General features: G+C 45.4%; 3 protein-coding genes across 3 annotated transcripts; 1 reads left to right on the forward strand and 2 right to left on the reverse strand.

The window, feature by feature from the left end:
- Positions 1 to 392: 392 nt before the first annotated feature.
- On the reverse strand, positions 393 to 120,442 carry LOC140724394 (uncharacterized). Its single transcript, XM_073038841.1, is given in 4 exon segments — positions 393 to 2,490; positions 31,202 to 31,836; positions 118,457 to 119,573; positions 120,354 to 120,442. Coding segments are annotated over 4 exon segments (3,183 nt in total). The 3' UTR covers positions 393 to 1,148.
- On the forward strand, positions 14,304 to 23,857 carry LOC140724399 (uncharacterized). Its single transcript, XM_073038846.1, has 2 exons — positions 14,304 to 14,336; positions 20,032 to 23,857. The coding sequence occupies exon 2, from the start codon at positions 20,356 to 20,358 to the stop codon at positions 21,727 to 21,729; it is 1,374 nt and encodes a 457-aa protein (XP_072894947.1). The 5' UTR covers positions 14,304 to 14,336; positions 20,032 to 20,355; the 3' UTR covers positions 21,730 to 23,857.
- On the reverse strand, positions 58,186 to 85,091 carry LOC140724396 (NACHT, LRR and PYD domains-containing protein 3-like). Its single transcript, XM_073038843.1, has 10 exons — positions 85,030 to 85,091; positions 72,587 to 72,678; positions 70,747 to 70,913; positions 65,434 to 65,605; positions 65,270 to 65,335; positions 63,114 to 64,881; positions 59,383 to 59,469; positions 59,057 to 59,227; positions 58,730 to 58,897; positions 58,186 to 58,567 (listed from the first exon to the last, which is right to left on the reverse strand). The coding sequence occupies exons 1-10, from the start codon at positions 85,065 to 85,067 to the stop codon at positions 58,480 to 58,482; spliced, it is 2,817 nt and encodes a 938-aa protein (XP_072894944.1). The 5' UTR covers positions 85,068 to 85,091; the 3' UTR covers positions 58,186 to 58,479.
- Positions 120,443 to 128,219: the final 7,777 nt, after the last annotated feature.

Genomic DNA, 128,219 nt, shown 5'->3' on the forward strand with positions numbered 1-128,219 from the left:
CCTGGTCCTGGGCTATGCATTATGGGAAACATCCTCTCTATCTTGGCTTCACAGTATTCAGGAAACCCACCCATAATTCTAAACTCCAGCAGGAACAGCACAGAGACATCATATACCATGAGTTGTAGTCTTGTTAAGCAGCTTCAGCTGCAGCACCTTGTTCAGAACCATCTGAAAATCCAAACAAACAACACCCACCACCTTTCTTATTTCACCAAAAAATTCCAAGAGATCTGTCTGGGAAGAGGAAAACCGTGCTGTTTTGGCCGTACAGGGAAGGATTTAAAAGGACTGTCATGGAGCAGAATCACTGGCAGGGTCTAGCTGGCCAGAGTTGACTCTCTACTGTACACTAGGTGTGTTATAAATTCACTTAAGTACCAGAGACAGAGTTTAAAATAAACTGATTTATTTGTTTCAGATTCAGAATATTAAACACCAGTCCCATTAAAGGTGAAAGAAGAAACTCCTCCCATTCCCAGTGACCAGGGTGCAGAACTGGGTGTGGTGAGCAGCAGCAATAATTGCAGAGTTCAGCACCGACAGTCACTCTCGAAATTGCATTCAGCAACGGTGATGGACAAATATCCAGCATGCAGCTTATTGAAACTTTCTCCCCAGTGTGAACCCGGTAGTGTGTCACATGTGTAACATGCTGCAAGGTTTCACTGCTCATGTAATGGCCTCTCTGTAATGTTTCACTGCTGAGGTAATGGTTTCTCTGCAGCAGCAATGTTTAGGTTGCAATGAGAGATAACAGGGTTTTGGAGTGTGGGGCTATCCAATGAGAGAAACATTCTTTCTTGTGAGTCTGGAAGAGAGAATTTGTGGTCTTTCGCTAGGGAGAGATGAGAAGACGTGAATGGAGAGAGCGGGCCCTTTTTCTTTGTTTACTTTACTAACCCTATAATCAAAGTAAGAATTATAAAGCTCAATCGTTTAATCGCATATTGTGTACTGTTTGTAATTTCAGGGAACTGATTTGTAACAGGCGACACATCACACAGCATCCACCCAAACGAGATTTCACAAGTTTGGCCGGGCTGGGGGCTATCACCCCTACATTAAGCTGCTAGCCGAAGCAAGAGTTACATACGCCTAGATGACTGAGTGAATCGCTTCTCAAGGTCTGAGCAGGTGATCAGCCTCTACCCACTGTGAACTCGTTGGTGTCTCTGTAGTTGAGATGACCAAGTGAATCCCTTCCCGCAGTCTGGGCAGGTGAACGGCTTCTCCCCAGTGTGAACTCGCTGATGTACCTTCAGTTGAGATGAGCAAGTGAATCCCTTCCCATTGTCTGAGCAGGTGATCGGCCTCTCCCCAGTGTGAACTCTCTGATGTACCTTCAGTTGGGATGAGCAAGTGAATCTCTTCCCACAGTCTGAGCAGGTGAACGGCCACTCGCCAGTGTGACCTCGCTGATGTACCCTCAGTTGGGATGAGTAAGGGAATCCCTTCCCACAGTCTGAGCAGGTGAACGGCCGCTCCCTTATGTGAACTCGTTGGTGAGCCATCAGGTACGACGACCGAATGAATCCCTTCCCACAGTCTGAACAGGTGAATGGCTTCTCACCACTGTGAACTTGCTGATGTGACTTCAGGTTAGATGAGCAAATGAATCCCTTCCCACAGTCCGAGCAGGTGAATGGCCGCTCCCCGGTGTGAACTCGCTGGTGTTTCATTAGGGAGGATGACTGAGTGAATCCTGTCCCACAGTATGAGCAGGTGAATGGCCTCTCTCCAGTGTGAACTCTCTGATGTTCCTTCAGTTGAGATGACCGAGTGAATCCCTTCCCACAGTCTGAGCAGGAGAACGGCTTCTCCCCAGTGTGAACTAGCTGGTGTACCATTAGATCTGATGACCGAGTGAATCCCTTTCCACAGTCTGAGCAGGTGAACGGCTTCTCTCCAGTGTGAACTCGCTGATGTACCTTCAGTTGAGATGACTGAGTGAATCCCTTCCCACAGTCTGAGCAGGTGAATGGCCTCTCCCCAGTGTGAACTCTCTGATGTACCCTCAGTTGCGATGAGCAAGTGAATCCCTTCCCACAGTCCGAGCAGGTGAATGGCCGCTCCCCGGTGTGAACTCGCTGGTGTTTCATTAGGGAGGATGACTGAGTGAATCCTGTCCCACAGTATGAGCAGGTGAATGGCCTCTCTCCAGTGTGAACTCTCTGATGTACCTTCAGTTGAGATGACCGAGTGAATCCCTTCCCACAGTCTGAGCAGGAGAACGGCTTCTCCCCAGTGTGAACTAGCTGGTGTACCATTAGGTCAGATGACCGAGTGAATCCCTTTCCACAGTCTGAGCAGGTGAATGGCCTCTCCCCAGTGTGAACTCTCTGATGTACCCTCAGTGGGGATGAGCAAGTGAATCCCTTCCCACAGTCTGAGCAGGTGAATGGCCTCTCGCCAGTGTGAACTCGCTGATGCACCTTCAGTTGGGATGAGGAATTGAATCCCTTCCCACAGTCCGAGCAGGTGAACGGCCTCTCCCCAGTGTGAACTCTCCGGTGAGCCATTAGGTCAGATGACTGAGTGAATCCTTCCCCACAAATTCAGCAGATGACCAGCCTCTGCCCAGTGTGAACCGACTGGTGTGTCCACAGGTGGGAAGACCGACTGGATCCCTTCTCTCACACAGAACAGGTGAATGGCCTTGTCCCAGTATGAACTTGCTGATGTACCTTCAGTTGAGACGACCAACTGAACCCATTCCCACAGTCTGGGCAGGTGAATGGGTTCCCCCATGTAAAATAACGGGCGTAGAAGTCAGTCAGATGATCGAGTGAATCCCTCCCCACAGTCTGAACAGGAAGGAAGATGAAGTAAATCCCTTGCTCCACTTCATAAATATCTGGTCAGAGACAGAAAAACTGGCATGATATGTTTGAGATTCCAGTTGACAAATTCCTCATCATTTTCAACCTGTAAAAAGATTTACTAAGTCCATCAACAGACAACATTTCAGATGAGATCACTTGACTCGGCTTCACAACGTTTCAGTGAATTTCAACCCAAGTTGGAGAGAGAAGTCATCTTCTAACTGGGCACAGTGCTGGTATCTAGAATGACCATCCAATTCTCTGATGCTCCTCCTGTCTCTATGAGAATGGGGCATTTCTAACATCTCCAATCTGTGACCTGGCTCACTTTGACTCTCTCCATTGGTGTTATTCCCTGCTCCCACTGAGCTGCATGGGTGCCTGGCCCCACAGTAACTGAAACACTCTCACACAAATAGCCGGTACTCATTCCAAGCACCCACCACTCTCTGTGTAAAAAAACTAACCCCTGACATACTCTCGGTATCTATTTCCAAGCACCTTAAAACTATGCCCCTCATGTTAGCCACTTTAGACCTGGGGGAAAAAGCCTCTGGCGATACACACGATGAATGCCCCTCATCATCTTTTCACCTAAATATGCTCTAAACATAAACAAGGGAATCATACATTGCTTTGAGGTTTTGTTAGAAGTATACAAAATTATTAGGGTACAGATAGGGTAAATGCAAGCAGCATTTTCCACTGAGGTTGGGTGGGATGATAACCAGAGGATCATGGGTAAGTGGCAAAGGTGAAAATTTAACGGGAGCGTGTAGAAAAGCTCTTCACTGAAATAGTTGTGAGAGTGCGGAATGAGATGTCAGCATGAGTGATGAATATGAGCTCAGTTTCACCATTTTAAAGAAGTTTGGATGGGAGCCTGGATGGTAGGGGTATGGAGGGCGATGGTCCCGGTGCAGGTAGTTGCATTAGACAGCTTAAATGCTTTTTCAGCATTGACTAGATGGGCCAAGTAGCCTGTTTCTGTACTGAACTTCTCCAGGTTTCTATGACAGAGAAGCTGGACAAACTTGTTTGGAAGGGAAAAGGTAGGAGTGACAACGGAGCAGCAATGGCTGGAGTTTCTGGGAGCAATTCGGGAGCTGAGTGATCGATACATCCGAGGAAGTGAAAGCATTGGAAAGGCAGGAGGACACAACTGTGGCTAAAATGAGAAGCCAAAGCCAACATAAAAGCCAAAGAGAGGGCAAACAAAAGAGCAAAAACTATTGGGAAGCTTTTGGAAACCAACAAAAGACAACTAGAAAAAGTCAGATGAGCTCAGTGCATGGAATCATGATATTGTAGTCATTAATGAGTCTTGGTAGCACCCAACTGTCTGAGGCATTTAGAGGAACAACATATCCAGGGCCTCAATATCTCTTAAAAACCCAGGTTCCCTGCACCAGTTACCATTCAACCTTTATTTTGGCAGGCACATACAAACTCCACACCCTCAAAATTTCACTTCTGAAGGCCTCCCACTTACCAAGTACTCCTTTTCCAGAAAACAGCCTGTCCCAAACCACACTTGTCAGATCTTTTCTGATATCACAGAAATGACCTTTCTCCAATTGAGAATCTCAACCCGTGATCCAGACCTCTCTTTTTCCATATTTACTTTGAATCTCCTGGCATTATGATCACTAATTTCTGTCACCAGCTCTGGATCATTTCCTAACAGCTTCCTGCACACTTCTACGTCGGGAATCCTACCGACTGAGTAAGGGCACATTTGACAAACTCTACCCCATCTAGCCTTTTAACAGCATGGAAGTCACAGACAATATCTGGAAAGTTAAAATCACTTACTGAATCAACCGTTGTTTCTTGGCATGGCATGCGATCTCTCTGGAAATTTGTTCCTCTAAATCCCTCAGACTGTTGGGTGCAACCAAGTCCCAAGAATGGATACAATATCATAATTCCCTGTCCTGAGCTCATCTGGCTTTCCTACGATGCTTCTTGCATTGTGATATACACAGCTCAGCCCTTTCATCGCACCATGTTCAACCATTTGATTGCTGACTGTATCTGAGGTCTGAACAACATCTGACTGGTCTGAACAAACTCTCCCTCATTGGCTCAAAAACAAAGGAGCTGGTTGTGGAGGACAGGAGGAATGGAGGCAGACTAACCCCTATTGACGTCAATGGACCTGGGGTTAAGATGGTGAACAGCTTTAAGTTCCTCAACATAAACATCACTAAGGATCTCAAATGGTCTGTACATACCAGCTGTGTTTTTCACCTCAGATGGTTGAAGAAGTTTGGTATGGGCCCCAAATCCTAAGAGATTTCTACAGGGAGACAATTGAGAGCATCTTGACTGGCTGGATCACTGCCTGGTACGGGAACTGTACTTCTCTCAATCAGAGGAACCTGTAGAAAGTGGTACGGACAGCCCGGCACATTTGCAGATGTGAACTTCCCATGATTCATGGAAAAGAATAAAGTGAACTCATGAAAAATATAATGAACTGATTGTGGTGTGGTTATTGATCCGGCGAATTGAAGTTTACACCATAAAAAGTTTCCCATGCGGATACATCACACCTTTGTGTGGCTACTCTCTTCTGTTGACTTCAAGAAATAGCACAGAACTGTGGACTTCGCTGAGCACATCATGGAAACAAGCCTCCCCTCCATGGACTCGCTCTATACTTCCTGCTGCCTCAGTAAATCAGGCAACATAATTAAAGATTCCCAGAACTCCAGACCAGACATTCTCAATTCTCAACCACCCATCGGGTCGAAGATAAATGAAAACACAAAAACAGAAAACGTACCACCAGGCGTAGGGACATTTTGCATTCTGCTGTTATAAGCAAACTGAATATTCCTCAGCATTATTCCTCAGCTTCCTTCTTGCATTAATAGGGATATATACCTCGAAACATTGGCTGCACTTCGGCAAGTTATAACAGTGGAATGGAGTGAATGAAAAAATGCCCGCCCACAATGAGAGGACGTGACACTGGATCTCACTCCCTTGTCTGAACGGAATAAAGATTAAACTGCACAACCACAAGAAAAACCCACATATGTAAGGTACCACACACATGATGTCAGACCCCGGTGTAGCAAACCCATGCATGACATCAGGCATGTGGAGGGGGGAGGGAAGGGGAGAGGATAGGATTTTTGGTTCTGTGGCTCTCTTCTAGGGAAGGTGGGACCTGTACAGAAGGTACCACAACAAGAGAGAAGGTTCTTTGGAAACTGAAGATCTGAAGGCAGATAAGTCACCTGGACCAGATGGTTTACACCCACAGTTCTGAAAGAGGTGGCTGGAGAGATTGTGGAGGCATTACTAATGATCCTTCAAGAATCACTAAATTCAGGAATGGTTCTGGAAGACTGGAACATTGCAAAAGTGACTCCACTCTTCAAGAAGTGAGAGAGCAGAAGAAAGGAAACTATAGACCACTTAGTCTGACAGTGGTTTGAAAGATGTTGGAGTCGATTGTTAAGGATGTGAGTTCGGGGTACTTGGAGGCACAAGATAAAATAGGCCAGAGTCAGCATTGTTTCCTCAAGGGAAAATCCTGCCCGATGAACTTGGTGGAATACTTTGAGAAATAGTAAGCAGGGTAGACAAATGACAATTGGTTGATATTGTGCACTTGGATTTTCAGACCTTTGACAAGGTGCCACATACGAGCTCTGAGCCTGGTTGGGTGGCGATGAGAAAGGAGCTGATCTTGGGTTTACACTGTTATGTGTGATGAGAAAACCATGGGGAGATGGGGTCCAGAGTTGGCCCCCCATGAACTATGCTGCTAACGAGAGGGAGAGATAAAGAAGGGGAGAGGCGCCATGCTGCACATGCTGATAATGAGAGAGACACAAGGATTTAAAATTATGGCTTTTTCGCTGATTGTTGACTTTACTCCCAAGGACTTTGCCTGCTTGTGTGAATCCTTGCTGACACAGCAGAGTGATGCCAGGTGCCTGCTGAGACAGGAGGGAGTGGCCAGTTTGATGGACATGATCAGCTGATGGATGGCTGGAACCCCGGCTGGGGAGATAAAAGACGAGTCTGCTGAGACACAGGCAGACACGCCACTGGACACTGAACGAGTGTTGTGCACCCACAGGAAGGTGGGGGCTTGGAGGGTCGATTCGGGGGATTCGGTCCGAAGCTCACAGTGTGTGAAGGCAGGCCAGTGGGGGCTTGTGTGTGTGTCCATCCTCGCCTGGGTGACAAGTCCAGAACTGAAGAACGGTCTAGCCGGGAACGGAAGGGTCATAATCGATGACCACAACAGGTCAAAGGAACAAGAAGACAACGGAAGGTTTGCCTGCTGATTCCGCTCATCTCTCGTTCGCTCTCTCTCTCTCTCTCCAACGTCACAACAGCAACTACCTTAACCCAAACTGAACTGAACTGAACTCTGCATTATCCTAAGACTATTCATTTACCCCTTGACTACGATAGAACTCGGTTTTGATTCGTATTCCTACACTTCTACACTTATCATTGCTAACCTGTCGTATATATATATTTGCATTTTGGATACTGTATTACTTAGTTTACTAATAAACACCTTTAGTTACAGTACCACCAGACTCCAACGTATCATTCCATTTCTGCTGGTTTGGTTACCCGGTTACAGGTTACGTGACAACCTAAATCGAAGGTCGGTTGCGGGGGAAAGGGTCGGGATAGAGACAGACGTCTGGACAGTCTGGGCCTGGAATGCAGGATCAGTTAGTTGTGGTTCCCCAAGCTGTGAGAGAGGATGTTGGTGACATGAATCTGTTGATGTGTACGGGTGTGGGGTAAATGGTGGGAAAGTTGTGGGGCTACTGGCTGGTGGAGGGAGGTTGGGGATGTGGAGTGTGACCCGGGAGGATGGGTCCTAGGGCAGATCACGTTGTGAGCAAGGGAGGATCTGGTCCATTGCATCAGACAGCTTTCAGGAAGTAACAAATCTCTCTTTATATTAATCACTGTCTAATCTTGCTGCTACCATTGTGTTTGTCACAGAGCCCAGAGTCTGGGAACAGCTCGATGGTAGGAAGCAGATGGTGATGATGGGAGGCTGTTTATTGGAGTCAAGGCCCGTGCCGCGTGGAGCTCCCCAGGGTAACACCCATTGCTACTTGTCATCTGTGCTATTAATCTGGTTGAGAATGTACGGGGTATGGGTAGTGAGTTTGCAGCAAGTAATTGCAAACAATTACTTCTTTTTGCAAGATAGTAAATATAAACACCCCTCTTTCCCCCTTTACACTCAGAACCAACCAAAAGCTACTTCAGAAGATGCAAGCTCTTCAAATGAGCAAACACTGAGGGAATGTGTGTGAGTTTAAAGAGCTGTGCTACTGACAGAACATTAGCAGATCTGGAGTGATTGCAACTGGGTCTGATAGAGGCATAACTGGTATTTCTGGGCACATTCAGTCTCACTCCAATTATTCCCTACCTTCCTTTGTACTGTTCTGTGATGTCTAAAGGACCAGTATTTGAGTAAATGAGACTCACCAAACTTTCTCCTGACTGAATCAATGGAAACTCTGACTCAGAAGGGTTTCTCTCCAGTTGGTTCTCTCAATCCTCGGGCTGATTCACGTGTTGCTGTTCCCTCATCTTCAGTCGTGGTTTGCTTCCAGTTGTGGGCTTTTCTTCCAATCAATCTCTCACCGCAGGTGTAACTTTAACATGAGAGATAACGAACCATGTTAACAATACAAAGGAGAACAAAATATTTCTGCTCTCTGAAATCTAAACATTGAAGACAAATATAACGATCTCAGTGAACAAATCTGTCCCTGACACGTCACAAAACCTGATATGGGATAGGAAGGAGCCATCATTCAGTCATTGTAAGACATAAGATGTAGGGACAGAATTAGGTGATTCGATCCATCGAGTCTGCTCCACCACTCAACCATGGCTGAGATTTATTCCAACACCATATTCCTGCCTTGCTCCTGGTACCCTGAAGCTACTTAGCAATCATGAGTATATTAATCTCTGTCATAAATATACCCAAATGGCAGCCTCAACCAACCTCTGTGGCAACAAATTCCACAAATCAGACATCTTTTGGCTGAAGAAATTTTTCTCATCTCAGTTTTAAAGGGAAGCATCTTTACTCTGACACCGTGCTGTCAATCGCAAACTTTCCATGCCCACTGTATCCAGGCTTTTCAGCATTCGGTAGGTTTACTTCACCATACATCCCTCCACTTCCCCCACCATCCCGCATCACCATCCATCCGCGGACGGTGGGCACACACCACGTGATCGTCCGTCACAAAGGGAAAGGCGGAGCAGATCTGCGGCGCACAGACTCACGTGACCTGTTCGCGGGACGTCCGTTTCAATTCCGCGGAAATAGGCAGCCTGGGCTCCTGGTTTGGATCGCTCAATGCAGATTCAGTGAAGCCGACACATTTCTGACGAGCCCAGATAACTGGGTACTAAATGAGAAATTGGCCCACGGTTCGGAGCTCATGGCTAACATCGGATCTCCTCACTCGGGATCGGTCTCAGTACTCACCGATGGGAAAGTAATATCTTCGGCCCGCAGACAGTGATCCCGACCCCCGGCTCCCCACCCAGGAGGCGGGAACCCTTTGCCGATCCGGGAGCTGATATACTTCAGCGCTGTGAAAACGAGCACACCGCCCGCCTGTAGACTGTGAGCATGCGCGAAGTAATTGTTGCGTCATTAGGAGGGCGGGGCCTCGGACGCAGACGCCCAGATACTGCCCATCTGCGGTTAAATGGGAGGGGCAAACGATATCACGTGACCCGTGGGGTCTCACACCCCCAGAGAAAGATCCAGCTCCCTATCACTCTGTAAAGAAGCAAACTTGCCGTTCACATCGCCTCTCACCCTAAATGTGTCAGACATTTCAACCCGCAGGAAAATTATATCGTCTGTTCACTGTATCTACTCCCCTCGTAATCTTATAAATGTCCATCCAACCTCACCCCAGCCTGCGCCGCTCTGGAGAAAACAACACAAGTTTGTCCAACCTCTCGTTATAGCTCATGCCCTCTAATCCAGGCAATATCCTGGTAAACCTCTTCCACACCCTCTCCAAAGCCCCGACATCCTTCCAAGAATGGGGGCGCCCAGAACTATGAAATATTCCAGATGTGGCCTAACTTGTTTTATAAAGCTGTGTCACGAACTGTAACGTTTGAGAAACGAACCAGCAGCAATAGAGTTCACACTGGAGTCTGGTTTTAATGTTAAACCATTTCTTTTTAGTATCTACTTACAGTAACTTAACGAAATAAAGGAAAGGTAACAGTGTTTTGTGTAAATATAACTCCCAAACTATCGAGCCTGAGGCAACAAAGCTCAGAGTCTTGAGATGGTAAAGTAGGAAAGTTCAGTAATCCACGGAATAAATGATGGGAGAGAGATATTTGTGATCCAGGGTGAAACGTAGAGAAAAGGCCGTTACTTCAAAATAACCGTCAACGAAGATCTTATCCGTTGAATCCGTCCATATACGAGTTATCAGCGAAAGTGACCTGTCACAGGAATACCGTCTACCGGGGTTGCCACACAACATACCCTGGCAATGGTTAACACAAGCGGTCCCCCAAGATATTCCACAATCCACTCCTATGGATTATACGAAGTGACAGCCACACACATTCGTTGTGGTTCCCTGTACCGATGATCAACCCACTCTTGTGGCACAGGAGAGTTCCAAGCCCCAGCTGCGACAAACTGAAGTGATCAACTTTTCCTCTCTCTCTCTCTCTCTCTCTCTCTCTCTCTCTCTCTCTCGACTGACCGACAGCCTGTCTGCAGATCGCTCTCTCTCTCTCATGATTAATCCACAGTTAGCGCTGTCAGCCTGTGACTGACGTCATAGTCCCGCCTCCTCACGCCGGCGCTCTTAAAGAAACAGTCACAGTACGACCGCAGGCTCGTAACAGCAGCAACACAACTTCCCGACTTTTGAACTCAAAGCTTCAACTAATAAAGACAACCATGCCATTTGCCTTCTTAACCACCCGATCAATCTGTGCAGTCTCTTTCAGGGAGCGATGAACTTGGAGTCTGAGATCCCTCTGATCATCAACACTGTTCAGGGTTTTGCATTTAACAGTGTACTGTCTCGTACATTCGACCTACCGAGCTGCCAAGATGATCATCACTGATCAAATCTCACTGAGATTTCTCAGGTCCTGTTGAATTTATTGCCAAGTGCGCAAGTACGGGAAGGTACAGGTACAGAGAAACACTGACTTGTGGCAGCATCGCAGGCAAGTACATTCGGATAACACACGGAACACAGGTTATACGATTCTCTGTCAGTAACAATCTATAAATATGCTTTATGTCATTAACTTTATATCACATACATTGTGTCATGATCAATATTAAAATGTGCAATAACAGACTTGAAAATGTTCAAATTGGTTCCTGTTTCCATTCCTCCTATAATCCACAACCAGCTCCTTTGTTTTTGTCACAATGAGGGAGAGGTTGTTTTCTTGACACCACAGTGTCGAGGTGATGACTTCTTCTCTGTCGGCTGTCTCGTTATTATTTGAGATTAGGTCAATCAATGTAGTGTCAGCAAATTTAATTATCAGATTGGAGCTGTGAGGGGTGACACAAGTCATGGTGCACAGAGTAAAGGAGGGGGCCAAGGAGACAACCTTGTGGGGTATGTGTGCTGAGGGTCAGAGAGACAGAGGTGAGGGAGCCCACTCTTACCAACTGCCGCGATCTGACAGGAATTCCAGGATCCAGCTAGACAAGGCAGGGTGAAGGCCGAGGTCTCTGAGCTTCTTGTCGATACTTCACGCCTTCGTATGGCTACAGCTCTGCCTATGACTGCAAGGAACTGCAGAGAACTTTGGAGAACAGAGAACATCAGAGAAACAAGCCTCCCCTCCATGGACTCTTCCTACACTTCCCCTGCCTCGGAAAAGCAGGCCATGTACTCAGATACCCACAACTTGGACTTTCTTGCACCAAATACAGCTCCCATCGGAGACGAGATACAAAAGCCTTAAGGCGCGAACCAGGTTTAAGGAGGGCATTCCGTCCGCGGCTATAAGCCAAATCAATGGTCTCTAGTCCGATAAAGTAGACTGGACCTCACAATGTAACTCGATGTGACCCTGTACCATATGTCTTTCTCATTCAGTGTCCAAAACCATGTATCTGTAGGTCTATCAGCTGACCCACTATGTATCTCATCAGCCGTCCATCAAATAACACCGCCCTCGGTCACCATGGCGACCCATGAGCTGCTCGTCGCTCTTTCTCTGTAAAAAACTCACAAGCAGGCAGTGTCCTTGTATATTCAAAACAAGCTTGCAGAGAAACCATAACTCACTCTTCCCCCCTCTCTCTCTCTCTCTCTCTCTCTCTCTCTCTCTCTCTCTCTCTCTCTCTCTCTCTCTGCCCCCCCTCTCCCCCTCCCCCCCCCCCCCTCTCTCTCTCTCTCTCTCTCTCTCTCTCTCTCTCTCTCTCTCTCTCTCTCTCTCTCTCTCTCTCTCTCTCTCTCTCTCTCTCTTCTCCCTCCCCCCCCCCCTTAATAACAATGTGTCCGGTTTTGAACAACAACTCTCTCTCACTTTTCGAAAACACAGTTAATAGTGGTGATTCAGGACCCCGTCACACATAATAATCAGAAAGTCTCTAGTCGCAGCCGTGTAAATTAAATGTGATCTCAGTAGGTGTGTGGCGCATGCTCAGAATGCGAAGGAGACAGACAAACTGAGCCAGGTCACAGACTGATGAAGGGGAGGAATGATCCATTTTGATACAGAGACGGAAGCAGAGTGTTTGATAGTGTGCCTGATGCCGGAACTGTGGCCAGTTAGAAGATGAAGTCTTGTTCCTCCAAATTGTTTTGAGCTGTGACAGTATTTTTATCAGAAGACACCATGGAGACTAAAATTATCTGAGTTGAAATGTTGTCCTTCTCCCACTGACGTGCTTTGTAATGTTTTAACAGTGTAGAAAAGTCAAAGGATTTGTGTATGGGAATCACAAACACAACAGCTCGTTAGTTCCGCTGTATCTGTCAGCGTTGACAGCAGTGAGATGTCATTGACTGGCTCTCATTTTGGGAGGGATTCAATCGGCCATCGCAGATACACCAACAGCTTCGCACCCGGAAGCGACCGTTCACCTGCTCCGTGTGTGTGAAGAGACTCATTCAGTTAACCCACCTTGTGATGCTCCGGTGAGTTCACAGTAAATAGAGGCCACATTTCTGTCCGGAGCAAGCAAAGAGTTTTACTCAATCATCCCAGCTGCGGCAACACCAGCAACTTCACATCAGGGAGGAAGTTCAAATCAGCTCCGTGTTAAATGTTTAACCTTCACGGTGACTGAAGGCAGCTGCAGGTTCATGAGGGACGGTTACTGTCTTATCCGTTGATTCGTTCCGAAATTCACTTCGAAATATCACCAGGTGACAGTGACAGGAATATCGTCTTCAAGTGGTTACCACAGAACACCCCGATTCCAGAAAGGGCCAACAAAAGTGATACCACAGGATACTCCAGCAAATTCTCACAAATGGATTATACGAAGTGACAGTCACACATATCCGTTGTGCACGGCGTGCCGATGATCAACCCGATTTTCTGGGCATGGAAGAGTTCCAACCCATAGCAGTGACAAGCTGAAGTTCCAACAGCTTCTCCTTCTCCTTCTCCCTCTCCCTCTAAGTCTGCCACAGCTAGTGTCTGACGTCACAGTCCCGCCTCACTCAGGCACTTAAAGGGACACTCACAGTAAAAGAACCTGCGGTCTCGCAACACAATGCACCTCTAACGTCTGATAGTAGACTCGCCAGTGAATCTTCCATGGTGCAGAGTCAGAAACCAAAGAGTTACCAGCCTGAGACAGGGCTTTGGGGCTCCAGAGAGAGATGGGGCCTGGAGTTCACGAGGAGGAGGAGGAATCAAACCAGCAGGCTATGGCTACAAAACAAAGATCGGAAACATTTGGAAACAGGTTGTCCGGAAAAAGGTGGTTAATTTCTGCAAAATACTGGTGGAAATCAACAGATCAGGCAGCAAATGTGGAGAGGAATAAATAGACAACGTTTAGGCCGACTCCCTTCAGCATGTCTAGACTGTGTACTCCTCTGCTTAGCTGCTGCCTGAACTGCAGAGTTTCTCCTGCAGTTTGTGTGTGTGCGTCTCTGGTTTTCCAGCAACAGCAAAATCTCTTGTGTTTTCAATCTGCATTTGTAAGAAGGATCTACTTTCGCATTAGACACTGGGAAGGGTTGCTGATATTAAGTGCATTGTTTATGGTAGCTGCTTTCTGCGTTAAGAGAGCTGCTGAGTTTTCTACACAAAAACAAAACTGAGGTCTGGATATGGAACCGGTGCTTGCAGAAACTTTTAATGGCACCGTGATTACCCAGAATGTTCTGCGTTACAATTTTCACTATCGCTGAAGCACCGACCGAACGCGCAGGCGTCAGGGATGCGGATGGTTCCAAAAATCGCGCATGCGTGCAGTACAGAAAGGCCTCGAGGAATCGGCTCCAGGTGAGAGATGGTTTGCGCTGGTTTTTTCAACACCGAATTCGGGGTAATTGCTGTGACGTTCGGACACCGTGCCCTGAAATCCCGGGATAGTCCTGTTCTCGTCCCCCTCTCTCTCAGCCTCACGATCCGTACACGGGCCCCGGGGAGCTTCCGGCTGATGACGGAATGGGAACCGATAGATCTCTCAGACAGAGCTGAGCTCCAGCTATCTAAATGCAAGATTAGGAACTCGGAGAAAGGGAACAACATCTTTTACACCACCAGTTGAGAAAATCACCTTTGTTTTACCTACAATCACAAACCAGAGAAAATGTGCAGAAATTGAAAATCCAAGCAACACACACAAAATGCTGGAGGAACTCAGCATTAGTACTCTTTTCCATAGATGCTGCCTGGCCTGCTGAGTTCCTCCGGTATTTTATGTGTGTTGCTTGTTCTAACTCCTCTTCTTCTGGATTTTTCTACCCGTGAGAACGTGTTTTGACCCATTCTCTCTGGGTACATAATGATCTCAAACACCTTTGCCCCGGGCATCAAGTAGCTTTCACATCACAGATGTGCCAGACTCCAGTGAGACAGACTAGTGCCCTTCCCTTCATATTCATTGGCATTGCTGTCAGTGAGTTCGCCACCATCAGGTGGAGGGTTCAGGGGAAATATTTGTGTCCAATACAGAAATTGTGTTACCTTTGTGTATTGTGGCGATGCAGAAGTTGCTGGAGAATTTGCAAGTAGGAGTAAGTGCATTAGTAGGAGTAATATTTGGAAATCTGACTTTTTAAAGCATCATTTAGCAAGCAAATCAGACATGGATGGTGTGAAAAAGCTGGAGTGAGAAAATCCTTCATAACCCTCTACAGGCCTGCTACATAGGTTGTGTGAGAGTGCAGATGAACTTGATCAAACCCAAAGGATATCAAAGTTCTTATTAACAGTGATTACAGTCCAACAGTCCACTCTCTCAACCCCAGATCCATTGATGTCAATAGGGGTTAGCCTGTCTCCATTCCTTCTGTCGTCCACAACCAGTTCCCTTGTTTTTGTGACTTTGAGCGAGAGTTTGTTTTCTTGACACCAGTCCGATGTTGTTCAGACCTCAGACAGAGTCAGCAATCAAATGGCTGAGCATGGTGTGATGAATGTGCTGAGCTGTGTATATCACAATGCAAGAAGCATCGTAGGAAAGCCAGATGAGCTAAGGACAGGGAATTATGATATTGTAGCCATTACTGGGACTTTGTTGCACGTAAGTGTCTGAGGGATTTAGAGGAACAAATGTGTGGAGAGATTGCAGACTGTGCCAAGAAATAAATGTTGATATGGTAAGCGATTTTAACTTTCTAAATATTGACTGTGTCTCCCATACTGTAAAAGGAATAGCTGGGGTAGAATTTGTCAAATGTGTCCTTTTTCAGTCCATAGAATTCCTAAAGTAGAAGTGTGCAATATGCTATTAGGAAATGATCCAGGGCTAGTGACAGAAATTAGTGTATGGGACCACTTTGTATCTAGTGATCATAATGCCATGAGACTCTAAGTAAATATGGAAAAAGAGAGGTCTGGAACAGAGGCTGGGGTTCTAAATTGGAGACAGGACAATTTGGATGTTATCAGAAAGGATCTGAGAAGTGTGGACTGGGTCAGGATGTTTTCTGTCGAAGGAGTACTTGGGAAATGGGCGTCCTTCAGCAGTGGAATTCTGAATTTGTGGAGTTTGTATGAGCTTGCCAAGTTAAAAGTTGAAAGCGAACTGGTGCAGGGAACATTGGTTTTCAGACAGACAGACATACTTTTTTGATCCCAAGGGAAATTGGGTTTCATTACAGTTGCACCAACCGAGAATAGTGAAGAAATATAGCAAAATAAAGCCATAAATAATTAAATAATAATAAGTAAATTATGCCAAGTGAAAATAAGTCTAGGACCAGGCTATTGGCTCAGGGTGTCTGACACTCCGAGGGAGGAGTTGTAAAGTTTGATGGCCACTGGCAGGAATGACTTCCCATGATGCTCAGTGTTGCATCTCGGTGGAATGAGTCTCTGGATGAATGTACTCCTGTGCCTAACCAGTACATTATGGAGTGGATGGGAGACATTGTCCAAGATGGCATGCAACTTGGACAGCATCCTCCTTTCAGACACCAACGTCAGAGAGTCCAGTTCCACCCCCCACAGCATCACTGGCCTTACAATTGAGTTTGTTGATTCTGTTGGTGTCTGCTACCCTCAGCCTGCTCCCTCCACTTCTTCATCCAGGTCATTTATAAAAATCAAAGAGTAAGGGTCCAAACAGATACCTGAGGCACTCTACTGGTCACCGACCTCCATGCAGAATATGACCCGTCTACAACCACTTGTGTGATTCATTGAAACATCCAATCCTTTGGTACCTCCCCCTGTCACCAAGCATGATTTAATTATCTGCTCGGAACCCCGATAATTTCTGCACTTGTCTCACGCAGGATCCAAGGGAGCACCTTGTCATGCCCTGGAGATTTATCCACCCGCATCAGCCTCAGGATAACAAACATCTCCGCTTCTTTAATCTGTACAGGGTCCACGATTTTAATGCAGCTTTTCCACTCTCACATAGATCCTGTGTCCATCTCCTGAGTAATTGAGATGATAAAAGTATTTAAGATCTCCCCCATCTGCTTTGGTTCTACACGTGGATTGCCATTCTGGTCTTGCAGAGGACCAACTTTGCTCTTAAATTCTTCAATTCTTTTGCTCTTAATCTATCTCTAGAATCCCTGAAGATTATCCTTCATCTTTTCTGTGAGGGCATCCTCATTCATGCCTTCTTTTAGCAATCCTGATTTATTTCTTATGTCAAACAACACACACAAAATGCTGGTGGAACACATCTGGCCAGGCAGCATCTATAGGGAGAAGCGCTGTCAACGTTTCAGGCCGAGACACTTCGTCAGGACTTTCTTATGTGTTCTCTTGCATTCCTTAAACTCCGTTAGAACCTACTTGCTATCCCTGTTAGTGCTTCACCAGGGTCACAATATCTCTTGAAAACCAAGGTTCCCTACAGTTTCTATCTTTACCTTTTATTCTGACACGTTGTACTTTCAAAATTTTGCTTTAAAGGCCTCCCATTTACCAAGCACACCTTTGCCATAAAGCAGCCTGTCCCAGTCCACAGTTGCCAGATCCTAGTGTCATAATTCCAGGTGTTGATCCATTCCCTGAACACATCCACCTTTCCTATCATGCTCCTTGCATTGAGATATACAGGGCTCAGCATATACACTGCACCATGCTCAACGTTTTTCATTCCTGACTTTGTCTGAGGTCTGAACAACACCTGTCTCCACAACACCTCCACTATCTGTTCTGTTATTCAGGCATCCATTCCCCCTGAGACGTTAGTTTAACCCCCCTTACCCCCACCCCCCACCATGCAGCTCTATCACCCCTTTGGTTTTCATCTCCCAGATCAATAAAAAGGAGGTGCATACAGGCAGATAGGAACAAATGGGCTACTTATGAGATACAGGAAATTCAAGTGAACACTGATGAAAGAAGGCATGAGGTTGCCCCAGCAGACAAGGTGAAGGAGAATCCTCATGGATTCTGCAGATATGTTAAGTGCAAAAAGATTCCAAGGGGAAAAAATTAATCCTGTGAAAGATCAGAATGGTAATACATATGAGGTAACAAAATAGATGAGGGAGATTATTTTTTTGCATCCCTATTTACACAGGAAACAGACACAGGGTCTATAGAAGTGAGGCAAAGCAGCATCAACTTCATGGACCCTCTACACGTTACAGAGGTGGAGGTGTTTGTTGTCCTGAGGCAAATTAGCGTGGATAAATCCCCAGGGCCTGACAGGTTGTTCCCTGGGACCCTGCGGAAGACAAGTGTAGACATTGTCGGGGCACAAGCACAGATATTTAAATTATCCTTAGTGACAGGTGAGGTACTGGAGGATTGGCAGACAGGCAGCATGGCTTTGTGCATAGTAGGTCATGTCTAACCAATCTTATAGAGTCTCTGGAGGAAGTTATCAGGAAAGTGGATGAAGGCAAGGCAGTGGATGTTGTCTACATGGACTTCGGCAAGGCACTTGACAATGTCTCATATTGGAGGTTGGTCAAGAAGGTTCAGTCACTCAGCATTCAAGATGAGATAGTAAATTGGACAAGACACTGTCTTTGGGAGAAGCCAGAGTGTGATAGCAGATGGTTGCCTCTCTGAGCAGAGGCCTGTGACTAATGGTTGCCACAGGGATCAGTGCTGGATCTGTTGTTGTTTGTCATCTATATCAGTAATCTGGATGTGAACATGGTTCGCTGGATCAGCAAATTTGTGGATGACACTAAGATTGGGTGTGTAGTGGACAGTGAGGAAGACTACCATGGCTTGCAGTGTGAACTGGACCAGCTGGAAAAATGGGTTCAGAAATGGAAAATGGAATTTAATGCAGACAAGTGTGAGGGGTTACACTTTGGTAGGACCTACCAGTGTAGGTCTTACACAGTGACTGGTCGGGCATGGAGGAGTGTTGTAAAGGAAAGGGATCTGGGAATACAGGTCAATATTTCACTGAAAGTGGTGTCACAGTTCGATAGGGATGGAAAGAAAGATTTTGGCACATTGGCCTTCATGAACCAAAGTGGTGAGTGCAGGATATGGATGATATGTTGACTTGGTACAAGACATTGGTGAGGCCTAATTTGGAGTATTGTGTGCAGTTTTGGTCACCAACCTACAGGAAAAATTTAAAAGAGGTTGAAAGAGTTCAGAGAAAATTCAGAACGATGTTGCCGGGTCTAGAGGACTTGGGTCCTTACGATTGAACAGGTCAGGACATTATTCCTTGGAACACAGAAGACTGAGGGGAGATTTGATGGAGGTATACCAAAATTATGAGGGGTATAGATAGGGTAAATGCAAGCTGGCTTTTACCACTGAGATGGGGTGGGACTACAACCAGAGGCCATGGGTTAAGGGTGCAAGGTGAAATGTTAAGGGGAACACGAGGGGAAACTTCTTGACACAATGGGTCATCCGTGTGTGGAATGAGCAGATAGCCTAACTGGTGCGTGCAAGCTCAGTTTCAACATTTAAGAGGTTTGGATGGATGGCAGGTGTATGGGAGTGGGCAGTTTAGATAGTTCAACACTAATCAGATGGGCCAAAAGGTCTGTTTCTGTGTTGTATTTCTCTTTGACTGTAACAAGAACCTGAAATAATACTAATATTTGCTCTAATTCCTTTTAGCAGCTGTGCAGACAGACCAACCATACATCTGAGTAGGAGATATTTACATGGCGTTAAATCTGTGGCACTTTAAATTAACAGTACATAAAAGAAATTCCATCTGCGTGTCAACAAAGGCTATTTGCGTGAGAGTATTTCAGTTACTGTGGGGCCAGGCACCCATACAGCTCAGTGGGAAAAGGGAATAATACCAATGGAGAGAGTCAAACTGAGCCAGGTCACATATTGGAGATGGCAGAATTGCCCCATTCTTGTAGAGACAGGAAGAGCATCAGAGACTTTGGTGGTCATTCCAGATACCAGCAACTGTGCCAAGTTAGAAGATGATTTCTCTCTCCAATTTGGGTTGAACTTCACTGTAACAGTGTGATTATCAGATCACACCTCGGCAACTAAAGTGATCTCATCTGAAATGTTGTCTTTCCCCCACTGATGGATTTTGTAAATCTTTTTACAGGTTAAAAATGACAAGGAATTTGTCTACGGGAATCTCAAACAAAACACGCCAGTTTTGCTGTCTCTGTCCAGATATTTAAGAAGTGGAGCAAGGGATTCACTCAATCATCCTTCCTGCTCAGACTGTGGGGAGGGATTCACTCAGTCATCTGAACGACTGGCACACCTGTTATTTTACATGGGGGAGAGGCCATTCACCTGCGCAGACAATGGGAATGGATTCAGTTGGTCATCTCAAATGAAGGTACATCAGCAAGTTCACATTGGGCAGACGCTGGACATCTGCTGAATTTGTGGGGAAGGATTCTCTCGGTCATCTAACCTAATGGCTCACCAGCGAGTTCACACTGGGGAGCGGCCGTTCACCTGCTCGGACTGTGGGAAGGGATTCACTGAATCATCTAAATTGAAGGTACATCAACGAGTTCATTCTGGGGAGAGGCCATTCACCTGCTCAGACTGTGGGAAGGGATTCACTCGGTCATCTCACCTACTGCTACATCAGTTAGTTCACACTGCAGAGAGGGATTTCACCTGCTCAGATTGTGGGAAGAGATTCACTCACTCTTCCACCCTACAGAGACACCAGTCAGTTCACACCAGGGAGAGGCCATTCACCTGCTCAGTCTGTGGGAAGAGATTCACTCAGTCATCCCACCTACAGAGACACCAGCAAGTTCACACTGGGGAGAAGCCTTTCACCTGCTCAAACTGTGGGAAGAGATTCACACAGTCATCCACCCTACAGAGACACCAGTCAATTCACACTGGGGAGTGGCGGTTCACCTGCTCAGAATGTGGGAAGGGATTCACACAGTTATCCAAACTACTGGCACACCAGTCAGTTCACAGTGGGGAGTGGCCATTCACCTGCTCAGACTGTGGGAAGGGATTCACTCGGTCATCTGATCTGCTGACACACGAGCGAGTTCACACCGGGGAGAGGCCATTCACCTGCTGTGAATGTGGGAAGGGATTCGCTCGGTCATCTGATCTACAGATACACCAGCGAGTTCACACTGGGGAGAGGCCGTTTACCTGCTCAGTCTGTGGGAAGGGATTCCATCAATCTTCCAACCTCCATAGACACCAGCAATTTCACACTGGGGTGAAGCAGTTCACCTGCTCAGTCTGTGGGAAGGGATTCACTCAGTCATCCTCCCTATTGGCACACCAGTCAGTTCACACTGGGGTGTGGCCATTCACCTGCTCAGAATGTGGGAAAGGATTCACTCAATCATCTGAACTACTGGTACACCAGTCAGTTCACAGTGGGGAGTGGCCGTTCACCTGCTCAGAATGTGGGAAGGGATTCACTCAGTCATCCAACTTACAGAGACACCAGTCAGTTCACACTGGGGAGAAGCCGTTCACCTGCTGTGAATGTGGGAAGGGATTTACTCGGTTATCCGATCTACAGATACACCAGCGAGTTCACACTGGGGAGAGACCATTCACCTGCTCAGTCTGTGGGAAGGGGTTCCATCAATCATCCAACCTTCATAGACACCAGCGAGTTCACACTGGGGTGAAGCCGTTCACCTGCTCAGACTGTGGAAAGGGATTCACTCGGTCATCCTCACTATTGGCACACCAGCAAGTTCACACTGGGGAGAGGCCGTTCACCTGCTGTGAATGTGGGAAGGGATTCACTCGGTCATCTCATCTGCTGGCACACCAGCGAGTTCACAGTGGGTAGAGACCATTCACCTGCTCAGAACGTGGGAAGGGATTCACTCAGTCATCCAATCTACAAAGACACCAGCAAGTTCACACTGGGTTAAGGACGATCTCCTGCTGAGACATTGGGAAGAGTTTTTCTCAGCCATCTCCATCAAATGTGCATCATTGGGTTCACGCTGGGGAGAGGCTGTTTACCTGCTGTGAATGTGAGAAGGGATTCACTCAGTAATCTAACCTTGTGACACACTACCGGGTTCACACTGGGGAGAAAGTTTCAATAAGCTGCATGCTGGATATTTGTCCATCACCGTTGCTGAATGCAATTTCGAGAGTGACTGTCGGTACTGAACTCTGCAATTATTGCTGCTGCTCACCACACCCAGTTCTGCACCCTGGTCACTGGGCACGGGAGGAGTTTCTTCTGCTGCACATTCACCTTTAATGGGACTGGATCTGAGACAAATTAATCAGTTCTATTTTAAACTCTGTCTCCGGTACTTAGTGCATTTATAACACACCTAGTGTACAGTAGAGAGTCAACTCAGCCCAGCTGGACCCTGCCAGCGATTCAGTCCCATGACAGTCTATTTAAATCCTCCCCTTTTGTTCATCTCTCACTCTCCCTCTGGTGATGGGTTCCAAACAGTCATCATCTGTGGGTGAAGAGGTTTCCCTTGAATTTTCTGCAGACTGAAGAAGTCGAGCTGATTGCAGTTCTGTCTGAAATGTTCTTCGCCCCTCAAATCTCTGGGCTGAGGAAGAATACCATTGGTAGTTAACCTCCTTAATCAGGACTAATTTCCACATTATGGGTCATTTTCGCTGCTTCTAAAGGGTTGTTAGAGAACATCACTGTCCTCTAAAGACTGAAGGCAGAATGGGAAACCATCAGTTGGATGTTCAACGGAGCAGGGTCAGACACCAGAGGTGGGTCTGCACAGGGCAGAGTTTGGGGCTCTTGGACAATGGTCGGGGTACGAACGTATGATGAGGAGAAGGGTATCAGCAGCGGGGCGTGGCAACAAATGTCAGAGTAACAACATTTGGAAGATGATTGACAGAGACGATCAGTCAATTGTCTGACTGATGACACAAACAATGCCTGTGGTGAGGTTCTCCACAGTTTGAGGAACATGTGTGTGTAGGGAATGGTTTTGTCTATTGAGGGAGTTGTTCCTGTTTGTTTATCCTGCAATATGATATCCGGATGGTTATTATGGACTGTCTTATTTGAAATAATGTATTGATTATCATATAATTTGTATGATCTTGACTCTAAAACTGGGTCAGGCTTGAATTTATGGTGCCTTTATTCAGTTATGGAGGGCATTCATGAGTTTTTATTTTTAAACAATGTTTTGGTGAATGGTATTTGCCACTTGATTGTACCTTTGTAAGTCATCAGATTGAGTTAAACTGCTGCGGGATCCTGGAATGTGTTGGATTGTGTCGGGTTTCTCTTGGCATTTTCTGCACTTACTGCCTTGTTTGTTTGTATTTCATGTATTTTCGTTTTTTTTCCCCTTTTGTTAAACACCTTGTCCTGTATTTCTGCAAGAAACCCCTGGGTTTCTGGGACGAGGTCTCCAACTCTCAGTCAGGTGCATGGTGCTTCCTTGTCACCATCTCATCTGCTCAGATCGTTGAGATGTTTCCCATGGAGGGTCATACTCATTCCACTGGTTAATGTTTTCTTCCAGAGTGGTGATTTATTTTTCTGGTTTGGCCTCTCATTTAAGTTTTCTGGTCTGTATTTCTTATCACGATTGCATATACACACATGGGGTGCTGAATCCTGTTCATTTTTGATGAAAATATATACTTAAAAGTTTTATCTGACTGTTGTCTGATTTTTTTCATGTGTGTTGTTCCTCTTCCGCCTTGTATCCAAGGTAGTGTTAATCTAAATGTGTCACTCCTGATGAAGGGTTTCAGCCCGAAACGTCGTCACTACCTCCTCCCATAGATGCTGTCTGGCCTGCTGAGTTCTGCCAGCATTTTGTGTTTTTATTTATTTCCAGCATCTGCAGATTCACCCGTATCTGAGTGTGAATAGACTTTTCTAAAGTTCTTATTTATCTTTGTAAATTCTACTGATTGAAATGGGACCAAGATATTTTTATTAAAAAATGTCAATGTCGGTATTGATGAAAGTGTTTATTGCCTTTGTTGTATTTGTTAACTATTGAGCTCTGTTTGGCAGAATTTTTAAGTCTTGAACTACATTCTGTCAAAGGCTTTCCCTGTTTCACACTACTTTCTATTGTCTTTGCTTGTTGGTATTCCAGATATTTGGGTATCAAGAGTCTCGATAAAGGGTCTTGGCCCGAAATGTCGATTCCCATCCATAGATGTTGCCTGACATGCTGAGCTCCTCCAGCACTTTGTGTGTAGTTCTCTAGATTTCCAGCATCTGCGGGTCTTCTTGTTTCACAGATAGTTATATGTTTCTTGAAAGAACAAGCTGGTAGTGGGGTTGTGTGGCTGTGTTGGTAAAATATTAAATAAAATCATTTGAAAGAGGTGGCATAGTGTTGGCAGGTGTAGAATCTGTGGGTAGAATAAAGGAACTGCAAATGTAAAAAAAAGTCCCTAATGGGAATTGTATAGAGACCTCCGAACAGTAGCAAGTATGTGGTCCACAAATTACAATGGGAGATAGAAAATGCGTGCCAAAAGGGCAATGATACAATAGTCATGGGGGACTGTCATGCAGGTGATTAGGAAAATTAGGATGGTGTTGGTTTCAAGAGGAGGAATTCCTAGAATGCCCACAGGATGCTTTTTAGAGCAACTCGTGGTTGAGCCTACTTGGGGATCAGCTATTCTGGATTGGGTGTTGTCATGATCTGGAAATTCTCAGGGCACTTAAGTTCAAAGAACACTTAGGGGCAAGTGATCTTAATGTGGTGAAATTTACCCTGACATAAGAGAAGGAGAAGTTAAAGTCAGATGTGGTATTCAGAGAATTAGAGAGGCTTGAGAGAAAAAATGGTCAACATTGATTTGAGAAGAACGCAGGCAAGGATGAAAACAGAGCAGCAATGGCTGGAATTTCTGGAAGTAATTCGGAAGGCACAGGATATATACAGTGGCATGCTGAAGTTTGGGCATCCCTGGTCAAAGTTTCTGTTACTGTGAATAGTTAAGTGAGTAAAAGATGACCTGATTTCCAGAAGGCATAAAGTTAAAGATGACACATCTCTTTAATGGTTTAAGCAAGATTGCTTTTCTTATTTCCATCTTTTACAGTTTCAAAATAACAAAAAAAGGAAAAGGGCCAGAAGCAAATGTTTGGGAACCCTCATGGTCAGTACTTAGTAACACCCACTTTAGCGAGTTTTATAGCGTGTAAGTGCTTTCTGTAGCCAGCTAAGTGTCTTTCAATTCGTTTGTGTGAATTTCTGGGTTCAGTCATTAGCAGCAAAACACTGACAGCAGAAATTACAGATCAGAATATTATAAGAGTCACAGAGCCCAGCAGTACCAAAACAGGCCCTTTGGCCCTTCTAGTCAATGCTGACCTGTTTTTTGTTGTTACTGCCTGGTTCCAACTATCTGCCCCAGAGCCTACATACACCTCCCATCCATGTCCTCACTCAAATTCTCTTTCATGTCTAAATCGAACCCACATCCAACACTTCCACTGGCAGCTCATTCCACTCTGACCAAACTGTGAGTGAAGAATTCCCCTTCAGGTTCCCCGAAAATAATTCACTTTCACCATGAACTGATGTCCAATGTCAGGGTGAGAGGGCAGACAGTAAGGGCAGGGGTTGGTCAAGTGCGGAGAGGGAAACAGAGCGGAGAATTTATACATAATATCTTCCAGAAAAACTAATTGTTTGAACTTACTGGCTGTAAACCTACTATCCATGCCCTGTACGTTCTCAACCTAATTTTTGATCTAGATGACAAGTAGCAATGTTCAACGTTCAAATTACATTTTATTATCAGCGTACACATTTGTCACCACATACGACCCTGAGATTTTTTTTCCTACAGGAACACTTGGCAAATCTATAGAATAGTAACAGGATGACACAAAGAAAGATCAAGTAGAGCATAGAATTCAACAAACTGTGCAAATGCAAATATAATTAAATATCAATGAATAATGAAAGGGGAACCTCACTAGGCTGGACCTTGAGTCCAATAAACAGCCTCCCACCATCACTCTCTGCTTCCTACCATCAAGCCAACTGTGCATCCAGTGAGCCAGCTCTCCCTGGATCCCATGTGATCTAACTTTCCACAGCAACTTCCCATGCTGAACCTTAGCAGAGGCCTCATTGATGCCCATATCGGCCTCGATCCTGGGACAGAGGTGTCACCAGGATCAGAGATTTAAGCAGAGGATGAAGAGGTTTAGAGGGATCTGAGTGTAACCCCTGGGTCGCCTCAGGCATCGCTCAAACTCGTTCTAGTCTAGGGGGAGCAGCCTTCAGCCCCGCCAAACTGGGTAAACAGCTGGTGTGGATGCTGTGTGATGTCCCCGCCTCGCCCAAAAAACAGACAGTACACCTTATGCGATTAAATGAGTACAATTTATAAAGATTACTATAACTAAGCGATTACTAATGATGCGGTTATATATGAAGAAGAAAAAAAAAGAAAAGGCGCCAAACTTATCAAAGTCCAAACCACTTCGTGCACAACCGTTGGAGCTCAATTACTGAAGTCTTCTGGCATTTGATCCCCTCCGACTTCCTCGACCTGCCTCCTGGGACCACCCACTCCAGACTCCTCTGTCTCTGTCTCCTCGCCTCAACGAAAACCTTGGGCCGGGGACCCCCGCTCGGGGTCCGTTCTGTCACCCAGCTTCCAGCATCCCGTCCTCTCTCTCACTCCATCGCGCTGACTCCCCAAAATCCCCGCCAACAATCAGTTTACAGCCCCAAACAAGCTTCCAGCACTTATCATAACAAAGACGCTAGCATTCCTACTATTAACACAGGCGCCAGCATTCCTACTTTTAACAAAACAAAGACGCCATTTTGATTACATACACAGTAACAAAGAAAAAGAAACCCCCCGTTACACTGGTCTAGCATCGCTTCTGGATACCGACTCCATTAATAACGACTCCCGACTCTGCCTCCGCATCCGTGTTCTGCACTTGGGTTCATCCACCGCCACGCCCGAGTAACACTCTTGCCTCGCTTTCACTCTTTCTATATCTGAACAACTTTTGATACTTGATATTTTTGTCAAACTTACCTTAATTTTTAATCTTGTCTCTCCAGTGTGTTTTATTAGTTGTCACCTGTTGGTTATGTAAACGCTTTCCAATCCTCTAACTTCCCACTATTTTCTTGCTATATTATATGACCCCACCTTTGCTTTGATCAAATACAGGAGAAAATCTGTGGATGCTGGAAATCCAAGCAACAGATACACAAAACACTGGAGGAAACTAGGAGGCCAGGCAGCATATAAGGGAAATAGTAAACAGTCGACGTTTCTGGCCAAGACCCTTCATCAGGACTGGGGAAAAATAAAGATGAGACGTCAGAGGAACAAGTGTGGGGGTGAAAGGGGTGGAAGAAGTGGTAAGTGATAGGTGAAACTGGGAGGGGGGAGTAGTGAAGGATAAAACTCCTTAGGATAGAATTTCCTTCACGATTCTCGAAAGATCATTGCTAATGCCTCCACATTTCTACAGATGCCTCTTTCAGATCTCTGGGGTGTACATCATCTGGTCCAGGTGACCTATTTACCTTCAGACCATCTCTTTCCCAAGAATCTTCTTCCGAGTATCGTGACTTTACACATTCTAACCACTGACATCTGGGACTTCCATATTCCTGTCAGCATCTTCGACAGATAAGAGTGATGTACAAGACTTATTCGGTTCACCTGCCATCACTTTGCACTCCCACCACATTACTACCTCTCCAGCATCATTTTTCAGTGGTTTGATATCCACTTCCGCCTCTCTTTTACACTATATGTACTTGAAGAAAAATTTGGTATCCTCTTTATTACTGGCTAGCTCACCTATGTATTCCATCTTTTCCTTAATTATTTTAGTTGCATTGTGCTGGTTTTTAAAAGCTTCCCAATCCACTAACTTCCTAGTAATTTTTGCTCTATGCCTTTTCGTTGTTTTTTATGCTGTCTCTGGTTTCTCTTATCTGCCAAGGTTTTGTCACCTTACCTTTATAATTCTACTTCCTCTTTGTGATGTGTAAATCCCGTGCCTTCCGAATTGCTTCCAGAAATAACAACCACTGCTGCTTGGTTTTCATCCGTACCCAAGTACTTTACAAATCACTTTTGACCAATTTTTATTTTACGCATTAGTAATTCTCTTTATTCCACATCTGATTTTAGCTTCTCCTTCTTTAATGTCAGGGTGAATTTGATCATATTAAGATCACTTGTCTTTAAGAGTTCTTTCAACTTCAGTGACCTAATTAATTCAGGTTCATTACAACACCCAATCCAGAATAGCTGATCCCCATCTGGGCTCAACCATTAGCTGCTCTAAAAAAGCATCTTGTAGGGATTCAAGGAATTCCTCCTCTGAGACCAACACCATCCTAATTTTCCTAATCACCTGGATGACAATCCCCCATGACTATTGTAACATTGCCCTTTTGGTACGCATTTTCCATCTCCCAGTGCAACTTGTGGACCACATACTTACTACTGTTTGGAGGTCTCTATACAATTCCCATCAGGGTTTTTTTTTACATTTGCAGTTCTTTAATTCTACCCACAGATTCTGCACTTTCCAACCCTATGCCACCTCTTTCTAATGATTGTATTTAATATTTTACCAACAAAGCCACACAACCCCACTACCAGCTTGTTCTTGGCGTGTTCTTACAGTAAACAGGTAGGGATCTGGGAAACAAGAGGACCTGCAAACACAAAGTGCACTGCGGATGCCTCTGGTCAAATCAAGACGTACAAACAAGCTGGATGAACTCAGCAGATCGAGCAGCATCCGCTGAAAGAAGCAGTCAAAAAGAGGACCTGCAGATGTTAGAAATCTGAGAACATCACACAAAGTGCTGCAGGAGCTCAGCATGTCAAGCATCATCTATGGATGGGAATCAACATTTCGGGCCAAGACCCTTCATCGGGGCTCTTGATTCCCACGTATGTGGAAAATCAACAAGCAAAGAAAATAGGAAGTAGCGGAAATAGAAAAACCCTTTGACAAAATTTAGTTCAAGGCTTAAAAAAACTGCAAAACAGAGCTCAATACTTAACAAATACAACAGAGGCAATACGAACTTTCATCAATACCGACATTAACTTTTTATAAAAATATATTTGTCCCATTTCATCAGTAAAATTTACAAAGATAAATAAGAATTTCAGAAAAGTCTATTGGCTTTTTTATAACCACTAGACTAACACTACCTTGGACAGAAGGAGGAAGAGAAATAACACACATGAAAAAAAAATCACACAAGAGTCAGTTAAAACTAAGTATATATTTTCATCAAAAATGAACAGGATTCAGTACTCCATGTGTGTATATGCAATTGTGATAAGTAACACAGACCAGGAAACTTCAATGTGAGGCCCACTCAGAAAAATTAATTATCACTATGGAAGGAAACATCAACCACTGGAATGAGAATGACCCTCCATGGGAGACATCTCAACGATCTGAGCAGATGAGATGGTGACAAGGAAGCATCGAGCACCTGACTGAGAGTTGGAGACCTCTTCCCAGAAACAGAGGGGTCCCTTGCAGAAAAACAGGACAAAGTAGTTAACAAAAGTAAGAAAAAAAATCAAAAATACATTAAATACAACAAACAAGGCAATAAGTACAGAAAATGCCAAGAGAAACCAGACACAATCCAACACATTCCAGGATCCTGCAGCAGTTTAACTCAATCTGATTACTTACAAAGCAACAAACAAGTGGCAAATATCATTCACCAAAATCTTGCTTTAAAATACCAACTCATGAATGCCCTCCATCACTTCAGAAAGGCATCATGAATTCCAGCCTGATGCAGTTTTAGAGCCAAAATCTTACAAATTATATGATAATCAATACATTATTTCACATAGGACAATCCATAATAAACATCCGGATATAACATTACAAGATAAACAAGCAGGAACAACTTCTTCAATAGATAAAACCATTCCCAACACACACATGTTCTTCGACCAGTAGAGCACCTCACCACAGGTGTTGCTTGTGCCATCAGTCAGACAAACAAAAGATTTTCTCTGTCAATCAGCATCGAAATGTTTCCACTCTGTCATTTGTAGCCACGTCCCGCTGCTGATTCCCTTCTCCTCATCATACGTTCTTACCCCGACCATCCTCCAGTACACCAAACTCTGCCCTGTGCGGACCCGCCTCCGGTTTCTGACCTTGCTCAGTTGAACATCCAATTAATGGTTTCCATTCTGATTTCAGTCTTTAGAGGAGAGTGGTGTTTTATAACAACCCTGTAGAAGCAGGGAAAAGCCCTGAATAAGGAGGTTAACTACCAATGTCATTCTCTATCAGCGCAGAGATTTGAGGGGTGAAGAACATGTCAGGCAGAACTGCAGTCAGCTTAACTTCTTCAGTCTACAGAAAATGCAAAGGAAACCTCTTCAGCCACAGGGTGGTGACTGTTTGGAATCCATCACCACAGGGAGAGGGAGAGATGAACAATAGGGGAGGATTTAAAAGGACTGCCCTGGAGCAGAATCACTGGCAGGGTCCAGCCGGCCTGAGTTGACTCTCTACTGTACACAAGGTGTGTTATAAATTCACTAAGTACTGGAAACCAAGTTTAAAATAGAGCTGATTTATTTGTCTCAGATGCAGAAGATTAAGCTCCAGTCCCATTAAAGGTGAATGTGCAGCAGAAGAAACTCCCCCCAAGTCCAGTGACCAGGGTGCAGAACTGGGTGTGGTGAGCAGCAGCAATAATTGCAGAGTTCAGCACCGACAGTCACTCTCGCAATTGCATTCAGCAACGGTGATGGACAAATATCCAGCATGCAGCTTATTGAAACTTTCTCCCCAGTGTGAACCCGGTAGTGTGTCACAATGTTAGATTACTGAGTGAATCCATTCCCACATTCGCAGCTGGCGAACGGCCTCTCCACAGTGTGAACTCAATGATGCACATTTGGTGGAGATTGCTGAGAGAATCTTTTCCCAAAGCCTGATTGGCCTCTACCCAGTGTGAACTTGCTGCTGTCTGAGTAGATAAGCTGACTGAATGAATCACTTCCCAAACTCACAGCACGTGAATGGTCTCTCCCCAGTGTGAACTGACTGGTGTCTCAGTAGATGAGATGACCGAGTGAATCCCTTCCCACAGTCTGAGCAGGTGAACAGCCTCTCCCCAGTGTGAACTCGTTGGTGACTCTGTAGGGTGGATGACTGAGTGAAAGTCTTCCCACAGACTGAGCAGGTGAACAGCCTCTCCCTTGCATGAACTGACTGGTGTCTCCGTAGGTGAAATAATAAAGTGAATCCTTTCCCACAGTCTGAGCAGGTGAACGACTTCTCCCCAGTGTGAAATCGCTGGTGTCTATGAAGGTCGGATGATCGATGGAATCCCTTCCCACAGTCTGAGCAGGTGAATGGTCGCTCCCCAGTGTGAACTGACTGGTGTGCCAGCAGATCAGATGACCGAGCAAATCCTTTCCCACATTCACAGCAGGTGAATGGCCTCACCCCAGTGTGAACTCGCTGGTGTATCAGTAGATCAGATGACCGAGCGAATCCCCTCCCACATTCACAGCAGGTGAACGGCCTCTCCTCAGTATGAACTCGCTGGTGTGCCAGCAGATCACATGACCGAGTGAATCCCTTCCCACAGTCTGAGCAAATGAATGGCCATACTCCAGTGTGAACTGACTGGTGTGCCAATAGGGAGGATGATCGAGTGAATCCTTTCGCGCACACTGAGCAGGTGAACAGCCACTCCCCAGTGTGAACTGACTGGTGTGCCAATAGGGAGGATGACTGAGTGAATCCCTTCCCACAGTCTGAGCAGGTGAACGGCCTCTCTTCATTGTGAACTCGCTGATGTACCTTCAGTTTAGATGAGCATTTGAATCCCTTCCCACAGTCTGAGCAGGTGAACGGCCGCTCCCCGGTGTGAACTCGCTGGTGTGCCATTCGGTCAGATATGGCCTAGTGAATCCTTCCCCACAATTTCAGCAGATGACCAGCCTCTGCTCAATGTGAACTGATTGGTGTGCCCATAGCTGGAAAGATCGTCTGAATCCCTTCTCACACACAGAACAGGTTAATAGCCTTGTCCCGCGGGGTGTGAACTTGCTGATGTACCTTTAGTTGATATGAACGAGTGATTCCATTCCCAGACTGAACAGGTGAATTTTACCTGTGTAAAATAACGGGCGTACCAATCGGTCAGATGATAGAGTGAATCCCTCCCCACAGTCTGAGCAGGAAGGATGATTGAGGGAATCCCTTGCTCCACTTCTTAAATATCTGGACAGAGACAGCAAAGCTGGTGTGTTTTGTTTGAATTCCCATAGGCAATTTCCATGTCATTTATAACCTGTAAAAAGATTTACAAAATCCATCAGTGTGTGAAGGACAACATTTCAGATGAGATCACATTAGTTACCAAGGTGTGATCTGACATCACACTGTTACAGTGAGGTTCAACCCAAGTTGCAGAGAGAAATCATCTTATAACTGGGCACATGGTTGGTGTCTGGAATGACCATCAAATTCTCTGATACTCTTCCAGTCTCTATAAGAATGGGGCATTTCTACCTTCTCCAATCTGTGAATTGGCTCAGTTTGACTCTCTCCATTGGTGTTATTCCCTGTTCCCACTGAGCTGCATGGGAGCCTGGCCCCACAGGAACTGAAGCACTCTCACACAAATACCCTTTGTTGACGTGCAGCTGGGATTTTCTTTTATGTACTGTTAACTTAAAGTGCCACAGTTTTAATGCCATGTAAATATCTCCTACTCAGATGTATGGTTGGTTTGCACAGCTGTTAAAAGGAATTAGAGTGAATATTAGTATTGTTTAAGATTCTTGTCACAGTCATAGAAAGATTCAGACACATTGGCCCATCTAGTTGGTGCCAAGCTATTTACGCTTTCCACTCCCATACCCCTACCATCCAGGTACCTATACCGACCTCTAACACGTTGCAATCGTGCAACCACAACATGGCCTCACCCCATCTCAGTGGAAAAACCCAGCTTGCATTTACCCCATCTATGTCCCTCAAAACTGTGGTATGCCTCCATCAGATATCCCCTCACTCTTCTACTTTCCAAGGAATAAAGTCCAGTCCAGTTCAATGTTTCCTTATAACCCAAGTCCTCCAGACCTGACAACATCCTTGTGAATTTTCTCTGAACTCTTTCAACCTCTTTTACATCTTTCCTGTAGGTTGGTGACCAAAACTGCACACAATACTCTAAATTAGGCCTCACCAATGTCTTGTACAACGTCAACATAACATCCGTCTATTGTTGACAGTACTTGAGTTTATGAAGGCCAATGGGCTAAAATCTTTCGCTCTATACCTTTTGAACTGTGACACCACTTTCAGTGAAATATAGACCTGTACTCCCCGATTCCTTTCCTCTACAACACTCCTCAGTGCCCAACCAGTCACTGTGTAAGGTCCTACCAAAGTACAACACCTCACACTTGTCTGCATTAAATTCCATTTTCCATTTCTCAAACCATCTTTCCAGCTGGTGCAGTTCGCACTGCAAGCCATGATAGCCAGCTCACAGTCCGCTAAACTCCCAGACTTGGTGTGATCCACATATTTGCTGATTCAGCTCACCACACTATCATCAAGATTACTGATATAGATGACAAACAACAACAGATCCCACACTGATCCCTGTGGCACACCACTAGTCACAGGCCTCCAGTTAGACAGGCAACCATCTACTACCACACTCTGGCTTCTCCCAAAGACAGTGTCTCATCCAATTTACTATCTCATCTTAAATGCTGAATGTCTGAAACTTCTTGACCAACCTCCAATGTGAGACTTTGCCAAGTGGCTTGCTAAAGTCCATGTAGACAACATCAGCAGCCTTGCCTTCATCCACTTTCCTGATAACTTCCTCGTGAGACTCTATAAGATCGGTTAGACATGACCTACCCTGCACAAAGCTATGCTATCTATCCTTAATCAGTCCACATCTATCCAAAAACTTGTATATCGAGTTCCTGCACTTACGTTCCATTAACGTTCCCACCAATGTAAGCTCACCAATGTACAATTTCTTAGTTTAATTTTAGAGGCTTTCTTGAACAGCAGAACAACATTGGCTGTCCTCCAATCCTCCAGTACCTCACCTGTCACTAAGGATGATTTAAATATCTGTTCTTGGGCTCCGACAATTTCTGCACTTGTCTTCCAGGGTCCCAGGGAACAACTTATCAGGCCCTGGGGATTGATCCACGCCAATTTGCCTTAAGACAGCAAACACCTCCACCTCTGTAAACTGTACAGGGTCCATGAAGTTGATGCTGCTTTGCCTCACTTCTCCAGCCTCTGTGTCCATCTCCTGAGTAAATACGGATGTAAAACTACTATTTAAAACCTCACCCATCTACTTTGTCTCCCGTATAGATTACCATTCTGATCACCCAGAGTGGGCATGTTTCTGCAGTTGCTGTAAAAAGAGGAACGCACACACACACAATGCTGAAGGAACTCTGCAGTTCAGGCAGCAACTAAGCAGAGGAGTACACAGTCCAGACATGCTGAAGGGGCTCGGCTAAAATGCTGTCCATTTATTCCTCTCCACATTTGCTGCCTGGTCTGCTGATTACCTGCAACATTTTGTAGAAATTAACCAATTTGTTTTTCAATTAACCAGTTTCCAAATGTTTCTCATCTTTTATTCATAGCCAGATCCTGCTGGTCTGATTCCTCTTCCCTCCACCCGCTCAAAACCTCCAGACCCCATCTTTTTCTGGAGCCCCAAAGCCCTGACTGGTGCTGGCAACTCTTTGGTTTCTGACTCTGCTCCATCGAAGATTCACTCGCTAGTCTGCTGTCAGACTTTAGAGATGAATTGCAACAACCCAGCTGTCTGAGGCCCAGTCCTTTGAAATGAGTGAAAATAGTTTAAGGTGCTTGAAGTGGTAGAGGCAGATACAATAGGGTCTGTTAAGAGAATCTTAGATAGGTTCATGGAACTTAGAAAATTAGAGGGCTCTGCGGTAGGGTAATTCTAGGCAGTTTCTAGAGTAGGGTACATGGTCGGCACAACATTGTTGGCTGAAGGGCCTGTAATTTGCTGCAGATTTCCATGATTCTATGAAATTCAAGGGAAATCTCTTCTCCCACGGAGTAGTGACTATTTGCAACAGGGAGTGTGAGAGATAAACGGCAGATACTTTAAAATACTGATATGGAACAGAAATATGGGCTAGGACCAGATGGATTCAGTGGCCTCTCTAGTGTACATTGTGAGTGTAGTAGAGAGTGAGCGTAATATTAAACACCAGTCCAGTTTAAGGCTAACATCAGCAGAACAGACTCCCCCAATGCTCAGTGACCAGGGTTCGGTCCTGGGTGCGATGAGCAGCCGCAAGAACTGTAGAATCTGACAGTAACAGTCCCTCATGAACCTGCAGCTGCCTTCAGTCACCGTGATGGTTGAACATTTAACACAGAGCTGTTTAGAACTTCCTCCCTGATGTGAAGTTGCTGGTGTTGCCGTAGCTGGGAAGATTGAGTAAATCTCTATGCTCACTCCGGACAGAAATGTGGCCTCTATTTATTGTGAACTCACCGGAGCATCACAAGGTGGGTTAACTGAATGAGTCTCTTCGCACTCAGGGAGCAGGCGAACGGCCGCTTCCCAGTGCGAAGCTGTTGGTGTATCTGCGATGGCCGATTGAATCCCTTCCAAAATGAGAGCCAGTGAATGACGTCACACTGCTATCAACGCCATGGGATATTTCAGGTTTTTTCACTTATTGATTTCAGCGTGCTGTGTGTGTCGGAATGCCTGTATCTATTCAGTAAATCTAATTTGCATGTTTATCCTGTGACATTATATCCAGACAGGATCATGTATCGTCCTATCTCTGATAACGGATCGGTAGCAATGCAATTGTTTGACTCCGAATCTAAAACTGGATCAGGTTTGTATTGATTGTCATTGATAGTATCTTTCATGATCGTCTCTTAAAGCAGGATTTTGGTGAATGCTACTTGCCACTTGATGGCGCTGTGTAAGCAATCAAACGGCATATTCTGCTTCAGAGCCCGAGAAAGGCACAACACTTCGTCTTGATTTTGTGACTCTTTTAATGTGCATTTTTGCTATTTCTGTGTCAACCGCCTGGTCCTGTATTGACACAAGGAGCTACGCAGTTTCTGGGAAGAGGTCTCCAGCTTTGAGCCTGACGTTGGACGCTTTCCTCCTTTGCTCACATCGTGGGGATCTCATCCATGGACGATTATGCTCATCTATTGGCTAAACCTTTCTTCTATAGCAGTGTTTCACAGCCCTAGTGCCGCAAGTCAAGGCGAAATGCCGAGCACCCTCGTTGCTAATCCCCAACGACGTCTGTTAGGTTGGTTCGGTCGGACGAGATCGCCAAGTGTCAGACCCGTTGTGACGACGAATGCTCAAGGCCTGCAGTACGATGCTTCTTCCTTTATTCCAGTGCCACATCCTTTTTGGAAGTACCTGCTCTACTAACGGTCGATCAGGTCCGATGCTGCAAGTTAGAGGCAGCTTATTGCCCCGCCAGGAATCTCGAATGCCCCCCACCCCCGGCGAGTGCTATTGGCTCCTAAAGCCATCTTAGGACACGTAACTGCCCCCAGAGGGAATCACTGTTCCATTGTGATAATTTCTTCATCTTTCTGGGTGGAGCTTTCATTTCAGTTCAGAATAGCACACACTCACAGCGTGTTGAATCCTGCTTTTGTTGATGCAAATACATCCTTAGAAGAGTTACTGTGAGTGGGACAGAGGAAATGCAACTCCCTCAACACTGAGTGGGTGCAGCTCCCTCAACATCTTGCTCCTTCCTCTCTCCATAGTGCGCTCACCAGATCTGTCAGTCCCTTTCTCCCTACCCCCACCCTCCTCTCAATCCTCAGCACACATTCCTCTCTGCTTCTCTCCTCCATCTACTCTCACTCTCCCTTTCCTCCTCTCCACTCTTATCTTAATAATACCTCTCCCACTTCCTCACCTCCCTCTCTTACTCTGCTCACCCCAACTTCCTCTCACTCTCACTTCTCTACTCCACTTTCTGTCTACAAACCACACCCCACCTTTACAGACCGACCCGGATCATCGGCCCATGTTCACTCCATAATAGCACCCTTCAATGTGCAACGGTGACATCGGAACTTACTGGCACTTGGAGTTGGATGAAGCAGAGGAGGAAAAGAAAGAGACAGAGAGATAGAGGAAGAGGCAGAAGGAGAGAAGGGACAGTGGGAAAGTGAGAGGGGGAGGGAGAGAGAGAGAGTGGGGGAGAGAGAGAAGAGAGAACAGGCTGAGTGGTGGTATTGAAAGAGAGGGAGAGAAAATCGAGAGACAGTAGGAGTGTTAGCGAGACAGACTGAGGAGAGATGAGAGGGAAGTGGCGGAGGCAATAAACAGGGGAGAGAGATGGTGGCAACAACCAGTGAGGGGAGAGAATGGCGGGAAGATGGATGTTGGTGAGAAATAAACAAGGAGCGAGTGAGGGGGGCAGAAGGAGGCGTGGGAGAGAATGACTGAGGAGAGAGATTGAAGGGAATACTGGAGGGAAGAGAGATGGGGAGTTAAGCTGGGATAGAAACCAGGGATTGAGCCGGTGGAGATATACGAGGGAAAGGGACGGGCCTTTTGATATCTCTGTTGATCAGTGAGAGAGAAACTGACAGGGATCGAAAAGGACCACTCATTTTAAATGGAGACATATGGAATTTTCTAAAATTCTAAATCTTCCATGTATATTCCTTTAGGATCAATGAAGTGTTTATCTATCTGAGTGTAGGTGGGTGGCTGGGTACATTTGAGCTGGAGATACAGGGGAAAGGGCACAGAAGCATAGATCAGACACGGTCATGCTGAATAAACATGATATCGTAAGACTTCCTCCTCATCTGACTGTAGACATTGGCTTTCTGAATATCGAATGATGGAGGCTCCTCTTCGACAAGCCTCTTTACTGAGCATGTCTGCCGAAATTCAGTGAACTCAGGAAATAAACACAGCCTTTAATGCTCTGAGCACCGCTTTGTCAGCTGCCTCTGCTTTGGGCATATCTGACTATCCAGATCCTTTCCAATTATTCGTAAATGTTCAGCAAGGGTTTGCTAGTGGCAATTTAACACAACGACCCGGGGGCCTCAGGCGACCCAATGCATAATATTCTGTATAATTAACATCAGTTGTAAGCGTCGTGCTTGTTTGTCTAAGATATGTCGCCAACAACAGAACAGCAGTCAACAACAGAAGGACTTGCGCTGTTTTCGACAATAAAGTTAACCCCAGGTCATTACCATCTCCGGAATGCAATGGTCTTGTCATTTAATCTTGCCAGACAGTTGTGGTGTAGTCACTAAGCCACTCAATCTGATTGGGAGTAGAAGTGGCCAAGACTGGAATGAAGTGCCGTGGGATTCAGATTGTTATTGTGTTCACGGGGTGGCATAATCCTTACATATCATCGGAGATATTATTTAGGACAAAGCGTTGAGTTACTAAAAACTGACGCAAGGTGCGTAGATCTATTCTGCGGTCGAAAAGTTACTGGTCGTGTTAACCATTACATACGTCAAACCCCGGGCAAGAATAATCACCGGTGCTGCATAATGCTGATCGGTTGCAGGACAGACATCAGTGAGACAGAACTGGAAGTGCAACAGAGTGAGTAATGTTCCGTCAGAAAGCGGTACAACAGCTTTTAAAGTAATTCTGCGATATTTCAATGTGTGGCTTGCCGCATCAGATAATCAATGTAAAAGATACAGTGTCCGATTCTACAGACACGAAGAGCTTAATTTATTTTCCTTGTGATGAATGGTAGGCACAGATACTTCAAAGATTAATTAATATTTTAACCAAACTTTCCTTACCAGCTGAGTGTTTCCAGTAAGATATGATTTTAATTCAATTCGGATTGCTCGTAGTTTTTTTTTTAAATATCGATTTAAGTTTACGGAGAGCTTAGCTAGTTTCAGAGAAAGACAGAAAAACAGAGAGAGAGAGAGAGAGAGAGAGAGAGAGAGAGAGAGAGAGAGAGAGAGAGAGAGAGAGAAGCGCAAGCAAAACAACAGCAGATAACTTTTTTTCTGTTGCTCTTGAAGTTCTTTATAGTTCTGCCTACTTTTGTTATCAGCATAAATAATTTTTGCAACGTACTGCAGTGAGACTGGTTTCTGTCAGAACGGGACTGGACGTGCGGATAGAGAGAGAGACAGAGAACAGAAGCAGATGTAAGGAAACACAGGACCTTGCGATGAGATCGAGGGAAAAGATGCCCACGGACAAAATCGGAGCATTCTGGAGACGGAGACGGAGCTGAAGAAAAAACATATATCACCCCGGTATGCTTCAAACCGCTGATATTTCCTCTTACGGTGAAACTGACCAATCTGAACTGGTATATGGCGAATGAGAAGAGATAAGCGGGAGGTTCTGTTGGAATCGAGGGTATCGTGAGATTGTTTGGGAGTAAAACACAGTGAGCACTAAAAGGAAGAATAACAAGCAGCGCACAGGGTGGAGAAAAGGGAGCGGATCCATCCTGACTGGACAAACCCGGAGAGAAACGCTGCCAGCATCACCAGAACCAAGAATGAGATCTCATCGACAGAATGAAAATAAAACGGGCGGGACCTGACTGGACCGTCCCTGGCTGTTCAAGTGTTGTACAACGTCTGGGTGAATTACCTGTTTGAGAGAAATCTGAGCAAGGACAAATTTTATCTGTACGTGGTAGACAGCGAGATAAGTATATTACCACGATGTCAATCGCTCGGTTGTCAGCGATGTGTATATATTTATACAGTATATATCGGCAAGTGGATAGCTTACGGAGGAAACATGGCATTTGACTTAATTCCACTGCAGTAATAAGCTGGACGCTCTATGATTTAACGAATGCGGTTAACAGTTTCAGCGGGAATGTCACTGCGTTCTTCAGCTCCTCTCTGAACTTGCTCTGAGTCACGGCGTAAATACATGTGTTGGTGCAGGAGCTGAGGACCTGCAGCATCATCGCCGTGGAGTCTGCGATATAAATCGGATCCGCGTCCGTGTAACGATTGATGTTTGCAATCCGTCGGTAGATATCGAACACCAGCAGTGTCAACCACAGAAATATAAAACTACCGGTTATACTGAATAGCAAAACGACCGATTTCCTTCGGTTCTCCATCTCCGGGTCCTTGTCATTCTTTCCGTTGCTGCGGCCCCGGAGCCCCATCCGGACTCTATTGGCGGAAAAGATCCGTCTAACTGTCAGAGCATTGAACAATAAAATCAGAACAAACGGGAGACAAGGCATGAAAATGCGATGAATCGTCTCAAGTGCGGCCCATGAGGGGGACGTAGAAAAACTCTCTTTGGTAAAACAGCCATAGAAAACTCCATTAATTATCATCAAAGGCTCTAATGTAAAGTAGAAAGGGATAATTTCCCAACAGCCCAGCACACTCACTGTCCCGATAACCACACCCGCTGTTCCTTCGGTGCAATATTTTGTTTTCAGCTTTTCACAACAAATGGCCACAAATCTGTCACAGGTGAACGCGACTGTCAGCCAGACAGAGACCCGGATGCTGGCTAAAAGCAGGTAATGAATGACCCTGCAAACGGGTGTCCAACAGAGGAAAGAAAACCTAAAATATATCAAAACCGTCCACTTCAGCAGAGGGTCAGAGATAACGACCAGGAGATCGGCCACTGCTATTCCCAGCAGGTAGAGAGTAATACATTTGGAGAGACCGCACTTTCCCCGGGACAGGATCACAATCGCCACCAGGTTTACCGAAAGAGAGAGGGGAGGAAGCAGAGAAATTCCTGACAAGTAAGGGAATTAGAGCCGCAGTGTGATAGAATCAGATTAGGTCTTGTGGTTTGGTTTCTGCCTCGAAGGGTGAAAACTGGACCCAGGTCATATGAAGCAACTGACAGTGTGCATTCTCGGCGTAACTGAGAACTTGCCAAGAGTTTTGTAAATGGGTTAAATCTGGGTGAATTCTCAAACCGACGAAAGGATAGCTGTTTAAATACTTCCTAGGCTGCAGTACGGGATGGGCATTAAATATCAGCAGCACTGGCTCTGAACAGCACAGGAATGAAATGAAATCCACATCTGCAGTTCCCTCTGCTCACCCAGTCATGCGATTCCTGTGGACAGAACAGAAAGACGACTGGTTCCCTCCGATGCAATAGAGCCCGGTCTCCTCCTGTGCAGACATTTCAATTCACAATTACCCCATGACATCGAGGCAGCGAAAAGGCAGCATCGAGGCTTCAATACGCAACGCCTCCCGCTACGAAAGCAAATGCGATTAACATTATCAACGCCTTCCGCTGTGGAAGCCAGTACCTAGCGAATCGCTTCAGGACATCGGAATTAACTCTTAGTTTCTGCCGGTTGCTGGTGTGTCAGCGGCTTACCGGGAATTCCAACGGCTGAAATAACAGGGTAGTAAATGTCTTCAATCCGCCAGATTACTGGATATCCCATTTGAGTGACGCAGTGAACGCTATTGCTCTGAATTCCACAGCTCGGCAAGACACTCTGGACTGACGCACTGCAACAGGCTCTGATTTATACAGGGGATCGATCTCCAGTGACAAGGCCCCAACCTCTCCCATTGTTATTGAACAAACAAATTACTCAGGTGCAAATGTTGTGGGCATGTAACATGAACACGTCAATGTCATTGGTATTACCTCAGTCAGATCCCTCTGTGTAATGCGACCGAAACGTGCAATGAGACCAGTAAGTGAACAATGAGCGGCTCTATTCACAACGTTCCGCAGTTGTATTGGCAGCGGTCACGACTGCTCCCGTTTTCCAACCTCAAACTTACTCTGTGGATCTCTTTCCACAAGCAATGCGGAATCGATGTGTTCAGCATTTTCGGCAATTTTCACTGTCACGCCTGCTGTTTCATCTACAAATATACCCGGTTTCCCCTCAGTGTGATCTGGATCCGTGGACACCTGAACACTCTCTCAATCTCCTCATGCAAACTTTCAGTTTATGCCATTCATTTCTTTTTTTTTAAATTCAGCAGCTGCACTTTGGTCGCTTAGGCACCAAATGCATCTCAACCCGCTCCACTACGTGCTACCAGATATAAAACATACCCGTTGTGCACACAGACACGCTGCGCAGTTCTCTATCAGCCCTGGACCACATCGATGTTTACGTCATTTTAATCAGCTTCCCGGTATAATGTTTATTTCCGATACCTTCATCTTCAGATCTGTCCACGGTATCCGACATCTCTTAAATTATCTTCTCCACATCTGTAATATCTGTGTGTGTGTGTGTGTGTGTGTGTGTGTGTGTGTGTGTGTGTGTGTGTGTGTGTGTGTCTGTGTGTCTGTGTGTGTGTGTGTGTGTGTGTGTGTGTGTGTAGATTTGTATGTATGTGTGTCTGTCTGGCTGTATGTGTAAGAGAGTGTGTGTAGATAACATGATTGTGTATGTATGTTTCTGCGTGTTTGTCTTTGTGAGTGTGCATCTGACCCAGAGATGGAGAACAGGAGGAGGTCTGTCAACCTGCTTCTCACCTGCTTCGATACTGTCATTTAAAGTAAAATTGAATAGGTATATGGACAGGAAAGGAATGGAGGGTTATGGGCTGAGTGCGGGCCAGTGGGACTAGGTGAGTGTAAACGTCGGCACGGACTAGAAGGGCCGAGATGGTCTGTTTCTGTGCTGTAATTGTTATATGGTTATATGGATATACACACCGGATACATGCTCATAATGTAAAGTTACTGCACAAACACGTTTATTTATGGGGTATGTCAGTCCAATTTCAGAGAACAGTTCATCAGCGCAGCGAAATACCCGGTGAAATATTTAATAAAGAAAATCTCTAGGTTCTTCTCAGAGGTGATAGCAAAGTTTTCCACCTTGATACTGCAGAAGTGGTTTTTTATCGGGGAACGTGTCAGCGGGAAAATAAAGTTGGTCTAGAGCTGGAGAGAGACACAGCTCTGGAACGCACACTTCAGCGCCTGCAGCCCGCGACGGCCACCTCCTACCAATTTTTATACTTATCCGAACGTTTATTTTCTTCACCACCTTCACACTCCCATCAACGCCACACCCCTTACCATTTATGATAGAACGGATCAGCATCTGAGAACTTTACAGGACCAAATCGGCAAAAAATGCATCTTATTCGTTACTGTGTCGTCGTCGCCGTTAGGTCGCATCTGGAATTCCCAGTGCATTCAATAGACCCTCCAATCTGTGTTTTAAAAAAAAGCTGGAATCTTCTTATAATTTGCTACAATCACCTTTAAATTATGCCCCCCCCCCATTAGAATTTCCGCCCTGGGAGAAAGGCTCCGCCTGTCCACTCTGTGTATAGCTCTTTATTATCTATTATACCTCTATTAAGGCGTCTCTCATCCTACGTTTCTACAAAGCGAAAAAGAAAAACCTCACATATTCAGACTTTACCCATAAGTTATCGTTTCTGATCCACGCAGAATCCAGGTAAACCACCACTGCGTCCTCGCTAAAACTTCCTAATTCATCCTATAAAGAATTGATCAAATGCGAGCACAATGCTTCAAGTGTGGTCTAAGCAGAACTTCATGCAACATTAACTCGCAACTCCTGAACTCAATCGCTGACGAATAAAGACAAACACACCAACTTTTGACAAAGTGGAAGAATGATATCCATAGAGGGGTAGAGAGGTCTACCGGGGTGGCAGAACACGGCGGGTAACTACTTAATAAAACGAACATCAGCAATCGTCACCTCCCTAACACTGTCTCACATTCTCTCTCCCTCGGTAACGGCCATTTCTCCTCTCTCCTCTCGGTCCCTAGCTTGGATTAGAGTAGAGCTCGGGTACGGGTCATTCAGTCCACCATGCCAGGGCTAAATTCCAACCAGTCTAGTGCTCTAACCAATGCAACGCCAAGAGCAGGCTATTGAATTCTCTCTCCATTGAATCTTTTGTTTCAGGTCGACAGCAGCGATGGTTACTCTGGCAGATCCCAGGTAGTGAAACAGACATACGACATGGAGGCCTTCATTGGTCAGGGCACAGAGTACACAAGTCAGAAGGAGACAAGCAGGAAGTGCTGTTCTCGGAGACAGAAAAGGCCAATTCAAGACCATGATCTAAGATATCAGAAAGGATGTGCTGATAATTGGAAAGTGTTCAAAGGAGTTTCAGGAAATGATTCCAGAACATTTGATGCGGAGGTGACGTCTCATTGAAGCCTATTCAGTGTTGAAAGGCTGTGGCAGACTGGGTGTGAAGAGGATGTTTCCTATACTGGGTAAGTCTGGGACCAGAGAGCAGAACCACAGAATAGATGCACATCCGTTTAAAACTGCGATGAGGAGGATTTCTTTTGAGTACAAAGTAAATTTTTGATCAAAATAAGTACACGTCACTATATTTTATTTTATTATCACAGTACATAGATGTCGCCAAATCACTCTGAAATTCTTTTCCTGTAGGCATGCACAGCAAAGCTAAAGAATAATAACTATAGCAGGATAAGTTAAAGAACCACTGAAGTACAAAAGACAGCAAATTGTGCAACTGCAAATATGAATAAATAGCAATAAATAAGAAAATGAAGTAACAATATAAGGAGTCCTTAAAATGAGCATTGGTTGAGAAAACATCTCAATGAATGGGTAAATAAGCGTCGTTATTCGTTTTGTTCAAGACCCGGATATCTATGGGTAATAGCTTTACAGGAGCCTGGCGATGCTAGTCCTGAGGCTCTTTAACCTTCTACCTGGCCACAACAAAGATAAAAGAACATTTCCTAGGTGGTGACGAAAGTTGATGATCGATGCTGCTTTTCTACCTCATTTAACACCATCCTTCCTACAGTCCTGATCAGAACGTTACAGAACCGAGGCCTCTATATCCCCCTTTGTAAATGGATCGTCAACTTCCCAAGCAGAAGAAGACCACAATCTGTGTCTAAGAGTAATAATATCTCCTCCCCGATAAGGATCAATATTGGTGCACCTCAGGGATGTGTGCTTAGCCCACTGCTCTACCCTTTCTGCACACACGACTGTATGGCTAAGCACAGCCCAAATGCCATCTATAAATTTGCTGATGATACAATTGTTGGCAGAACTACAGATAGTGACAGAAGGGTGTACAGGAGTGAGATATTCCAGTAGATTGTGTGGCATCGCAGCAACAATCTTGCACGAAGCATCAGCAAACCAACGAGCTGATTGTGGATTTGAGAAAGGGAAAGCCGAGGGAACATAGAGTATTCTCATAGAGGAAACAGAAGTGGAGTGAGTGAGCAATTTCAAGTTTCTGGGTGCCAACATCTCTGACAATCTAAACAGGATGAACACATTGGTGCAGCTATAACAAAGTGAAGACAGCTGCTATACTCCATTCAGAGTTGAGAAGCTTTGGTTTGTCAAAAAAAACCCTCAAAAACCATTTACAAATTTACCGTGAGGAGCTTTCTGATTGGTTGCATCGCCGTTTGATATAGGGAGGGGGCGCTAAAGCACAAGATCGAAATAGAATATGAACATAGAACATAGAATAGTACAGCACATTACAGGCCCTTCGGACTGTATTGTGCCGACCCTTAAACCCTGCCTCCCATTTAGCCTCGCAACTTAAATTCCTCCATATACCTGTTTAGTAGTCTCTTAAACTTCACTAGTGTATCTGCCTCCACCTCTGACTCAGGCAGTGCATTCCACGCACCAACCAGTCTGAGTAAAAAAAACTTCCTCTAATATCCCCCTTGAACTTCCCTCCCTTTACGTTAAAGCAACGTCCTCTTCTACTGAGCAGTGGTGCCCTGAGGAAGAGGAGTTGGCTATCCATTCTATCTATTCCTCTTAATATCTTGCACACCTCTATCATGTCTCCTCTCATCCTCCTTCTCTCCAAAGAGTAAAACACTAGCTCACTTAATCTCTGATCATAATTCATAGTCTCTAAACCAGGCAGCACCCTGGTAAATCTCCTCTGTAACCTTTCCAATGCTTCCACATCCTTCCTATAGTGAGGCGACCAGAACTGGACACAGTACTCCAAATGTGGCCTAACCAGAGTTTTATTGAGCTGCATCATTACATCGCGACTCTTAAACAATATCTTTCGACGTATGAAAGCTAACACTCCATAAGCTTTCTTAACTACCCTATCTACCTGTGAGGCAACTTTCAGGGATCTGTGGACATGTACCCCTAGATCCCTCTGCCCCTCCACACTACCAAGTATCCTGCCATTTACTTTGTACTCTACCTTGGAGTTTGTCCTTCAAAAGTGTACCACCTCACACTTCTCCGGTTTGAACTCCATCTGCCACGTCTCAGCCGGCCTGCATCCTATCAATGTCTTTCTGCAATCTTCGACAAATCTCTACACTATCTACAACACCACCAATCTTTGTGTCGTCTGCAAACTTGCCAACCCACCATTTTCCCTCCCACATCCAGGTCGGTAATAAAAATCACGGAAAGTAGAGGTCCCAGAACAGATCCTTGTGGGACACCACTAGTCACAACCCTCCAATCTGAATATATTCCCTTCAAAATGACCCTCTGCCTTCTGCAGGCAAGCCAATTCTGCTCCACGTGGCCAAGCTTCCCTGGATCCCATGCCTTCTGACTTTCTGAATAGGCCGACCGTGTGGAACCTTGTGAAATGCCTTACTAAAATCCATGTAGATCACATCCTCTGCACTACCCTCATCTATATGCCTGGTGTCCTCCTCAAAGAACTCTATCAACTTGTTAGACACGATCGGCCCTTCACAAATTCATGCTGGCTGCTCCCGATCAGACCATGATTCTCTAAATGCCCACAGATCCTATCTCTAAGAATCTTTTCCAACAGCTTTCCCACCACAGACGAAAGGCTTACTGGTCTATAATTACCTGAACTATCCCTACTAACTTTTCTGAGCAAGAAGACAACTTTCACCTCCCTCCAATCCACAGGTACCGTTCCCGTGGACAACGAGAACATAGAGATCCTAGCCAGAGGTTCAGCAATCTCTTCCCTCGCCTCGTGGACCAGCCTAGGGAATATTCCGTCAGGCCCCGGGGACTTATCCGTCCTAATGTATTTTAACAACTCCAACACATCTTCTCCCTTAATATCAACATGCTCCAGAACATCAACCTCACTCATATTGTCCTCACAGTCATCAAGTTCCTTCTCATTGGTGAATGCCGAAGAGAAATATTCATTAAGGACCTCGCTCACTTCCACAGCTTCCAGGCACATCTTCCCACTTTTATTTCTAATCGGTCCTACCTTCACTCCTGTCATCCTTTTGTTCTTCACATATCTGAAGAATGCCTTGGGGTTTTCCCTTACCCTACTCGCCAAGGACTTCTCATGCCCCTTTCTTGCTCTTCTCAGCCCCTTCTTAAGCTCCTTCCTTGCTACCCTATATTGCTCAATAGACCTATCTGATCCTTGCTTCCTAAACCTCATGTATGCTGCCTTCTTCCTCCTGACTAGATTTTCCATCTCACTTGTCACCCATGGTTACTTCACCCTACCATATTTTATCTTCCTCACCGGGAAAAATTTATCCCTAACATCCTGTAAGAGATCCTTAAACATCGACCACATGTCCATACTACATTTCCCTGCAAAAGCATCATCCCAATTCACACCCCAAGTTCTAGCCTTATAGCCTCATAATTTGCCCTTCGCCAATTAATTTTTTTTCCTATCGACTCTGATTATATCATTTTCCTTGATAATGCTGAAGGCCAGGGAGCGTTGATCACTGTCCCCCAGATGCTCACCCATTGACAGATCTGTGACCTGACCCGGTTCGTTACCTAATTCTAGATCTGGTATGATATTCCCCCGAGTCGGCCTGTCAACATACTGTGACAGAAATCCGTCCTGGACACACTTAACAAACTCTGACCCACCTAAACCTTTGGAACTAATTAGGTGCCAATCAATATTAGGGAAGTTAAAGTCACCCATGATAACAACCCTGTTATTTTTGCACCTTCCCAAAATCTGCCTCCCAATCTGCTCCTCGGTATCTTTGCTGCTCCCAAGGGGACTATAGGATACCACAATAGAGTAACTGCTCGCTTCCTGTTCCTGACTTCCACCCATACTGACTCAAAAGTGGATTCTGATACATTACCCACCCTTTCTGTAGCTGTAATAGTATCCCTGACTAGTAATGCCAACCCTCCTCCACTTTTTCCCTCTCTCTATCCCTTTTAAAGCACTGAAATCCAGGAATATTGAGAATCCATTCCTGCTCTGGTGCCAGCCAAGTCTCTGTAATGGCCACTACGTCATAATTCCATGTATGTATCCAAGCTCTCAGTTCATCACCTTTGTTCTTGATGCTTCTTGCATTGAAGTACACGCACTTTAGCCCTTCTACCTTACTACCTTTACAGCCTATATTCTGCTTCCCTTACCTCAATCTGGCTCAGATCTGGCTTTACTCCATGAACTTCTTTCATTTCTCTGTCGCCCCGGGTTCCTTCCCCCTTGCGAATGAGTTTAAACCCTCCCGAAACATGCTAGCAAATTACCTGCAAGGATATTGCTCACCCTCGAGTTCAGGTGCAGCCCATCCAATCTGTACAGGTCCCACCTTCCCCATAAGAGATCGCATTAATCCAAAAATCTAAAACCCTGCCCCTTGCACCAACTCCTTAGCCACGCATCCGAATGCCATCTCCTCCAATTCTTACCATCACTATCACGTAGCATTGGCAGCAATCCCGAGAACGCCACCCTTGAGCTCCTGTTCTTCGGCTTTCTGCCTAGTTCCCGAAACTCACAATTCAGGACCTCATCCATCTTCCTGTCTATGTTGTTGGTCCCAACATGCATCACGACTTCTGGTTGCTTTCCGTCTCGTACCAGGATGTCATGCACCCGGTCGGAGACAGAGTCCCAGACCCTGGCACCCGGGAGGCAACAAAACAATGCGGGTGTCCTTCTCACGTTCAGAAAATTGCCTGTCTGCTCCTGTGACTATAGAGTCCCCAAGGACGACAGCTCTCATCTTCTCCATCCTGGCGTTCTGCACTATAGTTTCAGACTCAGTGCCAGATGCCCTGCCACCGTGACTCATACCTGGTCGGTCGTCCCCTCCAACAGTATCCAGGACGGTAAACCTATTATTCAGGGGAATTACTACAGGTGTGTTGTGCACTACCTGTCTACTTACCTTCGCTTTCCCCCCATCTGACTGTCACCGAACGACCTGCTTCCGGCAGCTTAGGTGTGGTTACCTCCCTGTAGCTCTCATCTATGACTTCCCCATTCTCCCTTATGCGTCGAAGGTCATCAAGCTGCTGCTCCTGATTCCTCACACGGTCTTCCAGATCTTCTATCAGCATGCACTTCTGGCAGACTCTGCGGGGGGTGGGGGGGGGTCCCCCAAGACTGCCACCTCTCACAGGAGAGGCACATCACCGTCTCAGGAGGCACTGTAAAGACTAACTGGGAACAAGCTCGTCCTCCGCCTCAAAGCTCCACTCCTTCACTGGCCCACACATTCACTGGCCGGTTTCCAAAGGCCGCTCTTCTTGAGCTACCCCTCTATTTATCTGTTCGAGCTTTTCAAACTGCTTGGTCAACTGACCTCGATTGCGCAATCAGCTGCTTTCTGCTGAGACTGTGCTATTCAAATCTTGATTTTCTAATTAACGGCTTTCTGCTCAGCTATGCAAGTCTTGATTGACTTGATTGCACAGTCCAACTGGCAAAGTACGTTACAGGACCTTGTAAAACTGTTCAGATCTATCGTGATTACTAGCCCTCGTTGTATCCAAGACATCCTCAATGAGCAGTGCCTTAGAATGGTAGTGTTCATCATTTTGCACCCCGATCACCCAGCACATGCCCTCATCACACTGTTACTGTCGGGAGTGAGGTACAATAGTCTGAAGTCACACACTTAGCAATTCAGGAACAGCTTCTTCGCCTCTGCTATTCGACTTCTAAATGGGCATTAAAACCATTAACTCTACTTCACAATATTTTTATTATTATTTCGCTTTTCTGCAATACTTATTTGTAACTTGACTATTGTTATGAAGGATGAACAGCTCTGATGGGCAGAAGGGTGCAGAGTTGCTCATGTTCCCCCCCCCCCCCCCCCGGGAGAATCACAAATCATTATTGTTGCTATGCTGCTCATGAGAGAGAGAGAGAGAGAGAGAGAGAGAGAGAGAGAGAGACAGAGAGAGAGAGAGAGAGAGAGAGAGAGAGAGAGAGAGAGAGAGAGATGGAAAAGAAAACAAGCAAGAACATCTGCTACAGATAAGAGAGAGATAAGAGAGGGGAGGGAGACTTGTTGATTCACCGTATTATGACTTCTGAGAGGGTTATTTATCTCGTACCATTCAGTTCATTAAACTTCCTCTGTGGACAGCCGGAGTGGGCTGGTTTGATGGACACAGCCATTCAAAATTGATTGACAACTGAGACCCCGTGAGTAGGGATAAAAGTGAGGTCTGGAGAGACACCCTTTCAGACACACCAGGAGACACACCATTGAGCACTGATTGAGAGTTGGAGCCCACGGGAAGGTGTGGGGCATCGGAGACCAAACAAAGAGACCGGTCAGATAAACTCACAGTGTTATAGCAGGGCCTGTGAGGACTTGTGTGTGTGTCCACTCATGCCAGAGTGACGAGTCCACCACAGAAGAACGGTCTAGTTGAAGGACAGAGGGGTCATAACTGAACGGCCACAACAACACGACGGATCAAGAACGCAAAGGAAGGTTTGCCTGACTGTAGCTGTTACATCTCGCTCGCTCTCTCTTTCTCCAACGATTACAACACAACAACCATAACTACCTCAGCACGTATGAACTGAACTGAACTTTCTACTTATAGATGACAATTCATTATCCCCTAGACATCGATAGAGCTTGTTTATTATTGCTTATTATTATTCCCACACTTTTAGGTTTATTATTGCTAACGTGCATTATCTATATATTTGCATTATTGATATTGATTTGCTTATTTTACTAATAAACCCTTTTGAATATAGTACCACCAGGCTCCAACGGATTCGTCTTTCTCTGCTGGTTAGACACCCAGTTCCGGGGTACGTATCAAATTGGGGCCTCGTCTTCCGGGATTTGATTACCAAATTGGGGGGCCAGGGAATCGGGATAAAAGTCCCTTATCTGATCTGGTTGCGTGGGTAACCAGACGGGAAACTAGCAGAGATGGAAATAGACAAATTTGTAGAAACCCCGACTTCGAATTCACTAGAGGGTGCCACGAAGACGGAATTGGCGAGCGTTGCAAAAAAAAAAAATCTCTCGGCAGTAAAACCGTCGATGAGAAAGTGGGAGATACAGAGGGCCATAGCCCAACATTATGTATCCGAGGATGTGTTCACGTCTGAGGTATTGGAACTGTTCCCTGAGAGGAAATCAGTCGATGGGGCGGTTCTGTTAGAGATGGATAAATTAAGGTTGGATGCGGAAAAGAATAAAATGGAGTATGAGATCCAGCTAAAGAAATTGGAGGCGTGAAGGAAAGAGCTGAGTTGGAGGCACGGAAGGAGAAGGAAATGGCTGAAAGGGAGAAAGAGAGGCAGCATGCTCTGGAATTGGAAAGGTTAAAGGTATAGCAGGGAAGAGAACGGGCGGCAGACTCAAGTGAGGGTTTCAGGATTGGTCGGGAGATCCAGTTGGTACCTCCATTTGAGGAAACGGATGTCGATAAGTTCTTCCTCCATTTTGAGAAAGTGGCTGTGAACCAGAACTGGCCTAAGGGGAAATGGGCTGTTCTGTTACAGAGCGTACTTAAGGGGAAGGCTCAGCAAGTGTATTCGGCATTGTCCATGGAGGAGTCTAGGAATTATAACCATATAACAATCACAGCACGGAAACAGGCCATTCCGGCCCTCCTGGTCCGTGCCGAACTCTTAATCTCACCTAGTCCCACCTACTCGCACTCAGCCCATAACCCTCCACTCCTTTCCTATCCATATACCTATCCAATTTTACCTTAAATGACACAACTGAACTGGCCTCTACTACTTCTACAGGAAGCTCATTCCACGCAGCTATCACTCTCTGAGTAAAGAAATACCCCCTCGTGTTTCCCTTAAACTTTTGCCCCCTAACTCTCAAATCATGTCCTCTCGTTTGAATCTCCCCTACTCTCAATGGAAACAGCCTATTCACGTCAACTCTATCTATCCCTCTCAACATTTTAAATACCTCGATCAAATCCCCCCTCAACCTTCTACGCTCCAATGAATAGAGACCTAACTTGTTCAACCTTTCTCTGTAACTTAAGTGCTGAAACCCAGGTAACATCCTAGTAAATCGTCTCTGCACTCTCTCTAATTTATTGATATCTTTCCTATAATTCGGTGACCAGAACTGTACACAATATTCCAAATTTGGCCTTACCAATGCCTTGTACAATTTTAACATTACATCCCAACTTCTGTACTCAATGCTCTGATTTATAAAGGCCAGCGTTCCAAAAGCCTTCTTCACCACCCTATCTACATGAGACTCCACCTTCAGGGAACTATGCACTGTTATTCCTAGATCTCTCTGTTCCACTGCATTCCTCAATGCCCTACCATTTACCCTGTATGTTCTATTTGGATTATTCCTGCCAAAATGTAGAACCTCACACTTCTCAGCATTAAACTCCATCTGCCAACGTTCAGCCCATTCTTCTAACCGGCATAAATCTCCCTGCAAGCTTTGAAAACCCACCTCATTATCCACAACACCTCCTACCTTAGTATCATCAGCATACTTACTAATCCAATTTACCACCCCATCATCCAGATCATTTATGTATATTACAAACAACATTGGGCCCAAAACAGATCCCTGAGGCACCCCGCTAGTCACCGGCCTCCATCCCGATAAACAATTATCCACCACTACTCTCTGGCATCTCCCATCTAGCCACTGTTGAATCCATTTTATTACTCCAGCATTAATACCTAACGATTGAACCTTCTTAACTAACCTTCCATGTGGAACTTTGTCAAAGGCCTTGCTGAAGTCCATATAGACTACATCCACTGCCTTACCCTCGTCAACATTCCTCGTAACTACTTCAAAAAATTCAATAAGGTTTGTCAAACATGACCTTCCACGCACAAATCCATGCTGGCTACTCCTAATTAGATCCTGTCTATCCAGATAATTATAAATACTATCTCTAAGAATACTTTCCATTAATTTACCCACCACTGATGTCAAACTGACAGGTCTATAATTGCCAGGCTTACTTCTAGAACCCTTTTTAAACAATGGAACCACATGAGCAATACGCCAATCCTCCGGCACAATCCCTGTTTCTAATGACATCTGAAAGATCTCCGTCAGAGCTCCTGCTATCTCTACACAAACTTCCCTCAAGGTCCTGGGGAATATCCGGTCAGGACCCGGAGATTTATCCACTTTTAAATTTCTTAAAAGCGCCAGTACTTCCACCTCTTTAATTGTCATAGGTTCCATAACTTCCTTACTTGTTTCCCACACCTTACACCATTCAATATCCTTCTCCTTAGTGAATACCGAAGAGAAGAAATCGTTCAAAATCTCTCCCATCTCCCTCGGCTCCACACATAGCTGACCACCCTGATTCTCTAAGGGACCAATTTTATCCCTCACTATCCTCTTGCTTTTAATATAACTGTAGAAGCCTTTCGGATTTACTTCCACCTTATTTGCCAAACCGAACTCGTAACTTCTTTTAGCTTTTCTAATCTCTTTCTTAAGTTTCCTTTTACATTCTTTATATTCCTCGAGCAATTCCTTTACTCCATGCTGCCTATATCTATTGTAGACATCCCTCTTTTTTCGAACCAAGTTTCTAATATCCCTTGAAAACCATGGCGCTTTCAAACCTTTAACCTTTCCTTTCAACCGAACAGGAACATAAAGATTCTGTACCCTCATAATTTCACCCTTAAATGACCTCCATTTCTCTATTACATCCTTCCCATAAAACAACTTGACCCATTCCACTCTCTCTAAATCCCTGCGCATCTCCTCAAAGTTAGCCTTTCTCCAATCAAAAATCTCAACTCTAGGTCCAGTCCTGTCCTTCTTCCATTATGAGGAAGTAAAAAGGGCTGTATTCAGGAGTTACGAGTTGGTGCCAGAGGCATACCGGCAGAAGTTCCAGAATTTGAGGAAGCCCTGGAACCACACGTATTTAGAGTTTGCCGGTGAGATGCAGATGTGTTATGAGCCTCAAAAGGGGTTGTTGGAGATTACGATAAACTGGTGGAGTTAATGCTGATGGAGCAATTTAAAAGTTGTATCCCTGAGAGTAAGAAGACGCACTTGGATGAGAAGGAGACAGACTCTGTCTGCGACTGCCAAGTTAGCAGACGAGTACGCCCTAACCCACAAGACAAAGTTTTCCTCAAATAAATACCAGAAAGGCGGTAGGGACGGTAGAGAATGCCCGCCGGCTAAGGTAGAGAATATGCCGGGAGCTAGTGGTAAAGGTAAGGAAGAGGAAAACAGGCTGGTAGGAAGGTTCCTAGCTTTACCTGTTATAATTGTGGAAAAGCTGGTCACATTGCATCTAAGTGCTTTGATCCGAAGAAGGAGACAGGAAAAGGGAAATCAACGATCCCTGCAGGGTGCATTGAGTCGGTCAGCAGATTGATGAGGAAGGCAAAGGTGGATAGAGCCCAAAAGGGCGTGAGAAATTTATTTCGGAAGGGACGGTGTCTGTGAAAGAAGGTGAAACCCCAGTTCCAGTGAGGATCTGGAGGGATACTGGGGCTGACCAGTCATTGATCCTAAGTGAGGTGCTAGATTTCGGTTCTGAAACTGGAGAGGTTGTGTTAAGAGGCATAGGAAAAGGGACAGAAGCTGTACCTTTGCACAGGATCATTTTAAAATGTGACCTGGTATCTGGACCAGTCGAAATAGGGGTGCGGTCGGAACTACCGAGGGACGGCGTGGACGTCCTTCTTCGTAACGATTTAGCAGGTGGTGACGTGTGTTCAGCAGTGAAATTAAGAAGCAAGCCTGTGAGTGCTGAGGACCCGCCCCTAGATTCTATGATCTACCCCGCATGCGCAATCACTCGCAGCATGTCGAGAAAGGCGGCTGAAAAAGAAGCCAGTTTAAATGAGTCCAGTATTGATTTGGCTGAGACGTTTTAACCGACCCTGTACCAAGAGGGGTTAAGGGATGGTAAAGCGGAAAATAGTGAGGTTAGAGAGAGTAAAGGAGAGGAGGTAGATCCACCATTAGCCAGGAGGGAATTTATAGAGGCACAGAGTAAAGATGAGAAACAGATGAGGCAGTTAGAAGGTCCAGGGTTGGACACGGATGATCTGTCTGGCTTGACAGAGCTGTTTACAGTTGAGTAATTTAAGTGTGTTCCCCGATGATATAAGGGCAGTCCTAGATGAAAGGGATGCCGCTACTTTGAGGGAGTCTGCTGGGTTAGCAGACGAGGTTGTTTTAACCCGCAAGGTTGAGTTTACTCCGGATGGGAGTTGCCCAGAGAGTAACTGGGAGGATCAGGCAAACTTAGAATTTGAAAAGGGTACTGGTACTGAAAGCCTGGAAGAGGTAGATGTCCCGTTTGAGTGCGTTCAGGATGTGAAGGATGTGGATGCACAGGATACTGAACCTGGTGTTGAAGCTCAGAAAAATTCTGAGGTATCTGATTTAGTTGAAAAGGAATGCAGTTCTTTTGGGTCAGATGGACGGTGCAGTGAAGAAAGGGTTAACCTTGGTACCAGTGGAAAGTGAGAATTCTCAGTTGTTTTTTTAGAAGGTGTGTTAAAAGTTAGTGAGGAGATGAAAGCTGGTGATGTGAATATTATTGAAGGAGAAGGGAAAGGTGTTGTTCCTAAATTGAACAAAGAACATTTAAAGTCTGAATTGGGTTTAGAAGAATTGACAAAAGGGAAGGGACCGTTAACTGAACAATGGCTTGTTAACAAGGTACCTGTAAATCAATTACAGTTTGTTTTGGAATTTAAAGGTAAACAACTCGCTGATGTTATTCAAGGAGGTGATTTGGAGAGACAGAACCAAAAGTGTTGTTTTGACAAAGAGGGATCAGTTGTAGATGTTAAAATGAAAAGTAATAGAATGAAGCGTCCTGATGATAAAATTAATGACTTGCTTAAAAATAAAGAATTGTGTGGAAGTTCAGAAAATGTGCTCAGTTTGGAAAACATTGGTGATAAGATAGCTCCTGTGAAAGTATGTGAAGGTCTATTCCACACTGGTGAGCAAGCTAACCACGTGAGAATTAAGTGGAAAAGGGACAAAGGTTGACCAAATGCCACTTTGAATAACAGGATCTGGTTTTGAGGGAATTTGAACAAAGCATGTGAATAATAAAGACAACACCATGGAAGATTGACTGTTTGAATGTTAAGTTTAAAAGTAAAATAGAGATTAGTATTTGCACAAACTTTTGTAATGTACTCTACTATAAACACACATGTATTGGTTCACATTTTGTAATATACACTTAAGCTAAGATCACAACCCTTTGGTAATTTTGGCTAATATGAAAAATAAGAATATGAGGTTACTAAGTTGGAGTCTGATGCTACAGAAAGTTGATATTAAGATACAACATATTAAAGGGAGTGACAATGTAATCGCTGACTGTTTATCTAGATATTAATTTGAATGTATATCTGTATTATTTTTGTACTTAAGACCACTTCCATATTTTGTTGAATTCTGTAATTCTTTAAGATGCTGTATTAGTTAATTTTCACCTTGATGAAAATTCCCAGAAGTATGGGGGTGTTATGAAGGATGAACAGCTCTGATGGGCAGAAGGGTGCAGAGTTGCTCATGTTCTCCCCCCCCCCCCCCCGGGAGATTCACAAACCATTATTGCTGCTATGCTGCTCATGAGAGAGAGCGAGTTGGGAAAGAAAGCATGCAAGAACATCTGGGACAGATAAGAGAGGGGAGTGAAACTTGTTGATTCACCGTATTATGACTTCTAAGAGAGTTATGGCTCGGGAGAGGGCTGTTTACTTGGTACCATTCTGTTCATTAAAATTCCTCAGTGGACAGCCGGAGTGGGCTGGTTTGATGGACTAAACCATTCAAAACTGATTGACACCTGAGAGCCCGTGAGTAGGGATAAAAGTGAGGACTGGGGAGACACCCTTCAGACACACCAGGAGACACACCATTGAGCACAGATTGAGAGTTGGAGCCCACGGGAAGGTGTGGGGCATCGGAGACCGAACAAAGAGATCGGTCAGTTAAACTCACAGTGTTATAGCAGGGCCGGTGGGGGCTTCTGTGTGTATCCACTCATGCCAGAGTGACGAGTCCACCACAGAAGAACGGTCTAGCTTAAGGAAAGAGGGGTCATAACTGAACGGCCACAACAACACGACGGATCAAGAACGCAAAGGAAGGTTTGCCTGACTGTAGCTGTTACATCTCGCTCGCTCTCTCTTTCTCCAACGATTACAACACAACAACCATAACTACCTCAGCACGTATGAACTGAACTGAACTTTATCCTTTTATATGACAATTCATTATCCCCTAGACATCGATAGAGCTTGTTTATTATTGCTTATTATTATTCTCACAGTTTAGGTTTATTATTGCTAACGTGTATTATCTATATATTTGCATTATTGATATTGATTTGCTTATTTTACTAATAAACACTTTTGAATATAGTACCACCAGGCTCCAACGGATTCGTCTTTCTCTGCTAGTTGGACACCCAGTTACAGGGTACGTAACACTATCTAATATACATGTATTTAGTGTAAGTCTGTATTTTCGCTGTAATTATTTATTATCTATTTCATTGTCTTGCTGCGGTAAAGTTAACGAATTTCAGGAAATATGCCGGTGGTTTTGATATGCTTAAGTTGAGTTGGGACAAATCCAAACGAGACGTGAGAAGCGTATTTTTTTCTAACAGAGCATTGTGCCTGGGATGGTGGTGGATGCAAAAATATTGCTGAATTTGAAGAGGAGTTGAGCTAGGTACATAATTTTGCAGAGTGTGGAGGAAGATTTAAGGGAGGTTTTTCATTTTAACAGAGAGTGCTGAATGCCTAGGATGCCCTGCCGTGGTGGTAATTGAGAAGTTACATTAAGGTCATTGAAGAAACTCAGATAGGCAGGTGGATAGGTGGAGCAAAATGATTCTCTATCTAGATACTGCCACCCGTGAAACGGTTGTCCTGGTCTGAGCTCCCATGGTCTCCCAGGCATAACTGCATTCAGACATCCGATGGAAGTGTAATGCTGGACAAGAGACGGAATACGTCAGTGTGAAGCGACACGCCCCCAAAATCCATTGTACATTTTTCCATAGATACTGTATCTATGGTGTATTCCATAGATTCCATAGAAGCCGTATTCCATAGATTCCATTGTTCCTCCAGTATTTTGTGTGTGTTGCTACATGACTGCGGGACGTTCTCTGATGTCATAGGGTGCTCCGCTGGCGCTGGGTCCATCAGAGCTGTCTGGAATGAACCACGGATTGCGGCCATTAAAGTGGAGGGCGGCCGTTAAATGGGACGAAGGGAAATCGGCCAAAGCGTCCTAATCACGAGGTCGGGGATGTTCACACAGAAGTATGTTCACAGGTCCACTCTTACTCCGGGTCTGGGTTCCTGCAGAGACCTCAGTTCCTTCTTCCCAATCCAACTGAACTGATTGTACCGCAGCCTAAAACAGATGGGAGAATAAAGATGAAGTAAACAGATTACACTACAGTGTCAGTAACGAAACTGGGATTAATGTTTCAACAACCTTCACAGACAAATATCACCAGAAAACCCACGAATCCGCTGATATTTTATCACACTGAACATTAACACAAACACTCACCAGATCCGCTCCAGAGTCGGGTGGGTCAGTATGAGGCGCCTGAGATCGGAGACACATCGGTCTGTGAGCGAGTTTGATCCCAGGTTTAGCTCCGTCAGTGATCGGTTGGTACTGAGAGCGGAAACGAGATCCTCGACACCAGAATCTGTAAGATCGACATTGTACAGCCTGGAGAATAGAGATAGTGAGAGGGTGAAGGACACAGAGAGAGAGAGGAGACGGTACAAATCCACAGTGTTTATCAGTAACACCATTGCTGATCACATTAATGCTCAGTGTCATATACCCAGTGACTTTAAACACAATCGACCAAAATCTGGTACTTACTCTGCTTTCTGTATTTTACACTCTGAGTTCCCCAGAGTCGCAGACACCAGCTTCACTCCTGAATCACCCAGTTTATTACCACTCAGGTCCAGCTCAGTCAGTGATGGGTTTGTAAAGAGAGAGGAGACAAGATCCTCGGCACCAGAATTTGAGAGACGGACCTTCCCCAACCTAGAGATGAGAGGGAGTGAGGGTGAAGGACACAGAGAGACAGGAGATGGTACAAATCCCCAGTGTTTATCAGTAACACAATTACTGATCACATTAATATTCAGTGTCAGACACCCAGTGACTGTAAACACAAACTCCTACAGTCTGGTACTTACCACAGTTTCTGTATTTTACACTCCGGGTTCCTCAGAGCCTCAGACACCAGTTTCACTCCTGAATCTCCCAGTTTATTCGCCCCAAGTCTAAACACAGACAGACAAATTGTTGAACAAAGTGAGTCATACCGTGAGTCTGAGGGAATTTCTCTCGCTGGGATATTTCAGGAAACATTAAACCCTTCAGTAAATCACTGATCAGAAATCCAATCACTGTCAATGTCCCTCAATGACCAGCCCCAGGGTATTCACCGAATGTCGTTAATTTAGTCTGTCGATGTGACCCTGTAAACTCCCCACAGTGTATTTCATTCTCTGATGATTAAAAAAAAATTAAGAACGTAGGATGGTCAGGTGGAACAGCATTGAAGGAGGAGGAGTTGTGGATTAGAAAATATCAACGAGTCGGCGTGCGAGACGCCCGCCAGCGTAACGGGAGAGAGAGCCCACGAGTAAGAGGGTTGGAAAAGATAGAGCCCAGTTGAGGAACGGGGATAGGGAAAGTGAGATCCCACAGATGGATGGGGAATGAGGAACAGATCTCACAGGGCGAAGAGGGACGGGGAAGAGATGTCGGAGAGGAGGATACGGGAAGCAGGAAGAGACATCCCACAGGAGGAAACGAGATGGGGAAGAAAGGTCCCACAAGAGGAAGGGGGTGGGTGAGAGAGGATGTGATGCAGGTGAAGATCGCACGGATGGGACGATTCTGAATTAAAGCACATATTCCAGAGAAGAGTTGCCCGCATGGGTCTGGGTATCATGTTGCGTGCAAAGACAAACAAATGGAGTGATGGAGATAGTGACACACGGGGAAGCAAGGGAGAGGACGTTCTCACGAAGGTATTTCTCTCGCTCGGAAAGGGACATTCTGCTGACCCTCTCATGTTCTGCATTGGGAAGAGGGCCTGAAGCTCCGAATCACCTACTGCAGTCAGTGTCGCTCTGGGTGTTAGTAACAGTGAGAAGGAACATTGTCAATGGACGTATCACAGGCAACGAGAAATAAGGCCATTCCTATGATTTACTACGATTAAACCGATGCTCGTTGATTACTAATCTGAAAGAAGTCTACAAAATCCCTTCACACCAACCCACAGAACCCTTCTGTCCTTGGGGAATTACTGACCGATTCGCTGGTCTTTTAAAACATAGGACATAGAATTCCACAGCACATTACAGGTCCTTCGGCCCACAATATTGTGCCGAGTATAGAACCTACTCTAGTAGTTGCCGAGAATTCCCTACCGCATAGCCTTCCATTTTTCTAAGCTCCACGTACCTATCTTAGAGTCTATTATAAGACACTTTTGTATCCGGCTCCACCACTGTCGCTGGCTGTGTATTCCACGCAACTACCATTTTCTGTGTGATAAACTTACCCCTAATATCCTCTCTGTATCTATTCCCAAGCACCTGAAAACTATGCAGCCCCTCGTGTTAACCATTTCAGTCCTGTACCTATCTAAGAGTCGTAAAAGACCCTATTGTATCCGCCTCTACCACCCACTACTCTTTATGTGAGGAATTTCCTCTGACATCAGCCGTTTACCTACATTCACGCACCTTAAAACGATGCGCCATCGTGTTACCTATTTCAGCCCTGGGAATAAGCCTCTTGCTATCCATACGATTAATGCCTGTCATCATCTTATACACCTTAATGAAGTTACATCTCATCTTCCATCGCTCCAAGGAGGAAAGGCCAAGTTCACTCAATCTATTCTCATAAGGCATGCTCCTCAATCCAGACAACATCCCAAGTGTTCCTTGAAAATTTGCCACATTTATGCGATGCATTTCCCTGAGAATATCTGCTGTCAATTTATGCTCCCATGTAAGTTTCTGCCTATTAAGAGGAAGAGACAGAGTGGACAGCCAGTTCCTCTTCCCCAGGGCACCGCTATTCAATACAAGAGGAAATGGCTTTAAGGTAAGGGGTGGAGAGTTCAAGGGGGATATTAGAGGAAGGTTTTTTTACTCAGTGGTTGGTGCATGGAATGCACTACCTGAGTCAGTGGTGGAGGCAGATACAATAGTGAAGTTTAAGAGACTACACGACATGTATATGGAGGAATTTAAGGTGGAGGGTTATATGGGAGGCAAGGTTTAAGGTTCGGCATCGCATTGCGGGCCGAAGGGCCTGTACTGTACTGTGCTGTATTGCTCTATGTTCTATGTTCTAGTAGCATCATATTTCCATCTACCCAAATTAAATCATTTCCCAAATTGTCTCTGCTATCCGTCTCCAGCGCTATGGTAAAGACGATACGAATCGTGATCATTACCTCCCAAATACACTGCCACCATGAGATCCGACACATGAACAGGTCCCAACTTTCCCAATACCGGGTCCATTAAAGGCTCTCCTCTAGTTGGTTTATCTACATTTTGCGTCAAGAAGCCTTTCTGAGTATACGTAACAAGCGCCAGCCCATCTAGACCTCTTGCTCCAATGGAATGCCAGTCAATATTAGGAAAGTTAAAGACACCCATCATAACAACCCTATTATTATTGCACCGTTCCAGAATCTGCCTCCCTATCTGCTCCTCGACGTCTCTGTTACTATTGGAGCCTATAAAAAGTAGAGCTATTGACCCCTTTCTATTTCTGACTTCCACCCACAATGACTGAGTACATAATCTCTCCATTACCTCCCACTTTCCTGCACCAGTGACACTATCTCTTTTTAGCAATGCCACGCCCTCACCTCTTTTGCTTCTGTTCCTGTCTCTTTTGATACATCTGAAGCCTAGCACATTCAGCAGCCATTCCTGCTCCTGAGACATCCAAGTCTCTGTAATGGCCAAGGCGTCATATTGCCATACATTGATCTACGTTCTAAGTTCATCCGCCTTATTTATGGTACTCCTTGCATTAAAAAAGACACAGCTCAAACGATCAGGCCGAGTGCATCTTTGCTTTATAATCTGCCTATCCTTCCTCAGAAACTTCGTAGAAGCTGCATCTGTCTGTGCGCAAACGGCCTCATCCCCTGCCTCTTCGCTTCAGTTCACACCGTCGTGAACATTGAGTTTCAAACCTGCCCCATAGCATTAGCAAACCTCCCCGTCAGGATATTCAGTATATTAGTTCCCCTCAGATTCAAGCGCAACCCTCCCTTTTTGTACAGGTACCAAAAGAAGTCCCAAAGGTCCAGAAATCTGAATCCCTGACCCCTGCTCCAATCTTTCAGCAATGCATTTGTCCTCCACCTCATTCTATTCCTATCCTCACTGTTGCGTGGCACAGGCAGCAACTCCGAGATTAATAACCTTGAGGTCCTGCTTCTTAGGTTCCTTCCTAACTCCCTGTGTTCTGCTTTCAGGGGCCTCTTCCATCTTTCTACTTACGTCTTTGTTACCAATACATACGACGACCAATTTGAGGATATTTTAGACGCGTTCAGAACATCACATACCCTAGCACCTTGAAAGCAAACCGTGTTTCTTTTTTGCTTTCACAGAATCGCCTATATGTTCCTTAAGTAATTAATGCTGCCATTCCCTTCCAAACCTGCCACTGCTGCTTCCCCCAGGTTGTCGTTCCGCTCAACTGTACTCAGAATGGAGTTATTGTTATTGTTCAGGGAGATGGCCACAGAGGTGCTTTCCACTGCCTGAGTCTCTCCTTTTGTTCATGTCACAAGCTTGACAGTCTGGTTTACTCCAGTGCTTTTCCCAAATCCTTTACTATTGAAACAACATAAAGGAAAGATAAATTAAGTTACCCCAACACCTGGCACTTGTGTAGCCCCGGTCCCAGACGCTGGATGCCATCCGAATGAATCTGGCAGTACCTCAAGTCGAGGTGTCTTATTGTATCACAGAAGGCGATGATATGAGCCAGGACCGCGCAGTCAATGGGGGTCAGTGTCATACCACGGAATGAAAGTGAATCCACAGATCCCAGTGTGGCCTGAGCCAGCCCGCTGTTTTGAGACTCGAATAGGTAGTGCAATGTGTTCAGGAGGCTCCTTTTGCCAGCTTCATTCCTTGTGTATCTAACCTGGCGTTTAAACTCCTCCTTCACCCAGTCAATCACTCGGCAGGTTGTTTCATGAGGAAATGGCCCCAAGAACTCCTCCAGGCCCCGAGCTGTCATTGGGTTCGAGAGACCAGCAACAAAACGGAGAAATACCTCAAATCGCCCATCTGTCGTGCTGTGGGCTTCAGTGAGGAATATCAGGATATCTCCGAGATGTGGATTCAGGAATTGTGCGACTGCAGCTACAAACTCTTGGATGGTGAGGTGTGGAAATGTGTACACCACGCACCGGGCAGAATCCTCTCTCTCCAAAAGCTCTATCAGGAACCCGGACAGGAATTGGGAAGGCTGCAGATTGTAGTTGATCAAATCTCTATCTGTAAAGACAGTCTTCTTCTGGGACACACCTCTGAAAGCCATCTGACCAACCCTGACTAGCACATCACGGGGGTTCTCAACCTCACGGCCATGGTTTTTCAGTATGCTGTAAATAAAGTAGGAATATAGTTGGGTGATGGTCTTGGGAACTCGCTGCGGGTCCCTGGCTCTTTGTGTGAAGAAGGGGCCCAGTGCCAGAGCGAGGATGCAGCAGTAGGAGGGGTTGTAGCTCATAGTGTACAAGATCTCGTTCTCCTGCACGTGTTTGAAAACAGCTGCTGCTACCGTCTGATCTTCAAAATACCTGTTGAAATATTCCTTCCGTTCCTCACCAACAAACCCCAGAATTTCAGCCCAGACACTGATATCTGCCTTTTCCAATGACTGTAAAGAAGTGTGGCGGGTCGTCACCAGCACTGAACACCCTTGAAGCAACTTGTGCTGGATTAAACTGTACACAATGTCAGACACCATGCACTTATATTCAGGATCTGTGCATGTGTCCTGAGGTTCTCTGTCTCTCCGATTGTCAGCAAAATCGATTCTGTGCATGAATTCATCCAAGCCATCGAATATAAACAGCAATCCCTTTGGGTTCTTCCAGACCTCTCTCAAGAAATTGCCAAAGTATGGATACTGATCCAGAATAAGTTCCTTCAAGTTTATTCTGCAATTAATGGAGTTTAAATACCGGAATCTGAAACTAAAGATAAACTGGAACTCTTGGTATGTCTTCCCCGTGGCCCAGTCATAAACAAGCTTTTGTACCATTGTTGTTTTCCCGATCCCTGGGCCTCCAGCCACTGCTGCCGAACATCCTGAACTTGGTGGGGGGAAGAAGCCCTTCGATGGGGCCCGTAAACTTTGTGAGTAACTTTTCAGAAACAGATGATCAATGCGGATTTTCTCCAGCTCTCCGCGGAGGTGCTTCTGTCTCCACTCCTCGTGGTCTCTGCCCCTTGCCAGCAGTTCATGTTCCACCAGTCTCCGATCTCGAACAGTTGAAATGACCGTGAGCTCAACGTATCGATCAAGCAGCTGGAAAACCTTCACCTTCTCCCTCATCAGGATCGTGTTGACTCTCAGTTTTTCAGTTTGTTCCCGCAGAGTCTCCTTGTGTTTCCTCTGAAAGTCTAAGGACAAAAACAAAAACAGTTTGTAAGTGTGTGTTGTAATGTTCCTGAATTGTCCAAAACATTTACTCTCAGAAAAGCTTTGCAGAAGTTGAGAAAAAAAATCTGATATAATGCTGAAAATGAATCCTTGAGCAAAATAATTTCCACGCCCCATTGATTTGACATCTTTCCTGAAGGTTATATTTGCACCCCTGCCCCCCTCCCCCAATGAGGTCAACGCGCACGGTCCTAAGTAGTTCACTGTTGTGGTTATACTTCGAGTGTGATACTCAATACCCCAGACCTAGCAACAGAAACCTGACGCCCAGATTCTGGCAAGAGCTAAACAGGGGCACATATTGTCAGAGTGAAATGAAGACTTTGAGATTTCCGTTGCAGCGCTTACCTTTCAGATGCTTGGACACTTCAGATAAACCCCGCTCAGTGTCCATGTAGGCGAACTGGCCGTCACCTGTTCAAACAGATTAACCTGCATGAAGTCTGTTCTGTGTAATACTGCAAATTCATCAACAATTACATCTGGAACACACAGTGTATTGTTCACCGTACCCTGTTCCCGTATTTCATTCAATATTCTGCTCAGCTTCGGTAAGTGGTGGTGTAGTTTCACAAAGGATTCCCACATCACCCTCCGGGCCCCGGAGCCCTTCTCCATCACCAGATCCAGGAGGAGTTTGGAAGCGCCCGCTCGGTTTCCGTTCTCCGCGAGTTCAGTCACTCTCTGTAATGAACAATGGGGAATATATTGAGGAGCGGAGAGATGAGTACAAATCGACCCTGAGCATGGACTGACCCAGCATATTCAGGACGCCACAGATCAATGAGCCATTGGAATGTTCATAGAGGCAGTGAGATTTTAAAGGAAGCGAGCGGGGTCAGTCACGACCTTCTGTATGCCACAGATTGCGGGGAATTATCCACCTGGCAAAGTTTAAGCGGAGCAGACTTAGTGTGAGTGAGCCAGAGATAGAGTGGGACTTGAGGCTTTGTGTCGGAGAAGTTCAATGAGTCGAGGCGGAAACTTTAAGTGGATTTTCGTTAATGTATATCTCTTTTTTCACGGTTAGAACAGACGGAATGCCAGGCAAAATAGTTGAATGCTCTTTCTGCAGGGTGCGGCAAGGCAGGAAATCCTGCGGTGTCCCTGACAACTGGGCCTTCAGGAATTTCATCCAGCTGCAGCTTCTTAACGACTGTGTTAAGGAATTGGAGCTGGATCTGGATGAACTCAGGGTCATTCAAAAGGCTGAGAGGTTAACTGACGGGCTATACAGGGAGAGAGCTATACCCAAGGCGCAAGGATAGGGAAAGGGGATAGGCAGCCACTGCAGGAAACCCCTCTATAACAGGTAAACGGCTTTCAGTTGCGGGGTATGACCTAGTAGAGAAAAGCCACGGCGATTATGTCTCAGGCTCTGAGTTTAATTTTGTGATTCAGAAGGGGTGAGAAGAGTGAACTGCGCTGACAGGGGAATTTCGTGGTTAGAAGAACAGACAGGGGATTCTTTTGACGAGATCAAGATTTCTTGATGGTGTGTTGTCACGGCCAGCGATATGTTGGATCGAATCTGAACCTTTCTTAAGGGCACGGTGATCAGCCAGCGGTCGTGGTCCACGTTGGTACCAATGACAAGAGTAGGAATTGTGATGAGGTCCTGCAAAGTGAGTTCATGCAGTTAGATGCTGAGCTGAAGTGCAGGACCTCCAGGGTTGTGTTTTCGGGATTGCCACCCATACCACGAGCTAGTGAGGCCAGAAATAGGACGATAATACAGGGTAATGTGTGGCTGATGAGATGGTGTATCACTGAGGGCTTCAGATGTTTGAATGTTTGGGCTCTCTTCCAAGGAAGTTGGGGCTTGTACACACGTGTTCGTTTTGCACCCGAACTGGAGCGAGACTGATGGACTTGCGGGAAGGATTGTTTTCACCGGCGGGGGGGGGGGGGGGGGGGGGGTTTAAACTTGAGTTGCAGGGGGAGGTGAAGAACCAGAGGGGATATTGGGGTGTCTGTGTTGGAAAAATGTTGTTAAACCGACATACAAATTCAGGAAACTAAAGAATGTGTATCGTGAAGTTTCCTTTTTCCCAGAATGTGTATTATTTCTTTGCAATGAGTACTATAGGAAAGACAAATCAGCCTAGCGCATGGATCAGCACATTGAGTTCGAGCAGTGTAACCATGAATGTGATTTGGTTGGAGGAGGTGCAGGACTGGCAGCTCAGCATTCCGGGGTTCCATTGCATTAGACACGGTTCGATAAAGCAGGAGCGATTTCATGGAGGGGATGGCATAACTAGTCAGAGAAAATGTTCAGACAGGGCAGACTGAGCATTGCTCAGACAGGACAGACTGGATCGCTGTTCCAATGAGACTACATGGGTGAAACTACAAAATAAGAAAGGGATGACCACGTTAGTGGGATTATATTATGGTGCACCCAATAGTCAATAGGATTTAGATAAATAAATGTGAGGGAGACCACAGAAACAAGAAACACAAGATTTTGATGGTAGACAATTAACTTTCCATTTATTGACTGGCATACCGAATTAAAGGGCTGGATGGTATAGTGTAGGTCAAATGTGTCCAGGGAAGTTTCTGTAATCAACATATACAGGTCACTACTGGAGAGAGCGCATTCTGGAATTCCTATCAGGGAACAAGACAGGGTAAGCCACAGAGGTGTGTGCAGACGAACAGTTCGGATCTGGTGATCATAATACTATTAATTTAAATAACATTATGGAAAAGGATAGGTCTGGTCCTCGGGTTAAGATGCTAAATTGGAGAAAGGCCAATTTGAATGGAACCAAAAAGGATCTGACGAAAGCGGACTGGGACTGGTTGTTTTCTGGTACAGATACAGAAGTGTGAGGCCTCCAAAACTGATATTTTGAGAGTACAGAATTCAAATGCATAAATGACCACAAGTAAAGAGTTTGAATGTTCCTGACAGAATAAAAGGCAAGGGTACCTTCGTATAGAGAACGTTGGATTTTTAGAGATATCAAGGCCCTGAGCGCATCACAAGTATAGGCTCAAAGGATCAAATGAGGTACTTGATGAGTACAAGAAAAGCAACTGTTATTAAAGGAGGAAATCAGGAGGGCTAAAATACGGCATGAGTTTGCTCCAGCAGACCAGGAAAAAGAGAACCCCAGACTATTCATCAAATATATTTAGAATAAAGATATACCAACAGACTAAATTGGTCCTCTTGAAGTTCAGAGTGGGCTTTTATGCATGAAGCTGAACACGGTGGGGAAGATTTTAAATGGATTTTTTGCATTTACATTTACTCGAGAGACATACAGAGTCTTTAGTTTGAGGCAAAACTGCAGTGAGATCCTGGATTCGATAGAGATTACAAAGGAGGAGGTGTTTGCTTTCAGAGGGAATTAGGGAGGGTACATCCCTAAGGCTTCCTTCGTACCTTGTTTGAGGCTAGTTCAGAGATTGTAGGTGCTACATAAAGATATTTAAAATGTTAGATGCAGAAATATTGGAGTGTGGCTAATGTTGTTTAGCGGTTTGAAAAGGCTGTAAGAATAAGCCAGGGAAGTACAGGTTGGTGAGTCTAACACCAGTGATAGTAAAGTTATTTGTAGGTATTCTGAAGGACTGGATATGAGTATTTGGATGCACAAGGATTCATTAGGGATGGTCAACACTGTTGTGTACCTGGTATATCCTTTCTAACCAATCTTATTGTTTGTCGTGTATGTTACCAAGCGAGTAATGAAGACAAATGAGTGGATGTTGTCTACATGGACTTGGCAAGGTCTCTCATGGGAGCCTGGTCAATAAGATTAGATCGCTTGACATTTATGACATGGTGGTAAGTTAGTTTAGATATTGGATTCGTGGAAGAAGCTAAGAGAGGTAGTAGAGATTTGCTTTCTGACTGTAGATCTATGACTAGTGGTGTGCCTCAGGGATCTGTACTGGGTCTGGTGTTGGATGTCATATGTATATAAACACTCTGGATGATAATGTGGTAAATGGGTCAGCAGAATCTGTGGACGACATCAAGGTAGTAATACCGAGGAAGGTTATCAGAGCTTGTAGCGGGATCTGGAACAGTTGGAAAAAGGTGAAATGGAGATCGGTAGATAGAATTTAATGAAGGCAAGTGTGAGGTGTTGTACTACTTGACGACAAACCACGATAGCTGGGGCACTGAGCGGTGTGTTAAAACCAAGATATCAGGGAATACAGGTCCAAAATTCCTTCAAAAGTGTTGTCAAAGGTAGATGTCCTGGTAAAACTTTTAGGATATGGGCCTTCATAAATTAAGATACTGAATACAGAAGCTGGGTTATTATGTCGAGATTGATGTTGCAGAGGCTGATTGGGAAGAATGTGTGCACCTACCACATGGAAGGATATCAATAAGATTGAACGAGTGCAGAAAACATTACAAGGTGTTTTCAGGACTTGTGGGACTGAGATATAGGGACAATCTGAATAGGTTAGGACTGCCATAGACTGTAGGAGGACCAGAAGAGATATGATAGAGGTATAAGAGTTTATAAAAGGTATAGATAAGGTAGATGCAAACAGGCATCTATTACTGAGGTTGGGTGAGACAGGAATTAGAGGTCCTGGATTAAGGATGAAAGATGAAAGAAAATTTGAGGGAGAACTTCTTCACTCAGAGGCTGGTGAGATAATGGATCGAACTGCCATCGAAAGTGAAATATGGGCATTTGATTTGAACACTTAAAAACAATTTGGATAAGTACATGAATGGGAGGGGTATGGATGTCTCTAGTCTGTGTGCAGATCAATGCGACCAGGCATATAATAGGTCAGTCTGGACATGATGGGCCGAACAACCTGTTGCTGTACTGCAGAATTCGTTGACCATGGCTAAGTCAAACTATGACAGGGTTACTGTCGATTTTTCCTGCGGTAATCCCTGGTGAACCGCAGCAGGTTCACAATTAACTGCAAGGCTCCATGAGGGTCCAGTGTCAGCCTACACCTGGGAACTGACAGTAAGGAGCAGACAGCAATGGCAGGACTTTTGTGCATGTCAGAGAGACCAAAGTCAAATGGTAGTAATGCAGAGAAGGAAGTTTCGGTTGAAATTGTCAGCTGTCTCATGTGGAACGTCAGGGTTAGGGAAAATGTGTAGCTCTTCACTAAAATTCAGTTTGATGAGCAATAGGTGAATATGTACCAGTAACAGGAGGACCATTAGAAAGACGTTTCTTGGTAATTGCGTGTTAACTACAGATGTTTGGACTATTTTCAATTGTATTATTTTGCAGTGTCCAGTGTTAACAGGATATGCTGGTAAGTACAGACTCCAAATGGAACAAGGAACAGAAGGTAACTGAACCGTGAGGCATGTTGGGATATTTGATCAAATGCAAGACGGTCGGTATTGGAAACGAGAGACGGTATTCAGTACTGCATGTTCAATTCATGATGGGGTTGAAGGAGGACTCGAGAAATGAGCTGAGATATATGTCACTATATATTTGATTTCTGGGAAACCCGGGCATAGCCAAGAGAGCCTGGTGATGACCATTAAGGTCAAGCATTCGGAACGTGATGTGATGTCAGTCTGAGTAGTGTAAAGTAGTTTTCTGTCCACTTGCAATGTCCGTTAAGTATCACCTCTCAATCATTGTCTGTATCCTAACCCGTCTAAAAGTGAATGTGATCACAAAACTAGAGAGAGGTTTGTATTGGTTACTATAAGTTCAGGGTTTCTGCAGAAGTAAAACTCTTTTAGTGATGTTGCCCACAAGCACTGCAGGGGTTTTATACCCCAGAGATGCCGTTGCGCCGCTTCTGTCGGTCTGTGATTGATTCAGTAGAATCTACACTATGTTCTTTCCACTTACGTGATACTCTTGCCCGGTGAAGTGATCCTCGCCCATTAGCATGAAGCCGACTCCCTCCACACCCTCCTCAATCGCCTGCTGCAGTCGGTCCGTGTAGAATCTCGACAACTGGAACAGGTGGTGATCCTCACAATTTGACAGGAAGGCGGAGATTGCGGAGTTCAGATCTGTAGTCAGTCATACAACATAAAATAGTAGCGTACCATACGTATGCGGACACGTTGCCAATTTAAACCAATCTCATCTTCAGCAACATGGTCAATATCCCTCTGTTCCCGGCCTACTCATGAGTTCTAACGCCTCTGCTGAGTACCTGTTTCCAGTCCCTCCCTCGGCAGCTCATTACAGACACCGATCGCTCTCTGTGGGAAACATGCGTCATCAATCCCCTTTAAACTTTACTCTCTGACCTTAAGCCTATTCACTCTAATGCTTTATATTTGCACCGAGTCACAGATTACGTCTCTCATAAATGTATGAATTCTCTGAGATTGAGGCCTCAGTCTCCGCCGCTCCAGAGAAAGCAATCCAAGATTGATCGATCTCTCCCGGCAGCCAATATTCTGCAATCATGGTGAAATTTATCTGCACTCTCGCCCGAGCCTCCACACCATTCTCGTGATGTGGCTGCAAGATTTGTGCACAATTCTGAGATTGTATTTTAAACAATACTGAGATTGTCTATGCCCATCCATCACTAGACCCGTCCATACATCAGCCTTCCTAATGGTCCCAGCATTCACTGCGCACTTCGCTCGTGGACTTGACCTCCCAAAGTGCAACCTCACATGGCCCGACTTAAGTGTACTTGGTGATTCTCTATTCATATTTCTAATTGTATGCTGAACATTTTAATAAGAGTCCCAAATTTACACAACTCCGCCGAATCAGTAAAATCGACGAATCAGTCCAACTGGGTGATTCTATAAATAAGCATTCTGAGTAATACATAGTTCATTCTTAAGTTATTTACATCACACACGACGCATAGTGAGCCAGTGATCCTTGCGGAGACAAATGGTCAGAGACCTTCACCCAAAAGAATACTCCTTCAATCCTGACTCTATATTATGTGACCAAAACGACACTGAAATCAATGTCCAAAGTCTCTGCTGAAGATTCCTCAACCTGCAACGTTGATAGTTCATTTCACTCTATAGGTGATCTCTGATCTGTTGAGCTCCTCCACCATTGTGTGCCTTGCCCTCTCTACTTACCCTCTTGTTTTACTTTAATCTTATTCGCAAAGGCCATTCATTGCATCGATAGCCCACTCTGATTCCCTGGTTAAAATTTCTGCTGTTCACTGTCTCCTGCACCCAACCCGTTCTCCCACAATATAACATGCCTTAAGTCGGCCACAGAAAACAGACACCAGGAAACTCCCCTCGCCTCCATTGAACAACAACTCGAAAATCCGGGAAGAATTCGCCAATGGCCTTCCAAAAGAGAAAACAACATCTGTGTCTCTCACTGCATTTCCCACATCACAGCTTACCAAATGCTGACAGAAATTCTGTCTGTTCCCTAGACTGTTACATTGCCCGCTGTCCTATTCCTGTCTGAGTGTCACCCACACCCACCTTTTTCAGGAGCTCCTTCGCCTTTCACTGAGGTGAGTGGATTGAGTAGACCATTCCCGTTTTTAGGTCCCTGCACTGGACCTGGTGAATTGTTCCAGTGCTCAAGGTTGCTTTACCAGCAGGATCAATGACACCGTTTCATAACCCTTTTTTCTGTGCCCCTTTAACGCCTAGGTCTATTCCTCTGAACTATTGATGATTTGACTATACGTGTACCATGATGACAGTTTTAATGAGAAAGAGCCCAGTGAGCATACCTGTGTCCATTTTGACTCTGACTGAGGTTGGTTGATTGTCTGCTGCTTTTCTGCCGTCCGTGTGGAAGAAAACACCACCTGCTGCCGACGATCTGAATTACACAAATAAAAAAGTATGAGTCGGTTACTCTGCTCTTCATTATTTAAAACACTTCTGTATTGTCAGTGCTCAGTCTCCTACATTCCAAGGAGTAAAGACGTCCTCCCCAGACAGGACGTCTTCCGGACCTGACAGCACTCTTGCAAATCTTCTCTGCATTATTTCCACTTTAACCAAGGCTTTTCAAACAAATGTCGGCTGGAATCATACATTGTGCTACAAACACTGTTTCACCAACGACTCATACAACGGCACCATAGTGTTAACACAACTCTTTACAGTACGAACCACTCGGTTTCAATTCCCGTTGTTGCCTGTAAGGGTTTGCAGGTTCACACCGTGATCGTATGTGTTTCGTCCGGGTGCTCCGATTGCCCCCACCCCCACTGTCTTAAGACGTACCAGTGGGCAGATTAATTGGTCATTGTAATAATATCACATACAACAAGCTGGAGGAAATCAGGAGGTCGGGCAGGATCCGTGGAAACGAGCATTCAACGTTTCAGGCCGAGACCCGACGTCGGAACTGAAGGGGGAGGGGGCAGGGACCCTATAAAAAAGGAGAAGGCTGGTAGGTGTCAGGTTGAAAACCAATCAGAGGAATTCTCCAACTTACGGCAATTCTCTCCCGCTCCCTTTTTCTACCCCAGATTTGACACTGCCTCCTCCTCCAGCTGCTTATCACCTCTCTCCTGATTCTTCTACTACGCAGTGCTTTCACCTTACATTCCTTCTTCACCTTTCCTGCCTATCCCCTCCCTGCTTTACCTCCCCCATCCCTTGATCTTTCCTCTGACACCCACCAGCCTTCTTCTCCCCCCCCCATCTTCTTTATGGGTTTCTTTGACCCCAGCATCTGCAGTGTACTTTGTGTTTAAAATAATGTCACAACTCCTGCACTCAGTCCCCTGACTGTTGAAGGCGTGATAAGCACTTCTTCGACACCCCTTATCGCCACATTGATTTTGAGATAATTTGCAACCCTTCCTGCAAAGCACAAACTCCAACCCAGGAGTGAAAGGCAGTGACATTGCTCCCCACAGCGGTAGGGGCCACACTCTGTTTCCCAGGTGCTACATAGGCCAGCCTATCCAGTGGTCTCCTAATTCCCTGAGAACTCCGTCCCCCCTCATCTACCGCTTCATGGTTCGACACTATTGGAGATAATTTTGCTCTACCTTACGAGGCTTCCACTGCCCTACCACTCGTGCAACTCGGAACATTCATTCCTGGAATTTGTCTCGTGAATCTTTTCTGAACCCTCTCCAATCTCAGTATATCCTTTCTCAAATAAAGAGCAAAAATTGCAGACAGTGCTCCAAGCGTGGTCTCACTAGCGCCTTATAGAGCCTTAACATCACATCCCTGTTCTTACATTCTATACCTCTAGAAATGAATGTCAACAACGCATTCGCCTTCTTCACAAGCCACTCAACCTGGAGGTTAACCTTTCGGGGATAGAACATAGAAGCATAGAAACATAAAAAGTCAACTCACCATATGACCTTCGGCCTACAAAGCCGTGCCGAACATGTCATTCCCTTAGAATTTACCTGGTGTTACCCATAACTCTCTAATTTTCTGAGGTCCATATACCTATCCAGAGGTCTCTTAAACGATCCGCCTCCACCACCATTGCCGGAAGCCCATTCCACGCACTCACCGCTCCCTGAGTAAAAAACTTACCCCTGACTTCTCCTCTGTACCTACTTTCAAGCACCTTAAAACTGTGTCCTCTCTTGTTAGACTTTTCAGCCCCGGGAAAAAGTCACTGACTATCCACACGATCAATGTCTCTCATCATTTTATACACATCTAGCAGGTCACTTCTCATCCTCCGTCGCTCCAAGGAGAAAAGGGAGAGTTCACTCAACCTATTCTCATAAGGCATGCTCCCCAATCCAGGCAACATCCTTGTAAATCTTCTCTGCCCCCTTTCTATGGTTTCCACATTCTTCCTGGAATGAGGCGACCAGAACTGAGCACAGTACTCCAAGTGGGGTCTGACCAGGGTCCTATATAGCTGCAACATTACTTCTCGGCTCTTAAACTCAATATCAAGTCGTATGCCTTTTTAAGCACATAGTCGACCTGCGCAGCAGCTATGAATGTCCTATGGACTCGGAACCCAAGATTCTCTGATCCTCCACACTGCTAAGTATCGTACCATTAATACTATATTCTGCCATCCTCTTTGATCTACCAAAATGAACCACCTCACACTTATCTGGGTTGAACTCCATCTGCCATTCTTCAGCCCAGTTTTGCATCCTATCAATGTCCCACTGTAATCTCTGACAGCCCTCCACACTATCCACAACAGCTCCAACCTTTATGTCATCAGCAAATTTACTAACCCAACCCTCCACTTCCCCATCCAGTTTATAAAAATTAGAAAGAGTAGGGGTCCCAGAACAGATCCCTGAAGCACACCGCTGGTCACCGGACACCATGTAGAATATGAACCATCTGCAACCACACTTTGCCTTCAGTGGGCAAGCCAATTTGTGATCCACGAAGCAATATTCCCTTGGATCCCATGCCTCCTTACTTTCTCAATAAGCCTTGCATGGGATACCTTATCAAATGCCTTGCTGAAATCCATATACACTACATCTACCGCCCTACTTTTTTTTTCCATGTGTTTAGTCACATCCTCAAAAAATTCAGTCAGTTTCGTAAGACACGACCTGCCTTTGACAAAGCCATGCTGACTATTCCTAATCATATCACACGTCTCCAAATGTACATAAATCCTGCATATCAGGATATTTTCCATCAACTTGCCAACCACTGAAGAAAGACTCATTGGTCTATAATTTCCTGGGCTATCCCTACTACCTTTCTTTAATAAGAGAACAGCATCTGCAACCCTCCAAACCTCCTGAACCTCTCCCGTCCCCATTGAGGAGGCAAAGGTTATCGCCAGAAGTTCAGCAATCTTCTCTCTCGCCTCCCACAATAGTCTGGGGTACATCTCATCCGGTCCCGGCGATTTATCCAACTTGATGCTTTCCAGAAACTCCAGCACATCCTCTTTCTTAATATCTACATGCTCAGGCTTTTCAGTCCCCTGATAGTCATCATTACAATCAAAAAGATCCTTTTCATTAGTGAATACTGAAGTAATGTGTCCATTAAGTACCTATGCTATTTCCTCCGGTTCCATACAAACTTTCCCACTGTCACACTTGATAGGTCCTACTCTTTCAGGTCTTATCCTCATACTGTTCACATACTTGTAGAATGCCTTGGGGTTCTCCTTAATCCTGTCCGCCAAGTACTTCTCATGGCACCTTCTGAATCTCCTAATTTCCTTCTTAATCTCCTTCCTGCTAGCCTTATAATCTTCCATATTTCTATCATTACCAATTTTTTAACCGCTGTTTACCTTTTCTTTTCCTCTTGATTAGATTTACAACATCCTTTGTACACCACAGTTCCTGTACCCTCCATCCTCTCCCTGTCTCGTTGGAACGTACCTGGGCAGAACAGCACACAAATATCCTCTGAACGTTTGCCACATTTCTGCTGTAGATTTCCCTGAGAACATCTGTTCCCAATTTATGCCTCCAAGTTCCTGCCCGATATCATCATATTTCCCCTTACTCCAATTAAACGCTTTCCTAACTTGCTGCTCCTATCCCTCTTCTATGTTATGGCAAAGGAGATAGAATTGTGATCACTATCCCCAAAATGCTCTCCTACTGAGAGATCTGACACCTGACCAGGTTCATTTCCAAATTCCAGGTAAATTGCCGCCTCTTCTCTTGTAGGCTTATCTGCATATTGTATCAAGAAACCTTCGTGAATATAACTAGCAAACTCCACGCCATCTAAACACCTTGCTCTAGGGCGATGCCTATCAACATGTGGGAGATGAAAAACTCCCATCACGACAACCCTGATATTATTACATCTTTCCAGAATCTGTCTCCCTATCTGCTTCTCGATGTCCCTGTTAATATTGTTACTATTTTATTTACTATAAAAAGCACCTAGTAGAGTTATGAACCCGTTCCTGTTCCTAGCTTCCACCCACAGAGACACAGCAGACAATCCCTCTGTGACTTCCTGCTTTTTTGCAGCCGCGACGCTATCTCTGATCAACTGTGCCACGACTTCACCTTTAAGCCTCCTTCCCTATTCTTTCTGTATCATCTAAAGCCTTTTGCACAAGCTTGGTATCTTGAACAACGACTCGCAAGCTCCTTTGCATCTCTGCATTTTGAATTCTATCCCCATTTAAATAATAGTCTGCAAGTTTAATTCTTCCACCAAAGTGCATTACCAGACACTTTTCAAAATTGTATTTCATTTATCTCTTCTTTTTCCAATCCCCTAAGCCATCCCAATCCCTCTGCAGGCTCCCTGGTTCCTCAACACCACCCGTTCCTCCACCTATCTTTGTATCATCGGCAGATTTAGCCATAAATCCATTAATACCGTGGTCCAAATCATTGACATACATCGTAAAAAAAACAACAGTCCCAACACCGAACCCTTTGAAACTCCACTGGTAACCTGCAGCCAGCAAGAACAGGATCTCTTTATTCAAGATTCAAGATTCAAGATTCAAAAACTTTATTGTCATTCTAACCGTACATCAGCTCTGCAGGACAGGATGAGACAGCGTTTCCCAGGAGCAGTGCAATCATAACAGAATAAACGCAGCACTAAGTAATAAACATAACAGTAAATAGTAAAACACAACAGCCACATGTCAGTTAAAATCAAGTTGTAAGTGTCCAGTGCAAGTTAAAAGTGTCCAATGCAGAGTCAGGTAGAGCAGCTATTTAGCAGTCTGACTGCCTGTGTGAGGACGCTGTTTAGTAGCCTTGTGGTTTTAGTTTTGATGCTCCTGTATCGTTTGCCTGATGGCAGAAGAGCAAACAGCTCATGGAGAGTGTGTGAGGGGTCTTTAACGATATACCGTGTCTTCTGGAGGCATCGACTGTTAAAGAAGTCTTGGACAGAAGGAAGGGTGACCCCAATAACCTTCTCTGCTCCCCTAACCACACTCTGCAAGGCTTTTTTGTCGGCAGCACTGCAGCTGGAGTACCAGGTTGTGATGCAAAAGGTCAGCACACTCTCAACCACGCCTCTGTAGAATGTAGTTAAGATGTTAGTGGGGTGTGATGTTTGTTTAAGCTTCGTCAGAAAGTGCAATCTCTGCTGAGCTCGTTTCACAATCCCAGTGGTGTTCCTGGACCAGGTGAAATTGTCCGAGATCTGCACCCCAAGGAACTTGACGTTTTCCACTCTCTCCACTGTGGAGCCGCTGATGCTGACGGGTGTGTGCTCAGGCTGAGACCGTCTGACATCGATGATCATCTCCTTGGTTTTGGTAACATTAAGCATCAAGTTGTTGTCACTGCACCAGCTCTCTAGGTGTTTGACCTCCTTCCTGTACATCGTTTCATCATTTTTGCTGATGAGCCCCACCACTGTGTTATCATTAGCAAATTTAATGATCAGGTTCTCCCTGAAACTGGCTGCACAGTCATGTGTTAGCAGTGCAAACAGCAATGGGCTGAGCACACAGCCTTGTGGGGATCCAGTGCTCAGTGTGATGGAGTCAGAGACGTTCCTGCCAACACGGACTGACTGTGGTCTCTCTATCAAGAAATCCAGAATCCAGCGACACATGGCCAAGCGACGCCAAGCAGCGACAGTTTCCCCACTAGTCTCCGCGGGATGATGTTATTGAACGCTGAACTGAAATCAATGTATAGGATTCTGGTATAAGTGTCTTTGTTGTCCAAGTGAGAGAGAACTGTGTGCAGTGTGGTGGATATTGCATCCTCCGTAGAGCGATTTGGACGATAAGCAAACTGTAGAGTATGCAGTGATGAGGGGAGGCTGGCTGTGATATGAGGCTTGACAAGCCGTTCAAAACATTTCATCACAATAGGGGTCAGGGCAACGGGACGGTAATCATTCAAACAGGCTACAACTGATTTATTTGCTACAGGGATGATTGTGGAGGTTTTGAAGCATCTGGGGGCGATGGCTTGACTACGGGAGATGTTGAAAATATCTCTCAGGACATCTGCTAATACATCAGCACATTCCTTGAACACACGTCCAGGGATGTTGTCGGTACGTCTCGCTTTTCGTGGGTTAACCCTGGCAAAGGTCCTCCGTGTTGGCTCTGAATCAATGATTGGAGCCAGCTGGTCAGATCGTAAGAAGGGACAGGCTCTCCCCCTTGCTGTGGTGTTTGATGCTTCGAAGAGTGCAAATAATTTGTTAAGCCTGTTTGGAAGATTGGCGTCGCTGACATAAATCTTCTGCCTGATCTTGTAGTCAATCGGAGCTTTAATTCCCTGCCACATCCGTCTGGTGTCACCTGTGTCACAGAAGTGTCCAGGTGTTTTGCCCGCATAGGCCCTTTTCGCTTTCCTGATCCCTAGTGAAAGCGCAGTCCTGGCTAAGCGAAGCGCACTCCTGTCCCCCGATCTGTAGGTTGTGTCATGGGCCTCCAGTAGTGAACACACCTCTGTTGTCATCCATGGCTTTTTACAACCACGTGCGGTGAAGGTTTTCATCACAGTGACATCCTCCGTGCATTTGGCTATGTAGCTGATTACTGCCTCCGCATACACCTAAATGTCTGTATGGTCATCATAGGAGCCTGCTGTTCTGAATATGTCCCAGTCTGTGTGCAAAAAACAGTCTTGTAGTGCTGAGGCTGCTCTATTTGGCCAGACCCTTATCTCTCTTTTCTCTGCTCTCACACGTTTAAGCAGTGGTTTATATGCTGTTGTTAACATTCGCACTTTGTTTTCTGCCGACCAGCAAATGATCTACCTATGCTAGTAACTTCCCTGTAATTCCATGGGCTCATATCTTCCTAAGCAGCCTCACGCGCATCTCCTTTGTCTAACCTGCTTGTTATTTCCTCAAAGAATTGCAGTAGATTTGTCAAGCAGGAATTTCCTTTCAGGTAACCATGCTGGCTTTGGCCTATCTTGTAATGTATATCCAGGTACTCTGTAATCTCATCCCTAACAATCGATTCCAACAAAGTCCCAAACACTGATGTCAGGCTAACTGGCCTATAGTCTCCTTTCTGCTGCCTCCAACCCTTCTTAAATAGTTAAGTAACATTTGCAATTTACAGTCATCTGGTACAATGCCAGAATCTATCGATTCTGGAAAGATCACCATTAATGCATCCACAATCTCTCCAGCTACTTCCTTCAGAACCCAAGAGTGCGTTCCATCAGGTCCAGGAGATTTATATACTAAGCTTCCTCAGCATCCTCTCAGTCGTAATTTTCGCTGCGCAAACTTCACTTCCCTGACAATCTTGAATGTCCGGTATACTGCAGACGTCTTCCACTGCAAATTATTCATTCAGTTCCACTGCCATCTCTGCATCTCTCATTACAATATCCCCAGCGTCATTTTGTATTGGTCCTATATCTACCCAAGTCTCTCCTTTACCCTTTATATACTTAAAATGTTTTAGTATCTTCTTTGATATTAATCACCAGCTTCCTATCAAAATTCACCTTTTCCTTCCGAATGACCTTCTTAGTTTCCTTTTGAAAGTTTTCAAAACCAATCAAATCAAGGGCCAAGGTAAAAGCAAAACCAATCCTCTATCTTCCCATTGGCTCTGGGTTCCTTGTCTTCCCTCTCTTTTGCTTTTACCTTGGCCCTGACTTCATTTGTCAGCCACGGTAGTGTCCTTCTTCCGTTTGAAAATATATTCTAATTTGGAAAATATCTGCCTTGCACTTCCCTCATTTTTCGCAAAAACTCCAGCCTTTGCTGTTCTGCTGTCCTTCCTGCAAATGTCCCTTCAGCCAGTTCCCCTCTCATGCCGTAGTAATTTATTTTATTCCACTGAAATATCAACTCATTGCATTTTATTTTTCCCTCTCAAATTTCAATGCGAACTCGATCATTTTGTGATCACTTTTTCCTAACAGTTCCTTAACCTTCTTATCACCTCCGAGTCATTACACAACGCCCAATCTGGCGCAGCCTAGTCGTCTTAACAACGAGCTGTTCTAAAAAGCCATCTCCTAGACATTCTACAAATTCTCTCTCTTGACGTCCAGTACTGACCTAGTTTTCCCAATCCACGTTCTTGTTAAAATCTCCAACGATTATCATGACATTGCCTTTCTGACACGCCTTTTCTATCTCCGGCTGTAATTTGTAATCTACATCCCGGCTGCTGTTTGGAGGCCTGTATACAACCGTATTTCGATTACTTTTACCCTTGCCTTTCCGTAACTCAACTCATAGAGACTCTAAAACTTCCAATCCTGTGTCATCTCTTTCCATTGATATAATATTATTTCTTATACACAGAGCCACACCACCAGCCGAACCCCCCACCCCCCGGCCTCCGCTCCGCCTACTAACCTATCTTTCTGATACCCCGTATATCCTTGGATGTTCAGCTCCCAATGGCAGCCATCCTTTGGCCACCGTGGACGCCTTCAGGTCCTTGGTAAAGAAAGCTTGCGCATATCTGGCGTAGTGATCCCTGATGACTAGGATATTCGCCATGTTACCGGCATCTGGCTCTTCTGACGGGAAATTCATACCAACCAGGTCCAGGGTCCCCACACTGTGCAGTTGGGACAAGAGATCTGCCCGCGTAGGCAGCGTCTTCCTCGGTACGCATCGATTCCACGACTTGCAGTAATCTTCGACCTCCGGCTTCATTCGGGGCCAGCAGAATCGGTCTCTGAGCAATCCATAGGTCTTTTCCACACTCAGATGTCCAGAATCATCATGGAATGTCTTCGACACACTCCTCCAGTACTTCTCAGGCCAAACCAGCTGGAACGCAGAGGTCGGTCCGGAGGTGACGTGACCCAGTCTAGTATCTGGCTCCTTAACTTCAAACTGGGACATGCTCTCGGAAATGGAGGCACCACCGCGTATTTTGTCTTCTTCGCCTGAGCCATGTCTCCCTTTTCGACCGCTGATCAAATGGTACTGATGCCCGTATCATCACGCTGAGCAGCTGCCATTTCGCCAGAACTCAATTCCGGCAACTGGTTTGTCTTTAGCTCAGCTGGGTTACAGTGAACTTTTGGAATGGCTTCATCAGAGTCATCCAGTTGATCTACCGTTCGATTCTGCCACTGTTTTCCGCCTGCCTTCACCGTGATGGCAAATTGACACATGCTTTCACTCCCGGGGCAGGAACGCTCTCCCACTCTTCGTTCCCTGTCCAGTCCTTCATGCGCTCAATGCCCCCGCTGTTTTCTCCTTAACACGCTGGAATTTTGCGGGACTCTCGATATGCCCTGGGGCATCGTTTCAAACTGTAAAAATCTCAGGAGATATATAAATAGTGTCTTCTGTTTGTCGATCTGTCACAAGGGGACATGGAATGGACCCAATTGCAGGACGCAGGCACTGAAGTACTAGGGGCAGGACAGAAACAACTAAAGTATAGAACCAGGTGGGGAGACCGTGTCGTGTGTGAGGAACGTGACACTCAACAGTGATCCCAGAGTTCCGGCAAGGCAGGTGGATCGCAGAGTTCCGGCAAGTAAGATCATCCCAGAGTTCAGACATGGCAGGGCGGAAGGTGGATCCCGGAGTCCGTGGTAAGGCAAAGTCCTCCGGGCGGACCGCATAACTCCTTGGCAGGGCCGGCTCCCAGGCATTGACACAGAGGCCTGGGCAAGACACCTTCCAGATTCACCATCTTCTCTGCCAACCTCCTCTTCCAACTCGCAGATACCGGGGAGTTCCCGACGCTGAATAACTCAGCGGTCAACTTTCTCCTTTTTTTCCAACAGTTTCTCCCCGGCTTGTCTTACAGGGACACCAGATACTACCATCACCGGGAAAAGATGCGCCGGGGCATCTCCCGCTTTAAGGTGACCTCCCTCTTCGTAGTGTCACTGACAATCGCTGCCATCCGGTTCGCCTGTATAACCGAGGGCTTCTGCAACTCGGGCCTCACCAGAACCCCAGCAAGCACTCCCAACTCGTCTTCATGCTCTCTTCCAGAGCATCGACCAAGAAGACCTCGCCCTCGGCATTCCTGGAAATTTGGGGTTTCCCATTACTCTCGTTGCTTCCCCTGGCAGTAAAACGATTGGCTTGGACTGGGCAAACCATACAGTCCCTTGTCTAAATTCGAGATCCGGCCCAATGCAGCCACGCACTTGCTCAAAAGCAGCTTGAAACACAGGGTGAACGGGAAATGTTCTCAGGAAGCTCTCTCCAGCTTTCTCCTTACAGGCTGCCGTGAGACTCCTCAAAACAGGAGTGTTTGTTCCCACAAGAATGGACACGCCGCCCTTCTCAATAGGGTCCAGAAAAACCAGCACTAATGTAACCAGCCACTCCCATATCGGCCTCCGAAAACCACAGCTTTACTGCGCCAGAAGCAATTTAGCTGCCTCTCTAGCAGAAAAATGTAGGGAAAAGGTTCCCCGTGAATCCCACATGACAGAGCCCTTCAGATCAGCTAGCAAGCAGGATCTTGTTAGAGGCTTTACCAAAGTCCTAAAACTGAACGTCACTGCTCAACTCCATCTATCCCCATAGCTCTCTTCAAAAATCTTAGCAACATTTGACAGACATAACATCCCACTGAGTGGTGTGGACGGTGTTTTACCCACAACCAGACGCCCGAACTGCAGCACTGCAGAGTGAGGAAATTCCGATCCCAAATGTAGAGTTACCAACCTGGACTGAAGCCTGTGTACTGCCAGTACCATATTCATAGAGGCGCCTTCCTAATATTATAATGCACACACAGACTCCCCTAGGACGCTTTGGTATTTGTAGAATTACCAGTGTGGACTGTAGCCCGTATCCTGCCAGTTCTGTATTCTCAGAGACTCCATCGCAATATTAGAACACACACACTGACTCCCCTGGGACGTATTTGCCGTGGATTGTGGATTTCCTGCCATTTCCAGTTCACAAACTGAGGTGGAACTGGAAGCTAATGACTCTTTGCCGGGGCCGGGGCTCAGGCTGGTTCCCCGGTCTGTAGATTGTGAGAGGGTGCGGGTACACTTCAGCTTGTCACAGCAGCTAAACTGAGCACATTTGATCATTGTTATGCGATCATTGCTGTGTGCGATCACACCCTGCACAGTTGGCTGCCATGTTTTCCACAGTGTAGCAGGACCAAAATGTTTATAATGTAAAATTATAGAATAGGAAATGTTGGGAACTCAGTACATAAGGACACATCGGTGAAAGAAGACATGGTGAAAGACCCCGTTTCACAACTGGGGCTGTTCAAGTTGCTGCCGATCTGCTGAGCGTTTCCAGTATTTTCTTATTCTTGCTTTAAATTTCCTGCAACAGTAGCTCCCTCCCGCCCCCCCCCCCATATTTCACTTCACAAATATTAACTGATTGCCAAATAATGGAACACTCCAAACTGTTCAACAGATTTGTGTAAATGCCACCCAACCCCACTAATTGTTTAGTTCTCAGTTCTTTCCGACCCTACTGTAAAACATTCCATACAGTCAATGCTCACAGCATCCATTCCTTCCAATATCACTCGGTTGCATTTGCTTCTGAGGCCACGCTGAGAGGCGGTGACCACAGAGCGATAAAAATGTAACACTTCTTATAACACTTGCTACAGCTCTGACATACTGTTACCCTGGAAATGAAGGAAGAGGTTCAACGAAAATAACCGAAAAAGGAAATAACTCGTTAATCATAATCTACATGTATAATTATGACAAAGATACACAGCTGCTATTCTGTAACGGTGCATCTGAAATTGTAGTGGCTGATTTTACCCTGCCTCGCGCTGTATTCAGTGAACTCGTGTTAGTAGTTCTGGTAGTTCTAGCTAACGAAAAAACAATTCCTGGAAAAAAAAATGAATTAAAAGGTGCAAAACAACAGTTCACAATGAAGGCCAACGTTAGAAGAAAGATTGCTGAAATATATCATTGAGGTGATGGATACAGTGTGGACAGAGATTGAACAAAATGGTTAACATATATCATTGAGGCGGTGGGATACAGACCGTACAGAGATTGAACAAGATATGTATCACTGAGGTGTTGGGATACAGGTTCCCCAGGTGCAACCCAACGGATGGGTTTAGTCCAGGCATCACCACCTCATCCCCTCCTGGAGTTAGAGCAATAGGTGCTGAGAGGCGGCTCCTCTCAAGCAGTTCAGTGTGAAGGTTCCACAACCGGAACCAACCCTTGCAGGTTGTGTCCAGGAAGCGGGCTGAGTTCATCAGTTCGTTTAATTTAAACGGACTTACAGCCGAACATCAGGCCACACCCCTTGGGATCGGCCTTAGTTCTCACCGATGGGAAATTGTCGCTCTCGTTGCCCCCTCAGGACCGGCCTCAATACTCACCGATGGGAACTTGATCTATTTGCCCCGCAGACAGGCATCCGTCCCCCGGCTTCCCGCCGACTATCCGCTTCAACTTAGAACGGAAAGAAAACCACCGCACATCCGTCGACTGTGAGAGCGGGGGCGGGGCCTCGTAAGCAAAAACCCGCAGATGTTGCAGATCTGCGTTGAAATGAGAGCGAGAAACGGGATCACATGACGTGTGGAGGGTCTTCCAACTGAATGGGTGATTCTGCTCCTCGCTCCTCACATGCTGCCTGACCAACTTTCCGCATTTCCCAATTATTTCATACTTACACCAATTACATTTTTAATATTCCCTGTGTATCATCCCCGTCCCGATTGCTCCACCCACCTCATCCCACGGTTTCAGAGTTATCTGTTGAATTCCCATCCCGGTCCGAAGCCCAATTCTGACCCAAATAGAAGCTGTGCAGTTTTCATTCAAATCACCTCTGTGTTTATAAAAATTGCTCTATGTCTATTCACATTCCTCCGGACTCACTGGACAGGAACACCGAAAGATCAAGTGTGAAACAGCAGGAGGTGGCCATTCAGCCTCTCAAAACAACAAGATGCGATTTCCCCGATCCCTTCTGTCTTCTCACATCTGCTGATGTCTGTTTTATGTGAAGAGGATCACTGATATCCATCGTCCTCCGGGGATCAGTCTGGTGAATCTCTAAATCAAATACTATCTAACCTCTTTTCTCATCATCTACCATCTAATTTCGATCTTCTGCAGCCCCATTTTGCCTCCACCACTCACGTCCCACCCAGTCACTATTTCCATTCCACCTTACCGATCACCTATATCTACCTCTACCTCCCCAGCTCTTCCCCCAGCATCAACCCTTACCTCTTTACTCCGACTATTTCCCGCTTACTCTCAGTCTAGAGGGAGGATTTTGGTCCAGATTTTGACGGTTGATTTTCCTCCACAGATGCTGCCCGACCCATTGAGTTCCTCCGGTTGTTTGTTCTTTGGTCTATATAACCCCTGTTAGTATGGGGAGCGGGATTTTACCCCATATTCCCGATATAATCTCAACAAAGCCCAAATAATCGTTATGGTAATTACTACACTTAAACATGAGAAAGCATGCAAATGCAGAAATCCAAAGCAACACACACAAAATGCTGTAGGATCGCAACACATCAGGCAGTGTCTATAGAAAAGAATAAACAGTCGACATTTTGGACAAAGAGCCTTCTTCATTGATGAGGAGGAGGGGCAAGATATCTGAATAAAAAGGTCGGGGAGGAGAAAGAGGCGAGCTGGGAGGTGATAGGTGAAGTCAAGTGTTGGGAGGTCAAGGGCTGGGGAATAAAGAATCGGAGAGTTGTCAATAGGAGAAAGGGAAAGAGGGGACCTGGGGGAAGTAAAGAGCTGGTGAGGAGAAACGAAGTTCAGAGTGGGTAATAGAGAAGTGGGTGGGGCGGGGGATTTATTTAATGGAAGGAAAAATCAATATTCATACAATCAGGTTGGAGGGTACCCAGTTGAATTATAAGGTATTGCTCCTTCGCCCTCTGGGAGGTCTCATTCTGACACAAGAGAAGACCATTGACCAAGACCTCTGAATGGGAATCAGAATTAAAATGTTTGACCGCTGCGAAGTCCCCTTTGTGGCAGATGATACAGAGATGATCGACAGAACGGTCTCCCAATTTATGGTGGGTCTCACCAATGTAAATGAGGCCGCATCAGGAGCACGGGACACAATTGACGACCCCAGCAGATACGCAGGTGAAGTGTTCCTGGAAGGACTGTTTTGGGCTCTGAATGGAGGTGAAAGAGGATGTATACGGGTAGCTGTAGCACATAGGCCGCTTTCAGGGATAAATGGCTGGAGGGAGATTAGTGAGGAGGGACGAATGAACAAGGGAATTGTGGAGAAAGTGATCCCTGTTGAAAGAAGAGGGCGGGGTAGGAGAGAGGAAGGTAAAGATATGACTAGTTGTAAGATCTCATTGGAGATGCTGGAAACTGGGGAGGCTGAATGGATGGGGGGTAAGGAGAAAAGGAACTCTGTCACTATTACGGTGGTAGGAAGACGGTTGGAGCATGGAGAACGGTAAATGTGAGCGAGGGCAATATCAATAGTGGAGGGAGGACAACCGCATCCTGGGAACAGATGCAGCAGAAGCAAAGAAACTGAGAAAAGGGTAGAACAATTTGCAAGTGATAGGTGGGTATGGTGGAGATTATCATAGCAATTAGTAGATTTATAAAAGATGTCGGTTGACACCTTGTCTCTACAGATGGAGATAGAAAGAGATCAGGAAAGGGCACGAACGTGTCAGAGGTGGACCGGCTTACACTAAACAGCTCTTGGAAAGCCAGAGCAGAGACTTCAGGAGCCCTAGCAGGTACGGATGGTGCTGGTATTTAAGGAACTGAGTTACGTTGTAGATTAAGCAAGTTAGCAATGTATTCCCTGAAGCAAAGGGGAACGAGGGGAGATACTAGCAGAGGTTCCCAAACTTTTTTATGCCATAGACCCCTAGTATTCACGGTAGGATCCGTGGACCCTGGTTGCGAACCATTGCAAACCATTATCAAACTATAATGTTATAAATAGGGTGAATTAATGTAGGCTTTAGCTTCTCAGTTTGGGTGAGGTCATGGGTTTACGGCAAAAAGCGAAATATTTAAGGGGAATCTGAGGAGGAACTACTTCACGTGGAGGCTGGCACGCATGCAGATTCAGGTTCAATTGCAAAATTTAAGAGAATTTTCTATGGGTACATGGATGAGGAAGTGATTGAGGACTCTGGTCTGGGTGCAATTAAGTGGGTCCAGGCAGAGAATGCTTATGATTTCATTGGTATGATTTCAGGTCTGCAACAACTTGAGTGTTTCTTTAACTTCCATTTTCATTTGTCACATACAGCTGAAAGTGATTAGGAAATTCCAAACACGGTGAGAATACTGAATCCGAGGTAAATAATCTACGATGCAAACACTGAACAGCTCATTCTAGATACTCATTCACTCTGTGTATTGAGATTACCTGTCAGGTGTCTCTGATCTTTCCACTCTACTCTATCTGTGCCCTTTGGCTTTGGACTCCACAACCCTGGGAACAATCCTTGGCATATTTGGTTGAGCATCACCGGCATTGTAGAGTACGTTAGGATAAATAGTTTTGACTGTACCAGTGACGTCCCCCTCCCTGGTGCCCTAAACAATGCTTAGAGGCACGCAATTCGATCAAATCACGAAAGATTCCCTCTCCAAGGGGAGCAGACACACTTTGTAACGACAGCAGATGAGAGGACTCTGCAGAGATCCAACCCCTGTGAGGCTGCTGGGCCAGAAATCATCCCAGGCCGACTGCTCCGGCAGTGCGTACACCAGCTCACTGATTACGTCACGGCCATCGCCAACACTTCACTCATGCAGGCTTCAAATCAGCCAGCATCCTCCATGTACCAAAGAACTTTACACCTTCAGAATGAGACGACCACCGCCTGGTGGAACTACCGCCAGTCATCACAAAGAGCGTGAAACGGCTGGTTTCATATACATATCAATAACTCCAATCCTGCCACATTAGTTACTCACCAATCTGTTTACTGTCAGAATCCCTCTATGACAAAATACAACTCTTTCGTCTGAATACAGCCCTGTGCAACTCTGTGTTGGACTACTGAACCAACCGGCTTCAGAAATTCAGGATGTATAACCACTCTTCACTCCCAATCATCCTCAACAATGGCTGCGTGCTGAGATCATTGCTGTACACTTTGCTCACACATGACCGCACAGCCAGACACCCAGGGAATCACAGTCAAGTTCGCAATGACATAACAGTGTTAACAGTGATCACTAATATCAATGAGAGGACATACAGAGAGAAGGGCTAAGGGGCTGGTGCCAGGAAAATAACCCGTTGCCTCAATGTCAACGAGACAACCTCAGGAGAACTTGCACCACTCACACACATCTTGACATCAGCAGCATAGCTATGGAAACTGGAAGCAATTTCAATCTCCTGGGCATTCATATCTCACACAACCTCTCAAGGTCCCAGAGCACATTCCACGCAATTAGGAAATCTCAGCAACATTTCGACTTTCCGAGGAGGCTGAAAGCAGATGGACTATATGCTGTATACGTATACTCATGTCTTACAACAGATGTACGGCAGAGTGCATCCTAACATGCTGCATCACGACATGGCATGGGAACGGCACCGTGGCGGACAGAAAAGCTCTACAATGTGTAGTCAAACTTCTCAACACATACATCGGGGAAGAGGCTACATAGCATCCGCACCGGCAACAGCAAACTCAATAATATTTAGTTTTCCCCAGCAATAAGACTGATCACCGCCTCTACCCTCTAACCCACGCTACACAACCCCCATCACCACTAGCTTAACATTTCCTTTCAGTCACCGCATGTCCAGACACTCCTCTGCCTAGCGTCATTTCATGGACATACAATTAATGTAGTAAGCTATCATATGTATTGTGTGTGTGTGTGTGTGTGTGTGTGTGTGTGTGTGTGTGTGTGTGTGTGTGTGTGTGTGTGTGTGTGTGTGTGTGTGTGTGTGTGTGTGTGTGTGTGTGTGTGTGTGTGTTTAATTGTTATTGTGTTCTTTATCTTATTGTATTTTGTTTTGCTGCATTGGATCCGGAGTAACAATTATTTAATTCTCTTCACATTTGTGTACTGGAATTATGTTAAATAATCCTGAATCTTGAAACATGGGGAAAATACTACGACAAACCACATCACTTATACTCACTCATTTTATACCCTCTTCATTTTTTAAACTCCTACAATGTCACACTCATTCCCCTGTGCTCCATGGAATAAAGATCAAGCTCCGCCAAGCTCTCCCTGAAACTCGTCTTCTAGACCAGGCAGCATTGACATCAATCTCTGTGAGCTTGATTATGTCTGTCCTACTATAGAATGTCCTACAAAATTGTACATAATACTCAGTGTAGCCTCGCCAGTAATTTATTTAACTACAATATAATGTCCATAATCCAGAAGTCAATGACCTAACTGATGAAGGCCAGAATGATTAAGGCCTAATTTTCGACCCTCTATACTTGCCCGTTAACCTTCTGTGACTTGTACTCCCAGGTCGCTTTGTTCCACAACATTCCGTACTCTCCCATTCACTATATCAGTCCCAGCCTCGCTTGACTGTCCAAAATGCACCATTTCTCATTTGTCCAACATAAAACCATTTGCCGTTCCTCAACCCATCTTCATAACTGGCCAAGATCCCTTTGAAGTTCATTGTAACATGTTGCAATATCAACCAGACTCTCGAACTTAGTATCAAACTTGCTAACCGTGCCATGTACATTCATATATAAAAACACAGTAGCATGAATAATGAATTACAGAGGTCTCGACAATGACTCGCACATCGCACTCGTCACTGGTCTCCATTCGCAAAATCACCTTCTGCTGCCTGTTCTCGAGCCTGGTATGAATCCACCTCACGTAACCTAACCTTCCAGATGAGCTGCCATGCAGGATCATGTCTGACGCTTTACCAAAGTCCATTTAAACAAAATCACTGCCCTACGTCATCTATCTCTACAGTGACCTCTTCAAAAGTCTCCAGAGTACTTGACAGGTGTGATGTCCCACTGGGTGGAACAAATTGCGATTTCTCCATAACCAATGTCTAACCACCCGAGACTTCATCCTCGCTGCAGATAGATGAAATTCCAGTCCCAGCTGTAAAATTGACAACCTGGATTGAAGCCCGTATACTGCTAGTTCTGTATTCTGAGAGACTCCATCTGTAATATAAGCGACACACAGACAATTCGATGCCGGTGATCTGCCATTTTCAATTCACAAACTAAGGTGGGACGGGAACCTAAGAATCTTCTGCCTGCGCTGTTGCTCAGGCTGGTTTACCAGTCTGTAGATTGTAAGATGATGCGGATACACTTCAGCTTGTATCCAGTATCTATTTTTGATCACTGTCTTCTTGCTGAGCTGGATATAGCCCAGCACAGTTGGCTAAGATAGTTCTCTCAGGGTAGCAGAAACACAATGTAAAATTATAAAGTAGAAAATGCTGAGAACTCAGTACATCAGACTACATCTGTGAAAGGAGAAATGGTGGAAGACCCAGCTTCAGAACTGAGACTGTCCGAGATGCTGCCGATCTGCTGATTGTTTCCAGCATTCTCTCTTTTCCTGCATTAAATTTCCTGCAGAGCAGTTTTTGTTTATTTTAATGCACAGACATTAACTGATTGGAAGGTTGTGGATGTTATTTCCTTATTCAAGAAAGTGAGTAGACTTAGCCCAGGAAATTATACACCAATGTGACTTACTACAGGGTTTCGTAAGTTGATCGAGAAGATCCTGACGGACATAATATGATTAGAAATAGTCGGCATGGGTTTTTCACAGGCAGGTCGTGCCTTACGAGCCTGACTGAATTTTATTTAATGATGTGACTAAAGATCTTGATGAAAGTAGTGCAGTAGATATGTATAGTAGTATATGGCAGAATATACTGGTATATATAATGGTAATACTCTTGGCAGCGTGGAGGATCACAGTAATGTTAGGGTCCGAGTCCATAGGACACTCAAAGCAGCTGCTTCGGTTGGCTGTGTGGTTAGGAAGGCTGACGGTGCATCGGCCTTCATTGACCGTGAGACCAAGTTCAAGAGCCGAAAGGTAATGTTACAGCTATATAGGACCCTGGTCAGACACCACTTAGAGCACTGTGCTTAGTTCTGGTCACCTCACTACAGGAAGGATGTGGAAGTTATAGAAAGGGTGCAGAGGAGATTTACAAGGATGTTGCCTAGTTGGGAAGCATGCCTTCTGAGAATAGGTTGAGTGAATCTGGCCGTTTCTCCTTGGAGAGATGGAGGATGAGAGGTGACCTGATAGAGTGGTATAAGATGATGTGAGGCAATGATCGTGTGGCTCGGCAGAGGATTTTTCCAGAGCTGAAATAGCTAACACGAGAGGGCACAGTTTTAAGGTGCTTGGAAGTAGGTACAGAGGCGATGTCACAGGTAAGGATTTCTTTTAGGCAGACGGTGGTTGAGGTGGATAGAATAATGTCTTTAAGAGAATCTTGGACACGTAAGAAGGGTGCTTGATATGTTCGTGGCCTAAGGTAGAAGGAACTTATTAATCAGCCCTAGTAATAGCTAAGAAAAATAGAGGGCTATGAGTAACCTTAGGAAATTAATAAAGTAAGTAAACGTTTCGGACTGCACTTTTGGCCGAAGGGCCTGTGTATTATGCTGCAGGTTTTCAATATCTCTATGTATTCAGTTCATTCCTTACAGCCAATGCTCACAGCATCTTTTCCTCTCATTATGATTCTGCCGCATTTGCTCCCGAGCCTACTATCTCTATGCTGAGAGGAAGTGAGCTCTAGTGGTTTGTTACCATGGAAACGCAGGAAGTGGCTCAACGAAAATAACTGAAAAAGGAAATAACAAATTCAACATCATACGCTATGAGTTACACTGTGACAAAGTAAATGCTGCAGCCATTTGCAGATGATGAATCTAAAATTGTAAAGGCTGTTTTTAACCATGCCTCGTGCTGCATTCTATAAAAAAATCTAGTAGTTCTGGCTAACAAAAAATGATTCATATTTAGCTATCAATAATATATTAGCCTCTGCCATAAATATACCCGATGACAACCGCAACCATCATCTGTTGCAATAAACTCTACAGGCCGAGCACTCTTTAGATAACGAAGTGTCACTCATCTCAGTTTTAATGGGAAACTTCCAGAGGAACAAAGTTAGCAATTTCGGTTAGCATCTTGAGATTATGCTTGATATCCACCGAATGACAGACAGGTGACAGTGAGGGGGGATTTCCAAACACAGCTTGAACACCAAACTCACTGGTCTATTTTTACTGCTGCAAACACGGAACAGCCCATTTACTCACAGCCTCTCACTGTGAGGGATGGGATGTTAACTCATCCTCTCCTCAGATTAGCACTCATTGCTTCCAAAGGAACTCCAGAAACAAACATCTGATCCCAGAACAGAAATACTGGCCCAACACCTCATAAACTGTGGCAGCTTGAACCCCGGGTCCATTATACTTGGATCTAAACCTGTGATATCTCAGGGCCCAACCGCACAGGGTCACACTGCTGAATCTGTCACTCACCGACCCTGAATCCTCACATCGTCCCCGCTTCTCACAGCGAGTGGTGTAATCAGAAATTTCCCCACAACCAATGCCCAGCACCCCGAACCTTTTGATTCATTGTGAATGTTGGAACATCCAGCCCCTATCTGTGGGAGTATTGACCTGGGCCAACTCGCAGATACTGACTTGTCCATATACCCAGTGTTTCCCAGGATTACAGTTCAAACAGCAACTCGCCCAGGACACCTTGTTGTCAGTAATATGCTGCAGTGTCTGGGCCATTCAGAGTTCAAAACCTAACACTACGATATCAACCTGTGGCAGAACGGGAAACTGATGATCCTCTGACTGAGTCAGGGATGGGGCTGGAAGACCTGGGCGCGGGGCACCAGCAGGCAGGGAAACGATTCACATTTTCCCCACCAACTAAACAGAACACATTTTATCATTATCCTCTTGCTAAATGAGATTTTGTCCAGCACAACTGGCCAATACGTTTCCTGTAGGCCAGCAGGAGTAAAACATTTTTAATACAAAATTGAAGGTAAAGTGCTGGAAACTCGGTACATCAGATTGGATGTGTGTAAAGGGAAACTGTGGAAGACCCAGTAGCAGACTGGGACTGTCCAAGATGCTGACAGATCTGCCGAACGGTTCCAGCATTTTCTCTGTTTTTAAATTTAAATGATGCACAACTATTAACAGATTACAAGATATTTGTGACGTCCTGAACAAAGCTGCACAAATCTAATGCCACAATTCACTAGTTTTCTCTTCAATCCAATACACACAACAGTCAATGGCCACAACATCCTCCTCACCCCATTATGAATCTGCTATTCTGCTTTCAAGCCTACTTCTGAAAAAAAAGATTAACACAATGATCATTTGGTTACGTTGAAGCTAAAATCGTAACAGCTGTCTTTAACCTACCTGGTGCAGCATTCAATAAATCCTCTGGTAGCTCCAGGTAACAAACTCCAATTTCAGAAATAACTCAGTGAGGCAAAATTCGTCACAATGAAGATAATGGTAGAAGAGAGAGTTCATATATAATCATTGATGACAGGTTGGACAGTGGTTGAACAGGATGGTTGATAAATTTCATTGAGGTGGTGGGATACAGGCTGGACAGAAATTGAACAAAATGATTTATATATATGATTGAGGTGATGGGATACGTACTGGACAGCGGTTGAATAGGATGGTTGATATATATCATTGAAGTTTTGGGATACATTCCGGACAGGGATTGAATAAGGTTGTTGATATATATCGTTGAGATGGTAGCATACAGGCTGGACAGAGGTTTGATATATATAATTGAGGTGGTGGGATACAGACCGGACGGAGGTTGAACAAGATGGTTGACATATATCATTGAGGTGGTGGGATAGAGGCTGGACAGAGGTTGAACAAGATGGGTGATATATGTCATTAAGGTGGGTGGATGCAGACTGGATAGAGGTTGACCAACATGTTTGATATATATCATTGAGGTGTTGGGATACAGACTAGACAGAGGTTGAACAAGACGGTTCGTATATATATATTGAGGTGTTGGGAAACAGTCTGGACAGAGGTTGAAGAAGATATTGATATATGTCATCGAGGTCGTGGGTTCATACATATATATATATATATATATATATATAACAAGATAATTGATATATATGATTCAGGTGATGAGATACAGATTGGACAGCGGTTGAAAGGGATGGTTGATATATATCATTGAGGTGTTGGGATACGGGCTGGACAGATGTTTGATATACATCATTGATGTGGTAGGATACAGACTGGATGGAGGTTGAACAAGATGGTTGACATATATTATTGAGGTGGTGGGATATAGACTGGATAGAGGTTGACCAAGATGTTTGATATATATCATTGAGGTGGTAGGATACAGGCTGGGCAGATGTTTGATATACATCATTGAGGTGGCATAATACAGTCAGGAAAGAGGTTGAACAAGATGGTAATATATATCATTGAGGTGGTGGAATACAGACTGGACAGAGGTTGAACAAGATGGTTGACATATATCATTGTGGTTGTAGGATTTAGGCTGAGCAGATGTTGAACAAGATGCTTGATATTTATCATTGAGGTGGTGGGATACATTCTGGACAGCTTCTGATCAAGATGGTTGATATATATCATTGAGGTGGTGGGATACTGACTGGACAGAGGTTGAACAAGAGGGTTGATATATATCATTGAGGTGGTGGGATACAGGCTGAGCACATGTTGAAAAAGACGCTGATATTTATCATTGAGGTGGTGGGATAGAGGCTAAACAGAGGGTGGACAAGATGGTTGACATATATCATTGAGGTGGTGGGATACAGACTGGACAGAAGTTGAACAAGATGGTTGATATATTTGATTGAGGTGATGGGATACGGACTGAACAGCGGTGGAATAGGATGGTTGATGTATATCATTGAGGTGTTCGGATACAGGCTGGACAAAGATTAAACAAGATGGTTAACTATATATCATTGAGGTGGTAGGTTACAGGCTGGGCAGATGTATGATATACATCATTGAGGTGGTGGGATACATACTAGACAGAATTTCAACAAGATGGTTTATACACACACACACACACACACACACACACACACACACACACACACACACACACACACACACACACACACACACACACACACACACACATATACATATTGAGGTGTTGCGATACAGGCTGCACAGAGGTTGAACAAGATGGCTGATATATTTCATTGAGGTGGTAGGATACAGATTGGGTAGCGGTTGAACAAGATGGTTGATGTATATCTTTCAGGTGATCGGATTCAGGCTGGACAGAGTTTGAACAAGATAATTGATATATATGATTCAGGTGGTGGGATACAGACTGGACAGCGGTTGAAAAGGATGGTTGATATATATCATTGAGGTGCTGGATGTAGGCTGGACAGAGATTGAACAAGATGGTTAATTATATATCATTGAGGTGGTGGGATACAGGCTGGACTGACGTTGAACAAGATGATTGATATACAAGATTGAGGTGATGGGATACGGACTGGACTGCGGATGAATGGTATGGTTCATATATATCATTGACGTGTTGGGATACAGGCTGGACAGAGGTTGGACAAGATGGTTGACAAATATCATTGAGGTGGTGGGATACAGGCTGGACAGAAGTTGAACAAGATGATTGATATATATGATTGAGGTGATGGGATACGGACTGGACAGCGGTGGAATAGGATGGTTGATGTATATCATTGAGGTGTTGGGATACAGACTGGACAGAGGTCGAACAAGATGGTTAATTATATATCATTGAGGTGGTGGGATACAGGCTGGACAGAGGTCGAACAAGATGGTTAATTATATATCATTGAGGTGGTGGGATACAGGCTGGACAGAAGTTGAACAAGATGATTGATATATATGATTGAGGTGATGGGATACGGACTGGACAGCGGTGGAATAGGATGGTTGATGTATATCATTGAGGTGTTCGGATACAGGCTGGACAGAGATTGAACAAGATGGTTAATTATATATCATTGGGGTGGTAGGATACAGGCTGGGCAGATGTTTGATATACATCACTGAGGTGGTGGGATACAGACGAGACAGATGTTCAACAAGACGGTTTATACACACACACACACACACACACACACACACACACACACACACACACACACAAGATGGTTGATATACTTGATTGAGGTGATGGGATACGGACTGGACAGCGGATGAATCGGATGGTTCATATATATCATTGAGGTGTTGGGATACAGACTGGACAGAGGTCGAACAAGATGGTTAATTATATATCATTGAGGTGGTGGGATACAGACTGGATAGGGGTTGAACAAGATGTTTGACATATATCATTGAAGTAGTAGGATTTAGGCTGAGCAGATGTTGAACAAGATGCTTGATATTTATCATTGAGGTGGCGGGATACAGTCTGGACAGCGTTTGAACAAGATGGTTGATATATATCATTGAGCTGGTGGGATACAGGCTGGACAGTGACTATCTCAGATGAGCAGGGAATTGAGTTGACTATTACTTACATTCGTCATATACACGAGGAGTGAAAATCTTTAGTTTATGTTTGCATCTAAATAGGCAATCTGCAATTTATTGTAATTTATAATAAAAAGTATGTACACAATATAACACAGAAATGCTATTTTGCCAGCGTGAATTAATCAGTCTGATAGCATGGCGGAAGAAGGTGCCCTCGTCGTCCTGACTTTTATGCTGCGGTACCATTTCCCAGATGGTAGCATCTGAAACAGGTTGTGGTTGGGGTGACTCTGGTCGCCAATGGTCTAAGGTGAAAGAGGCTCTGTTGTGCATTTTTTAATCATACACCTGGTATGTGCAGACCACCTGAGATCCTTGATGATGTGTATGCCAAGGAACTCCAAGTTGGTCACCTTCTCAACCCCAGATCCATTGATGTCAATCGGACCTACCCTGTCTCCATTCCTCCTTTAGTCCACAACCAGCCCCTTTGATTTTGCGACATTCTGGCAGAGATTGTTTTCTTGACACCACTGTGTTAGGGTGATTCCTTCTTCTCTGTAAATTCCCTTATTGTTATTTGAGATTAGGCCAATCAGTGTAGTGTCGTCAGCAAATTTAATTAATAGATTGGAGCTGTGGGTGGCGACACAAGTCATGGGTGCACAGAAAGTGAATGAGGGGGCCAACTAGACAACTCTGTGGGGTATGTGTGCTGAGGGTCAGAGAGGCAGAGGTGAGGGAGCCCACTCTTACCACCTGCCGGCGATCTGATAGCAAGTCCGGTGTCCAGCTGCACAAGGCAGGGTGAAGACCGAGGTCTCTGACCTTCTTGTCTCTGACCTTCGTATGGCTAATGCTCGGCCCATGACTGCAAGGAACTGCAGAGAACTTTGGTATCATCTGGGAACATCAGAGAAACAAGCCTCCCTTCCATAGACTCTTCCTGCACTTCCCCAGCCTCGGAAAAAAAACTCCTCAACCTGTGATATTATTGTTGTACACCAATGCCTTAACGTGTTACCACCAGGCTCAAGAACTGAGCTTCTGCTTTGGAAATTCAAAGGGAAACTTAACTGAACTGTTGTCATTTCTCAGGAAAACAAATAAATGGAAAAGGCTTCAATCTCGCATTATGATCTGTGGTAACTGGGATCGGGTGACTGGTGGTGGGTCTCCCATATCGGAATCAGATTTAATATCAAAGGCATATGTCATGAAATTTGTTGCCTCTGCGGCAGCAGTACAACTTAATACATAACAATAGATTTTCACAATAAGAACACACATATTAAATAGTTAAATTATATAAGTAGTACAAAAATTTAAAAACAGATTAAAAATGTAATAAATTGTTTTAATTGTGTGGAACTCCTTGACTGACTGGCTTGTTGCTTTGGAAATTCTGGAATGAAACTGAACTAAGCTGTACACATTTATCAGAAGCTCAGATAAATAGCCAGAAACATTGCCTGTACTTCAGCGGATAAAAACAGTGGAATGAAACATGCTGAAAATATAGTAGAATCAAAAACATATTGCCCACCCACCATGAGAGGAAGTGACAGATCCGGATCTCACGTCCTTGTCTGAACGAGGAAAGATGAAGCTACACGTACACGTAGAGCAGTGACCCGCTGATGCTGCAGAGAAACGTGAACAGGAAACGGGATCAGGTGACGGGTGGAGGAATTCCCACCTGAACCGGTGACTCTGCTCCTCACCCTCACACGCTGCCAGACCCATCTGCCGCTTTTCCCACAGTATTCCATATTTACTCCAGATACGTTTTTACTTTTTTTCCACCATATCTTCGCTGGCCCTTTCCCTCCACCTCCAGGTCACAAAGTCTCGGGCTCGATTCCCATCCCGGTCAATTGAGACCCAAACACGAATTGTGCTGTTTTCATTTAAATCAGTCTATGGTTATAAACACTAATTTCTATTCACATTACTCTGGCCTCACTGGACAGGAAAACTGAAACATCAAGTGAAAAAACAGCCGGATGTGCCCATTCAGCCTCTCTAACCATCAACTCTGTTCTCCCAACTCAGCCACATCCTGTCCGTCCCGTTTTACACTATCTTCATCCTTTCAATAAAGTCCACCTCCCACTCCCTCTCCGGGGAGCCGGAATTCTCGATAGGCCGAGCGGTCTCCTTCTACCTCTCAGCGATACATCAGACTCCGGCCGCAGGAGACGGTTCACAAACGCCCCCAACTTCGCTCGGAGGAAAATGGAAATAAATCAAAAAGCGAACATTTACGTTGAGATTTCCTCCGGTTTGACGGGGAGAGCGTGCAGCAGCGGGTGACAGGTTCAGTGGGGATCATGCACTGTCGACTGGTCCGCCTCCGCGATTGGTTGTAACCAGTGACTGACATCGCTTCGCACCAATCGGAATTGCGCAGCTCCTGAATCCTCTGTTGACAGCAGCGGGGGGGGGGGGGGGGGGGTGGAAATGGACTGGTCACGTGATTAGTGGCTCAGCCGTTAAACCGACCAAGCTCGAGCTCCCCCGCGCGTGGGTGACATAAGACACCGCGCGCGTAAGCGCAGTTCCCGGTATGGGGAGCCCGTGTGTGACGTAAAGTGCGAGGGAGGGGTGTCTTTGACGTCACCGCTGTGACGTTTCCCTGTGGGAGAGCCATCGCATTTTAAAACACTCTTTGTCTCCTAGTAAACTCAACACCCTGACAGTGAGGTCCATAGATACCCCTTCCTCTCAAAGTCAGGGCATCATTCAGGCAGCTGATCGCTGAGAGGAATTATATTTATTGGCCATTAAAATTCTCCCAGATTCGTTTGGACGGATTTAATGTGGAGTTCGGGGTGTCACAGTGAAAGGGCCGGACGGCCGAACTCTCTCCGTTGTCCAAACATCCTTCCAGGTGAGGCGACACTTCACCTGTGAATCTTCCGGGGACGCCTATTGTGTCTGCTGCTCCCGATGCGGACGCCTCTGCACTGGTGACACCAGTTATTGTTCTCTTTTGTGCGGGAGGGGTGGGTTTTGGGGGTTGATGATCGGGATGTCGTTCTTTTTTATGCGAGGGGTGGGGTGGGAGTTTGATTTTTCTCTCTGAACTATTTCCATGTTCCTTCCTTGTTTCGTGGCTCTCTGGGGACGAAAAAAACTCCGACGTATTTATAAATACCTGCTTTGATAATAAATTAACCTTTGAACTATCCGCTCCGAGCGGGACTTCCCGGTGTACAAACATTCATTTCGATTCACATTCCCGTTCCGACATATTAACCCAACAACTCCTCTTGTGCCAAAATGAGGACGCCCTCAGGGTCCAGGATCTGCAGCTTATATTCCATCTGAGTACCCCCCTCCCCCCAACCTGATGGCATGAATATTAATTTCTCCTCCCGGTGAACAAATCTCCCTCCCTCCCACTCCCTCTCTTCCTCTCTGACTTTTCACGTCCTCTCACGTGCTTATTACGTCTCTCTAGGTCCACTGCTCCGATTCTCCACTCTCTTCTCCTATTAGATTCTATTTTCTTCTGCTCTTGAGCTTTCCCACCTACCTGGCTTCACCTATCACCATCCAGTCAGCCATTTCCTCGCCCGCCCCGATTTTATTCAGATATTTCCCTCATTCTATCTCAGTCTTGAAGGAGGGTTCAATTAGAAACGTCGACTATTGACTCTTTTCGATAGATGCTGCCTGAGTTCAGCCAGCATTTTGTGTGATTTCCAGCATCTGCAGATTTTGTCATGTTTGTGAATTACCTCTCAGTTGGAGGGGTTGGGTGGAAGAGTGGATATGGCCGGTGCAGAGAGATCAAGCGTACAGAGCCTCGACGTTGATTTCTTTCTCTTCATTCCTGAATCTGAACTTCCCATCTTTGAGCTGGAGAGATGTCTATGAGATCTGAGAGCATTACACAACTAGAGGAAGCTGACTGCTGAGAGAAACAATCCGTCAGGATTCCCCTCCCCGCTGACGGGGATTCTCTTTTACAGAACGCTTGGAACATGCGCCCGGAATTGTCCTGGATCACCACAATAGAGTCAGGAAACTTCTCCTGCATCACTCTGATTCCTCTTGAGACAGGCGCACGCGCTCTACTTGCATAACCTCCTCCATGGACTCGATGCTGTGTGGCGAGGGAGGAGCCAGTCGGTTATCCAGCCGTCAAGTGAAACAGCCAGATTAATCATTTCATCCAGACTATCCTGCTGGTCCCGGACTGCGATCTCACGTAGGACCTTTGCATTCAGTCCACACTGGATGGCAGTGATGAGAGATCTCTGATGCAAACCCCTCTCTCCTGCAGGCATGCGGAATTTAACTGCCCCCGTAAAATGTCGAACAGACTGTGTGGAGGTCCATCTGGAAGATAGACCATGTACGCCAGTTTTTGCCCACCGTCACCAAAACAACCAGGCTGGGCATGGAATGTCAGCTCGCATTTGGGAATAAACATCCTGCAACAATCAGTATCAGCATAATATCCGCCTGCTTGTGAAATATATATATATAGGTTCGGATATGGCCCGAGTGCAGAGCAAGAGACACTGAAGCAGGTCGATAGTTCACACACTTTAATGCGAACAGAGTTAGAGAAAAGAATAAACGCTACGCCAAACAGGGCCATTAACTAAAATTCTCAAAAGGAAAATGAAGCCTACAGTGCGGTTGAAAGGAATAACTTAATATAAAATGAACAACAACACACACAAAATGCTGGTGGAACACGGCAGGCCAGGCAACATCTATAAGGAGAAGCGCTGTCGACATTTCGGACAAAGACCCTTCGTCAGGATGAAGGGTCCTGTCCTGACGAAGGGTCTTGGCCCGAAACGTCGACAGTGCTTCTCCTTATAGATGCTGCCTGGCCTGTTGTGTTCCACCAGCATTTTGTGTGTGTTGTTGTTTGTCTTTCCAGCATCTGCAGATTTCCTCGTGTTTGCTAATATAAAATGAATATCGGGAGTCAGTTTCCTCAAACTCTCCAATTTCTCAGGCAAGGCCGAAAGCAAGCAGGCAGCGATGAGTTATTGCGCTTGCTTCAAGTCTCGACAAGCACTATGACAGAAATAATTGATATTAATACTATCACACTGAAATAATAATTAGCCAGGGGCCCTGTCCCGACCACGGATTCGGCAGCACAGCAGATACAGCAATTGCGCTCATGAGGATGTACGTGTCAGCTAATTATTATTTTATTGTGATAGTATTTAACTCAATTCTTTCTGTCATAGTGCTGGACGCAGCCCCTGAGGCGTAACAGAACTGTATCTGTTGGAAGACTCGGATGAGCGGCGTGTCCAAGGTATCTTTAGCCACAATACACTGTGTTAAATTGCAGGGAGATGGGAACCAGAATGCCAGAACAGTTAATGTTGAGTTGTGGAGGAAGATGTTGGGAAGACTGCAGACAGAGCAATGAATCAAAGGTTGAGCATGGTGCGACTACTGACCCGAGCTGCATATATTTCAATACAGGAAGTAACGGAGGCAAGTTGTGTAACGAGCTGGAGATGAGGGAGCTGGTTGGGCAGACAGAGGCAACGTGTAGTGAGGAGAGGCTGTCGATAGGGCAAAATTGCAGTCAACAAGATGCAACATAAATGGTGGACAAAATCGAAAAGCGTGCATACAGAAATGAAGATGTTATATTTGAATGGGACGGTATACAGACTAAGGCAGATAAACTTGCAGCACAGTTGCCGATCGGAATGATGTTATTGGCGTCTCTGAAAAATCTAAAAGGGTTGATACAGGGCTGAACTGAATAGTGGCTGAAAAAAAAATAGCCTGGTGCTTAATGTCCAAGGATCCACGTTATATCAAAACAAGGCAGGAAGGTAGAGTGGGCGGCGTTGCTCTGTTGGTGAAAAATAAATCAAATTATTCGAAAGAGGAGACATACGGTTGGAAGACGCTGATTCTTTGCGAATAGAGGGGAGGAACTGCAAGGGTAAAACGACAGTGATTGGAGTTGTATACAGACTCCAAAACGGTGGTAAGAATTTGACTTCCAAACTTCAAAGGGGGATTAAAAAATTCTTGCCCAAGGAGTGTCATGGTCCCTTCTGGCACCCGGCTATCTTCCTGAGGAATTGGGCCTTAATCACCTCATTTTGTTCCCAATCATTCCCAGGTTCCACTAACTACAAACACGTGTTTTCTATCAGCAACTGCAGTATAAAAACCCTGTGACCACAAGGAGCTGCCAGTTTATTGGTCGACTCGTGTACGAGTAACCTCGTTCCATGGTTCTTAGGACTATCAGTTCTAAGTCTAGCATCGTGGGGGGGGGGGTATTCAGTGGGGGGTGGGAGATAGAGTTGGTGACTGGGGTAGGTGTTCGCGGGCTGCGGGAGGGAAATTCAGCGGGGGAGGGGGTGGTAATCGGGGGCTTCGACAGGAGCGGGGTCGAAGAAGTGGGAGGAACCAAGGCAGAAATTATTGAGAGTAAGAACTAATTCCCCTAGACGGAGGAGAGTGGTGGTATAGGGGAATTGGTTAGGCCTGGAATCCAAAAAGAAGCAAAGGGCTTTGAGACCGTCCGGGTGGGGGATGGAGGTATATAGGGACTGGACGTCCATGGTGAAAATAAGGCGGTGGGGGCCCGGGAATTTAAAACCATTGACAAAAAATCAAAGCATGAGAAGTGTCACGAACATAGGTGGGAAGAGATTAAACAAGTTGGGGGGGGGGGAATATGACAGTGTCAAGGTATGCAGAAATGAGTTCAGTGGGGCAGGAGCAAGAGAATCCCGCACTAGGTTTCTGAACTCCTGTTAGGGCTCTTCTTTCCCGATTTTGTCCCGAGTAGACAATTCCCTGCAATATAGTCCATCTAGGGTGTATGGGGTATCTAGGGAGCGGTAGCACCTCTGGTGGGGGGGCCTTTTTCAGGGCAGCTCGTCCACCTATGGTCCCCACCTGCCACTCAGCTCTTGTCTGTGGCGCCAAGTAGCTGTAACAGGTGCAGCGGCCACACCCAAGTAAACCGTCTCGGCAGACGGGCTGAACCAGGTGAGGTAGCCAATGGATCTTCGACCCTGGGTGAGGTAGGGGATCTGTCTGTCCCAGCGGGTGAAGTCTGACCGTGGCAGATAGTGTGGAAGAGAACAATTAATGATCCAATGGTCAAGAAGGCAGGCCAGCAGGCGTTGGTGGAGCGCTAAGAGCACGGCAAGGCATTTAGATGTCCTGGTCATCCACTGCAAGAGGTGGTGATCTCTTTAAACTCACGCGGCAGAATGCAAAGGCAAACCACTGCTGTATCCTGCCATGTACATGATTTCGCAATGTGTCAGAGCGGCGTGGAGGGTCATCGTCCGCCAGATATAAACTCCAGATGCGACCAACGACGATGACAATAGTCCTTCTGCCGCTCGATTGTCCATTTCCTTGATCTGTCCAAGGTCTTCTGCAAACTTTCTGTTTCCTCATACTACCTACCATTCAACCAATATTTGGATAGTCCGCAAATATGGCCACAGAGCCCCCAGTTTCATTATCCTGATTCATCCTCATATGATGTTAATGGATCCGGCCCTAATTCTGACCAGTCACCATCAGACGACCAGTAAAAAAATCCCCCTTTTTTCTCACTGTTTGCCTCCACCCAGTCAGCTATTCGTCTAGAGATGGCGGAATCTCTTCTGTATTATGAGGGGCTTTTATATTTTTTTTTTAGAAGACTCAAGCCAGGCGCTTTGTCAACGAGTTCTGTAAGTAAGCGACATTCAGTGTCTCTCTTTTGTTTATTCTGCCTGTTATTTGCTCAGTGAATTCTAAACAATTTGTCAGGTTAGATTACCCCTTGTGGAAACCATGCTGGCTTTGGTCTGTTTTATTATGTGCCTCCAAGTACCGCGACACTCCATCCATAATAATGGACTGTAACATCACCTGAAACACTGACGTCCAGCTAACGTTCTTTCTTTGGCTTCTCCCTCCCCTTCTTAAAGAGTGAAACACGTTTCCATTTATCCAAACTGTTGGAAATATTGTGTTTCTCTAACGATCACTGCTAATGCCACCACAATATCTTGGGACTGAACGATTGGCGTGAATGTCGACAAAACATACGATAGCGATTCGTTTCGCTTTTTCACTCTCTCTGCGTCGGTCTGTCCCTTCATTTATTATCAAAGTGTGCAGACTTTATACAACTTTGGGCTCGTCTCCGTGCAGGCAGCCACGAAGCAAAGAAACCCAATAAAACTCATTAAAACAAAAGAGGACTGACGAGCACCCAGTGTGCAGAGAGAGAGAAATATATCGTACAAAATAAAAGCACGGAAACAGTATTCACAACTGAAGGTCACAGAGTCAGGCATCACTGCAGCCGGGCGAGAATCCACCAATTGCAGGTCACAGTCTCAGGCCAGCACAGAGACGAGCTCAGCCCGCGGAGAAGCGAGCAGTGCCGGACAATCCCTCGCCTGCGACTCCGACAACGGGCCATTTCCATCCGTCCGGTTCCTTAAATCGTCAAAACCTTGTGACATTCCTCGCTCTCTGTTCTTCCATACAGCCTCGGACTCGGGTTTCGTCGCTTCGATTCGGCCAGTACCGACACGGACATCGTCTGTATTTCCACCTGCAAGCATGACTTAGAGGGTGTTTCCAAGTTTTCTGACAACTCAAGGAGGTGAGAGGGCCGGATAAAACGCACAAATTTGGACTTGCTTACTGATAGATGGAAAGAGCAAAGGAAAAGTCTGTACATGGATGTTAGTGATGGAAAATGTGAGGGAAGAGGAATCAAGTAGAGAAGGTTACTCGGGTGAAATTCAAAGGGATTGAGATGTTCTTGCGTATGAGATATAGAATTGTTTGATGGTGCATCCAGCAGAGAAGGCAGCAAATGGTACAATTGTATTTATTACAACAGGGCTGGAGTTTGGAAATAAAGTTGTGCAGAGTATTAGGACAGCCACACCTCGAGAATTATGTACGGCTCTGAATCCCTTACTTCAGAGAGAAAACGTTCACGTTGACATTCCAGAAGATATTACCTTAGCGAATTCCTGGATCAAAGGTGTTGTCCTATCACAAATGGTTAAAGATTATAGAATCAGAGGTCATCTAGTTGAACCAGACAGAACACCAGAGGACACAGCAGGGTAGATTTTGCAAGGGAGGCAGAGGGAGACTCATCATAGAAATAGACCCTTCAACCAATTAACTCCAAGACCATTTAGAACTAAATATTCCCCAGCCCTTTATATTGTCCTTACATGTCCACTTGCTCAGATCCACATTCCAGATATACAGGGAGCGGGGGCAGACATGCAGAGGATTAAGGGAAAGGGAAACCCATTGGAATTCTTTGAGGAAATAACAAGCAGGATGAACAAATTAAAATCAGTGGATGTTGTACACTTCAATTTTCAGAAGAAATTTGAAAAGATTCCTCACATGAATCCGCGCAGTATACATAGAGTATTGGCTGATTGATAGTAGGGAAAGTGTGGGACCAAAGGGATGAATTTCTGACTGTCTACCGGTGACTAGTAGTTTTCCACAGGGATGTGTTGGGACAGCTTCATTTTACCATGATGAAATTGATGGATCTGCATCCAAGACTGCGGACTATACGTAGACAGGTGGAGGATCAGCAAGTGCTCGAAAAGTTATCCGTCGTCTCAACTCTTACTTCAGTGATGTTGTAAGACTCCGTTTGGGTGGAAGACGGGTCCTCAGTTGGACGGAACAGGAAATTCTACAAACTGAGTAATGTTCCGCAGAGAGTAGTAGAGCAATATTTAAAGCAATTCTGCGATATTTCTACGTGTGGCTTGCCTCATCAAATGATCAATGCAAAAGATAGACTCCTCCAATCAGCAGACAAGAGGTATTGTGTTTTTTCCCCTCATGATGAAAGGTAATTACAGCTGACTCGTTTTATTAGGATTTCCGGTATCTTTTTTTTCCCCAAAAATCAATTACATACCCAGATAAAATCCAGTTAGTTCCACAGAGAGAGAGAAAAAAATCAAATATATTTTCCTGTTGCTTTGGTTCTTTAACGTTCAACGCACATTTATTATCAGTGTAATTATATATTCCTACATACTGCAATGAGCTATTCAGCAGGGGACCAGGCGTGTGGACAGAGAGAAACAGACAACAGAGGGAGAAGTAAGGAAGCAGATTGTCACGGGGCCTTGGGAGGTGAACATAGAAAAGACGGAGATATGAAAGGACAAAGAGAGAGCAGTCTGGAGATGGAGAGAATGTTGAAAAAGAAAACAAAGCACATATGAATCCGTTGTTTGAAGGTCCGATAATAGATAGATAGATAGATACTTTATTTATCCCCATGGGGAAATTCAACTTTTTTCCAATGTCCCATACACTTGTTGTAGCAAAACTAATTACATACAATACTTAACTCAGTAAAAAATATGATATGCATCTAAATCACTATCTCAAAAAGCATTAATAATAGCTTTTAAAAAGTTCTTAAGTCCTGGCGGTAGAATTGTAAAGCCTAATGGCATTGGGGAGTATTGACCTCTTCATCCTGTCTGAGGAGCATTGCATCGATAGTAACCTGTCGCTGAAACTGCTTCTCTGTCTCTGGATGGTGCTATGTAGAGGATGTTCAGAGTTATCCATAATTGACCGTAGCCTACTCAGCGCCCTTCGCTCAGCTACCGATGTTAAACTCTCCAGTACTTTGCCCACGACAGAGCCCGCCTTCCTTACCAGCTTATTAAGACGTGAGGCGTCCCTCTTCTTAATGCTTCCTCCCCAACACGCCACCACAAAGAAGAGGGCGCTCTCCACAACTGACCTATAGAACATCTTCAGCATCTCACTACAGACATTGAATGACGCCAACCTTCTTAGGAAGTACAGTCGACTCTGTGCCTTCCTGCACAAGGCATCTGTGTTGATTCCTCATGCTGCAACTCATCATTCAAAATTTGTATACAGGCGATGTGGAGTTTACGCTGGAATCGAGGGGATCGACTGAGAGATTGGGAGCAAAACATCGAGAGCATCACTGAACAGGAAAATGAGAAACAGTGGGGAGGATATTGAAAAGGAAGATGATCCACTCTGACTGGACCAGCCCGGAGTAAAACACCGTGAGCATCACCAGGACGAAGGATGAGACCGAACAAAGAGAAGGAAAATAAAACGGGCGGGGCATGAGTGAACCGTCCCCGTCAGTTCCCGTCTTCTACAGAGCGTTCAACGGGGTGAATTACAGCTTAGCTGATGCTTACATATTGCATATCTGATGAAGGACGAATTTCACCTGTACAGGGTAGTCGGCGAGTGAAATATATCACCAGGAAATGCATGCGTATTTCAGAGCGCTCAATTGTTAACCGTGGTTCTACATATCGGCAAGCGGATACCTTATGTAGGAAAATGGCGACTGATGTCATTCCACTGTAGAGACCAACGGTCGTTCTAATGAAATTAGTTAATAGTTTCAGGGGGTATTTCACCGCGTTCTTCAGCTGTTCTCTGAACTTGCTCTGAGTCACGGCGTAAATATATGTGTTGGTGCAGGAGCTGAGGATCTACAGCATCATCGCCGTGGAGCCCACGATATTAATCGGATCCATGCCCAAATAAAGGGTGATGTTTGCAACCCGTCGGTAGATATCGAATACCAGCCGTGTTAACCACAAAAATACAAAACTACAAGTTATACTCAATAGTAAAACGACCGATTTCCTTCGGTTCTCCATCTCCGGGTCCTTGTCATTCTTTCCGTTGCTGCGGCCCCGGAGCCCCATCCGGACTTCATTGGCGGAAAAACTCCATCTACCTGTCCGAGCATTGACCAATAAAATCAGAACAAACGGGAGACAAGGTATAAAAATGCGAAGAAACATGTGAAATGCGATCCACGAAGGCGACGTATGGAAGCTCGCTTTGCTCGCACAGCCATAGAAAACTCCACTAATTATCATCAAAAGCTCAAATGTAAAGTAAAAAGGGAAACTTTGTGAACAGCACAGAACACTCACTGCCCCGATAACCACAGCCGCCGTTCTTTCGATGCAATGTTTTGTTTTTCAGCTTGTCACAACAAATGGCCACAAATCTGTTACAGGTGAACACGACTGTCAGCAAGACAGAGACCCCGGTGCTTGCTAAAAGCAGGCAATAAATGACCCTGCAAACGGGAGTCCTATAGAGGAAGGAAGACGGAAAGTATATGTAAACAGTCCACTTCAGCAGAGGGTCAGAGATAACAATTAAATGATAAATCAGTGATAATCGGCCACTGCCATTCCCAGCAGGTAGCAAGTGATACATTTGGAGAGACCGCACTTTCCTCGAAACAGGATAACAATCACAACCAATTAAACTGCAAGAGAAAAGGAGGGAAACAGAGAAATTATTGACTAGTCACGAAAATAGGCAGGTGGCTGTGGAAACAAGTAGCGAGAGAAACACTTCAGAACATCGGAATTAACTCTCAGTTTCTGCCGTTTGCAGGTGTGACAACGGCTTCCCGGGAATTCCAACGGCTGAAATAACAGGGTAGTAAATGTCTTCAATCCGCCAGATTACTGGATATCCCATTTGAGTGACGCAGTGAACGCTGTTGCTCTGAATTCCACAGCATGGGAAGACATTCTGGGCTGCAACAGGCTATGCTTTATACAGGGGATCAATCTCCAGTGACATGGTCCCAACTCCGACCATTGTTACCGAACAAACGTATTACATCACCGGAAGTGTCTCAGGTGTAAATTCAGTGGGGATGTAACACGAACACGTCAATATTATTGACATTACCTCATTCAGATTCCTATGTGTTAGTTAACCAAAATGTACAATGTGACCAGTAAGTCAAAAATGAGCGGGTTCATTTTCCACAGTTGCATTGGCAGCAGTCATGACTGTTCCCGTTTTCCAACCTGATACTTTCACTATGGTTCTCTTTCAACAAGCAATCCGGAATCGATGTTTCCAGCATTTTCAGCAACTTTAGCACACCTGCTGTTTCATCTACAAAGACATCCGTTTCTCCTCAATGTGCTCTGGATCCAGGGGCACATGAAACCTCTCTCTGTCTCCACCTGCAGACTTTCAGTTAATATCGTTCAGCTTTTCGTAATTCAGCAGCTCCACTTTCACCAAACCCACCCCACCCCGTCCCACTAGGTGCCACCAGATATAAAACATACCCGCTGTGTATACAGACACTCTGTCCAGTTCTCCATCAGGCACCAAACCCACCGCACCCTATCCCACTATGTGCCACCAGATATAAAACATACCCGCTGTGTACACAGACACCCTGTCCAGTTCTCCATCAGGCATCAAACCCACCCCACCCCGTCCCACTATGTGCCACCAGATATAAAACATACCCGTTGTGTACACAGACACTCTGTCCAGTTCCCCATCAGGCACCAAACCCACCCCAACCCGTCCCACTATGTGCCAGCAGATATAAAACATACCCGCTGTGTACAGAGACACCCTGTCCAGTTCTCCATCAGACACCAAACCCACCCCACCCCGTCCCACTGTGTGCCACCAGATATAAAACATACCCGCTGTGTATACAGACACTCTGTCCAGTTCTCCATCAGGCACCAAACCCACCGCACCCTATCCCACTATGTGCCACCAGATATAAAACATACCCGCTGTGTACACAGACACCCTGTCCAGTTCTCCATCAGGCACCAAACCCACCCCACCCCGTCCCACTATGTGCCACCAGATATAAAACATACCCGCTGTGTATACAGACACTCTGTCCAGTTCTCCATCAGGCACCAAACCCACCCCACCCCGTCCCACTATGTGCCAGCAGATATAAAACATACCCGCTGTGTACAGAGACACCCTGTCCAGTTCTCCATCAGACACCAAACCCACCCCACCCCGTCCCACTGTGTGCCACCAGATATAAAACATACCCGCTGTGTACACAGACACTCTGTCCAGTTCCCCATCAGGCACCAAACCCACCCCAACCCGTCCCACTATGTGCCACCAGATATAAAACATACCCGCTGTGTACACAGACACTCTGTCCAGTTCCCCATCAGACACCAAACCCAGCCCACCCCGTCCCACTATGTGCCAGCAGATATAAAACATACCCGCTGTGTACACAGACACTCTGTCCAGTTCCCCATCAGACACCAAACCCACCCCAACCCGTCCCACTATGTGCCACCAGATATAAAACATACCCGTTGTGTACACAGACACTCTGTCCAGTTCCCCATCAGACACCAAACCCAGCCCACCCCGTCCCACTATGTGCCACCAGATATAAAACATACCCGCTGTGTACACAGACACTCTGTCCAGTTCCCCATCAGACACCAAACCCACCCCAACCCGTCCCACTATGTGCCACCAGATATAAAACATACCCGTTGTGTACACAGACACTCTGTCCAGTTCCCCATCAGACACCAAACCCAGCCCACCCCGTCCCACTATGTGCCACCAGATATAAAACATACCCGTTGTGTACACAGACACTCTGTCCAGTTCCCCATCAGACACCAAACCCACCCCAACCCGTCCCACTATGTGCCACCAGATATAAAACATACCCGCTGTGTACAGAGACACTCTGTCCAGTTCCCCATCAGGCACCAAACCCACCCCACCCCGTCCCACTATGTGCCATCAGATATAAAACATACCCGCTGTGTACAGAGACACTCTGTCCAGTTCCCCATCAGGCACCAAACCCACCCCACCCCGTCCCACTAGGTGCCACCAGATATAAAACATACCCGCTGTGCATACAGACACTCTGTCCAGTTCTCCATCAGCCCTGGACGACATCGGTATTTAGGTCATTCTGATCAGCCTCCCCAGTATAATGTTCATTTTCGATATCTTCGCTAAGTCCAGAACTGTCCATGGTCCCCTCCATCTCTTGAACTATCTTCTCCCCATCTGTATTATCTGTGTGTATGTATGTTTATGTGCATATGTGTCTATGTGTATTTGTGCGTGTGTGTTTGTGTGTGTGCTCATGTGTGAATGTGTGTGTTTACGTGCATGTGGATGTGTGCATAGGTGTGGTTGCGTGTGTGCGCATGTGTACGTGTGTTCGTGTGTAACTCTAATGTATCTTAAAATTTATATGCATAAAATTTCTTAGTCGTGCTGTGGACTTAGAAACGGTAAAGTGACAGACAAAGCTGCTCTTGAATCCGCCTGACGAACAGTTAGATACTGAAATACTGTGGTGTTCAATTAGCTATAGGAATCTAATGGGCTGATAAGGCTGTCACTCGCTCTCCTGTGGGTTACTAGCACAGCCATCAACAGGTTTCTCCATGGTGTAAATACAGCATGATTTAACAAAATACTTTCGGCCGTGTATAGATTCTATTCCGATTTGATCTCATTGTTTAACATAAAATGCCCGTGTCGTTGGCATATTCTTTGGAGTGCCCTTCGCAGAACTGTAACATCAGGCCACGCCATCAAATAAAGCTATATTAGACACAAGCCCTGGACAAGACAAGGGATTCCGGGCCTGGGCTAGGACGAGAGTAGGAAAGTGGGACCTGGACGAGGAACAAGGAACTGGGAACTAGGAACCTGGACAAGGACTCCGAGCCAGATACTGGACAGGGACCCAAAGCCTGGGTCTTGACTCGGGCTCGGACCCCGGAACTAGGCGACAACATGGCGAGGCTTGGGATCTTCGATGCTTGGGTCTGGGCTCCGAGCCAGAGACCGGGCGAGGACCCAGAACCAGGCGAGGACAACATGTGGCTACATGCCGAGGAGAGGCAACAAGACTGGATGTGAGACTCCTGGACAGGACAAGGGAACCCGAGCATCGGGCTGGGCAAGGTATTCCTGTGACGGGTGAGACACATGGACAAGATGACAACAGAAAGCCGTGGCTTGGACAGGACAAGGTTCTTGGACGTGGCTAGGACTGGACGAGATCCCGAAGCCTTGACTTGATTGACGAAGACACAGGAATGTAGAGCCTTGGTTGAGGGCAAGACAGGAACATGGAACACAGAGCCCGGACCTTTCCTTGGAAACAGGACGTAGGGCCGGGACTCATTACACAGAACCGGAGCTGAGACCCCTACTTGGGTACAGGACATGGGGCCAGGACTCATTACACAGAACCGGAGCTGAGACCCCTACTTGGGTACAGGACATGGGGCCGGGACTCATTACACAGAACCGGAGCTGAGACCCCTACTTGGGTACAGGACATGGGGCCAGGACTCATTACACAGCATGCAGACTATGATGAGACGGATTCTAACACAAGGTAGCGGCTGATGGCCGGACCTACCTAGCGAAGGCGAGGACACAGAGACTGTTGAAAACAACGAAAGACTGTTCCCTATCTTGCTCCGGTGGTTGAACTTGACAGCAGTGAAGGCAAGAGTTACAGGCGAGGCAAGGCTCCAAGTGAGGCTAGGTGAGGAAAGGCAAGGCTCCAGGCGAGGCAAGGCTCCAGGCAGAAGGTGAAGGGAAGGGCTACAGACAGAGGAATCCTGTATCTATTTATGAAGCCAGCCCAAACGAGAATCAGCTGCCTCAACAGAAACTAGAGAAAATCTGAAAACCTGAAATAAGGAACTTGACCAGATCGTGAACCAGAATGTGGATTTCACAGACCGGACCATGACACACGCATACATATACACTCTCTCACACACCCACAAACACATACACACACAGATGCACTCTCTCACGCACAAACACACACATGCACAGACACACTCACTCTCTCACACACACATACACACAGACACACACTCTCTAACTCCACAGTGAGTCTATGCATTTCATTACTGACTTATCAGTTTCTCCCTCAATGTGAGAGTGTGGGTTTCATTCTGTATCTGTCAGTCTCAGCTACAGTGTGAGAGTGTGGGTTTCATTCTGTATCTGTCAGTCTCAGCTACAGTGTGAGAGTGTGGGTTTCATTCTGTATCTGTCAGTCTCTGTTACAGTGTGAGAGTGTGGGTTTCATTCTGTATCTGTCAGTCTCTGTTACAGTGTGAGAGTGTGGGTTTCATTCTGTATCTGTCCGTCTCTGTTACAGTGTAAGAGTGTGGGTTTCATTCTGTATCTGTCAAGCTCAGCTACAGTGTGAGAGTGTGGGTTTCATTCTGTATCTGTCAGTCTCAGCTACAGTGTGAGAGTGTGGGTTTCATTCTGTATCTGTCCGTCTCTGCTACAGTGTGAGAGTGTGGGTTTCATTCTGTATCTGTCAGTCTCAGCTACAGTGTGAGAGTGTGGGTTTCGTTCTGTATCTGTGAGTCTCTGCTACAGTGTGAGAGTGTGGGTTTCGTTCTGTATCTGTCAGTCTCTCTTACAGTGTGAGAGTGTGGGTTTCATTCTGTATCTGTCAGTCTCTGCTACAGTGTGAGAGTGTGGGTTTCGTTCTGTATCTGTCAGTCTCTGCTACAGTGTGAGAGTGTGGGTTTCATTCTGTATCTGTCAGTCTCTGCTACAGTGTGAGAGTGTGGGTTTCATTCTGTATCTGTCAGTCTCTGCTACAGTGTGAGAGTGTGGGTTTCGTTCTGTATCTGTCAGTCTCTGCTACAGTGTGAGAGTGTGGGTTTCATTCTGTATCTGTCAGTCTCTGCTACAGTGTGAGAGTGTGGGTTTCGTTCTGTATCTGTCAGTCTCTGCTACAGTGTGAGAGTGTGGGGTTCGTTCTGTATCTGTCAGTCTCAGGTGTGAGATCGGCATCAATGGTGGTGGAAGGGAAACTTCGATCTTTGAAGCAGGAGGACATTTCTGACGACCTGGAAAGGAAAACCTCATTCTGTCAAAAAATGTAGCGGGGATGAAGGAACTATAAAAAAGAAATAGCTTTTCTACAGGAGGCAAGGTTGGAAGAGGGTTAGTCACAATAACCATACAGATTGGTAGGTTTATAAACAAAAAGCATGAGGGTGTTTTATAAACCCTGCCATCTGCCATGGCCAGTGTCTTTCCCGGGTCAGCTGAATATACCAGTGTGGTTGGTGAAGGGTTTTGCAGAGATGGCGAGTGCTGTCGGGGTCAGCGGGGTTTACAGAAATTAGGAGTGCTATAGGGCTCGGAAAAGTTTTCAGAGATGGTGTGGGGTGTTTGAGTGTTTCTCTACCACCGTGAAAATGTACTTTACTTGTAGTTCCAAAATGGCACTTTTGTCTGTATCAAATTGAAACCCATATTGTATCGGAGTATTTTGCTAATAATGTTCGTGCAACATTATGCTGAGGTAACCGGAGAACCTGACTGCAGACCCGCAGTCCCTACACTGCATTTCAGCTGCCACTTTTATTTCTTTTCCCAAAGTGCATGACTATGCAGTTCTCTACACTGTGTTCCATCTAACAATTCTTTGCCCATTCCTCTAATCGGTCAAAGTCCTTTTTTTAGGCTCTCTACTTCCACAAAAGTACCTGTCCCTCGGCCTATCTCGGTATCTTCAGCAAACGTTGCAAAAGTGCTATCGATTCTGCCATCTAACTCATTACCATAAAACGCAAAAGGAATCGGTCCTAACACAGATCCCTGTGGAACACCACAAGTCACTGGCAGCCAACCAGAAAAGGTTCCCCTTGTTACTATTCTTTGCCTCGTGCCAATCAGCCACTGCATTATCCACACAAGAATCGTTCCTGTAATATCATGCCATAGCCTGTTAAGCAGACCCATGGGAGGCACCTTGTCAAGGACCTTCTGAAAATCCACCTCTGAAAGCACATCATCAACCCATTCTCCTTTGCCTATCTTACTTGTTACTTCAATGAATTGAAAGAATTTCAACATACTTGTCAGACAAGATTTTCCCTCGAAGACAACATTCTGAGAGTTGCCGATTTTATCACGTGCCTCGAAATACCCTGAAAACACATCCTCAACAACCGACTACAATATCTTCCCAATTAGTGTGGTCAGACATACTGGCCTAAAATTTCTGTTCTTCCACCTCTTTCCCTTCTTGAAGAGTGGAGTGATATTTCCAAATTTCCAGACTTCCAGAACCACAGCAGAATCCATTGATTCTTCAAACATCATTACTGACCCCCTCCACAATCTCTTCAGCCATCCTTTCAGAACTCTAGGGTGTACACCATCTGGTCCAGGTGCCGTATTTACCTTCAGACCTTTGTTTCACAGGAACCTTCCCCGAGTAATATAACTTTACACACTTCTGACCACTGACATCTGGACTTCCGCTGCTAATGTCTTCTACAGTGAAGTCTGATGCAGAATACTTATTCAGTTCATCCGCGAGCTCCTTGTCCCCTATTACTACCCCTCCGGCCTCATTTTCCAGTGGTCCGATATCCACTCTCACTTCTCCTTCACACTTTATGTATCGGAAGAAACATTTGGTATCCTCTTTATTACTGGCTCGCTTAACTTCGCATTCCATATTTCCCTTCTCAATTACTTTCTTAGTACCCTTTTGTTGCTTTCTAAAAGCTTCCTAATCCCCTAACTTCCCACCATTGTTTGATCTGTTATATGCCCTCTCTTTGTCTTTTATGTTGGCTTTGCCTTCTCATTAGCTACACTTGTATCATCTTGTTTTTGGAATACTTCTTCTTCTTTGGTACATATGGCTTATCCTGTGCTTTCCGAATTGCTTCCAGAAATTTCAGCCATTCTGTCGTCATCCCTGCCATTGTTCTTTTCTAAACAATTTTGGACAACCCTTCTCTCTGTAATTCACTTTTTCTTCTATGGAAGTCAATGTTCGTGCCATCAGGTTGGAGGCTACCCAGCTGGTATATAAGGTGTTGTTCCTCCAACCTGAGTGTGGCTTCATCTAGACAGTAGAGGAGGCCATGGATAGACATATCAGACTGGGAATGGGACGTGGAATTAAAATGTGTGGCCACTGGGAAATCCTGCTTTCTCTGGCGGACAGAGCATAGGTGTTCAGCGAAATGGTATCGCAGTCTGCGTTGGGTCACACCAATATATAAAAGTCTGAACTGGGAGCACCGGACGCAGTATACCACACCAGCTGACTCACAGGTGAAGTGTCACCTTACCTGGAAGGACTTCTCTAACTTCCGTTAATTCCCCTTCTGACCCCATCCCTGATATATTTAGTTTTTTTCCCCTCCCCCCCTTTTTTTGTCTCTGTCTGCCCATCACTCTGCCTGTTCTCCGTCTCCCTCTGGTGCTCCCCTCCCCGTTTCTTTCTCCCTAGGCCTCCCGTCCCATGATCCTTTCCCTTTTCCAGCTCTGTATCCCTTTTGCCAATCACACTTCCAGCTCTTAGCTTCATCCCAACCCCTCCAGTCTTCTCCTATAATTTCACATTTTCCCCTCCCCCTCATGCTTTCAAATCTCTTACTATCTTTCTTTTCAGTTAGTCCTGCCAGAGGGTTTCAGCCCGAAACGTCGACAGTACGTCTTCTGATAGATGCTGCCTAGCCTGCTGCATTCCACCAGTATTTTGTGTGTGTTTATTGAATTACCAGCATCTACAGATTTCCTTGTGTTTGTTTTTTTAGGTTAACTCCCATTGTCATTCCTCCTCAGCCCAGAGATTTGAGGGGCAAAGAACATCTCAGACAGAACTGCAGTCAGCTCGACTTCTTCAGTCTGCAAAATATTCTTCACCCACAGAGTGGTGACTGTTTGGAATCCATCACCACAGGGGGAGGGAGAGATGAGGGAGGATTTAAAAGGACTGTCATGGAAAAGAATCACTGGCAGGGTCCAGCCGGCCTGAGTTGACACTCTACTGTACACTAGCTGTGTTAGAAATTCACTTAAGTACCAGAGACAGAGTTCAAAACAGAACTGATTTATTTGTCTAGAGATCCAGAATATTAAACTCCAGTCCCATTAAAGGTGAATGTGCAGCAGAAGAAACTCCTTCCATGCCAGTGACCAGGGTGCAGAACTGGGTGTGGTGAGCAGCAGCAATAATTGCAGAGTTCAGCACCGATAGTCACTCTAAAAATCTCATTCAGCAACGGTGATGGACAAATATCCAGCATGCAGTTTATTGAAGCTTTCTCCCCAGTGTGAACCCGGTAGTGTGTCACAAGGTTAGATGACTGAGTGAATCGCTCCCCACATTCACAGCAGGTGAACGGCCTCTCACCACTGTGAACTCAATGATGCACATTTTGTTGATTTTGCTGACAGAATTACTTCCCAAAGTCTCAGCAGCTGATCGGCCTCTCTCCTGTGTGAACTCGCCTGTGTGTCTGTAGATGAGATGACTGAGTCAATCCCTTCCGACACACTGAGCAGGTAAACGGCCTCTCTCCAGTGTGAACTTGCTGATGTACCTTCAGTTGGGATGAGCAAGTGAATCCCTTCCCACAGTCTGAGCAGGTGAACGGCCTCTCCCAGTGTGAACTTGCTGGTGTGCCATTAGGATGGATGACTGAGTGAATCCCTTCCCACAATCTGAGCAGGTGAACGGTCTCTCCCCAGTGTGAACTCGCTGATGTACCTTCAGTTTAGACGACTGAGAGAATCCCTTCCCACAGTCTGAGCAGGTGAACGGCTTCTCCCCAGTGTGAACTCAATGATGCACATTTGGTTGATTTTGCTGAGAGAATCTCTTCCCAATGTCTGAGCAGGTGATAGGCCTCCCTCCTGTGTGAATTCGCTGGTAGATCTGAAGGCTGGATGATTGAGTGAATCCCTTCCCACATTCTGAGCAGGTGAACGGCCGCTCGCCAGTGTGAACTCGCTGGTGAGCCAGCAGATCAGATGACTGAATGAATGTTTTCCAACATTTTGAGCAGGTGACCGGCTTCTACCCAGTGTGAACTCGTTGGTGACTCTGTAGGTGGGATGACTGAGTGAATCCCTTCCCACAGTCTGAGCAGGTGAACGGCCTCTCCCCAGTGTGAACTCGCTGATGTTTCAGTAGGCTAGCTGCCTGAATGAATCCCTTCCCACAGTCTGGGCAGGTGAAAGGCTTCTCCCCAGTGTGAAGTCGCTGGTGAATCTGTAGGTTGGATGATTGAGTGAATCCCTTCCCACATTCTGGGCAAGTGAATGGCCTCTCCCCAGTGTGAACTCGCTGATGTACCTTCAGTTGAGATGAGCAAGTGAATCCCTTCCCACAGTCTGAGCAGGTGAATGGCCTCTCTCCAGTGTGAACTTGCTGGTGAGCCAGCAGATCAGATGACTGAGTGAATTCCTTCCCACATTTTGAGCAGGTGAATGGCTTCTCCCCAGTGTGAACTTGTTGGTGACTCTGTAGATTGGATAACTGAGAGAATCCCTTTCCACAGTCTGAGCAGGTGAACGGCCTCTCCCCAGTGTGAACTCGCTGATGTACCTTCAGTTGAGATGAGCAAGTGAATCCCTTCCCACAGTCCGAGCAGGTGAATGGCCTCTCCCCAGTGTGAACTCGCTGGTGAGCCATTAGGTCAGCTGACAGAGTGAATCCTTCCCCACAAATTCAGCAGATGACCAGCCTCTGCCCAGTGTGAACTGACTGGTGTGTCCACAGGTGGAAAGATCGACTCAATCCCTTCTCACACACAAAACAGGTGAATGGCCTTGTCCCAGTGTGAACTTGCTGATGTACCTTCAGTTGAGATGACCAAGTGAATCCATTCCCATTGTCTGAGCAGGTGAATGGCCTCTCCCCAGTGTAAAATGACGGGCGTGCTAGTCGGTCAGATGACAGAGTGAATACCTCCCCACAGTCTGAGCAGGAAGGATGATTGATTGAATCCCTTGCTCCAATTCTTAAATATCTGGACAGAGACAGCAAAACTGGTGTGTTGTGGTTGAGATTCACGTAGATAACTTCCTTGTCATTTTTAACCTGTAAAAAGATTTACAAAATCCATCAATGGGTGAAGGACAACATGTCAGATGAGATCACTTTAGTTGCCAAGGTGTGATCTGGCGTCACACTGTTACAGTGAAGTTCAACCCAAGTTGGAGAGAAAAATCATCTTCTAACTGGGCACAGTGCTGGTATCTGGATTGACCATCAAATTCTCTGATGCTCTTCCTGTCTCTATGAGAATGGGGCATTTCTGCTGTCTCCCATCCGTGACTTGGCTCAGTCCCCATTGCTATTATTCCCAGCTGCATGGGTGCCTGGCCCCACAGTAACTGAAACACTCTCATGCAAATACTCTTTGTTGACATGCAGCTGAGATTTTCTTTTATGTACTGTTAATTTAAAGCGCCACAGTTTCAATGCAATGTAAATATCTCCTGACCTGGCTGGTGGCATAGTGGCATCAGTGCCTGACTTCGGGACGAAAGGTCCCGAGTTCGAACCCAGCCGGCTCTCCTGCACGCTTTCCATCCGTGCTGGGTTACGAGCTGGTGATCTCTTTGGAAACTCACCCGGCAGAAGGCAATGCCTCGTACACAGTTCCCCACGACGAGAGAGGCGTGGAAATCGTATCACCAGAGAAACTTTCCTTAAATGTCTCCTACTCAGATGTATGGTAGGTCTGCACAGCCATTAAACGGAATTCGAGTGAATGTTAGTATTATTCCTGTCACAGTCATGGAAAAGTACAACACTGAAACAGGCCCTTTGGACCATCTAGTTTGTGTTGAACTATTTAAACTGTCCACTCCCGTACACCTACCACCCAGGTACCTATACAAACCTCTTACATGTTGAAATTGAGCTCGCGTGCACCACTTGGGCTGTCTGCTCATTCCAAACCCGGATGACTATTTGTGTGAACAGACAGACATACTTTATTGATCCCGAGGGAAATTGGGTTTCATTACAGTCGCACCAACCAAGAATAGGTAGAAATATAGTATATAAAAATGTATATTTTGCATAAATAATTAAATAATAAGCAAATTCTGCCAAGTGGAAATTAGTCCAGGACTAGCCTATTGGCTCAGTGTTTCTGACACTCCGAGGGAGGAGTTGTAAAGTTTGATGGCCACAGGCAGGAATGACTTCCTGTGACGCTCAGTGTTGCATCTCGGTGGAATGAGTCTCTGGCTGAATGTACTCCTGTGCCTAACCAGTACATTATGGAGTGGATGGGAGACATTGTCCAAGATGGCATGTAACTTGGCCAGCATCCTCTTTTGAGATACCATCATCAGAGAGTCCAGTTCCACCCGCACAACGTCACTGGCCTTACGAATGAGTTTGTTGATTCTGTTGGTGTCTGCTACCCTCAGCCTGCTGCCCCAGCACACAGTTTCCCCTCATGTTCCCCTTAGCGTTTCACCTTTCACCCTTAACCCATGGCCTCTGGTTGTAGACCCACCCCATCTCAGTGGTAAAAGCCAGCTTGCATTTACCCCATCTCTCACCCTCATAATTTTGGAACACCTCCATCAAATCTCCCCTCAATCTTCTATATTGGGAGGAATAAAGCCCAGACCTGTTCAGTCTCTCCTTGTAACCCAAGTCCTGCACACCTGACAACATCCTTGTGAATTTCCTCTGAACTCTTTCAACCTCTTTTACAACGTTCATGTAGGTTGGTGACCAAAACTGCACACAATACTCCAAATTAGGCCTCACTAATGCTTTGTACAACATCAACATAACACCCATCACCTGTACTCAATACTTTGGTTTCTGAAGGCCAATATGCCAAAATCTTTCATTCCGTCCCTATCGAACTGTGACACCACTTTCAGTGAAATACAGACATGTATTCCCAGATCCCTTTCTTCTACAACAACCCTCCATGACCTACCAGTCACTGTGTAAGACCTACCCTGGTAGGTCCTACCAAAGTGTAACACCTCACACTTGTCTGCATTAACTTCCATTTTCCATTTCTCAAACCATTTGTCCAGCTGGTCCAGATCGCACTGCAAGCCATGATAGTCTTCCTCGCTGTCACTACACCCCAATCTTGGTGTCATCCACAAATTTACTGATCCAGTTAACCACACTATCATCCAGATTACTGATATAGATGACAAACAACAACAGATCCAGCACTGAACCCTGTGGCAACGACGAGTCACAGTCTTCTAGTCAGAGAGACAACCATCTGCTGCCACACTCTGGCTTCTCCCAAAGACAGTGTCTCATCCAATTTACTGTCTCATCTTGAATGCTGAGTGACTGAACCTTCTTGACCCTCCTCCCAAATGAGACTTTGTCAAGTGCCTTGCTAAAGTCCATGTAGACAACATCCACTGCCTTGCCTTCATCCACTTTCCTGATAACTTCCTCGAGAGACTCTATAAGATTGGTTAGACATGGCCTATCATGCACAAAGCCATGCTGTCTATCCTTAATCTGTCCACATCTATCCAAATACTTACATATCATAAAATTTCTTAGTTTACTTTTAGAGCCCTTCTTGAACAGCGGAACAACATTGGCTGTCCTCCAATCCTCCAGTCCCTCACCTGTCACTAGGGATGATTTAAATATCTGTGCTTGTACCCCGACAATTTCTGCACTTGTCTTCCACAGGGTCCCAGGGAACAACCTGTCAGGTCCTGGGGATTGATCAATGGCAATTTGCCTTAAGACAGCAAACACCTCCACCTCTGTAATCTGTACAGGTTCCATGAAGGTGATGTTGCTTTGCCTCACTTCTACAGATGCTGTGTCCATCTCCTGTGTAAATACGGATGCAAAAAAAAACCTCCAACACCTGTTTTGTTACCTCATATGGATTACCATTCTGATCTTCCAGAGGATTAATTTTGTTCCTTGCAATCTTTTTTGCTTTTAATGTATCTGCAGAATCCCTGAGGATTCTCCTTCACCTTGTCTGCTGGGGCAACCTCATGCCTTCTTTTATTTCTTTCATAAGTGTTCACTTGAATTTCCTGTACTTCATAAGTACCCCATTTGTTCCTATTTGCCTGTACCTGGTATGCACCTCCTATTCATTGATCTAGGAGATGAAAGCCAAATGGATAATAGAGCTGCATGGTGGGAGGTGAGGGTCGGGGAGGTTAAACTAAAGTTGCAGGGGGAATGGGACAGAATGACAGAACAGATAGTGGAGGGGTTGTAGAGACAGATGTTGTTCTGTTCTCAGACAAAGTCAGGAATTAAAAAGTTGAGCATGGTTCAGTGAATATGCTGAGCCCCGTCCGTATATGTCAATACAAGGAGCATCACAGGAAAGGCGGATGTGTTCAGGGCATCAATCAACACCTGGAATTATGACACTAGGATCTGGCAACTGTGGACTGGGACAGGCTGCTTTATGGCAAAGGTTTGCTTGGTGAGTGGGAGGCCTTCAAAGCGAAATTCTGGAAGTACAAATAGGGTATGTGCTTGTCAGAATAAAAGGCAAAGATAGAAACTGTAGGGATCCTTGGTTTGCAAGAGATATTGAGACCCTGGTGAAGCACAAAATGGAGTTTCATAACAGGGATAGGCAGGCAGGTTCTTATTGAGTATAAGAAATGCAAGAGAACACATAAGAAATAAATCAGGATGGCTAAAAGAAGGCATGAGGTTGCCCTTGCAGAAAAGATCCTCAGGGATTCTAGAGACAGATTAACAGCAAAAGGATTGCAAGGCACAAAGTTGGTCCTCTGGAAGACCGGGCTGGGAAACAAAACAGATGGGGAAGATCCTAAATGCTTTTTCCATATCTATGTACTCAGGAGTTGGACACAGAGTCTATGAAAGTGTGAGAAAAGTGGCATTAACATCGTGCACCCTGCACAGATTAAGGAAGAGGAGATGTTTGCTCTCCCAAGGCAGGTGTGAGTGGATAAATCTTCAGCGCATGATAAGGTGCTCCCTCGGACGCCAGGGGAAGCAAGTGCAGAAATTGTCTCGGCCCTAGCAGAGATAACTAAATCATCAATTATGGTCAATTATGGATAACTCTGAACATCCTCTACATAGCACCATCCAGAGACAGAGAAGCAGTTTCAGCGACAGGTTACTATCGATGCAATGCTCCTCAGACAGGATGAAGAGGTCAATACTCCCCAATGCCATTAGGCTTTACAATTCTACCGCCAGGACTTAAGAACTTTTTAAAAACTATTATTAATGCTTTTGAGATAGTGATTTAGATGCATATCATATTTTTTTACTGAGTTAAGTATTGTATGTAATTAGTTTTGCTACAACAAGTGTATGGGACATTGGAAAAAAAGTTGGAATTTCCCCATGGGGATGAATAAAGTATCTATCTATCTATCTATCTATCTATCATTAGTGACAGGGGGAGGTACCGGAGGATTGGAGTACAGCGAATGTTGTTTCGCTGCTTAACATAGAACATTGAAGTCTACAACATATTCCAGGCCCTTCAACCTACAAAGTTGTGCTGACCATGTAACCTACTCTAGAAACTGCCGAGAATTTCCCTAACGCACAGCCCTCTATTTTTCTGAGCTCCATGTACCTATGCAAGAGCCTCTTAAAAGACCCTATTGATTCCGTCTATACCACCGCCACTGGTAGCGCATTGCATGCATCCACTGCTCTCGGTGTGAAAAATTTACCCCTGACATCCCCTTGGTACACATTTCCATTGCACCTTAAAACTGTGCACCCTCGTGTTAGCCATTTCAACCCTGGGAAAGACACCACTGGCTATCCACACGATCAGTACCCTCATCATCTTATACACCTCAAAAAGCTCTAAACATAAACAAGGAAATTATACATTGCTTTGAGAATTTGCTCCAAATATACACAATTATGAGGGTATAGATGGGGTAAATGCAAGCAGCTTTTTCCACTGTTGGGTGGGATGACAACCAGAGGTCATGGGTAGGTGGGGAAGGTGAAAATTCAAGGGGAACATGTGAAAAGGCTCTTTACTGAAATGGTCGTGAGAGTGTGGAATGGGATGCCAGCAAAAGGGGTTCATGCCAGATCACTTTCACCGTTTGAGAAGTTTGGATGGGTACCTGGAAGGTAGGGGTACGGAGGGCCATGATCCCAGTGCAGATCGTTGCATCAGAGAGTTTAATATTTTCAGCAGTCTAGATGGGCGGAATGACCTGTTTCACGGAACTTCATCAAATCCCTCTGACAGAGAAGCTGGCCAAACTTCATTGGAAGGGGAAACTGGTAGGAATGATGATGGAGCAGCAATGACTGGAGATTCTGGGAGCAATTTGGGAGGTAGCACTGGAAAGGCAGGAGGACACAACCATGGCTGGAATGAGAAGCCAAAGAGAGGGCAAATAATAGAACAAAAACTACTGGAAAGTTTTTAGAAACCAACAGAAGACAACTAAATAAAAAAATCAGATATGCTCAGGACATTGAATTATGATTTGTAATTACTGATGAGTCTTGATTGAACCCAACAGTCTGAGGCATTTAGAGGAACAAAATATCCGGGGCCTCAATATCTCTTGAGAACCAAGGTTCCCTGCACCAGGTACCTTTCAACTTTTATTTTGACAGGCACATACAAACTCAACACCCTCAAAATTTCACTTCTGAAGGCCTCCCACTTACCAAGTACTCCTTTGCCAGAAAACAGCCTGTCGCAAACCACACTTGTCAGATCCTTTCTGATACCATCAAAATTGACCTTTCTCCGATTGAGAATCTCAACCCGTGGTCCAGACCTCTCTTTTTCTATATTTACTTGGAATCTCATGGCATTATGATCGCTAGTTACAAAGTGGTCCCATACACTAATTTCTGTCACTAACGCTGGATCATTTCCTAACAGCTTATTGCACACTTCTACATCAGGAATTCTACGTGCAGATTAAGGACACATTTGTGAAACTCTACACCAGCTAGTCCTTTTACAGTATGGGAGACCCAGTCAATATTTGGAAAGTTAAAATCATTTACTATATCAACATTTGTTTCTTGGCATAGTCTGCAATCTCTCTACAAATTTGTTCCTCTGAATCCCTCAGACTGTTGGGTGCAACCAATAGACAATAGGTGCAGGAGTAGGCCATTTGGCCCTTTGAGCAAGCACAGCCATTCACTGTCATCATGGCTGATCATCCACAATGAGTACCCCGTTCCTGCCTTCTCCCCATATCCCTTGAATCCGCTATCTTTAAGAGCTCTATCTAACTCCTTCTTGAAAGCATCCAGAGAAATGGTCTACACTGCCTTCTCAGGCAGAGCATTCCATAGATCCACAACTTTCTGTGTGAAAAAGTTTTCCTCAACTCGGTTCTAAATGGCCTACCCCTTATTCTTAAACTGTGGCCTCTGGTTCTGGACTCCCCCAACATCGCAAATATGTTTCCTGCCTTCAGCGTATCCAATCCCTTAATAATCTTAAATGTTTCAATCAGATCCCCTCTCATCCTTCTAAATTCTCATGTATACAAGCCCAGTCGCTCCAATCTTTCAGCATATGACAGACCCGCCATCCCGGGAATCAACCTCGTGAACCTACGCTGCACTCCCTCGATAGCAAGAATGTCCTTCCTCAAATTTGGAGACCAAAACTGAAGGCAATACACCAGATGTGGTCTCACCAGGACCCTGTACAACTGCAGAAGGACCTCTTTGCTCCTATACTCAATTCCCCTTGTTATGAAGGCCAACAGGCTTTCTTCATTGCCTGCTGTACCTGCATGCTTACTTACAGTGACTGATGAACAAGAACACCTAGATCTTGTTGTACTTCACCTTTTCCCAACTTGACATCATTCAGATAGTAATCTGCCTTCCTGTTCTTGCCACCAATGTGGATAACCTCACATTTATCCACATTAAACTGCATCTGCCCACTCACCCAACCTATCCAAGTCAACGTGTATTCTCATAACATCCTCCTCACACTGCCACCCAGCTTTGTGTCATCTGCAAATTTGGTAATGTTACTTTTAATTCCTTCATCTAAATCATTAATGTATATTGTAAATAGCTGTGGCCCCAGCACCGAGCCTTGCGGTATCCCACTGGTCACTGCCTGCCATTCTGAAAAGGACCCGTTAATCCCTACTCTTTGTTTCCTGTCTGCCAACCAATTTTCTATGCATGTTAGTACCCTACTCCCAATACCATGTGCTCTAATTTTGCCCACTAATCTCCTATGTGGGATTTCATCAAAGGCTTTCTGAAAGTCCAGGTACACTACATCCACTGGCTCTCCCTTGACCATTTTCATAGTTAAATCCTCAAAAAATCCCAGATTAGTCAAGCATGATTTCCACTTCGTAAATCCATGCTGACTCGGACCGATCCTGTTACTGCTATCCAAATGTGCCGCTATTTCATCTTTTATAATTGACTCCAGCATCTTCCCCACCACTAATGTCAGGCTAATTGGTCTATAATTCTCTGTTTTCTCTCTGCCTTCTTTTTTAAAAAGTGGGATAACATTAGCGGCCCTCCAATTCTCAGGAACTGATCCTGAATCTATAGAACATTGGAAAATGATTACTAATAACAGAGCCACCTCCTTAAGTACCCTGGGATGCAGACCATCAGCCCTGGAGATTTATCAGCCTTCAGTGCCATCAGTCTACCCAACTCCATTTCCTGCCCAATATAAATTTCCTTCAGTTCCTCCGTTACCCTAGGACCTCTGGCCACTATTATATCAGGAGATCGTCTGTGTCTTCCCTAGTGAAGACACATCCAAAGTACCTGTTCAACTCGTCTGCCATTTCCTTGTTCCCCGCAATAAATTCACCCATTTCTGTCTTCAAGCGCCCAACTTTGGTCTGAACTTTTTCCTCTTCACATACCTAAAGAAGCTTTTACTATCGTCCTTTATATTACCTTCATGCCTCATCTTTTCTCCCCGTATTGCCTTTTTATTTATCTTCTGTTGCTCTTTAAAAGTTTCCCAAACCTCTGGCTTCTTGCTCATCTTTGCTATGTTATACTTTTTCTCCTTTATTTTTATACCATCTTTGATTTCCCTTGACAGCCACGGTGGCCCCTTACTCCAGTTAGAATCTTTCCTCCTCTTTGAACTGATCCTGCACCTTCTGTATTATTCCCAGAAATACCTGCTATTGTTGTTCCACTGTCATCCCTGCTAGGGTAGACAAGCAAAGATACTTCCTACCATGAGTACCACTCCTCAGGAAGAGCCCAATGTAATATTGCAAGTTGCTGGAATTCCTGTTCCGTTTATGATTGATTGCAACCACAACCACTGTCAATCAGGAAATAGTATCAGAAGATGGAAAACAGCTATTAGACAATCATTCTG

The sequence above is a fragment of the Hemitrygon akajei genome, unplaced genomic scaffold (genome assembly GCF_048418815.1).
Source record: "Hemitrygon akajei unplaced genomic scaffold, sHemAka1.3 Scf000204, whole genome shotgun sequence".
Lineage (NCBI taxonomy): Eukaryota > Metazoa > Chordata > Chondrichthyes > Myliobatiformes > Dasyatidae > Hemitrygon > Hemitrygon akajei.

What these genes read in the sequence shown, in the direction of transcription:
- LOC140724399 (XM_073038846.1), top strand. Translation starts at nt 20,356, where the DNA reads ATGGCTCACCAGCGAGTTCACACTGGGGAGCGGCCGTTCACCTGCTCG.
- LOC140724396 (XM_073038843.1), bottom strand. Translation starts at nt 85,067, where the DNA reads ATGCCTGTCTGCGGGGCAAATAGATCAAGTTCCCATCG. An exon ending in GAATGAAATACGGGAACAGG is followed by an intron (nt 65,336 to 65,433) that starts GTACGGTGAACA and finishes CTGTTTGAACAG; the next exon opens with GTGACGGCCAGTTCGCCTAC. An exon ending in CCGACTCTGGAGCGGATCTG is followed by an intron (nt 58,568 to 58,729) that starts GTGAGTGTTTGT and finishes CATCTGTTTTAG; the next exon opens with GCTGCGGTACAATCAGTTCA.